Genomic DNA, 144,179 nt, shown 5'->3' on the forward strand with positions numbered 1-144,179 from the left:
GAAACCGGGGCCCATCATCTGCTTGTTCATTAAATTTCCTTTACTTGTTTATCATGGTGCATGTTTGTGCTGAAATTGCAAAAAAAAAAAAATTGTTTGCAAAAATAGTTGTTTTGCAGTTTTGTCTCGCTTGCCTGCTGGCGACAATGAAGATGCAGTTTTATCTCATCTTTACCGAAGTATTTATTTTTCGTGTTCAATACACCGCACACTGCTTCAGTTCGGGCAGTTCGATTGCTTACGCTTATTACTTTCAGGAAGCCCGACCCCAAAAGTGGCAGTGGCAAGAGCTTTCCCAAGCGAGCGAAGGAAGGAAAAAAACACTTGCTCTTTAATGATGGCTGGCCGCTTTTTCTTCCCGGAACAAAGTTGTTTGTGCGCCGGCCGTGTAGCCGTGTTCGGTCTCGCTCCTCGCCCGTGCCCTGCCAGTGGCACGCCAAAACTTCAAAACCATGTTTGACGATTGACTGAAGGGTGGTCGCGCCAGGAAAAACAATCTTTCCACCGTTCCGCTCCGCCCGACCTTTTGACCTGGCCCGAAGAGGTGACCCGCACACTTTGTCGTGCTGTAATTATTTACTCCCACTTTGCTACCGAGAGGGAGGGCGGGGAGAGGGAAGGTGCTGGATGAAACAAGTTGTGCCTTCGCTTTCCAATACTTCGATCGATGTAAACTTTAGGGTGGAACCTGTTTTTTTTTTTTTCTTGTTTTGCAATTTCATCCAGCTGCTAGTGGGAAGTGGAAGGATGAAAGGAAAAGGCAGAAAACAAAAGCAACAATACAACGCAGCAGCAATTTTCCTCGCTGAAAGTGACGTAATTTGTTCGCGCGCGGCTTAACCGCAAACGCTTGCGGTGAGGGGCGTTGATGTTGAACAGGGTGCTTTGCCGCCTAAATGCATGCAAGGCGAGGGGGCGTAAACTTTACGCTTCACCAGCGTCACGGTTACTCCTGTAAGGGGGGGGGGGGGGTGGTTCAGCTGTGGTTAAGCATAAATTACTCTAAAAGAGCAATTATTTTTATTGAAACACTTAAAAGAATGCAAAATGCTTCTAAAAAGAGAGTGAAAAAAATTTGTAATGGTGATTGCATACTTTTAGGCGGTATAAATGAAAAAAAAAATTTTTTGAAAATAATTGCAATCAATCTGATATTGTTTTCACAATCGTTTCAAAATGCATTCGTTTTCTTCAAATTAAATGGTATCAAATTATAAATTCAGCTCTCTACACGCATCGAGAAACTGGGGCAGAAGCGAGCAACAACATCGACAGCAAACAAAAAACACGAACGAAGGCAGCACACGTACGTGCGGGGGACAGACCCGGTGGAAGCGGAACAAGAGATGAAAGCGCGCAGAAGAGGAAACACACAAATGAACGACCGAAATCGATCGGGCCCCCGGATTCGACGAGTGTAAAGTCGCGTAAATGGAACACAACATCAACGATTATGTTGTCAATACGGTCCGGCAGAGCCGTCGGGACACGGGCATGGGCCGCAAAACAGCGCAACACTCAACAGAGCCAGGAGGGCCGGGTAACCGTACTTCCAGCCCGCCTCCTCGCCAGTTTTGGCACCATATTGTGATGATAATTTTGTTTTTACTTTTGTTTTCCCGCGGTGCCATTGTCTCTTCCCTGACGCTTACCTTCGGGCTTTTTTAGGTTTTTTTTTCTCTCTGTTTATATGTGTGTGTAAAAAAATGAAATTTAATGCTTTTGCTGCTTCACGTTTAGGGCTGACTTTTTTTATTGTTCTTTTTTTTTGTGGCCGACCAACCAACCTGGCCCGAGCGGAAGCGGTTTGCTTTTGCTTTTAATGGTTCTTTCGGCTTAGTTTAGCCATTTTTCTTCCTGCTTGTTGTTGCTTTTTTTGCCTTTCGTTTGCCGTTTGCCTTATCGGAAGCTCGTAAATCTTTTTTTTTTTTTTTGGAAGACGAAAGTGTGTTAATGAGCGGGCAGCAGGGGCAATGCTTCCGGAACCACTCGGCAGCACTCTGAATGCTCTGAACCGAAGCTTGGTTTGATGCCGCATACAGAACGCGCTTCCCCCGGGGCAGCAATCATCACTGGTTCTGGACGTTTTTAGATTTGATTTTCCACGACGCCGCCCCACCAATTGTGGCACTGATTGTTTAGCGCAGCTCGGCGAAAATGAGGCACGATACAGCGATACAGCCTACCGCAAATGTTTGTGTCCCTTCGTGCAAATCCTCCGCTCCGGGTTGGAGGCTTTCCTTTAAATTTAATTCCCGGCGCGGTGTAATGGTTTTTCGAAACGCGGAACGCAAAAGCAGAATAATTACTCTCGCTTACGGGAGGCGTAAGCACCCTGCCTGCCTCTCCCTACGCTCCGCACTCGCACGGCCCGGAAGATGCTGGGCCTTAACAAGCTCCGGAGAACAGCATTCCGTGCCGGATCGATTACGTAAACTGAAACACTCGCCGCTGCTCGACGATGATGTAAGTGCTTGTCTGGATTGTGTGTGCGTGTGTCTGTGTGTCTGTGATGATAGGTATCACTCCTCCGCCCAAACTAGCACCGCTGCGAGAGTCGGGGCTTTACAAATCGATTCCGTAAAACCACCCGTCGATTTACAAAAGGGTTCGCACACATTTGAATATTAAATTTGGTACACTCTGCGCGACCGCGCCTGTCACCACACCACGACACAGTGTGTGTGTGCCCGATCGATCTTCAAATCATGTATGTGTGTATGTGTCCCCCACATCACAAAACTGCGCTCAACTTTCGTGAAAGCGCCGAAACTTGTAGTTTTATCCCTTGTTACTGCTGTACGCCTGAATGTCTGCAAAGTTGTGCGTTTCGCTCGCGCGACTTTGACGGACGGGTCGGGAGGGCGCTCCTGCTGCGCATCCCCTTTGCCAACCGCTTCGAACCGTACCGTGCATCGTCGGGTGGAAAGCTTTCTTCCAGCAACCATCCCACCCCTTCCTCCCCCCCCCCCACTTCTAACTCGCTCATGACGGGAGGGATTGTCAAAATAATCAGTTCCAGCTTAGTGCCTGCTTTTAAGGACATGTCGAACTCGTCGCTGCTCGTCAGACAAAACTTGGCCCCGCTTGCTTTATCGGAACAGGGGGGGGGGGGGGGGGGAGGGTGCACGTTCAAATGCGCCCGCTCGCTTGCTCGCACGTCCTTTCCGGTGCGGGTCCGTGCGTATAGAGCGATGTTTTTGTAAACTTAAACCCCCCATCTTATCACACACACACACACACATACACGTACACACATCAAACTGGGACGGTGAAATGTATACCAACCACTGGCACGTCTTGTCATGGCTGCCGCTAAAACGAGTCGTGTTGGGCAAACAGTGGCTCATTTATCATCCGCGCGAGGCATCGACACGCACCCGGCACGAAGTTAATTATTACCTGGGCGCCTTTTCGGCGAGCGGTAGACGCGATCGCGCGAGGTCACCAAAACTGAGGCACTAATGTACGCCGCCGTGTCTATCGATTGCATACTTTCAGGCGTGGTTGTTGCTCCGAATGGGACAGGTGTTTGTGCGTGGGTGATGTTCACCGGTTGAGCGAGTTAACAATGTTCGTGTGCCGCCCGAAAGCACTCGCCAAGCCGCAGAATAATAGCTGTTTTGTTGAGTTTTTTTCCAGCCTAGAGTTATGCAATCAAGTGTACGTTACGTTGTTAATTTCAATAATTTTGCTTAGGTACTGAGCCTACCTTAGGATTTCCATTGAAATTATTTAACATTTCATTTTAAGGATGGTTTATTGATTGCTGAAAATAATACTCACTTCGACACATCAAGCCTTAAAAAACCTAAATGGAATTGCTTTCTTTTTTGTGTTTTTTTTTCAGGATTGTAGTTGGATAATTGTAATTTTTCATAGCCTTATTTCGGCCATAAATATGTCATGGTTAAATGCGCAAGTTTATATACTTGGACTAATACAATGTATCTTGTATGTGAAATATTTTATAATTTCTATGTGAATTTACAACTCAAGGAAACTTCTTAACATTAATTGAAGAGTAGCTTTGCATAGTATACAATACTCTTATCGTAGACTCAATTAGCAAAACTGCTACGTGATTAACAAACAGGTTGATTCTCATTTGAATAATCGATACCGTACTTTTTATACATGTTTCTACGCCCACTCTTCGTGACTGTCTGTCACATGACCTGGACCTCTTCGTCACATTATTGCCTACCAATTTTATTTACCTTTGTGCTAATTAGTGTTCACTAGTTTGATTCTCTTATTCTCGGTGTCCTCTCTCTTTTAGTTACAAGCTTTTATATGTTTCTCTATCAGGTGTAGTGATGGCAGATCCATGATTCGGAAGAATCGAAGATTCAATCCCTAGAAAGATTCGATCGGATCGGATCCTGTTTGTAGGGTTTGAATCGCCAAAAAAATTCATTGAGATTGAAATTTCATTACGATTCGATTGGGATTGGGTTTGCGACTCCATCGGGATTTGGTCTGGAATGGAAATTTCAATTTCGATTTCGCGACTGGGATTCTTCTGGGATTCTATTGCTGTTGCGATTGGGACTGGGATTGCTGGGATCGTTTTGTACATTTTTTCTAAAATCGTGGTACTGTCAAAGAGTTAAAGATACCTTGAACAAGGGACTTGCAGTTTAGCATTATGAAACTAGAGTTGTTCCATAAATATATTGTATAATCAACTATTTCTTGGACACAATTAAGGAGAGCAATACGCAATCTTTTCCAGTCAATCCTCTTTTATTTGAGAGCCGATGGGACTGCGCAATACGAGCCGTTTTTTTTTCAAATTGGAGAGTTCTCAGATTAGATGAAATTCACTGTATTCAACTTTATTTTTTTACCACTTTGGGTTGGGATTGGGAATCAAATATTCGAATCGCAACCAAGATTTGGATTCGATGATTCGAATCCCTTTAGAGATTCATTATTCCCATCACTAATCAGGTGTTACTCGTCAACTTCAAGTAAAACTTGACGGTCTAAACTATTTTTAGTATTTTTTTTCTTTTATTATGAATAATATGATTATCATTATTAATAATGTTTTTAAAACTCTATTTTGATTACTTTTTATTATTTAAGTTTAATTTTTATGATGATGATGATGATGATGATGATGTTGACGATGATGATGAAAATTATAATAATAATAATAATAACAATAATAATAATAATAATATAATAATAATAATAATTATTATTATTATTATTATAATTATTATAATTATTATAATTATTATTATAATTATTATAATTATAATTATTATTATTGTCAAAATAAAAATAATAATAATAATAATAATAATAATAATTATTATTATATTATTATTTTTATAATTATTAAAATTATTATTATTATTATAATAATAAGAATTATTATTATTATTATTATTATTAGTATCAAATAAAAATAATAATAATAATAATATTATTATTATTATGATGATTATTATTATCATTATTATTATTATTATTATTATGATTATTTTATTATTATTATGATTATTATTATCATTATTTTAATTATTATTATTATTATTATTATATTTTTATTATTATTATTATTAATTATTATTAATATCATTTTTCTTATTATTATATTATAATTATTATTATTTTTATTATTTTTATTATTATTTTAATTATTATTATTATTAGTATTATTATTATTATTATTATAATTAAAATTATTAATATTATTAATATTATTATTATTATTTTTTTTTATTATTATTTTTATTATTATTATTATTATTATTATTACTCACCAAAAATAATAGTGACGCCATCTGCACCTGCCTCAAAATAATAAAAAACTAACGTTATCTACAGCTACTATCAAAGTCATTCAAAACGAATACAATTGTCGGGCGTCATAAAGAAAAAAGGAAATAAATAACTCGGATTTGCGTTTGGAATTTCAGTCTCCAGTCAAACCTCCTTATTTGCCTCACACGTACAGTTGTGCTTGATTTTTAGTTTTGTCTTTCATGCATTTCAAATCCAGCACAATAAGAAAGAGAAAGCTGCGTGAGAGAGAGAGAGAGAAAGAGAGAAGATGAAAAAACTCCGGATAGATGTGGTAAAGCACCTTCTATTAGCTTCCGATAATTCCGGAGCGAGCGATTGCGCCGCCGACAAGACGAATGCCGGTGGTCAGTTCCTGCCCGTCCCATCCATCACCCCCAGTGCCGGCCACGTGTGTGTTGCGGTGCGGTTTGCCTGTGGGGAGGCGGGGGAGAGGGGAAGACAAGAAAAAAAAATCCGTCCACGACACATGCCCTCCCTGTCTCCCCTCTCTGCCCGGAAAGTAGTGCTGCGTCACCGTGCGTGCCCCCGTGCAGCCTTTCGAACGCGTAACAAATGTGGAGCAAGCCGCCCCCCGATTCCGAAAGGGACCGGAGCATCCTCTTCAAATATTTACCAACCGATTGGAGAGCATTTTTCTTCCCTCGCGCCTGTCTCCCGCCGCACACGGGCCGCTGCCCGTGCCGGCTGCTGGTTCGTTATTTACCGAGGCGTCCCTTTTAATTCTAATAAATTGTTCCTGCTATCGGGCCGCTCGATGGTGCGGTTTGCCGTTGTGGTTTTATTAGCACCCCGAGATGGCACATGTGGGAGAGGGGAGGGGAGCAGGGGGGGGGGGAGGGGAGTAATGGGGGCATGTTTATGCAAGTACAACACTCGCACAGGCACTGTCGGCTGGGTCGGCTCGCTCGGCCTGTCGAACAAAGTTTCCGGCACCCTTATCTTGAAGTTGCTCGTCAGCAAAACTACACTACCCCATCGCTCCCTCGCCCAGTGCGGGGGGGGGGGGGTGGGCGCGCGTAGCGGGAAGTGGGAAGGCACAAACTATCTCCTGGCGACCGTGCGGAGCGGTAGTGGAAGCGGGGGGCCGGGTTGTGTTTCACTATATTTTATTATGATTTTCCAATGCAACCCTTCGGCAGCAGCGGCGGTCGGGCACCCGCCCAGAGCCACCAAAACCGGCCGAGGAGGTGTTGACGGTCGGTTTTGCCCTTCCCCGGTCCACCCTCCCGGCAGGGCTCTTTACCATAAACTAATGAGGTTTATCGAACCCTGCTGGCTGCTGGCAGTGGCTCGACGTGCCGCGAAAGACACCGATGCCTGCCCCGGTCCAACCGATGAGCAGGTGAGCAGGTCGAAATTAATTATATCCACTCCCGGCGTTGGTCTGACGGAGGCTAAGTAACCGAGCACAACCGAGCTGAACATGAGCAGGGTGCAACGGGGCAAAGCACGTAGTACGAGCGTTCTTGTTCAATTGGCAAGCAGAAGAGAGCAAAAAAAAACACATTTCTGAACCATCCCGCACCCGTAGGCGGTGGGCAGAAAAGTTTGCCGAAGCAACACGGTGAGTAATGCATCGGAATTTGTCTTGCCCGCAAAGGGGTGCTAGAACCCTTCCATTGGAGCCACCCGGTACCCAACTCCACTCCGCTCAAAAGAGTGCGGGATGGATTGATTTGGGGCGCAGCTGAGAGGCGTTGAACGGATCGGAGCCGTGGTCCGGTGGAAAACAGCCCCTGCCGGGTAGTGCCGGTTGGCAAGGGGAGCTGTTCGATTAGGAACTCAACAAACCAACCACACCTGCAGGAATATAAAAAAAAACGCCTCAAAGTGGATTGCATTTCCCGATGTGGATGCATGATTTATAGTGCACAGCTGCCGGTAGTGTAATTTGTTGTCTGTTTTGTCTGTGTATGTGTGTGTGTGTGTGAGATAGAGAAAGATGGACAAGACACTGCCTAAATGCACACCCGGCGAGGGGCGCAGGCTGTGAGCGATGCGGCTGTGATTGAACCTCAAACCCGCAACCCTGTGTTAATTTGCTCGAGTGGTCCTGGCGCAGGTGGTGCAGGTGTCGGCAAAAACTTTGTAACATTCCGAGCCACACACCAATCCTGCCCCAACAACAATGTGGCCCCTGCGATAGTGCTTGCGGCCATCATTACCGGGGGGCCCCGGTGAAAACTGCTGGAAGTCTGGGCCCAGGAGCTGTGGGCGAAAATAATTCTCCCCCACCAGGCGAACGTTTGTCGAACGGTTCGAGCCGTACAAAACGTCACCGGAAGCTGCAACTCAAACTAAACGGAGTTGACGTACACACACACACACACAGTACGTGGAAGGGGTCATCGCGTCTAGGGAGCGCTGTAAGAAGGAAGCACTTAAAACCGCATTTTTGCGCTGGGCCCGGCGACAAGTTCGTTCAGCTTCCCGGAAGGCATCGGCTTGGGCTGAAGTTGAATTGATTCTGGCAAAAGGGGGGGGGGGGGGGGTAGTTCCCTCTCGGGGTTAGTTTCGCTGCAACTGAAGCCAGTGTTTCAGGTTTGGCGCAGCACTGGAACGTGCTTGTTTGTGTGCTTTGCAATCGACTAATGCCTTCGAACGTGTTGTCATTTTTCCAGCGAAATCGACTAGTGGCATGTGGTTAATTGTTGGAAATGGGAGGTACACGAGCACTGTTCACGGTGGTTGGTGAGCATTAGGTTTTAGATATTTTTGAGATTCGTCCTTAGTAAGCGCTTATTAGATTCGGCGGAGCAATTTTTCTCAGAGAGAATATACAGCGAGCGTTGAACATTGAACTCTAACAGCGAACATTGATTCCTATTGGATATTAAATGCCAGAGAACAGTCTAGCTATTGTTGTCTAGAGAATATTGTGCCGCTTGTAGCATTGAGCCAAGGTAAGTATTGATCGCGAGCCCCACATCGAACGTCAGTACTAGTGATGGGGAAATTGAAGATTTCGTCGGAATCGAATTCTATATGATATGAATTTTGTTTCCGAAATGAATTTTGTTTCCGAAATGTTCTGGAATCGATTCCGGATAGTAGGTCCGGAATCAGTTTCCGGAATCGATTCCGGAACTAATTGCGGAATCGGCTCCGGAACCAACTCTGGAATCGGCTCCGGAGCTGGATCTGGAATCGGCTCCGAAATTGGTTCCGGAATCGGCTCCGGAATTAGTTCCGGAATCGGAATCGGATCCGGAATTGGTTCCGGAACTGGCTCCAAAATCATAATCAGGTCCGGAATCGGAATCGGTTCCGGAATCAGTTTCGGAATCGGCTCGGAAACCATCTTCGGAATGGGCTCCGGAATCGACTCCGGAATCAGAATCGATTCCAGCATCGGAATCGGCTCCGGAATTGATTCTGAACACGGAATCAGAATCGAGTAGGTCCGATTCCGAGCTCCCACCACTAGTCAGTACCCAAAGAGCATTTTAAATCTTATCATAGTTTTAACAATGTTGCATCAGTTATTACATTAAGTATTCCTTTTTCACTTAAATGTCGTGTATGACCTAATAAGACTATTACAAAACTGACTTAAAACTGAAAGGGTCCATCTACAAAACTCTGTTAAGACTACTAGTGAAAACCATTTCAACCTTTAAGATATGAGGCGCAAATAAACTATCAAAAGTGCAGCATATTGCTATGGATATGTTCTTGAGACGGCAATGAAGCATCGAATATGAAGTCATAATATTTATTATTCAGAAAGAACGGCTTCGGCCGTATTGCTAATATGAAGTCATAATAATGGTAGAGAATTATTTGAGCATTATTAAGTTGTCTTGATTTTTGTTGTTGTTGAAATCGTTCGCGTATGAGCAGAAATAAATGTCAAGAAAATTCCACTGTTGAAATACATTATACAAATTTGAAACATATCTAAGTGCCTCTATAATATGCACCTTTATCAAAATATCGACATGGCTGACACATATTGGATACACAAGACAACAGTCATATAAATAAAAATGGACTCCATTGAATTAAGATCGGAAGGACTTTCCTGATCACAAGTTAAGTTGATTTGAAGTGCAATATGTGTGGTTAGGATCGATTTAAACCAGTGCTGCAAAATGTCAAGAGTGTAACGAGATTTTCACCAACGAAAACAATGAACATATCCGTGATAGCTTGATGCTCATTGCTGATAGTGCGTTTTGACATGCTGAATTTGAATTCTTGAGACCAACGCGATACTCTGACTGCCAAGCTTAGCTTAATGCCGGCGCAAGCATAATCATGATTTTTCTGCATGCCACAAATGCCACTGTTTCAATCACCAACACTCATGACAGAAACGAAGCTTCAATCAACTGACGCACATAACTGTGATAATCAGAGATGAGACTCAAACAGTTGGTGGACCAATCACATGCTTGGTGACATTTTGTTTAGCAGCTAACTCTTGGTCACTCACTTGGTCATGACATTGTTGTCGGCGATAATCACGACATTATTGTAATTTACTTGGCACGTGGGCTCTGCCAACAAAATAAGCATGCTTTCTCCCTCTATCTGTTTTGATTATCTGTCGGGTCAAACAGAGCGAGAAAACATGCTCATTTTGTTACTTGGAACCACTCGCACTCACCGCATCCCTCCTATGACTATCGTGATGATCACCTACATAAAATGTCACCAAGCATGCGATGGTCGCACCTACTGTTTGAGGCTCGCCTCTGATCATTACAGTAGAGCTCATGACGCTGAGATGATTTTGTTTCAGCAGGAGTTGGTCATGACTATGTCAGTGACATTTTGAAAAACTGATCTCAGCAAAAAAAAAAGTCGTGACATAGTGACTAACCAAGCGATGGTCGAAAACATGTCTTGCACATGTATTGGTCACACCAATCGTTCTGAGTATCACCTCTGATTATCACAATTGAGTACGTGACGCTGATATGAATTTTGTTTCAGTCAGATTTTTGTATGACATTGATAGTGACATTTTGCAGCACTGTTTTAAACAGCATATAGCTTTAGCAAGCGCTTGTGTAGACTGACAAGTTTTAAGACTCTCCGCGCACAGGCAGTGTCAGAGATATGCATATTTACATAGTCGCAGTCTTCTCAGTTTTTTCCCCTGCATAGATTATTAGAAGTGGACAGATTTTGCGTTAATAGCGTATTTCAGGAACAACCCATATAGTATGTTCCAAGTTCCCTTCATCCAAGACTTGATATGCATTTAATAAGATCAATTGATCCTGATGCCTTAGTGTTAGATTATAAGTCTTTAAACGTGCTTAAGAATACATTTACAGGTTGATTAAAGCCAGCCATAAGGGTAAGGATAAGTCTCGAAATCCTGTATAGGCCGGCATGTTCGCGACCCTTGGTGTACATTAAACGCAATCGACATTGTAGAACTATGATCATCTGAGTTTCCGAGAATTTCGAAAACCACTGAGATTGAGTGCGAGAAATTTGCAATAAGTTAAGAAACAAGATTGAGTTTCAGAATGTGTTGACCCTTAGTATCTATTACGACTCAGTTTAAGCAAAATGAGCATTGAGCCAATTGGTATTGCAAAATCTGGTATCTTTGGCAATTAAAACTGGTCTTAAAAGGTCTGAGTCAAGCAGAGCATAAACCTCCAAGAGCCAAAGACATTGGTGTACATTCAGTCTTAGTGAGGCATGAAGCTATACAGAAAATAAAATTCCTCAAGCGTGGAGTTTCTGCGTAGACATCAAGCTCAAATGAACTGATATTGAAACTCAGCATTTCTTTGGGTCTTAGATAGATTGGAGCCTTAGTTACTAGAGCCTCGGTGAACCTTGTGCCTCATTTAGCCTTGCAACGCTATTTTTGAACTTTATAATGCATCAAGTCGCATTCAGCATTAATCTTATTGTATTAAGGGATTTTCAATAAAATCTTCAATAAAAAAATAAAACTCAAACAAAAATGTTTTGTGAAACTTGCTGCTTGCTCTTCAAGCGCCTCGAGCCGATTCTTCGCTCCATCGGGCACAAAACACGGTGTAATACCTTTATGGTGCACCGGATGAACAGTGCAGACACAGCAGCACAGCAAAACGCTGGCAGTAAAGCAGCATTTTTGTCCCAAAAATGCGCCTCGCCCCCCGTCAGCTTTATGGCGTCGGTTAAACACGTTTCGTTCGCTTCGTGTGTTCGGGCGAAAACGTCTTCTCGCAAATCCCTGCCCACCGCACCCAAAAACCCGACCTGGCAGAGGTTACGGAAGAGGGCCGGTGGTGGGCAAATCTCGGTATATTTTACGAGCTCCCACCGGGGAAATTTCGCGTACGTGCAGCGGGTTCCCCCATGCCGGCAACGCGGGGCAGCGCAGCCAGCGAACAATCAATCAAACATGGACCCGAAACCGGAGCCGCTCAACCTCCCGGCCGGCGCGTTACCGGTGGTAACTGATCCACAAGCCCGGCCGGCACCGCCCGGTGTTTTCTCGGACAAAATCAACTCGCTGGGCGTGCTGGGAGGCGGGATAGGGCACCACAGAGCACTGCGTCACCCACTTCACGTGCTCAATTACCGGGCTGCCGGTCCTGTGCCGGGCCTCGAACGCTTCCCGAGCCCTAGGGTGAATGGGAGGCTTCTGACAAGGGAAGGATTTAGCTTGTTCCGGGTGGTTCCCCTTCTCCCTTGTGTGTGTGGCTTCATCCCGAGCAGGCGGGGATGAAATTGGCAAACGAAAAAAAAAAAAAAGAAAGAAAAACGAAGAGGGAAAAAGGCGCGGATCAGGTTGGCATGGTTCATTTTGTGGCTTTTGCACGTTCACGGTTTAGGGCTGTAAATTCCGTACCGTTAGTGCTGACCTGCTCTGTGTGTATGTGTGTGCGTGTTTCTTATCCACATGTGTGTGTGTGTGTGTGCCATAGCACATAACGATGCTGGAATGATTTTCTCCTCACAAGCTCGTTTACCGCACAACGGCGCAATTCCTTCGGGGAATTGAAAACCGGACCCGCCCGACCGACCGGAGCATCGCGCCAGCGTGACAATCATGAAACCCCTCATCACAAGCCCACCACCACCCAATGCTCCTCCTCGATCCGGGTCGACGCGTGGCGGGAGTTCATTAACTCGTTTCTGCCTCGGCCAGTAAGGGCGGCGACGAGCGTACACGAGGCGCGCTTCGAACCCGACTGAACCGTCGGCTTCGACCAATTTGTGAGGCAGTTTCCCGGCTGCGCTGGGGCAGGGTGTGAAAAACTTTGCCATAAAATTTGACATTGACGTCTTGCGTGATGCGTTGATTTACCGTTCCGTGCAGAATGGCGCGCGGGCTTCGCTGTGGAGGGTGCGGGGCATCGCACACTTCCCGGAAGTTTGCAAACACGCGCGAACAAGGCGCGTTTGACCCTTTCGGCTGTCGAGTTCGGTTGAATAATCGGGCGCCTCCCCCCCCCCCCCCCCGGGTTGTTTCTCTTTATCAGTCAGCAGCGTGCTTGCGGCTTAAATTAACATGAACACAAACATAATGGCTCCCACACACACAAACACACGAAAAACTAATACGAAAATGTATTCCATGCACTGCTACAACCAGCTGCACTGCATCGAGGGCGCTGTGGTCAGCGGTGCCGCTTGTGCACTGCCAAAACCTTCTTGGGTGGATTAAGAATTCACCTCGGCGACAACTCGGGCCAGCGCGCCAAGCGCAGAATGCACCGGGCGAGTGCAGTGAGCAGCAACGGGCAAAAGGGGACCGGTTTGATATAGTTATTTAGTTTTAATTAAATTACTCCTGCAATCTGTACCGTAAACACGGTGCCTGAATGCAAAATTTTCTTCATTTGCAGGGCACCACGGAGTCGGTGCGGCAATGTGAGGGGCGGTGGAGAGGACTCCATTGTGCTGTGAGCAGTGGTAAGGGAAAGCAGCCGAATGGACGTTTTACGGTCGGTTTGTTGGGGCGGCAGGCGGTAAGAGCAATCTCGTTCGGGGAGCGATACACGGAATGGATGGATGTGTTTGCTGTTGGACGGAAAGAAAAACGATCCGACACCCCTGGTAAACCCTTCACGTGGGTGGTTGCAACCGGTAAAAGCAACAAAAAAAGAGCTTTAAATTTAATGTTTTAGCAAAACATGCTTCTATTATACGGTTTGATGGAAGTAACGCCTAAATGTATGCAGTCATTATCACACAACAGCGTTTTTAAAGGTTCGGGAGAAAGAAAAAAACTGATTCCCAGATATGTAGAATGTAACATGATAATGGTACATCGTTCGACTGTAAATATGCTAGGCGTATGACGTTTAAATCAATCATTACAAAAAAATACAGAAAACATTGATTGAAATGTATTTTTTTTTACCAGCCAATGGCCTATTTACGGGGCTTCCCAGCGAAAACTCGAGTCTGAACCTAACGTGCGCGATTGGAGGGTTTCGTGCAGTGAAGTTTCCAGTAATTAATATATTTTGTGGTTTTTTTTTCTCCACCGTCGCCATCGGTAATTTGATATTCTATTCTGAATTGCATTGGTAATTACATTTTTACTCTCACTCGTTCTTATTCGGGTGTAATTGTGCATGGGTAACACGGAGGCATAAAAAGGAAACATGCTATCAATTTCAGTAGTCAAGCTGCTGCAGTATTTCCCGCAACGCGGGATGGAATCGATTCCCTTTTTTTTTTATTGCGTTGTGAAATGATCTGGAAATTGGTGGCTATTGTGTGGTTTCTCTTTACTCCTGCAGCCTATCACGTTATCGTTTTCCATCGCATTGTTTTACTGAAAGTTACTGATGAGAAGCATTGCGTTTTCTGACATTTTCCATGATAGGCTTTGCAGATGCATTTACAGGTGCATAAAGTATGATGTATATTAATTTTAAACCAACATTTGTATGGGGGGAAAGAGACACACAATGGAGCCTGGTGATCATATATTCGTAAGAACTTGTCGATTTTCCCCACTAACAGAGCGATGCAACGCAATTCCTTGGGGCAGCTTAACACAATGGAAATCTTCTAAGAACCTATACTGGATTCCGAACCCAAACCGATTATGGAACTGATCCCAAATTGGTCAAGGACCTGTGAACTGATGACAAACTTCTACCAATCATGGAACTGATTCTAAACTCAATCCAACTATGGAACTGTTTCCAAACTCATTATGGCTCCGAAACTGATCCCGATGCTATACTTTTGCAGAAATTGCTACTGAACACATACAGTTTCTGGATCTGACCTCGAACTTGTTGAGGTTCTAGAACCTGATTCTGAACCACTACCTAGTTAGGAACTGATATCGAATCCATACTGGTCTCGGACCTGTTCTCGAATCCATACTGAATCTACAACAAAACCCTTTATCCATTCAGTTCTTGGAACTGATTTTGAACCCATTATAGTCTTGGAACTGGTTCCGAGTACACATCGACAATGTAACTGATCCGAAATTTGTACAGAACCTGTAACTGCCCGATCTCGTTCCCTTCCTTGCGCGATCCCGAACCTGTACCTATCCTGTAACTGACTCCGGATTCGAATCTATTAAGGAATTGGTTCCGAACCAGGTATGATCCTAGATGGATACTGAAACTATACTGTTCCTGGAGCTACTCGTCAACCTGTTATCGATCTGGAACTGATTTCAAACCACGTTAGGTCCAGGAACAGTTCCTGAACCCAAACCAATTCAAAAACTGATTTCGAACCCATACTTATTCTGAAATTGATTCCGAACCCATACCGTTACTGGAAGAAATCTTGAACCTTTACCGACCGAGGAACGGATACTGAACCTGCTCTGGTTTAAGAACTGTATACTACCTCTTTGTGGTCATGAAACAGTTCCTGAATCTCTACTTAAGGCTGTACCGGTTCAGGAACTGCTCTCAATTCCAGTTCTCTTTTAATTGGACATTCAAGGGTTGAAGCGCAGCGTTTTGTTTTCTTTTTCTCCCATTACTTGCATACACCACTTCCCGAAGTAGGAAAACCGCACGGTGATTACTGCAGCAATTCAGGCGCAACTTGTGTGTCTCTGCTGTGCCTGCAAGGCCAGTTGGCCGATATGGCACCTTTGGGAAGGTTTAATTGTGTTGTTATGTAAATATTCCTCTCCAGCTCGCAACAGCTAAGTCCCTGTGCGAATCTCATTGTACGTGTGTGTGTGTGTGTGTGTGCGTGTAGCTATGGGTGATTTTAAAAGATGTTAAAGGTTAACCAGTGTTTCGGAGCAGCTGTGGAAAAGTGATTTGAACTTCTCGCTCCCCAGCCCCAGCACGATAGTAACGGGCGCGTTCGGGACAATTTACACTCGAGCACTCGGCACACACACACACACACACAGTACGGCACGGTGTTTGTTTTTCTTGTCCAAAGGACGGGGGAGAAGGGGTTGGGGGGGGGGGGGGGGGGGGCGTAAGGGAGTGCATGGTTGCCGCCACAGCGACCGGCCAGTTTCGGTCGGTTTTCGTAACTAATTTTCTCCGAGTACTTTAGTGAAATTAAGGTAAACTTTATGTCCAACAGCAAAGTGAAACAATTTCCCCTCCGCCCGGGCACTGTTTCAACCCACTCCCGCACTGTGTATGTGTGTGTCCTTGCTGAAAAGGCTACGGTTTTGTTGCTGCTAGCAGCAGCTCGAAAGCTTAAGCGCCAGCAGCCCCCTGTGCGTGCGAGGTGAGGCGTGCCGGGGTGGCACTAAACCTTCGCAGTAGCCCGAAGTTCGAGCAGTGGTTTCTGCCGGCGAACAACAAAAAGCGAACGGAAGTACAGCCACAGCACGGAGTAGCACCATTTGCACTTCACTCTTTGAACGCTTCCCGAACGTACACCCTGCCCGAAAAGCCAACCGTTTCAGCCCCGGAATGGTTGCTTTGAACGGTCGAATTTGGACATTTGAGCGAGCGAGCAAATGGACGAAAAAGACAGAGAAAGAGAGAGAGAGAGAGAGAGAGAGAGAGAGAGAGGGTGAGAGGGACAGAAAAAAAGCCAACCCGACGAAAGAAGTTTGCTGTGGTTTTCTTAATGAAATAACATACATACACCCGACCTGCGCTGGTCAATATGTTTCCAGCACTGACAGCAACTCTGCCAGCTCTCACCATCCGCCCGCAGAGCGTAAACTTTATGTGTTCATTACAAAAGCAGACGGGCCCGACGGGGGGGGGGGGGCAGGGCAGCGAGGCCCGAGGTCCACCCGGGGACCTGACACCAGAACCTTTGCAAACAATCCGGCAAAGCGAAACTTTCGATGTACTCACCTTCGTTGACAATCTGTTTATCATCGGGCAGGGAGCGCGAGCTGGCAGTGGCGGCAGGCGCAACTCACCCCCGAAGCTCTAATGAACTGAAACATTCCCCGCCCGCTACCGTGGCCCCTGCGGGGCGCACAACAGGTCGTGAGCGCAGCGAGCGCGGAGAGAAAGCGGCGAGAAAAGAAGGAAAATAACAACAAAAGCAGCGTTAACCACCCACCACTAAGCGTATCAATAGGTTCGAGGGTGTCGCCGGCGCTGGGTAGATTGGTTATTAGCGCCAGGGTCCGCCACCGAGGGGCGAATCAAACTTTGCCCCAAGACCTTTCTCAAGACAAAACGAGTGACCTTTGTCGCTTGTCGCGAAGGGAAAGTTTCGGAAAAGTTTCCGCTGCTGCTGCTCCTTGTTTTTTATTGTGTTTGCTCCTTTGCCTGCTCTTTACACGCATGTTAAGTGCATGCTTAATAGGTACAGCTTGTTCGGGCAAGATTGCATACATGTAGGCGGCTTGCCTGTGCAGTGAATCTATCTATCGAAAGGGAAGCTTTCAGGGCTTCGGGAGTTTTAAGACGAAACAATTTGTCTTAAACGTGGCCGATGTGAGTTGTGTTCAATAAAATAAAAAAACACGCCCCTTCACTCCTTCACTGCCATTGCTTAAGCTGCCAAGCGATCTCACGTGCTGCTCAACCGGTAGTAATTAGTTTATCGGTTGCCGATAACGCAATTACATGAGTTTGGCGACCGAAGAGCCAGGGCCAGGGAAGGCATCAACTAACTTCGTAATAATCTTGAAAGTTTCTCTCTCTCTCCATCTCTCTCTCTCTCTCTCTCTCTCTCTCTCTCTTTCTCATCACATTTAAATAATCGAATATCAAACGTTTGCGACGAAGCATTTTTTCTTTTCTAGCCAAATCGTTTTGCTTTAAAATTGGTTCAACGTCGATTTCTCTCTCTCTCTCTCTCTATCTCTCTCTCTCTCTCTCTCTATCTCTCCCTCTCTCTCTCTCTTTCTCTCTCTACTAGCTGCCCTTTCAGTCGGTATCGCTACAAAAGACGCAGCTGGCCCCGTTTTAGGACTCGCTTGCTCATTCGATTGCATAACTTTAGGCGATTCAGCCACATCCCGAATGGCTGCAGCGAACGAAGCGACGAGAACGCTCCATAATTGATATTAACGATTGTTGGGCAAAGGGGTGGCCTTTGAGTGAGAGGCAGGAGCGGATATCAACAAAAGACGGAAAACACACACACACACACAAACCCTCGGCCATTGTTCTATTAGCCGGCAGGCACGGAATGTCACGAATAAAATGCACCCGCGCGCGCACACTTTTGGCAGTTAACGTCAATCGGCAGTTTCCGGCTGGCTGGCCCACGAGAAACCAGTTCCACCCCGGTTCCTTCCGTCCCCCTATTTCGCTGGCAGCACAATCAGAGCCTGGCTCGAGTCTGTGCGACAATTGCTGATGCATCGTTGAGCGCACTCTAACGATCCGGTGGCAACGGGTGGGAAAGGAAAACTTGCAAGAAAACCCATCCTCCGCTTGAGCTGCGATTTCCTGCCAATTCGGGAAAAAGACGATCTGTTTGAATGTGTTGGGAGTTTTTTTTTTCTCTCCAAAAGGCAAATGGACAGCGTTAAGAAAAAATGTGGTGAGATGGAAGCATAAAAATCAGGGTGAACATGAGCCCCGCCAAAGAAAGCTCTCCGTGGCAGATAATTAGGTTACCTGTGCACGGAAGAAACCCCATCCCCCTTGGCACGGTTGAGTGGTCGCGCAAGGCTGCAAGTAACTTCGGATGCGGCCTTTGTTCTGCTGTCCGTTCACTCGCGCTCCAATCACGTTCCGGAGTCCAACCCACTGGTGCACTGGCGTGGTGTGAAATTTAATTTGCGGTCAGGTGTTCGCTCGACCAATTACACCAGGACACAGGCACAGGGCACACATACTTTGGTCCGTCTTTCAACACTTTCTGCCACCGAATTTTCGTCCCTTCGACGCTTCCACGAGCGAACAGTTTGGCGCGTTCGGAAACGAGCGCTCGATAGCCTCGTACACCTACCGCCCCTAGCTGCGCCATTTTCCTAATTGAAGCTTCCACCGCCGGGCGCAGGTCGAGCCGGCAAGCGGGCGGCAAGCGGGCGAGCATCGATCTATCAATTCAATCACATTATTACATTGATTTGGCCCGTCGCGCCCGGCCGGACGATTAATGGTCGGGCGGTGCTGCAATTGCACTGAGTGGCTTTGAGTGCGCTTCCCTTCCCGACTGCGGGCCTGGGCAAACCATGGCAAATCAATCAATCACGGTGCAGCACGGTCCCCCTGATGCCTGACCCACCACTCCTGCCGTTTTGAACCGGGCCATCCTTTTGGGGCCGCCGGGCAAGCCGGAAAGTATCATCCCGATTACGCTGATTCGTGCTGCTGTCACTGGTGCGCTGGAAAGTCTGAAAGAGGGTATTGGCAGTGAAGCGTAAGGAATTCTACTCTACCATGCAGCCGGCACACGTTAAAGCTTTAGCTGGAATGTTTTGCATTGCATAAGTTGTGCTTTAACGAGCGCTTTAAAATTAGCAAACTACATGAACCATCGTTTACAGAAAGAATAATCGTCTGCAATCGCTAAACGCCTAAATGTATGCAAAATTCTGTTATGTAATAAGCAAATGCCTCGGACAAAGTATACTCTTCACCTTTGCCACCTTTGCAAAGCGCCTGAATGTATACACCACTGAAGGCTACACGCCTGCATATATGCTTTGATGCACGGGTGATTCGCATTTAAATTGCAACTAAGCGGCGATGTGTGGCTTACTTCATTCTAAATTTTGCTTCTATAGTTGTCGCATTGTGTTGCTGTAAGTGGTGGTAGTAGCTGAAGCTGAAAAAAAATCTATATATTGTAAGAATCGATCTGAGGTTTGCTATTTCTGTTATAACAATGGCCAGTACTACTGTCGTAGCATCGAGTTTTAGCGTAAATCAATCGCCTGAAATGTTTATTTATTGAAGATAATTGCGTGGCGCGCGCAGCGGCCTTTGCAATATTAAAAATAAATTAATACTTAAGATAACTTTACTTGCTATTTTAAATTTGAGCACAAACATGAACATTTAAACGTGGCAACGGTAATATTGAAGTCAAACAAACAGTAGAACTTATTGCAAGCTTTACACAGTGAAATAATTGGATCCTGAGCTCCTCTGTAAGTATGGGTCCGGTCTATTTTGATCAGGAAATTCCGAGGACGTAGTGCGTGGTCAGGGGCGTACAAATTGATCTTAAGAAGAAGCTCGGGAGCATCAATTACGCCTTTTATCAACTTTGCTACAAAAACTGCTTGTGCTACCTCCCTGCGTCTCTCTAAGGACTGCAATCCTAGAAGAAGCCGTTTAGTTTGATATGTTAGAGGCTGATCCATGTTCCACCGTAAGGTACTTATAGCAATTTTTGTGTGTGTTTTTTTTTCTGAATGTGCTCAATTCGTGTGGACCAGTTGTTAGTGTGCGGAGACCATGTTACAACATTGAATTCAAGTATGGGCCGCACTAAGGCGACGAACAGTTGTTCTAAACAGAAAGGGTCATTAAAATCAGATGTCAGACGATGAATGAACCCAAGCTGCCGATATGCTTTGTCAATGACGTACGAATACTGTTGACGGAAGGAGAGTGATGAGTCAAGAATAGTACCGAAGTCCTTAGTTTCTATGTTACGTGGGATTATACACGAGTCAAGATTATAGTCTGGCTTGATAGGGTCTTTCTTTTACGAGTAAAACTAATCACGCCACACTTATTGACACACAAGGATAGCTAGTTCGCAGAGCACCGATTGCTAAATTCATCTAGGCTGTGCTGGTGTGTCGAGCTGTCCGAATAATTTCTAGTGGTGGCATAAATCTTGATACCGTTCGCATACATAAGCAAACATTGATTTGAAAGCGCTAATACAACATCATTAATAAATAGGATAAACAATACTGGGCCAATGTTACTTCCCCGTGGTACACCGGACGAACTAACGAACACGTTGGACAAGCACTTATTGATTTTGACACAGTATGATCTTTGGTTTATTTATGATTTTAACCATATGACTAAATTATTATGAAAGCCAAGCCGGCTCAGTTTGGGAACAAATCCGTGCTGGCTAGGACTGATATAATTCAAGCCACCCCTGACTAACGCTTCCTGGACAAGAATTTCGAGTTATTTTGCTGATTCACATAGGGAAGTTACGCCACGATAGTTAGATATAACGTGCCTCGGACCTTTGTTTATGAACGGGTGTCATCCACGAAGACTTCCACACAGTAGCATAGGTAGAACTGTGCAGAGAAAGCTTAAACAGATGGACCAGTGGCTCGGAAAGATAAGTTGAGCACTTCTGTAAGACTATTGTTGGAATCCCGTCCGGATCCGGGATAAATGTGGGTTTAATTTGTTTGATTGCATTGATTCTACCGATTCATTTGTGATGACAATATCATTTATAGACATACCTAGAACATCTGCGGGTGTGTGCTGCAGAGCAGTTGCAATATCAATTGGAGACGAAGATTGAAGGTCGAAAACTGAACTTAACTTTTGGCAACTTTTGGCAAAGAGCTGACTGGTTTCAAGTTCACTTGAGGCTGTCTCGGTGTCTAGTGACATTACTATCGGGATTTTGGCATTTTTCCTCTCACGGTTAACAAAAGAAATTATTTTATTCAGATCGATGCTTATACTTCGTTGAAGTTTGTTGATATAAATGCTATACAGATGCCTATGGAGTCGTCTATAGTTGCCACTAACAGTGTTAAACAATAGTCTGTCGGAGTGAAGATTAGACTTTACGAGACGGCGTGAAGCTCTATTTTTCGCAGGATTAAGTCCTTTTAACTCCCTATTGCCCCACGGGAGGACCGGAAGCTGCGCGCTCTGGCAAAGTAGGGCAGCATTTGTGAAGGACTAGGCCAACCTTAATTTGGAAGGAGTCGATTGCCGAATCGATTGATAAGGTGGGATTGCTGTCAGAATTAAGAAATGACCAGTCAGTATTGGCAAAAGCGTCGATCATTTTTGGGCAATCAGCTTTTCTAAAATCGAGACGTCTCAAGCTGTTCGATCCAGTGACTTCCGTAGCAGTCCGGGTTGTTGATGGAGGTATAATATTGACCAGCAGGCTCGGATGCTCAGTTAAACAATCTATGGAACGGAAAACTCTCATACCATACTCAATTATACGCGGGCTCACGAATACAAGATCAAGTAAAGTTAAGATCAAGTAAAGACCCATGATTGTTTACATTATTATTGACCTGAGATAGTCCCACAGAGCTGAGAGTATCAAGCAATTGGGAGCTGGCTGGTGATACACGGGATCTCGGAATGTTGACATGAAGAGAACCGTAAGTGTCGCATAGCCAAGAAAGGCCTGGTTGATTGAAGTCCCCCAACACGAGGATCGAGTCTTGTGGATTATTATTCTCAGAAACTTCCATAAGTGATGAACAGTAAGCGGCAAATGCATTTAGGAATATAGTTGACTTGTTCGAACAGAAGGGCTATATTTATCTTTCAATCCCTTTGTGAAAAATCGGAGAGCATTTCGTAGCACCATTTATGTCTTAATGATTTCTAAATTATCGTACAAAAACGCATTTTAATGCACTATAACTACTAGTACTACTACCAGCAATATTGGTACATTTACTCTACATGAGTTATTTTGCTCATGAACATATTTTGCTTAGCCTTCTTCTCTTTATATTCATTTTGGTATTTAATATCCTTTATTCTGCTACCTTTTTATGGTCAAGGTGTTACACCTTTTTTTCTTTTTTCTCTTCGTTTGCTTTATGTTTTTCGCTCACTGTTTTTGTCTCTTTTACATTTTAAAGGAATTTACTTAAGTGTCTCTCTCGACTTTCAATAGGCTATCCTTCCTTTTGAGTTTCTTCTAGACCAATTTCGTCAACTCTGTTCACGTACTTGTAATGTCTTAAATTAAAAAAAATAATAAGAAAATTGACTTAAATTTAGCATTGGTACAAAGGATGATCAAATATTTATTGAAGAAGAGCATTTAAGAAAAAAAAATATTAATTTCTTCACTTCACGTTCTACGTCATCTGTTTTCCAAATTTTTCCCATAGCATACTTCCTGTTACTAAGGTAAATAAGGTCCATAACATGAAACAAGCTGCTTCTGTGCTTTGGTTGCATAACTACAGGCGTTTTTGTTTTGAGTATAGCGTTACCTTTGCATGCTCGTACGAGTGCGATTTCCCTGCAATGGAATTGCTCGCATCCAACAACACTTAAACAAGTAAACACAACTAAACCCTGCAGCTATGCAACCCGCCACACAATCGTCACCTCTTAAGGCATGCTCAGCCGCTCTACACCGCTCGCTGCAAAGAAAACAAAACCAAATCAACCACCTAGCCAGCGCTTGCCTGGCCCAATGGCAATTGCCGTTCAATCCTTTGGCCGCCGTGTTTACTCGCCACACAAAGCAACAAACACCCACCCACCTCACCAGAGCAAATCACAACGGCACCACTCGCATCCTATTTTCACCCCTCCTTCCCCGCCTCCCCCCAGACAAGGCAACACGCATTCATTAATAGTGCGAAGAGTTTAGAGACCATCGTCACGCGGCTGGCCAGTCACACGACCCGGGGGAGGGGCGAAGCTAAATCGAACGACAATAAAGATAAAAAGCCAAATCTGACAGGTTGGCCGGGCGGTGCGTACCTCCTCCCCGCCCGCTCGCCACAATGCGAAACGCAAACAACGAACGGTCACTCACGCCCGGCGGGGAGCCGCTGCGCACTGTATCACTGTCACGGCGGAACGGCCGGCCGGTCTCATAATGGCCCCGGACCACAGTGGCTGTGAAAAGCGGCCGTGACGATGTTGGGGTGGGAAAATGCTTAGGCAGATAGTTCCGTCCGGATGCGTTGATAAATAAGCTATAAATCATTCCGAAAAGTTCCCACGTTTGTCCAACAGATTGCTGCACAGTGGATTAGTGTGTTAGTCCCGCTCCGATCCCTCCCCCTGCTTTTCCGCACTTCCTCCCCTTATCCCCCACCCACCCTTTGAGTCGCTTTTCGTTTGCCACTTATTAGTAGCTTCGCCGCTTTCATCACCCTCCTTGGCTGTTCGTTGCCTTTCGCTCCGTCTTACTATCTCTCTCTCTCTCTCTTTCCTCTGGTGCGGGCGTACGTGCACGTCATTTTTGGGTCGACCGCATGACGAGCGACGGTCTACACTGGATTACGTACGTGTGTGTGTGTGTGTTGGACTCGCGGCGACGCCCCAAGGAACAGAAACCGGATGCGATGAAAGCGCTCCAGCGATGGGCCCTCGAGCGAGCGAGAGTACTTGTGGAGTCACTCGTCGCCGGCTCGTGGAACACAACTTCATCAAATACGCCTCCTCCCCTCGCACCCCTGGCAATCCGGGGCTACCCAGCTGTCACTGTCACTGTCAGGAGCGAAAAGTTTTCGCCCCCAACACAGGACACAGGAGGCTTTGACCAGATATTGGAGCGTTCCAGGGAGGAGGGTTCGCACTGCACCATATCGGGTTCTTGAGTGTCCCCAGCCCACTCCCCCCTCCCCCCTCCCTCGAGTGGTTGAAGTTGTCCGGGGTGGAAGTGGCGTGTTTTTTTTTTGCTTTCCTTCTGTATTGTGGTCGAGTAGTTTATGCATGAATTTCAGGGATTTACTGGCAATGGGGACACACTAACGGAGGGTAGGGAAAAGTCACACAAAAGAAGCACAAACAATCACGGTGAGCAGGGTGGGGAGGGGGGGGGGGGTGAAGGGAGGATAACTTTAGGCCACAAAACCACGAGCTGCTCGGTCCGCGTGGGGGCTTTGCCGACTGCACGAGCAGTTAATCTCAAGTGAGCAGCGGAAAAGTTTAATTACATCAAACCAATAATCATCCAAGCTGTTGAGTGGATTGTGCTGGTCAGCAGCATGTCACCCAGCCACCCACACACACACACATACATTTCCTTTCCCCCCATTCTGGGCGTATTTTCGACGGGGTTTTTTTTTGCTGGCCACCTCCGTCATCATCATCCATTCGCTTCAAGTGAGGGAAGCTATTTTTATCTCCCCCTCGTACGGTGGGTAGACACTGGCTCGGGTTGAACCACTTCAACAGGTTCTCGGTGTTTGTGTGTGTGTGTGTGTGTGTGTGTGGTACGAGGACTTCCTGTTTCATCGTTCACCCGTTTCGCTTCTTCCCGCCAGGCTGCCACACAGCCAACAACTTTTGACAGTTGAAATGCATTGGGATTGGGCACTGGCAGTTGGGCAGTTTGGGCTAGGAAAGAGCTAGTACACTTCAACGAGTGAGCTCAGTCCGCTTCCGCACACTAAGCGAACGTGTCAGCAGCCGCAGCCGGCACTATAGTGATGGGCTTAGCTAGTTACGACCGAATCAAAGATCCCGGCTGTGGGATGTTGGCACTGTTTGGGCACTTACAAAAATTAAGCCGTATTAATTTTGTTGCTATAAATTTGCTAGATATTGCTATAAAATAGTCAATTGCAGTTACAATAAACTAGGATGAATAAGCCTGTTGTGGCGCTTTATAGCAACTACATCGCTTTTGATTTTTTTTTCAAGCGTTGCTATGAAAACGCTTTGTACATTGAGATGAAATAAAATAAAATATTTTTGAACTCATGGAGCTCTCATATACTAATACATACCGGTCCACATATTATGAGGAAGAAAAAGAAAAACATACAACGGAGGAAAAAAGAAAAAGAAAGAGAGAAATAGGAAGAAGAATAAGAAGAAGACGAAAAAGAATGAGAAGAAGAGAAAAAGAAGAAAAACTAGGAGAAAAGTCACAAAAGGAAGAAGAAGAAGATGAAGAAAAAAAAGATGAAGAAACAGAAGAATCAGAAGAATAAGAACAAGAATAACCAGAAGAAGAAGAATCAAAATAATAAGAATAATAAGAATCAGAAGAAGAAGAGAACAAATGATAAGAAGAATAAGAAGATGAAGAAGCAAAAAAACAAGAAGAAACAAAAGAAGAAGAAGAATAAAAAGACGAAGGAAAAGAAGGAGCAGAAGAAGAAGAAGAAGAAGAAGAAGAAGAAGAAGAAGAAGAAGAAGAAGAAGAAGAAAAAGACGACGAAGAAGAATCAGAAGAATAAGAAGAAAAAGAGGAAGGAGGTGAAGAAAAAAAAGACGAAGAAGAATCAGGAGAAGAAGAACAAGAATAAACAGAAGAATAAGAAAAAGAATCATAAGTAGAAGAACAACAATAAGAAGCAGAAGAAGAAGAAGAAGAAGAGCAAGAATCATAAGAAGAAGACGAATAGGAAAAAGAAGAACAAGAATAAGAAGAAGAATAAGCATAAGAAGAAGAATAAAAAGAAGAAGAATCAGAATAATCAGAAATACGTATTGTTATCTTAAACAAGAAAAATCATAATAAAAAGAAGAAGAAGAAGTAGAAGAAGAATAATAATAAAAAGAAGAAGAAGAATCATACGAAGATAAACAAGAAGAAAAATCAGAAGCAAAAGAAAGAGATTAAAAAGACGAAAAACAAAGGAATCAGAAGAAAAAGAAGAAAACGTAGAAGAAGAAGAATGCATTTCAACGGAACGAACAATTTATAGCAGTTTAATGGCAGTTTTTATCAGCAGAATAAAATGCTCCGTTGAACTTGCAACCGATAGTGGTTCTTATGTACATTACAAAGTAAACTTCAGCCTTTTTTATGATAAGCACCTTCCCTCAAAAGCTTCTTCAAGCGAAATAGCAAGTAGCAATTTAACAATAGATAAAATATCATTAGACAATGAACAAAGTAACATTTTTTTTTATTAATATTAGCCATAATGGGCAGTAACCTAGAAGACAAGGTAGATTGAATCATCTGAATCGAATAGGCTCGATAGAATACGCCTTCAATGACGTTGCACAGCCACATTATTTTTCCCTTTCCTTTTCGTTCTTTTTCGAAAACTTTGTGTATCAACCATTTCTACAGCATTATGTCCACATAATGTGGCCAGATACACTCTGGTGACATGTTCAAACCATTCTCACTCTCTCACTCTCTTTCGTCCTATTTTCTTACAACCAGGATAAAATCGGACCTAATCTTCTGGACGACCCACACCGCACAAGCCCATCCCTACCCCGATCGCAACGGGACTGGCCCTGCCCCGGCCAAATCATCCCAAGCGAACGATTGCGTCCATTTCTCAAGTGCGTGTTTTGGTTGATTCGAGCAGAGACCTCCACCTCGCCTGCTGCCCTTCCGGTCGCCCGACGTTTGCTGATGATGATGATAATGCTGCCCGAGCAAAACATTCATTTTCATTTCATCAACGACCATAGTCTGCGCTTGTGTGCGTGTACGTGTGCTGTGATGTTGGTAGATGCTGTGCCCATGTATGCGCGCCCGTTGCGTTTCCGGTGGGCACAGCTCAGCCCTCTCATGCCCGATGAAGAGGGTAAACATTTATGTTGTGTGCTGTCCGCGCGCTCCATGGCTGCTGCCTTTCCCCCCCGCCAAACGGTACTTTGCTGGGAGGGTCTCCCCAAAGCTCTGGCCAGCTTAGTGTGAAGTGGAATCTTTCTTCGTTCCGTTCACGCACACCGAGCGCTTGTCACCCCATCTCGGTACCCCTTGGCACCCAGCTCGCACACAGCTTAGCCTCGGTGAGTGTTTTAATGAATCCACCCGTTTGATGGCTTCCGAGAGCGTCTTGGAAGGGACCTGCACTGCACCCACCCATCACTCCCACTCCCCGGAATGAAGCAAAAATAAATAAAAAATAATAATAAGCCCACGTCCCTGCATGGCTTCGTACGGCTGGAGGCTTTAGTTTTGGGCAAGATTTAAACCTCCCCGGGCCCATAATTACTACCCAGCTGTAGCCCCGCGCCCCTCTCGAGGATCGCACCGGGCTCGCTCCGTTATCTTGCACGCGGCCAAAAGGGGCCAGCCCGGGCGCTAATTTAATGGGCCGCATTACGGCGGCCGCTGTACATACATTTAGGCGCTTGCAGACAAAAATCGGTTGATCGTCGGACCGGTCGGGGCGAAAACCAACGATCGCTGCTCGTTGGAAAAACGGGGCTATGATACAAACGAGTGCGGCCAGACCGGCCGGAACGGCCAGAGCATTAATGTTTCAATTTTCATTCATCTTCACCGGTGCCAGTCACCTCGGCACAAAGCGACACAATGCGGCCGGCGATTAAAACGATGCCACTCACGGTACGGTCACGGGCGGGCAAGCTAATTCAATTACTGCCGCTTATTGGCGCGGCACGCCCGCACACCCATACATCTTCTGCCCTTGCTAGGTGGAGGAAGGGAGGAATAGTACACAGTCGTCCACGCGTCACACTAAAGAACGCTGCAAAACCGGCTACAAAATTGCAATAATTCAGAAGACAGTCCGAGCGCCACAACGGCACGATGATTTGATTTTTCCTCCGGCAGGACCAAGGGTGTGTGTGTGTGTGCGGGATGGGGTTTGTTGAGAAAGCACTAATATGGCAGGTCGGTGAAATGTGGACTCTAATATGTATGCACGCGAATGCATTATGAAACAACCGGTGCCGCTGCAGACGTGGGGTTTGCGTGGCGCTTTTGCTGGCAGCGGACCGGGCGGGCGAAGGAGCGGGAAAGAGGGACACAAGACACAACAATACCGTACCGTACCGCACGATCGACTGTATCCGCCTCCCACCCGCCTGTAGCGCTTGCTAGCTCGTGTCATTTGTGCGTCATTGCATAATGTTAGGCGCAGTGGCGCGCGCGCGCGCTTCACAGCGATCTCGCTACAGTGTTGCTTCCCACCATACGCGGGACCACAAGCCCTCCCATCCCGCCCGCACGGAAATGGTGAAAATGATGCTCGTTGGCGTGCGTGTGTTGTGAGGAAAGTAAGTTAGGCAGAACCAATCAAAACAGTCCTTGGTGCCGTGCTCTGATTTTAAGCCCGTCTCAAAGCGCGGCCAGAGGCGGTGGGGGGGAAAAAGGAGCAAACACTGAAGTGGCGAGGGAGGTGGAAGCGTTTCAAATTCAATTTCATGCTCTATTATTTATGTTGCAATTTTATCTCCATTCAGCCTGGAAAGTGGTTTGTGTTTAGATGAAGTATTGAACCGAACGCGGCGCAAGGGCGCCCGTTGGGTGTGTGTGTGTGTGTGTGTGTGTGTGTGTGTGTGTGTGTGTGTGTGTGTGTGTGTGTGTGTGTGTGTGTGTGTGTGTGTGTGTGTGTGTGTGTGTGTGTGTGTGTGTGTGTGTGTGTGTGTGTGTGTGTGTGTGTGTGTGTGTGTGTGTGTGTGTGTGTGTGTGTGTGTGTGTGTGTGTGTGTGTGTGTGTGTGTGTGTGTGTGTGTGTGTGTGTGTGTGTGTGTGTGTGTGTGTGTGTGTGTGTGTGTGTGTATTGTTTAGCGCGTGTTCGAAGGGGTAGGCAGTGAGGTTAAATCCCTTCCTGCTCCCGCTCGGCCTGGTGTGAACTGTACGCGGAAAAGCATGAGCCCGAACGGCCCTGAAAACGGGGTGTGATTGTGAGTTTGCCGCTGCTGCACCGTACAGTAGGTTGCCATGGGTGGTGGGGCAGGTTAACCGACAAGAAGGGAGCAGCAGGGTACCAATATGAGCGAGAGGAGCTCCGTGTGTTTGGTGAGCACGAGGCAAAGGTTGTGCAATTAAATAATAAAAAAATAAAACATGAAAATCGCTACAGCAAAAACGCACCCGGCCCAAAGGTCGCTTGCCTACGCTGCTAATGCACCCGCAAACACAGCTACACACCCAACAGTGTTACAGTGCAATACTTCACCCAATTATGCGGTTTTGCGGCACTCGAACAATCACAGTGCAGTGGAACCGTTGGTGTTTTGAAAAACACAAATTTCAAACCCTCTTTGTTGCCGCTCGCTCTATGCGTTTTATTCCACCCATCCAGCCGAGTTGAGCTTTTGCTCGACAGTTTTGCACACCACTGCACGCAGTGGTCGGAAAGCACTCACACTGGGTACTCGCGTCGCTGCGCGCAACCACCGTGTGAGTGGTTGGCGATGGAAGGCACAGTTTTCTGGGAAAAACATTTGCTTTAAAAAAGCAAATATAAAAGCGCCTGGCAGGTATGCAATGCGCATTACAGTACCCATTTGTTGCAATTGTTTGATGTTGCCTCTGATCTGCACATATCAGCTCGTTTTGTTGGGAGTTTTTTTTTTGTTGCTTTACCTTGCATCCGTTTAAAAGCTGTCACACAAACACAAATACATCTTGCAAACTACACCCACCCATACATACAGATACTGTAATTACATTTCCTGAAAGCTGCACGGAGCGGAGCAGGGTAAACGATGGGCCCAATTCCCCGGAGCTTGCTCGCATCGATGGAAATTGTGTTCGCCGATGAAGTTCTGCATTGGATGCAATTTAATCAACCTGAACACCGCCTCCCGCTTCCCTATCGAACGAGACGCACACACACGCTCACATTGTCAGGAGTGACATTTGCCGTTTTGTGCCAACGGCAAGCCTTCCCCCTTTGGGATAAGCTTCAGCTCCTTGCTCGCTTAACGGCCCGGGAGGGGGGCCCGTGGTAAGTCAATTATTTAAAACTCATCACAATATGTTTGTATTACCCTGGCCTGCCCTTTCTCCCTACACTCTCTCTCCCAAGCGCTCTCGGTTGCATACGGTTCGGGCGCTTAAAATTGTAAACACATGTAGCGACACAAAGCGCACACACACACACACACACACACACCCGCAGGCCCAGTGGCAGTCAATTTCGACCCAACGCAACAGTGGCTGCCGAATAGTGCGTCTTCCCGGTACTAGACGCGCTTGCAACCGCACAATGCACGGTGTTTGCTGTCGCCATCCTGGTCACGGCACCAAGCTGCGCTCTTAAGGGAGTTTTGTGGGTTTTTTTTTGGTTTCTATAGTTGAAATTTCTTTCCCATTTCCCACAGCGCTTACCCTTAGGCAGCTGGCGGTACGGATAAAGACACGGAATAGAAGAAAAAATGCTTCCTCAGTGCAGACTAGACCGGGTGTTTACCTTTTGGCTCAGCTTGTCGTGCGTCGTACTGGTACTGGAAACCCGTGCGAGGAGCATTGCCGCGAAACAAAGCGGGCGTAGCACGCTAACGAAACATTCTTCCTGATGCCGGCCCTTTCTCTCTCTCTCTCTCTCTCTCTCTCTCTCTCTCTCTCTCTCTGTCTCTCTCTCTCGCTGTGCTCTTTCATTTCCGGCAGAGTCTGAAGTGTAGAGTAAGGCTTCAGAAGTTTACTCGGGCACACTCGACCACTCGACTCGTTCGCGGCCCGTAGCGTCCTCAAGCAGGGAAGCTCAAGCCTCCCGGGACCGGAAGTGAGTCTCCGTGTGGCCGCTGCGCCGGAGTTCTTTCAACCGTTCGCTCCCGTACTGCCAACAACGGTGTCAGCAATTCCTTTAAAGCGTCTCGTGCAGCGAGCGAAACAACTTACGAGCGGCAAAGCAACGATGCGAACGTACACACTACCATCCTTCCGTCCAACTGGTGGGTTGATTTTGTTTGGTTTCTTTCTATTTTTTTTTTTTGCTGTAGCGAGCTTGCAATTTACAGGCAAGTACCGCGAATTGCCGATCCATCCACCCGCGCTGTGCCCCCGGTGTCCGTCCCGCCAGCACGAGCGCGCGATTCATTACGCACCACGTCCTTCAAACGCTGTTTTCATTACTTCCGTTCCCTGGGCGGACGGAAATTTACTTTCTATTTAATGAAAAGAAAATAGTCGCCTCGTTACACCCCCCCCTTCCTCCTCTTTCTTTTTCCTTGTGTCGGCAGTCGGCTAGCTATCGTGTCCTCTTGGAGCGGAGGGTGTTTTTTTTGGTGGCGAAGCAGGAGTTCAATCGATTGTGCACGGTGATTACCGACCGGATGGAGCGCTGGGGTGGTTAGGATGCCGTTGATCATCGACTCCCCCCCCCCCCCACAGGCAACATCAATCAACGGAACAGACGCGATAGATTGACAATTTATTCCATTAAGCTGAGCGGACGGTGGCGCACCCAGCAGCAGCCGTGGCCACAGCGACTCGGGGAATAAAAACTGTTGAACAACAATAAAAAATCCCCCTTTCCAATCGCTCAGTCCCTCAGCAGAGCTACAGCGCGGAGATGTTGCATGTTTTGAGCATCAACCAAGCAGCATTCCACTGCAGCTGGACGGAGGTGATGGGGAGGTTTAGATGGTTAAAGGTAATTTGATTGCAAACTATTGTCGTTGGTGTGTGGTTTAAAGAAAAAAAAACACGCCAAACAAGCGTTAAAGCTACTCATTAAAAGGTTGATTTTTGTAATGCAGATAGCATACCTTAAGGCGGTTTTTTTTCTGACTTTGCTTTGCTTCAAGAGCACGCGCAAGGTTTCCATCGTCTCATCAGCTGTACAAATATTGCCGCTACCACTAAGCTACGGGCTGGGCTGGTGCACACTCCCTGGCGCGGCTGGCACGGATCAAAATGTCATTACGAAAATAAAGCCGCTGCGTTCCGGTGGCTGCCGTTCGGGTTGTGGTGGGCTGACGCTCCGGCTCCAGCTGACGAACGGCTACACACACTGATTATCCACGCAATCGCATCGCACGCCGCTGCCAGCACGCCAGACACCCGGGTGACATTGCAGCACTGTCGGTCTCGATCCGCCTCCCGGGAAACGGTTCACTAAACGGTGCCCGATTACTTGACTCTCCCCTTCCCCCCGACACGAGTTCGCAATTTCCGCACCGGCAAGATTTGCAGGCCCCAGCCAAAAGGGTTGCAGGTTTTTGGCAGCTACGCTGCGGTATGACTTTCCGACGCTCGTACGTGCGTGGCGGGATGAGACATGCCGGATCGATGAGCTTCGACGAGCGTGTTATGACGGGCAAGCACACACACAAATCCATTCCCCATCCTGTCTCCACGAACCTGCGACAAGGCGTACCGGCGAGACGTTAAGCTTCCCAGCCCGTGCTAGTATGTCACATGGGACACCACGATGCCACGATTTCGCACGGCATCGCCCCAAGCAGTGCTGTGTAATGGTTGTTCCACCGGGTGGATGTAATGAAAGCCAAACAACCAACGGGAGAACCGGAGCGACCGGGGCGCGATCGAAAATGTGAATGGTGTTTTGCTAGTTTCAATTTCTCAGACACTTTTGCCACGCTGCAAGTGATGCGATTGATGCGGCGGCTTCATTCTTTCCCTGTAGCGATGGACTGGGGAAGATTTGGTCTCAGGGACCGAGTGGAACAAAAACGCCTTGAAATATGCAAATTAATTGATGATGGTTTTCATACAGGCCAGTAGCCAGTGCAGCAAAATGTCACTGTCATTGTCATCAAAAAATCTGACTGAAAACAAAATGCATGCCAGCGTCACGTACTTCATTGTGATTATCAGAGGTGATACTCAAAGCGATTGGTGTGATCAATGCATGCTTCGTGACATTTTTGCGACCAACGTGTGGTCACCATATCATGGCTTTTTTACTGTGATCAGTTGTGTCACTGATATTTACTAAATGTTAATGATATAGTCACGACAAATTCTGGCTGACGCAAAAAAAAATGTCAGTGGTGACACTCAGACAGTTGTTGCAACCATCACATGCTTTGTGACATTTTGTGCAACCAACTCTTGGTCAGTCACTTGCTCATGACATTTTCTTTCGGTGATTATCACTATGGTCATGAGAGGTATGCGATGCTTATGAGTGGTTTCAAGAAATGAAATGATCACGTTTTCTCGCTCTGTTTGACCCGACAGACCATTTCAGTAGATAGAGCGAGTAAGCATGCTCATGTTGTTGCTTGGAATAACACGCCAATTATTATTATGTATTTAATAATTTGTTGGTCTCTAGGGTTTAACAAATGTGTTCTTATAATCTAGGGAAACATATGGGATAAGGAGTCACGAAGACGGGAGCGAAATTGGGAAACTGGGACGTTGAAGTCGAATAGGAGATACGAACCGTTGAATGCAGAAAGAGCGCGCAAGAAAGGGTCATTCTGGCCATGGCGAGTTTGGCGGGAAGGAATAAGGAGTGGGGGTCGGTCACGATGACGACGTGAGGGGGCATAGATAGGAATCGAGGATAGGAGGGCGGGAACATCCAAGTCATTGGAAAGGAGGCAGGCAATGAAATATGACTGGATGTGATAGATGCGCGTCCTCAATGTCTCTAGCCCGAGCAAACGGCATCGGATAGGATACGAAGGAATTCGAACCGATCGTCCAAGAAAACGACGGATAGCGACGCGAGTGAATTTCCGCTCAATTCGTTCGATCCTATCGATCAGTGTTAGGCCGGCAGGTCACCAAACTACCGACGCATTCTCAAGTACCGGGCGGACCCAACAGCAGTACAGGGACTTTAAACACATAGGATCAGTGATTTCAGAGCACATACGAATAATGAGACCGAGCATTTTATTGGCCTTTCTAAGGGTGATTTCAATGTGTTCTTGGAACGAGAGTTTCTCGTCGATCCACACTCCAAGGTCCTTTGTGACAGTAACTCTGTTAAGTACAGTGCCACAAAGAACGTAATCGTGCTCGATCTTATTGGACGAGCGGCCATATGAAATCACACAACATTTATCCGGAGACAGGACAAGACCGTTAGAGTTACACTAAACATTAAAACAATCGATGTAATCCTGTAGACGCGCACAATCAGTGAACGAGGACACTGGTAGCAAAATGTTGATGTCATCAGCGTAAAGCAAACAACCATCAGGAGGAAGAACATTAGCACAATCGTTGATAAACAGTAGGAAAAGTTGGGGACTAAGTACGCCGCCTTGGGGTACCCCAAGAAGAGGCAATAAAAGGCTCGGAAAAACTATTTCCGACTCTGACCTTATAAGATCTTCCGTAAGGGTAAGATTTGAGCCAGGATAGAAGGGGATCACCAATTCCGAGTTTCTCTAGCTTTGAAAGTAAACAGGCTAGCGATATGGAGTCAAAAGCTGCTTTAAAGTCGGTATATATATAGTATCCACTTAAGAGCCACGCTCCATGTTGTTAAAGATAGAGGATACAAGGCACATTAGGTTAGTAGAGGTTGAACGTTTTGGCATGAATCCGTGCTGATGTTCTGAAATGGCAAAGTAGAGCAGCGAAAAATGTAGAACATTTCTTCAATAATGCTGATGGTATCCCATCAGGACCGGGGGAAAAAGATAGTTTGAGTTTGGATAGGGCAACCAACACAGAGTCGACATGAATTGAGACATCATTACACGAAATCACATTCGACGGTGTACGAACAAGACAATCAGAAACATTAACTGGACTGCTGCTGGGGTCGACAAAAACACTAGAAAAATGTTTGGCAAAAAGTTTACTCGAGTCTTCGGGAGAAGAAGCGGGCTCATTATTAAGGGATAGGTTGGAAGGAATGCCATTCTGTTTCTGACGCGATTTACAGAAACGGCAGAAAATATATATAGTTTATTCCAAGAATGTCGTAATTATTACCGAAAGAAAATGTCGTGACCAAGTGAGTGGTCAGGAGTTGGGCGCTAAATAAAATGTCACCAAGCCAACTGTTTGAGTCTCACCTCTGATCATCTCAGTTGTGCAGGTGATCTGATTTTAGCTTCGCCTCAGTCATAACGCATGAGTGATGGTGACTGAAACAGTGACATTTGGCAGCACTGATCACAGCTGGAAAAAGTCATGATTATGCTTGCTCAGGGATTAAGCTCAGGTTGTCAGTCAGAGTATTTCGTTTGACTGAAGCACTCGTATGTCGTGTTTGGCATGTCATGACATACTTTCATTGAGTATCAGCAGTGAACATCAAGCTACCAAGGATAAACAACTTGAATTATTTGTTAGAAAACTATCTGAACATTAGTATTGGATTCATCTACTCCTAAATGTATGCAGCACACAACACATTGATTGATGAACTTTACAGTGAAATAACTGTTGAATTTTATTTGCATACTTTTAGGCGTATTTGTACTGAAAATATGAAATCAAACCTATTCGCTTGTTCGGGTGACAGTTGGGCTTGGTCCAGCGAATAAGTTTACTCTTCTGTTGTATAAAAATAGATATACCTTTAGGCGCTTTCCTGAAACAGTCTCGCAAAGCCGTTCAAAGAGATTTGATTAAAATGCAACAAACCAAAAACTAGTGCGAAACGTAGCACCACAAGCAGTGAACGGCCACGTTAACCATCATCTTGCTGCACCTCGCACACCAATAAAACAAAAAACACCGCAAACACGTTTCTGCCTCGCGCGAAAATGGGCAAGAAAGTGTCACTTTTGAAGCACGACACAGCGCGCCCCACAAAGCGCAAAGTTACGCGCCGGCAAACGCCTTCCTTTCCACTCCTTCTCTCCCCTTCCCCCCCGCTCCTAGCGCTAGGGAGGCTCGCTTTGTTGCATTGCAAAAGGGATAAACTTCTATTGATCCCATTGACGATACGCTGCGGGCGTGAATTTTGCCGTCAGCTCCGTGGTGCTCCGCGGCGGCAAGTTTGTCGCCGCCCGGCACTGCAGCATGCGAAGTTTTTGGCACGATATGTTTTAAATCTACCGATCCCGGGACTGGCCGGTGTGTGTGTGTGTGTTTTTTTTTTACTTTCCACTGCCTTTTACTCATCCGCTCCGCGCGTGTTTTCCCTTTTTTTTTTTTGGTTGCTTCTCTTTTGCTTGCCGTTTTGTCCCACTTGGCGGCGCTTTGCTTGCGAGCAGCTTATCATTTTCCCTCGCCATCGCCAATCCATCACCCCACACTTATGGGTGTTTTTGTTGTTGTTGTTGTTGCTTTCTTCGTCACCATGATCCCCTTTGCGACGACACGTGCTACACGGGTATGAATATTCCGTATGGAGGGAACTGTGTCGTTTCCCCCCAGTTCGTTCGTGACGGTTCAGCAGCTGTATCATGATGATGATGATGATGGTATTTTGTTTTGTTCCCCTGCCCTGCATCACACACACACACGCACTCATACACAACCTTCGTCCCGTGGTGTCACTTCCAGCATAATGCATACGACAAAAAGCTACCATACACACACACACACATGAACAGAAAAAAGGTAAAAAAAAGTACGAAAAGGAAAATCCCGTCTTTGGCGTAACTTTTTGGCGTTTTCCTGTCAATACACGCACGTACACACGCTCGATCACATCGCTAATAATCGATTTAAGTCGGGGTTGGTGTTGCACCCCGCTCCCCCCTTCTCTCTCTCTGTTTCCTTCTTTTACCTTTTTTCCCTCTAGAGATACTTTGCGGAACTTCTCCTTGGGGGAGGGAGGGCAAAAGCGAAGTGAAATCCATCCACGGGCGAGTACACTTCCCTGCCCAGTGCACGAATTCAAGTTTGTCTCGAGAAGGGTCGCTGCTATTCAACACACACAAACACACACACACACACACACACACACACACACACACACACACACACACACACACACACACACACACACACACACACACACACACACACACACACACACACACACACACACACACACGAACAAAATCAGCGATGTGACAATGCATGTACATGTGTGCTGGAGAGTTTGTTTTTGATTTCTTTTTCGTGTTTTTTTTTTCTTTCATTTCGTCCGCATCGATGGTATCGATAAAACTGGGCAGCAGTGGGGCCGCTCGTCGCCATCGCCATCGTGGAGGAGAGCAAACATATTCGGCGAAAAGTTCGACAGACGAAGTGACGGTGAAGAAGCATGCACCCAGATCCGGTCGGCCTGCTTCGCCCGGGCTGCAAGTGTAATCGATGGGAGGTGTGTTTTCTCCTCGTTAGGAACATGCCGCCCTTGCCCCCTGGCGGGAAGTGGGGGGGGGGGCACTGTCGGTCGGGGGTGGGTAGCGTACGCGAACACAAACATGCAAAACAATTCCCCGGGTCGTGCTGCCCGTGTTACATAAATCTCGCACGTCCCCACCGAGCACTCGCGCTCGCCCGCTTTGGTCGGTGGAAGCAAAAATTCGACGAATCAAGTGTGTATCGAGCACAGGAATGTCGAGCACAGCGGCACAAAGGGACCAGCAGCTTGATTGATTTTCCCATCTTCCCAGGCGCCCGTTTAAAAACAGATCAGAAGGTAGGGACGAGTGTTGCCTCACTCAAGCGCAAGTGCTAGCGGAAGGAAACGCTCTTCGCTTGTTCGAGTGCAATAATTAATGGTTTTATTAGCCAAATGGCAGCATATCAGAAAAAGCAATATTATTTACAGTAATCATCTGGTTGGATTTGATTTTTCGCTACAAATACTATTGTTTCAGTGAGAATAAATCGCAAACAACCCGTATACCAACAATGGATCATCAACCTTCAATTCTATAACCACCTGCCCGGGTATGTTTTACTCATTCTTTTTATAATTACTTTTTATATGATAGTTGAATCGAGCCAAAAAATTTCCGAATGCCTAGAAAAACATGTTTTCAAACAGTGGTGAAAAATCAGAATTTTCCATTTTTGTTTAATGTACGTTAAAAAGTATAATCAACTTTTGCCCCTGTACTTCTATATCCACCTACCCTTACAGGTAGCGGAATTTGGAGCAAGTGTGCCGTAAGTCAAAAGCCAATGTGTTTTACTGGATTTAAAGAGTCAGGAAGGACAATTTCTTAATATTTTAACACATAACAATTGAAATATGTTTTACAGGGTTTCCCACGATTTATTGGTTGGTTCCCATCATTTTTTGGTGGGTTCTCATATTTTTTTGGTGCGTTCTCACGATTTTTTGGCCGTTTACCAGAATTTTGTGGTCCAATTGTATTGATATCCAATCGGAAAATACCAATAAATTATGGGAACGAACCAAAAATCTATGGGATACGGTCAAAAAATCGTGGGAACGCACCAAAAAATCATGGAAACTGACCAATAAATCGTGGGAAACCCTGTATCTTCGCAATCACAACCATGTTTGCCATGAAACACATCAAATCAACGAAAAAATACAGTTTTTGTGACTGCTTCGTTGTACCTATAATGGTGGTATGGTTCCTATAGTCGTCGTATTGTGTTCCTATAGTGGTGGTAAACAAAGATGCCTCAAAAACAGTGTAATAATATCAATGGAACTTAGTTTTGAAGCTGTTTTCCTATGAATAACAAGGATTACTGCCATTTCGATTTCTTACATAATTTGATCGTAAAAATGTATAAATTTAGTGAATGAAAATATTGAATAAAGTACTGTATCAACCTGTCGTCAACCCACACCCGGAACAGAAAGCTTGATTTGTGGTCGATTTTCCACTCAGCTAGATAAGCGAATTTTGGCCTGTTTTTGGTAAATTACCTACGTAAAACGCATTTCTGTTGCTTATTTTAGTGAAAACAGTACAACATGTCAAAAATATCGTCGAAAAAAATCTAAAATGTCATATTTTTATTGGTTTTACAACTATTATTGTGCACCTATAATGGCACTATGGTAAAAGAACACTTAAAAATTCATAAATATGGTCAAAAGGCAGATCATTTTAGTAAAACAATAACATTTCATAACAGTTATGTTGAAACACTAGTAATTACTACGCATTTGCGTGGGTATGTGGTCATTTAAAACGTTAACAGAAAAATGAGTTTCGTTATAAAATCCTAAGGATTTAGGAAAAATGCTGATACATTCACAAAATAATGGATTATCCGGTCACTAAGTAACGGAATGGTCCCATTTATCTTTTCAACCCTTTGTAAAAGGCTGTAGTACATTTCACACTATCGTAAATAACTCAATTACTTTTAATTTACCGTATGGACCGCATTTTAGTGCAATACAACCACTGTCGGTACTACCACCACTATAGGTACATTTACCCTAACGGTTTTAATGGGAACAAAAATTGCTTGGTGGCACTCTTGCCCCAATTAATACAATAAAACTTTTTCGTTTTGGTCTGGTCGTTAATTTTCTAATGAGTTCTATAGCAATGCATGTACTTATATTTATTTGAATTGATTCCAAAAGCTTTCTAGCCACAAATATTCTTCTAATGTTACATAGATTGAAATGATTGCTCCGGCAGACGGGACGACACGGCGGTCTATTTGTGTCAGTTGAACTATTTACTGTGCATTCAATTTACGTAACTAAAAGCCATACATCATAAATTTATAATAATCAAATAAGTATTGTAAACTACAAAAAATAAATTAAATATGAATCATAAAACTGAGGGCGAATTATTGGTCATAGAAACGAAAAAAGGTTAAAAAAACAACTGCTGCGTTAAATTGCCTACATTTAGGCGTGAGGTACGGTCTGATAAGTATCTGATATGCTGAGCGCCTTGCGTTATGCAATTCACTCGCTCATCTATTATGCCACTGGTTTAAAACGCTCAAAAGTATGCAATGCACATCACGTGCGCTCTAGTTAGCTTTTATTAATGATGATTGACCGGAAATCGGTTAAATATTGTCGTGCGCAAACGGGGAAAACAAAACCGAATCACCGTCCTCACCACACCAATGCTCGGCTCAGTAAATAATTAAAACTGTTGCTCACTTTCGTCGAAAACAAACAACGCTCCTGCCGTCTTCAGTGCGTCCTTGCGCCGCTCTCCGAATGTCAATCGTACGCCCCGGTCAACTGACCTGTACATAACAACGCGCCTCGAGTGCGACATTGACAAACACACCGTACCGAAACCACCTACCCCTCAAGCTGTGTAAAAAGTTCAGGGAACCGGGGAATGATTTTCGCAACAGCAAACTTAAGCTAGTTTTTGGCTACACGTTCCAGCGCACAAACAAACGAGCAATGTGCCTCGTTATCAAATTTACAATTATGATCCGCACGAAACCCTCCCACCCACCAGGGACCACGGGGGCCACTTACGAGGGGCGGGAAGGGCAAACTTTACAGCAAACCTTGCTCGTGTTCTTTTCTCTACTACTTTGCCGTTCGTTTATGTTTTCCCTCCCACCCGGTGCTGGAGGGAAGTTTTACGGGTACCTGCACCTACGTGCCCGGGTTGCCATCGCCCCCGCACTCCTTGTTTGATCGTGTGTGTGTGTGTCTTTTCGCGAGTATGACGAGCGTCGTCGTTGGTGTCGCGCTTTTTTCCTTCCCATTTTTTCTCATTCCACCCCACCCCACACACCGTTGCTGCTGCTGATGCGAGCAGCTTGACTGTGGCACGGGCCGCCGGTGAGCGGATTTCAATTGCATTTTCACATAAATATTGTCAGCCGGGGCAGGTTCGGCGGGGGTCGGCGAAGCACTGTTTACCTCATGCCACGCTGGCGGGCGGTTGGCGCCGGGTGGAAAATAAAACGAAACATTCCTTCACGAGCCCCGCCCACAGCCGCCCCGTAGCGCTCGGTGCAAAAGTGTCGCCTTCCTGCGCCCGCCCTCCCGTTCGGTATGCCCGTGGGTGTCTCAATTTCAGAACCACTCACGGTGCACGAACATTTTGCACGATACGGTACGCCGCTCGGCTGCCTGCCACGGTGTGGCGTGTGAAGCTGACAAAGTTTTTCATTTTAAATTTCTCAACTTGAAGCGCTGCCCAGGACGGGGCAGGGGGGGGGGGGGGGGGGGGCTGGCCCAGAACCATTGACGGCATATCAACGAGATGAAGACGTTTCATCGGCTTACGGCGAGGGGCTCAACGCGCATGTAAAGGTACATTTGCAGGCTAAAATATTACTTTTCATTCGATTACTTTCATACGTACCTGACGCTGCCCCTGCAGGGTATGCAGTGTAATTTTGGAATAAAAAACATATGCTTGTTTGCATACCTTCGGGCGCTGCAGCTCATATTACGTAGATTACATTTTTCAATTCAGCGCAACCAAAGTCTGTTTCTTGTGCAACTCTATCTTTCTCACTCACTTGCCTACAAAACTGATGCTACTTTTCAATCGTATCATTTTATTCTGATGCTGATGCGTCCAAGTTCAACACAAAGCTAAAACTAAACAGTCTCTGTGAGGTGCAGTGAATGGCCACTATATTGCATACCTTTAGGCGCTCTCTAAGATGGACCCGATTCGACGTAGATACTTGTTTAACTAACGATGCCTCTTTTTTATCTTTCTCACACACGACATGAAGCAATCGTTGCATGGTTTTCACGTTATCTGAGATATTTGTATCACGTCTCGTCCGTTCCTTGCTTCGATCCTGCTATTCAAAATAAAACAACCACAAAAAAATACTCCACCAGCAGTAGAAGCAGCAAAGAGCACTGCCACATGTATCAAAAATCTCGCTTACTGTGCTGTTCTCCAGTGTATTGTGTGGCCGTGCCCGACTGACCGACCAGGGGGACTAATTTGCATCGGATCGTTTCTGTATCGGGCTGTGCTGTACAATTGTTCCCCGCCCCTGCCACCGTAGCAGGAAAGTACACAGAGACTCTCTCGCACACATAAAGCACCGAGGCAGATCCATTCTTCGCCCCGTTTCGCAAAGCCCCAAACTCCGGTGCAGAAAGATGCCGGTGCGCACGGTGCGCCCCGGTACGCCCGCCTAGACAATGCGTGTGTGTGTGTATGTGTGTGTGCAGGTACGGCAAAGACGGCCGGTGTATGCAACCGGAAAAGCTGCCCCAAAACCCAGCGGAGGGTAAAATCGGCACCAAGCGGGACGGGCCGCTACAGGTGCAGCCGTTTTGCCTCGGTGGATTTTTGCAACGGCTCGTTTCGCTGGGCCACCGAAAGAAATGGAAAGCAACAAAAACAGCACGCAGGAGGAAACGACAAAAGCCTACCGAAAGATCTTCTTGTTCAGCCGGTGCGCTCCACGCGCGTTTGGTTGCCAAACCAAGATGACCACTGCCAGCCAGCATAAAATGGGGCCGATTTTAAGCGATTTCGATGTCGTGCAAAAGGATACTGCTCGTCGCAGTGCCGCTGACGGCGAGGGCAAAGACACTAAGGCAGAAAACGCAAAAGGGCAACGTGCACGGAACGTCCAAACGCTTGCAGCCGGAATCAACCTTCGAATGCATCCGGGCAGACGGCTCAGCCGGGCGGAAACATGATCAAGGGACTGAAGCGTGCCCCGATCGGGCCAGTGGTAGACATCATATGTGTGTGTGTGGATGGCTTTTTTATCGGAAAGAAAGAGTACGAATTGTTTGCTCTACTACATTCGGTCTCGAAAAGTAAGCGAAACGAGACAGGGTTTCCCTTTTTAAACTATGAATTTCGGTCGTTGCTGGTGTTGCTTTGAGTTCGGTCTTCTCGTTTGATATGTTTATTGTATGGATCAGCTGAAAAAATACGCATAAAGTCTAAAACTGACGGTAAAAAAAAACGTTAAATAATCAATCCACTTCAGTTTTGCGCCTAACAATATGCAAATGTCAAAACACGTGTATGCTTTAACAAGCTGTATACATTTAGGCGCACCTTAAACAAGATAAATTTAGTATGATGCCCTTAGGAATTTGTAAAAACGCCTGAAAGTATGCAATGGATTTTTTAAAGACTCTATTATGTTTAATAGGAGCTAACAAGAGCATTAACAAGAATAGGTATACTTCATGCTGATAAATCTTGCCTTGAAGTGACCCCGTTGTACAGGAATAATGAAGTCCTCAAAATTTTTTAAAACTGGTTTCCACTTTAAATTGCATTTACCTAAAGTGCACAATTAAATATGTTTTATAAATAGAAAAGCGGACCTTTTGTGACAAAGATTGGGGGTTTAAATAATACATTACCTTCACACCTTTTCATCTACAAACTCCATCATGGACATCTACCAGGATATTAGGGGGAAAGGATTATCCGTTGTAATAATATCCTTACATATAGAGCACGTAGAGCTCATATACCTAGGCTCCACATATTAAAACCGTAAATGCGGGAAATTGTTTAAAATTTAAGGGGCTACAAATGCACAACCGGATGCCCAATCTAGTTGTTGATGAAACATAATTATACAGCTTCAAACGACAGTGTTAGAATAGTTTGTATGTTGTCTCATTAGTTACACTACACTGTAGTAACTTGTGATGATAAAGATGATATTTGTTCTTACTAGTTAATTTAGCCCGGTTGCAGGGTTTTGCAACAGAGCCTTAGATGTGTATACTGACTGCAGGACACATTTAAAGGTTTTCATGCAAACGTGTAGATAAGCAACGTGTAGATATTTTTTAGATGTCTTTTTACTAATACTCTTTAAGACCGTGTTGCTATCTTGGTACAGGTTTCTATCCAATTCTTATCTCAGGGCTTTGGCCACATTTTGTCGTATCTACAGTACGTAAATGCTACTGTTTCCATTATATTAGCAAGCGTGCTCCACTTTATTTCTCAGTATGTTGACTATCGGCTGGACTCGTGGCACTCGTACGACTTAACAACATACCCATCATGGGCTCAAGTCCCAAATGGACGGTGTCCCCATACGTATGACTGACTATTATCCTGCTATGGATTATCAAAAAGTCCAAGAAAACCAAGACCCGCTGTGGTACAGCAAAGAAGATGTTTGACTATTCCGCTATTATTGACCATTTTTACAACCGCCCAATCAAAATTTAATTTAGTCGTTATGAACTTATGGTATAGCTACTATGAAATGTCAAATATTCAATTTTAGATTTTATTCAACTGTTTAACGCAACTCGTACACAGCTTTGGGTATTTTTGGGTTAATCTACAGTGAAAAACTGTAAATGTTTAACGTTCATAGCGTACGATTTTGCAATCCTTTCAAGCGAGCATTTAACTTCACTTGGAAGATAGTTCCAAGCAAGTACATATTTGTCTTACTTTATTATTATTATAATTTTAATGTTTTGAACTACATAAAAAAACACTACTACGCATGATAAAATGGATAAAATGGAATCACTGGGAATAATTTGATAATTATTGATACATTTTTAACACGTGTGTAGAAGAAAACAATGATGTCTTTTGATTTGAGTGCCTTAACGATCCAATCACTCTACCATTGCTTGTTGCCTCGGAGAAAGAAAACGCCGCAAAGAAATAAAAATCATCGAAGCACCCATAGTTGGTTAGCAAAACACCGTTCTATAGTGAGCAACTTTTTTGTAAACAGAGCTTCTGTAGTGAGCAAGCGTCACCTTTGAGCGTAACGAAAGTGCAATGTGAGCATCACCTCTTACATCGTTTTGTATAGGGAGATTTCTTTGATTTTTTGCATTTTTTCTTAACGAAAAAAGGATATTAAAGATTAAGTTTAAAAAGAGCAAATAAGAAGGAGTCGACAATGAATAGAGACACGCTCGCTAGATTAGATCATTATGGCTTTATGTGTATGGTTTTTAAATAGCAAAAAAAGCCTTAAGTGGCCAACCATATTGTAGGCTGCGGCTCTTTTAGAACTATTATCTATGTTACTGTAACTGCCTGATTTAATTCGTTCTAATTGTTTTATTGTTTTAAGCATTTAATTAATGAAGAATGTCTTATTTGCTTAAATATCCTAGTGATACATTCGTTCGTTCGATACATTCTCACTCTATTGTCGGGGAAAGAGGGAAAGACTCGTCATCATCATTTAGAGAGAGAAAAAACCGTGTATATTTAAATTGCATAAATCTAGGCGCCACGGTAATGACGCATGTCTGTAGTGGTCTATCCGGAACTAGCTGTTACACAAAAAATGATAACACTCATGCAATCAAGTACATATTTCTTCAACAAAAAAAACCTCAATTCATGCGTTAACAACAACAATATTTATTCTCAAGCCTTCAAGTCAATTCCTATTCAGCCTATGTCAAACTGGTATTTTCAATTTATGATTCGTTGATTTACTTACTCTTCTCCAACACAAATGTCAATCTGCGGTTCATTGCCTCGTTACATACCAACACCCTCCCGGTAGCCCCAAGGGCCCCGAGAGCATCCGGAGCAGCGCCTGAAAGGTAGATAATAACAGCAATAAATTACTATCAATGCGTTTAGCAGCGGCGAAGGCATACCGGCTTGCTTTATGTCCGCTCCCGGGCAACAAACACCATTGCCCATTTACTCGGCTAGCAACAAAAATCCTCACCAGACGATAAAAGTGATTCGCACGTGAAGCACCTGCCGTGTGTGCGTGTGTGTTGTTACTGCAAGCGCTCCCTTCCTTTCCCAAAGCGCTGGCGGGAGGGCGTTGTGAGGGGACGCCACCAGTGCTACCGCTCACCCCGCCGTTGACATCATCATCAGCAGCGGCTTCATTTGCTGTCGGACAACATTTCTTGCCCACGACGACAGCAGCCCGCACATTCACATCCGTGTGTGCATCGTTTACTGTCACGCGCTGGCCGGTCCCTTCCACGTACGGTCGGGGGCTGGCACAATCGAACTTCATCCGCTCAGTGGACCAGCAAAGCCCCCGTCAAAGCCCCTTCGCCCTCGCATCGCGGTGACCAGCCAGCCAGACGATTTGGCACCTTCTCTCACTCACCGAAAAGGGAAGAAAACCCCGGAGCGAAAATAGCATGATATAAAGCATAGGGGGAAGAAGCGGTAGAGGATAAATGGGGTAGGAAAAGGAAGGAGCGATTCTCACTTTCGGATTTTGTCCCGATCGTGTATGTGTGTGTGTGTGTGTACATAGCATGCCCGAAAAACTAAAAACCACCACCATCAGCAACATCGTTACCGCAGCGGTACGAAGCGAACCAACCGCCCTGGCTGGCCCTCCACCAGCCCATCAACCACCAGCCCCTGCCTGCCCCCTTTTCACGCAAAAGCAGTCGTTCCCAAGCGAGAGGATTTATAGTTATTTTTATTATTCCCCATTTTGTAAACGTTCATTTTCTCGCCCAATGTCACAAGCGGAAGCAGAACGAGACGGTGGAGATGGGAGAGCGGGGCAGTGTGCGGTGGATGATGCGGCTTACGGTTGCGATTACGGTGTCCTAGACATTCTCCGGTCGTGCTGCTGCTGCTGCTGCTGCTACTGCTTTACGAGTGTTGGACAGCCCTGCCGCGCCCGCCCATTGCATACCGTTCGGGCGCGCAGCGCTGGCGGGAAATCGGTTCCGTTCAATACTTCCTGCCCTGTCACGCCTAAATGGCTCCATTTTCCCGTTTCGCATTTTTTAAGCCACCTCGCACCACCCCGCCTGACTCCACTACCTCCTACCGTCTCTACCCTTCCCCATTCGGGCAGCTCGTCTTGGTGAACGCTTTTCTAAAGGACATTCCGAGATGCGTCTGGCTGCCCCTTTGCCCCTCGGCTGCTGGTCCCGGGTCCCCACAACACAACCGAACCAAACTGGTTCGATTGGGGGAAAAAAAAATGGTGAAAATAGAGTGAAAAGTATCGGGTGAAAGATAAGTGCGGCCCAGGCCATATAGCCTTCGCAGCCCTCCTGCTGCAACTTCGCCCGGATTGAAAGTGAACGATGTGCCCGCCGGGCTGGGAAGCTTCCACACCCAGCCCCCTTCCCCCTCGAGATACAGACCGGACCCATTCCGGAAGCGTAACAGGGGCGATGAGTTGATTCTGTCTGCTTTTGGCGTTCAAATACCATCACCACCACCAGCACCACCAGCGCACCGTACCCATGGCTTTATTTTACTGCAATGGAGGGAGGAGCGAAAAAAAACACACACACACACACAACGAGCACCGAAGAGTAAGTATAAAATAAACTGCCCACCGCCCACCCGCCACGCCAGAGGGGCCAACGGTTCCGGTCGTCACAATGGACACGATGGTTTGGCTTTATTTTCCTTTACAAGACAAGAGGTTAAAGGCCACCGGCGGTTGTATGTCCGTCTTGTGGTCGTAGTGCCCCGGATGCACATTTTCCGACGGGAGGCCGGGAGAAGGAGGCCATCCTTTTTGCGGGATGCTTCTGTCTGCCGGGCACGGCGCTGCACGTGTTCGGTTGCGCTGGCCCGTTGCTGCTGGCTCTGGTGGGTATGAATTTTAAAACCGGGCATCGTAAAGCACACGACAACACGGGTGCAAAAAGGGCGGGGCACGTAGGGGTGGCCGATCATGATGCAACCGGGCGACGGATTAGGACGGGATGTTTTAGGCCGTTATGAACATTACGCTGTGGGTGCTTTAAAATGCCTGCGTTCTAGTGATGGGGAAAATGAAAATGTCGTCGGAATCGACTCCGGCTAGCTCCGAAATTTTCTAGAATCGATTCCGGATAGTAGGTCCGGAATCAGTTTCCAGAATCGATTCCGGAATCGGCTCCAGAATTGGTTCCGGAATCGGATCCAGAATTGGTTCCGGAATTGGTTCCGGAATCGGATCCAGAATTGGTTACGGAATCGGCTCCGGAATTGGTTCCGGAATCGGCTCCGGAATTAGTTCCGGAATTAGATCCGGAATCGACTCCGGAAAAGGAATTGGATCTGGAATCGGTTCCGGAATCGGCTCCGGACCGGGATTGGCTCCGGGATCAGAATCAGCTCCGGAATCGGTATCGGTCCCGGAACTGGCTCCGGAATCAAAATCGGTTCCGACATCGGAATTGACTCCGAAATCAGAATTGGCTTCGAAACGGAGTCGGTTTGGGCATCTTCATAGGAATAGGCGTTTGGGTCCAATGATCTAGTCACATGGAGATTCGCGGACATATTTCGCTTCCCACACTTCTTATTTCAATTCAAACCATTCCATTGCTGGAGTCAAGTTCTGATTCCGGAGCCGATTCCTATCCTGGAATCGATTCCGGAGTCATCTCTGGAATCGATTCCGGAGTCATCTCTGGAATCGATTCCTGTGTCGGCTCCAAAATCGGCTCCGAAACCAACTCAGGAATCGGCTCCGGAATCAACTCCGGGATTGGAATCGATTCCAGCATCGGAATCGGCTCCGGAATCGATTCCGAACACGGAATCAGAATCGGGTAGGTCCGATTCCGAGCTCCCACCACTAACTGCGTTCGTTGAACGAGGAGGATGCATTTTTTGAGGGCCGTTTGGACTGACTTTGTAATGTGCTGTTATGCCAGTCACATACACAGCTGATTGTCAACGGGGAATACGCCCGGCAGTATGCAATCGGTAAAGCACTAGGTGCTTAATAATGCATTTTTGTAACGCACTGAATTAATTCTTCATTCTATAATCAAATTGAACAGTTTTGACAAGCAACACTGCCAAGCAATTCGTGAACATTCAATTTGAGGCATGTTAAATACACTTAGAACTTAATTTGCAATACCCTCGCAGGAAGGGAGCCAAAAAAACAGGCCGAACCCTAACACACTTTGCGCAAGTTTCGCATTTTCGCACACGCTCGAAGCGGGCCCGGTTTGATTGGAATTAATTCTTCCGCGTCCGGGGGCACACGAAATGCAAATCTTAACACCCCCTTCAACCGACACTAAATTCGACGCTCCGTCGAAGGGCGTAAGTGTAGGGATAAAGTGTGGATTAAATCCAAACCCACCGGCAACGGCGTGTTTAGAATTTGACGCTCTCCGTAGCGTGACGAGAAGCATTTGTAAGGATGAGCAACAGCGCACACACACACACACACACACACACACACACACACACACACACACACACACACACACACACACACACACACACACATCTTACTGGTAAGGCTGTTGAAAGCCAAAAAAGCCAGTAAGTTATTCGATGCAATAGCAGGGAAGCACGGGAAAGCACACACTCACGCACACTTAACGCCCATTTTCGGTAGGCATGACGCGAGCAAAAAGAAAAAGCGACCCGATCGGTTCGGTACGCCTTTTTCAATTGGTGCCAAGAAGGGCACGGGCGTTCCAGCTCCCAAGGGAGAGTCATGGACGAGTGCGCTCCCACCACCGTGATGAGCAAGGAAAGGACAGACAAAAAGAAGAAGAAGAAGAAGAAGCAGAAAAAAGAACCATATCCCATTTCTTCGGCACTTTTTGAGCCCTTTTTGCTACTGATGATTTCCATTTTTCTCACTTCATTTGCATACATTTTCTGTGAGTGCGGGAACGTGTTTCTGGGAGAGTGTGTGGCAGGGACGGAACGGAACGACGGGGTGGAAATGGCTGGGATGCTTTGGTTGGGCTGTGAGGCTGTAACACTTTCGCCACGTTGATGAGCAGGAGAGAAAGAACGGAGGTGGGAGCAAAACCAGTTGGAAAAGACAGCAGGAAGTGGGGCAAAAAAACACTGTTGAAGCGGGCGATTACCCGGGACGGGAGGAGAAATTCTAAACCTCAGTACGATTGAGCACATTGCCCCCGGTAGACACACCGCACCTTGGTCGCCTCTTTGCGGCTTAAGCTTCGTTTTTGCTTGATATTTGCTTGTGCCAAAACTCTCTGGCTCAAGTTAAACCATTTTGTTGGGAAAAAAGACAAAAGGAATCTAATGCGTGCCCCGCCAGCATGACACATCGATCGCTCGCATTTTTCTCCTACCGGTGCGAACCGTGCTGCTAATCAAACAAAAGAAGCTTCCCAACTTTAAATAATAACAACTGTGCCGGTAAATATCATTCTACACTTTTCATCAACAGTTTTCGTTTGTTTTACTCCTTTGTGTCACTGTAGTACCTTTACTTTTTCAAATTTTTAAAAGTTGCATACCTTTAGGCGCTTCGCTTTACTTCTCAAAGAGGCAATAAACATTTTCTGTTTTCCAATTGGTTTTTTTAATGTTAGATCATTTTTTGCCTTGTTATTAATTTGCTTATTGGATGCCCTCATTTTAAAACACACGAATCAAACGCCATAACAAATGAGGAACAAAACTATTGAAGCGATTATAAGTGGTAAAGAAAGAGAAAACAAACCAGCCAATGGTGAAATTAAAGAAGAAAAATTATCGCAATGCCAGCTCGCTACCGAACCTTCTTTCGAGGAAAAGAACAAAGTGAAGTTTTTTAATCCAATATTTTTCTCCAACGTTCCATTCGCTTCTCATTGCTTTGAGAGCCAAAAAAACACGCTGAACTCCTCCACACGCTCGTTAATAATGCAGAATTGGATTGAAAAATGGGAAAGCGAAATTGTAACAGACCACCTCATCAGTAACTTGCACGGTTTTACAACCTAGGTGTCTTCGGAGGACACTTTCTTTCCGTCGCTTTCCTTTGGTTTTGTTTTGCTCCCAGTCTTTACCAATAATTTTTATCGCTCCCTTCGCGCGTGCACGCCCCGACCGAGGTGGGGACCAACTTTTGAGCATCCAATCCATTCTTTGTTCCCCGTTTTTCCTTCACTCGCTCGCTTCAGTCCACACTGTCACACCGGGGTTGTAGGGGGGGGGGGGAGAGTTCATAATTCACTCGCTGGCGGGATTTGGAGGGGAAGTTCCAGCTAAATTCGTTCGTTTGTCTAGCACTCTTTTCTTTTCTTTTTACACTATCATAAATCGTTCCGGTGTATTTTACTTTTATTTTGTGCAAGGAGATGCCATAGTTTGGTCGTATTTCATTTGACTGTCTTTCATCAATCCACTTGCACACTTTCTTTTTCGAACTAGTTAACATGAATATATATATGTTTCTGTGTGAATGTTTTCTTCGTTTGCGATTATTTTTGCTCGATTTGAAGGGCCGATGATTTATGTATTTACGTGTTCGGTGCTCGGTTTTAAGCTATTCCATATATGTTATACTATTATTTAACAGTTTTATCTTTTGTAAGCGTTATCTTACTGGAAAATACACGTTGGTAGAATGGTAAAATGGTAGCATTGCATACCTTCAGGCGCTTTTTGCTTTAATTTCCAGTTAAATTTCCTCTACCCCTTAACAGCACTTATCTACCACACTGCAAGGTGTTCTGTCAACTGTGAGTTCCCGTTTTTCCTCCCGAATGATGAATGACACAGCGATCCATTCCGCAGCAACATTCGCGTCGCAAACTTTGCTGAATTCCGCCCTTCCGATGCTACCTTCGCCCGCCTATCGTCCTTTCCACTCATGAGCTGTACCATAAAACAAAGGCACCGCATCAACACTGGCAGCAGGAGCAAGGGCTGCAAAACAAAATAGTAAACAGACAGCAACATACCAGCAACAAAAAACTTCAACACTCCCTGCCCAGCCCCCTGGCCGTTCGTACCGTTCACCTTTAGCGAACTTACCTACCCATACAGTAGGAATCAACACTGCCTCTAGGTTGCTGCTGCCCTACCTAGCTGTCTTTTACCTATCCAATTTTTTTATCGTTTTTTGTTTGGTTTTTTGTTTTCCCCTCAAGCCGACAACACACAAACACACCGCAGCGAGCTCAGACGGAAAGGGAGATTTAAGCGCGGCAGACAGAGAGCACGACAAAAATCCAATTTATATTCTAAAATTAGCTTTTTCAAACTGTTTAATTCAGTTTTCCGCGAGCACGCAAAGGGACGCGAACCGGAACTATTCACTGCTTGCCCTTTCTTTCTTTTTTTTTTGTTGGCCAAGGCAGCTTCCACAAAGCGAAGCGTTTGCGCGCTTTTTTCTAGCACCACCACCACCACTGATCCCCGCACCTCGGAAAGGCTACGGTCATTGTTTTCGGCTGTGTCACCCGCGTTCGCTTCACCATCGCCGCCATCGCGTTTCGATTGTGTTTTTAGGTTAATTCTTCCGCGCCCACACTCTCCGCCGGCCGGCAGCGACCACCGACAGTTGGCAGCAATGCAATTTGCACGTTGCCTTTTTGCACGTCTTCAATTTTTGGACCACTCTCCTGCGTTCGCTCGTTCCGCTTTTTCACCCTGCCTACTTAAGATTAGCCGCTTGTACCGTCGCGCGAATATCTGTTTCCAAATCCCTAACCTCAACTATCTTGTTTCGAAATTGCATTCCACCTTATCTTACATCTATTGTTTTCGGTACATTTTTTGAGTTTTTTTGTGTGTGTTGTTTCGTGTGTTTCAGACATGTTTCTCTTCCACTGCAAATAGCATTTGCTCCCTACGCAAGCTTTATACAGTAGGAAATTTGTTTCTTTTTAAAAACGCTACCCTAGTACAGCAATCCGCCTGCAAGGTAGGCTAAGCGTGTAACACAAGCGCCTGAATGTATGCAATGGTTAGAAATTCCCTTTTTTTAATGAAAATGCTCGTCAATTTTAGAGGAAATCACTTTCAATAACTGTATTTTGCGTCAGTACAAGCTCAGATAAAATCCTTTACATTTTAAAACATCATCGTATAAACGCTTCATCTCTGAGCGTTTATTCTTCAGTTTTTCCCGTCCACCTCTTACCAATGAGAACGTTTCATCTTCTGGATAACGAATGTTACGTGCGTGAATGTTTTTTTCTTCTATTGGCTTGTCACTGCAAAATTCAAACCATCAATGGCTGCTGGATAAACGTGAAACACAATGGATCGCCATTTTCTGCGATTAAGTTAGAGCGTTCCTTGTTCGTCCCCGTCGGTGTGGTAGTGCGTGATTCATTGCGTAAACGTTCCACTCAATTTCTCATTGCATACATTGGCTACTTTTTGTAGCTTTACAGTTTCTTTTTTTTTAATTTTGATATTCTATGTGCGTGCTAGATCGCTTGTTTGCTGGTTGATGAATGCGTTGTCACTATTTTTCCCCAAAAAAACAAAACCTTTCAATCCGATTAGTGATATTGAAATCGAGCGCAAGCAAAAAAAAAAAAAGAAAGGCCAGCACCATAACTGGCACTAGGCAAATATCGCACCGCAAATCGAGGAGTTGCGATGAAATCTGCACCCCCCGAGCCTGTGGAGCAGCTTTTAAAAGCATTCTTCAGCGGTGCAAACAAAACGACCGGCAACAACTAAGTGCTCGCATTGCTGGAAACAAGCGCTTGTGCTCAAACACACACACTAAATCGTTCGCAGAACCATTTACCAATTTGCCTACGCCTGCTCGCTGCCCGCTAAGCCCCTTTTAAGAGCGGCGCTCCTGGACGGCGCTTCCGCTCGCTGAAGTTTTTGCCCGTTCTGCGAGCCACGGATTGATCGGGCCCCCGGGTCCGGCCGGGTGCAATCGTAAATTTTCCCGAAGCGGCTAATCTTCCGCACGCGTCTAATTGGCTGTAAAATATCCATTATCATCGTGGCGCTGCCCAGGCCCCGGGGTAGGCTGTACAAATGTCCTCGAAATGGCAGTCAAAAGGCACGCATCAGCAGAAGAAGAAACGGTAGCAGCAGCAGCAACAAAAAAACACACACTCCACAAACCGTGGCGAAACGAAATCCGCTCAAGGCAGGATTATCATTAGCGGCGTATTCGCGCACGCACGTGCCCGCATTCACCTTGTGCGCGACCGTGCTGCATGCAGGGGCAAACCGAATCCCCGGAAAACTATCCCCTTACCGTTCTCTGCGCTGTGCCGGGAGGGTGCACGCGGCCGGTCCAAAAAGCTAAAAAGGCGCCCTGAAGTTGTCGACCAAAAATTAGAACGTTAATTTGCGGTCATTACTTGCGGGCCGGCGGGTTTGGGACCGAAGCCAAGGGTGCAAGGGCGGGTCGGGAGAAGTAAGCCCACACATCCAGCGGGAAAAGCGGAGGACCGTTTCACTTTCTGACGTGCTGGTGGCGCCCGGCAGGAACCTGAGCAAACCGGCCGACCCATTAAAAGGACTCGGGTTTCGGAAGTTATTAGACGGCGACGTTTTACGAGCTGCAGCTTAGGACTGGCACACGGCGGACAGGGGGGGGGGGGGGCTTTGCGGGCACGACCCCCTGCCCCAGGATCGCGCTGTGTAGGGGATGCTCTCTGCCCCAGAAAAAACCCGTCCCGTTTTTAATAAGCTTTCACCAGCTCACTCATTAACCATTAGAAGCCAAAAAGGGCTGCCAAAGGGAGCATTGGCAAAGGGGCCCAAGAAGCGAGCGAGCGTAAATCAAGATTAAATCCAGCCCCTGCTGGATGTACCCGCTGGTGGAAGCTTAATGGTCAGTTAAATGTGAAAACAGCCTCGCCCCACCCCCGGCTCGGAGCACTCGCCCTGTGACCGGGGCTTTGCGATGTTTCGGGGACGCTTTTTGCCGGGAGGTCGGGATGCTGGGATGAAGTGATTAATTAGTAGCTCTCCCTCTCTCTCCCTCTCTCTTTTTCTCTCACTCCCACTCCACCACCTACCTAAAAGCACTCCAGCACGCCGTGTGTCATTCTGATTCGTGCCACAGCAACGGAGCGAACCCCTTTTTTGCCGCCAGTCAATAGAATGAATCGGACGGATCGGTAGTAAATCACACACATCCTTGCCGCCCGATGCCAGGGTCAAAAAATAAAGGGCCACTTTCACACAACAGTCACACACACACAGAGAGAGGCAAAAGCAGTGGAGAGTTGAAAATGTTTTACGTCCAGCCAGTTCGGCCAGAACAGCGTAAAAACCCTTTTTCCATGCGACTACCGAAAACAGAGGTCCGTGCGGGCGCGTTGAAGCTATCTTTAGCTCATTTCCGGGCCGCCCGGGTGGGTGAGGGATTACTTTTGGGTGGAACATTTTTATGAGCTTCCGGCGGGTGCTCGTGTTTTGCTGGGGCAGGCCCCTCTGGAGGGGGTTGCACTGTCGAGCCGCCGGTCTGGTTTAACCCTTCGTTGCGTAGCTGAGCGCGGGGTACTTGAGTTGATCGAAAAACTTGAAATATACAAACAAACGCCTGAATATATGCAAGATCATTGCTCTTGTACCTCCACCATTAAATTGCGATTGCATAGTTCTCGTTGACTGTGTATTTTTTCACACACTATCAAGCATTTAAGCATATTAATTAAACATAACTTCACTACACCATTGCAAAGCGCCTAAATGTATGCAATGCGATACCTGTACACTCAGATGCTGCACAATTGTTTCAGTGCTAGTATTTGATTTATCATTTCTCTTGTTGCGGGTGTATGAGTTTCTGTATTTGAGTCACTTTTACAGACTTTTTGTAATGTTCGTGCATTAGACCCAATTCCAATCAGATCAAAAATTGGTCGCTCTTTTCTCGTTGCTAATTCACAACTAACTCGACGACGCTTATTATTTAACAGCTGATCCGTCTTATTCCTGAGGTAGCACGCTTAGTGACCGTTCTCAAACTTTTCCCTTATTTGCCCTTTTTTTCATCTAAGCCAGTTGTTTTGCCCTCTTCTAACTATACAGCGCCATCTGGGGTTTATTTTGTAAATCAATCGAGCTTGAGTCTTTGACAGATCGTTGTTTTGTAAATATTATGGTTGATAATCTGCACGAGGCTGATATCGTGCCTATAATTTGTGCTAGTAAGACTCAAACGAGATTTTTAAATAGTCTGTACGCTATCCAAAACACCGTTTGACGTTCTTTAGAACAGAAAATGTATTCCTATGTTGGATAAATTTTAAAAATATTTTATTTTATTATTTTCAATTATTTGCTTACTGAGGATTTTGAAGCCTCCTAAGCGCAATATAGAATGCCAATCATAGCAAACATTCGGGCGTGATGCATAAATTTAGGCGCTTTAAATTTCTAACAATGTATTATATTGGATGTTTTAATTAAATAAGCACATCTTAGTCAAAAAGCATTTTCATTGACTAAAAGGCTGTTTATACGGACATTCGACATATTTAACACAAAACGATACCGTATGAAATAATCAATCATGCTTTATACTTGACTTGTTTCTTTTTTTAAATACCAAAAAAATATTAACATCTTTTTCATGGTTAAAGTAAACTATAACATATTATCAAACACAATTTTTAACTTGATAATTCTGAAACAAATCCATAATATTGTAAAATATTGAACATTGGAATGAATATAAAACTTGAAATCAGTCGTTACACTCTTTGTTCTTACAGGGTTTCCCACGATTTATTGGTTGGTTCCCATCCATTTTTGGTGAGTTGTTATAATTTTTTGATGCGTTCCCAACGGTTTTTTGTCCGAATCCCAGAATTTTTGGGTCCAACCTATTCGCGTATGTGAAAAAATCCATTCGGAAAATACCAATAAATTATGAGAACGAACCAAAAATCAATGAGATACGATCAAAAATCGTGGGAACGCACCAAAACATCATGCAAACTGACCGAAAAATCGTGAAATCCCTGTACAGATAGGTAAAGTTCTAACTTACAATATTCTAGTTTTAACTACTACAAAAAAAAAACATCTTACCTTAAACTCTTATGAGATAATTTGAGTGTACGTTCAACTTAACATAAAACTTAAAAATATGTATAAAAGCAAAAGTTGTTGATTCTTAATATATTAACTATAAGCGAAGAATTTTCAAGACTATTTCAAGCAAAATAAACACTTTATGCTAAGCTTGCATACTTGTAGGCGCTGTGTAAATGCTACAAAAGTGAAATTTGCTCGAAATTATTTTTCCGAATCTGCTCGAATAGTGCTCGATACGCCTGAAAATGTGAATTTGTGTGTGATCAAGTGTGTTGAAAGCGCCAAGATTTTATGTGTTCGTTAATAATATTTTCTTATATCGGTGGACGATACTGGCGAGCTCATTTTACATACATAGCTTTGATTTTTTCATGGAAAACCAAAGCTAATTTTGTGTGAGATTATTCTTTAAGTATGAAATAGCTACATGACAAAGTATAACGCTGGGAAAAATCATTTCTTAGCGAATCTAGAAGAATACATCGAAAAAGTCGTATCACAGTTGGTTTTAAAATACTTTTTCTAAATTTCCTTAAACTGTTGGAACTTTAAGGCTCCCGTTGAAGGGACTTGTAGGCACTGTGTCATCAGTTTATCTATACATTTATCCCTGTATCCCCCTAAAATGGTTCATATCGTTGTGTGTTTTAAACTCAAAATAAACAACACGATCATTCACTGGTCGTCGAAGGGTTTCCGCTACATCCACACCCAAACCCTACCGGTTACTCGCACGGTCAGAGTGTGGAGCAAAATGGACGGGGAAAGAAACAGATTGCCCCCCGCCAAACCCAAACAAACCGAACGAGGGGACGATTAGGCCGGTGAAAAAAGGGGACCAACCATAAAACGACCAGCACCCGGGTCGGGCCCGTTGTTTGCACCGTTCGGCCATTGCTGCGGAGGTTTCCGGTTGTCACCCTGCTGGAGGGTAGTGAGCGAAAGCGGGAGGTGACCACAGTTCGATCGGTGTGACTGACTGGGGGAACGGTTTAGGCATCGACCGATTGACGTTTTGTGCGGCCCAACTTTTGAGCCCATTGACACCAGCAGCCGAGAAATGTCAAGAAATCGGTTAGCGGGGAGACGATTGCTGTGTTTTATTTGCCCACAAAACCCGGCACCCACCGAGGAGAGTCGTTCGCAGGGAATCGAGTCGTAAAAAGGGAAAGCTCATAAAAGCGACCGCGTTTGTGATGTTGCGGTTTTGGCCCACCGTTGATGCTTTTCACACCGCGTCTTTAAAGTGAGCCTGCCCGTCCTTGCTCCCGCACGGGGTCGAAACGGTTAAAGGTGCCGGCCCGGTGACGCGATCTACCCGTACGCGACCACACGTGAAGCAGCAAAAGCGAAACTCCCGTCCCCGTAAAAGCTGTAAGCAGTGAGTTGGCTCTGTTTTGTGTGCGCTGGTGGACAGTAGAAATTGAAATGTCAAAAAAATAATTTAAAACTTTATCCACCGGTGCCGGGCGGGTGTTTGTGGCTGTGTGCTACCGCAATGTCGCCAACCTTCCATCTGTTTTCTCGCAGTTTGGATGCTTTTTTTCGCTTCTTCTCTCATGTTACACACCCGTTCTCACATCGAGAGCCAAGCATAAGCAAATCGGTCGTGTCTGTGTGTGGAAAGGGATGCTTCTGACCATTGCTAGCGGAAACAACTCCATTCAGAAAAAGAGAAACCACAGCCAGAAGCAAAAAAAAAAGACACACTCATAGGGCGGAAGGTGACCGGTTGGAATGAAATTAAAAGCATAAGCACGTGACGCTGTGGGTGTGTGGGATTAGTGCAAACCGGTACCGCTACCTTCCATTCCCGCGCGTTATGAATTATGGCCGGCGAAAGGAACGGACGCAAAAGCCCCATTAGTTTACTGTTCGCCATCTCGTTCCATTTTGCTTCCGTGACCTCAAAGTACCTGAACGCGTTGCCACTCACTCCCCAGGAGAGACAAATCTCACCCCCATAGTGACGCCTAGACCTTTAGGGAGATAGCGAAATGGTGAACAAAAAAAGCTGGACAACCGAAAAATTAACGACCTGATTGTTCATTATTTTAATATTCTGCCCACCGTGATTAGAGCCTGTCACGTCGATCCTTCTAACCACCAAAAAACCCCACCCCACCCGGCACGCATCATCAATCAAGCGGCATCTATTGTTTGCGAGCGATTTACATCGATTTGTTTTGGGGCGAATCGAGTCAGCACACTGTGTTTGCTGTGGCCCGCACCTGCCTGGGAGTGGAGGAGATAACGGGACCCAAATGCTGTCCAGCATCACCCACGCCCACCGAGACACTTTCGGCCATTTGCTTCCAATTGTTGCAAATTAATGGCTTTCGCGGTGCTTAACTTTTTTCTCTCTCCACGGCATTGCGTTCGAGCACCGGTGGCTCGGTAATTATTTCCCACGTCAACCCCGTTCCCCCTTGGGTGATTGCTGAAAACTGACAGCTGGAGAATCATTACGAATCCCACGCGGGCGTACGGGGACGCTTATCGAAAAGATGCTTCGATAAGGTTTCTTGGTACGCGGAGGTTTTCCCTGGCAAGCGGGACACAACCATGGAAAACTTTCTTGCGGAACGCTTACGATCCTCTGTCATTATCGGTCAATTGTCATCGCGGGGGTTTGATGGGTTTGTGTCCTAGTGCTAGCGTTAACGTTAAATTAATATTCTATGTAGTATTATTTCGTCAATTTCATTGATGTTTTTCCATCCAAAAAATTATAATCGCTTCATTGTCAGTATTTTTTTGTCTTGTCAGATTTGTCAGTCTGAGCAGGTTGAAGATCTTGTAGACTTTGCTTTCCCATTCGATGGATGTTGTTGTTGTCTTAAAAAGTAGCTTAAATTTGAAAACTAATAATGTTGCATACCTTTAGGCGCTTTCGAAGGCTTTGTAAGCCACCTAAAAGCGGAACTTTATAAAACCGTCGATGAATGATGGTGAGAGAATAATTGAGAGTGCATCAACCCAGTAGGATCAAAGGCTTCACCAAAGCTCACAAAAATCCTAAATAAATGCTCCCTCAGTGTTTATATTGTGCTTAAATTCATCACACATTTTTATTACGATAAAATATTCCAATATAAGGGCCCTTCACGATTCTAGTCAGTTTTTTATATGGTGTTTGACAATTGGAGGCTGAAATCATGTAAACACTCCATACAAAACCACGCATAAAACTAGCCTGCAATTTTCGGTCTAGATTATTCTAGCCTCAAAGCTAGAATTAGCTTCGAGTACCTACTCGAAAACACGGTGTTGTTTACATTTACCCCAAGGTGCATTAAAGAGATCAGGTGGTGGAATCTGGAATCAAAGTGTATGTATGTTTGGAATCAAAGTGTATCATAGTATGTTTTTTACAACCAAATTTGAATAACACTTTTTGATAGCATGGGTGAAAACTTTTGTTCAAACAAGCTTTCTGAAGGCATGACGAATACACAAAACACTCTTAAAATATTCATTAATCAACAGAAGCGATAAAAATCAGTCTTCTAAATTCATACACCTTGGGATAAGCCCACCTGTATATTGTACACACTTAGATAGCTGCCTGAAAACTGCTATACAATGCAAACAGCTGACAGGCTGAAATTTCAGCCTACGAACTTAAAACGGATAGGGCCCCATGAAGAGCAATTAGTTGACGCTTAGGGGAAAACATGTCAAAATCGCAGGTATTATAATGCGCGTTGAAATGATCGTGTAAAGAATTGTGAGCTTCGGTACGTTACGTAAAAATTGTGTTTCAATGAAATGTGTCAGAAAAACTAACGATATTACTGGTTATGCGCGATATTACTCGTTACAAAAGGTATTTTTTTAGCATTTAGATTTCCCCGTTATGCGCAAAACTCGTATTAAGAGGTACTCGTTAAGAGGGATGTCACTGTAAAAAAAAACAAAAAAAAACAATAATACACCACAGGAGTACACGTTTCTACAGTTGTAAAATGCTTGTTCTGCTTCATGATAACGCTTGTTTTGGAAAATTTACAGAGCAATTTGACAGCAATGTCTTGGGTAAACGAAAGAAACATTTTACAAAATTTGTGAAGTGTTTGTGGTATGAGAATAGGTTTAAAGACTTACTACATGTTCAGATGTTACACTAAACTAAATTTAATGGCAATTTTCCAAATCTCAAACCAGATTGTTGTATTGGTTCGCAGAACTTTGACACTCGGTGTGAAGTGCGGCTTACACTGGCATTAAAAACCCGCAGCCAAATTCGAGCAGTTTGTGAGCTCGCATGAGGCCTCGCAATCGCGATAGCTTTTCAGCACTGGTATATTGATAAATATATTTCCCGATATACGCCATACTCAATACACGTGATTTTGGTATACGGTATGTTCTAAATTTGACAGTTCTTTGAGCAAATTGTACTAATTTGACACATCGAATGTCAAAATCAAAATAAATTCTCTTTTGGTCGAATTTGAAAAACCATTTTACATGGTACAATATTATAATTTACAATTGAAATCAGATCAAACAACTAATTGAATGGCTAAAACCTACCACTTCAAGCAAAAATATAAGAAAATTAACTATAATTGAACTGAAAATCTCTAAATTCGTCTTACTATTCGATTATTTCGAATATTCGAGATGCGCCATTGCCTCTAGTCCGCATTATTAGCATATATCGGGAAGTACTAATATGGTATATGGGTATAAAATCATTGTTTTTGTATTCCTCGGATTGCATATTCTTCTATTTTTTATTAAAACGAGACATCAATTTTATCCCGTGTGAAACCGAGTAAATCAGCTAGTCTCAATATAAAATGAATGAAGAAACATCAAAAGTTAGATATGGTTTTCTTAAATGAAAAGGCATCTTTTTTCAGAAGTTTGAAGATGAATTTTGATAACGTGAGGATAACGCAAGAAGACAATTTAGTTCAATTTAATTTGCTCATCGCGTGCACAAAGCTCGGTGCAAAACACTGTAGCAAAATAATTCCCAAAAATGACGTCATTAATTGGACTGACCCACCCAACGTAAACGTGCCTACTGTGCACTGCTGCACAAAAATCACACCGTAATTCGCTTTGTAAAACGTTAGCTTATCAGCCATCAGCACCGAACAACAAAATCTGTTCATTTGCACCTTGCCCACGTCATGGACCGTGTTGTGCCGCTTACTTCCATAAAATGCAGCAACAACGAAAAAAAAATCATCCACCACACCACAAAATTATTCCCAATCAACTCAATCGTAGCACTCGCTCAGAACCATGTGCAGCGTGCGATGAGGAATCCGGAAGGAGCAGCAGGATGTGTTGTGTTGGTGTATTAAATTTAGAAATAATTAAGCGTTTGCTAATCCTCATTATCGCCCACCAGCTCCGGCGGCCATCATGGTAATTTGGCAAATCATCATTGCTCATCCCCCCCATTTCCCCACTTATCGCTCATCACAAGTGATGGACAGGCCAAAACACAACAGCATCAACACAGGTACAGATGGAAATTTGCCTGCGACCTCCGTACCCCGATAGCGCCCCTCAAAGCGCATGTGATTTATCGACACGAGCAGTAGAGAAGGATCAAAGGGTGGATGAGGCAGTCATTAATGTTTTCTAAAAAAAACAACAACAGCAACACAACACATACCCATACATCCAGCGAACGTGTGGGGGAGGGGTGGGGCCAAAATCACCCACAATTAGTAGCATCGCGATCGCTGTCGCAGCGCGGCGAGCGGCGCGGAGGAAAAATTAATTTCCTACTAATTGAAAATAATCAATACCATGGCAGCGTTTGCTACATTGTCCGAGTGTCCCATCCCTCGCCTCTTCGGCGCAAAATAATCGAACCCTCGAGGGCGGATTTCACCCTTCCCTCCCATTCCACCCGCTTCGAATCCACCCGTGAAAGGCTCGGGGTTTTTCGAAATTTTCCCTTCCGATTCGGCCCTGTCAAAGCTGCCAGGTTTGGAAAATGATGAACGCGATAACGCAATTACGCCGTCGCACGGTTTATTTGATGCGTGTTGTTTTTTATTTTTTTTATTTTTGTGTGTGCTGTCAAACATCAATTCGAGTTGCTGTCAGAACCTCACGCTGCGGAAAAGTGAAACAGAAAAACAACGGGCGCTCGCTCGACGCACAAAGTGAAGCAGGCAGGCAGCGCGAACAACAAAAAAAAGCAACCTTTAATCCAGCATGGATCTCTTTCTTAGAACGCCATTAAAATAGCTCATTAACACGTCACTGTGTGTGTGTGTGTGTTTGTGTTTGTACGTTGCTGACCGTGGCAAAGAACCAAGCGCTGACCACGGGCCAGGCTTTCGCCGGAAAGGCTTACAAACTAATTAACTCCTCGTTGGCGCTGCACGCCGTTGGTCGGACAGCAGGGGTGCGTTTTTACCGCCGCAAACCCCATTCCTCAACCTCCCCCCCCCCCCTCACTCAACTAGTTAAAACAAGAGCTGGCTAGTTAATTGCCAGTTCATAGATTATTGCGCCCCCTGTTAGTGTTTGTGTGTGTATCTGTGGGCTTCAAACGGCTTAAAAACGGCTACTAAATCACGCTACAGCTACAAACGCGCTGTTTAGTTGCGTGAATAATCCTCCCTTTCTCCCGTGCGCGCCTAAATGTATGCAGCAGAGCAGCGTCACAGCGTGAGCGAGTTTCGCGATTCCCGCAGAGGCGTCATCCATCAATTACGTAACGCTGATAGGGGGAAAAGGAAGTTTTGTGAAACGTTACGATCTGTTCCATGGAGTAGATGAGAGGTTCAACTTAAGTAACGTAACGCAAAAAAAAGTGTGATTTTTGTTTTGTTTTTCGAATGACAAATGAGTAATACAAGGTTTTCCAGGGGTTCTCATAGTTGTGGGACACTTCCTTGATTCTTTCCTATTGGAAGTGAACTTCATATGTTGTAAATTGGACTCTATGGCACCCTTTTGACAGGCTCCTTGTAAAATCCAGCTGGATTTGTCCTACAAGTGTGCTATAGAGTCCAATTCCCATTCGATTAAGTTCATTTCTCGTAAGAAGGAGCCAATAAAGTGTCTCACAGCTATGAGAACTCCTGGATAACCCTGTAAACGATGGTTCTTCTTCTTCACTTAACACCCTTCACAGTTATGACGGCCTAACAAGGATTTTGCTACTTTTTTATGTACCAAGCAGCCAAAAATCCATACAAGGATTGAACCCACGATGGAACTGACGAAAGGACGGAAAAAAACTTAATGGCAATATTTGCGTTACTTTATTAATGGATGCCGCCTGACATGGTTTCATACAACGCGAAGCACACACACACACGTACACTTGCAACGTTACGGTACGAAAAATTCATCGGAAGAACGGAATTATTACCGACGAGGAAGAGGAATTTAAATTCGCGCTTTTTAATCAAACGCGCGGTTCCTTCCCCGCCCTGCACCGCTCGAACAACACGTGTGCGTTTCGTTTGACGAATATTGGTTACAATTCAACAATCCCTGCGGCACCCGGCAACCGGTTGCTAGATAGGCCCACTCTCCCCGCTCTCACCCCCTTTTTACCCACAGTCCTTCCAAAACCACCGCCCGGTTCGATCGGAACTATTACGCATAATTAGTTTTCGGTACGCCCGCCGCTCTGCACGGTTCGATGCAGCCATCGAACCACTTGTACGTGTGTGTGTGTGTGCACGTCTACCTGCAAAATCCCTGCCGCCAGCTCCCAGGGACAGAGCGAGCCCGCTCTTCCGCTTTTAAAGCTGGAATTTATTTCGCCTCGCACAATATTGCTTATTAATTGTCGAAATTATTTAATGCTTATCGCTAATGGGTTTATGGCAGATGGGCGCGCGTACCCGGGCGGATAAGAAGCAGCGTGATGCAGCGAGAGGGGCGGGAGTGGGTTAAGCGGGAACGGGAAAATGAGATCGTTAAAGGCTTACTAGGGGAAGGGCCCGGGGATTCGGCAGTTTGCTCGCCCGGGGACGATTTTGCGGTGGCAGGCAAACAAAACAATTATGGGAGAAGGAGGCGCTACGGCTACCCCGGCCGGGTAACGCAACACCGGTTGCTCTAGCCACGGCTCGCGGGGTCGCAACAGCGACAACCTTCGACGGATCTTTCTCTAATCTTTTGATGCAGCTTTGATAAAAAAAAAAAGCGAGCGAAGGCAGAGCGGACAGATACAGATCGTGTTTTCCCGGCTGTGCTGGCTTTGCAGTGGGAAAAATGCGGTCCACTCCCCGTTTAAATGTTGATTTAAATTGAATAAACTAAGCCTTCGAGCGGTCCTTACAAAGCTACTTCACTTGGTAGGATCGCCGTTGGTTTTTTTTGCTTTACAGGAGCCCCTCCAAATTACGCCTAAGGACCAGATCCGGTTCGAAGGACCAAAAGTTCGTTTGGTTTTTTTTTTGCTTTCTTTTCTCTCCACAAACCTCCCCCAGTCGGTCATTTATTATGCAAGCCGTAGCAGCCGTTTCGGAGTGGCCAAAGGCTTCCCGCTTTGCAGCAGCAATCGCCACTCGCCGGCCGGACACCCGTGCGTGCGGGCAAACACACTGATTTGCATTTCATTTAAATGAAAAATAATGAAGGTAGCAAAGGGAAGCGCGAAGCGTGGTTCTTAAATTGGCCGATAAGTGATTCGCGCCAGCAGGAAGGTTGAATTTTTAGCGAGCGATTTTTGTGCGCTTTTCTGTTTCGCCACAGGCTGCCTCTGATGAGCCTGCACGGTGCGGTGCAGGCGATGAAGCAGAAACATGAATCGGTGCCCCATCAAGGCACGCTTTTGCTGTAAATTACGACCGTTACGACAGCAAGCGTGTTTCATAACTTCAGCCGCTTCGGCGGCAAGACGTACAGGAGAATTTGGAAAACGGCGGTTCGCTTCTTCAAAGCATCGCCCGAAGGAACTCAGCCCGCTTCCGGCTGGGATGGTCCAGCCCAGTCTTAAAGTTGGCCGAAGAGAAGCACCAACTTTTTGCTGTCCAGCTCAGGGATACTTAATCCGTCACAACGGAGCACATGAAAGACCGTTTGGCAAACATCTAAGCCGTCCCATTGCATGTGCGGGACCACCGGCTAGAGCTTCCCGACACCGAAAACAACGAAACGAAACCAATCCTGCCAGCGGAGTGGCGTGGGAGCGTTGCCTCATTATTTCCAAGCGATTCTACTGTGTCGCACTACACACACACACACACATGTGGAGAAGTAAAGAGAGCGCACAAGTAAAACAACAAGCAGCGCACGACTGCAAACTTCACAAAATTTCTACCCGCACCATCCCTCGGGTTGGTTTGTTGTTTGCCGATCGAACAGGAAGCGAACGTGATGGATTGAATATCCGGTCCGGCACATTGCGGCGCATCCGACGAGCTCCTAGCGAAGGCGAACTTTCCGCTTCTACGGTGGTAAGTCGCAATCTCTCAAACAAATCCAAGCAAATACCGTGCGACAGCCGTGCCCGGCCAATCGCCGCTCCGAAAAACCGGGAACGATCCTGCATGCTTTCTATTTTATTTTCCATCCCTGCTCTTTCCTTCCTCTCCCTCTCTCCCTCTCTCTCTCTCTCTTCGTCGCTCGCTGCTGCTTCTCTCGCTCAACCCAGATCATGTTCCGCCCGGGTCGGTTTTGTGTGGGTGCGATCAATTCCGGATATCGGTGGCGGACAGTCGGCTCTCGGCCACTTTAGCATTTCCGCCGCTTCCGACCACCATAGACACTCTTCCCTTCCCTCCCCTCCCTTTTTGCCACGCTCTCATCATCAATTCCTTAGACACGCTTAATCATTGCCAGAAGGTATTCATAACTTTCGGTAAGATAAATAATCTAGAACCATTTTCCCCTCCCGTCCAGGTAGGCCGGAGCTGGCGGCAAACGGTCTGCCCCGGTTCCGCCTTCGCGAACAGCCGTTCAATGCGCGCCTACTGCCCACCACCACCAGCCCACCCACCCACCCGCACACCGGCTGTCGAATTGAATTAGATTTGTTGCTTCGATAATATTTGTTTAACTTTCTCCTAATTTATTCATTCTGCCGCTGCGCCTGGGCGGCCCGGGCCGCACGTACCATATTCTCACCTCGAGGCATCGGTGCTTCCGATTGGTTTCGAGCAGGAAAGAGGAGCAAAAAGAAGCTGTCTAGAACTGTTAGCAGCAGCAGCAGCAGCAGCAGCACGGGGCGAAACTTGGGCAAAAGTTTCAAGTTCAGACGGGTAGAAGCCAGCTGCCCACCGGCACGGTACGTGGCCACGGTATCGGCGAGCGTTCGATAGAGCTCCACCCACGGGGAGTGGGCGAAGCGGGTTGTTTTAGGGACTGAAGGGTAGCGGGGGGGGAGGGGAGGGAGTTTGAAGCTGTAGATAGGGACTAGGAGAGTGAAGCCACATTCGCAGCAAACGATAAAACCGCTGAAGCGCTACGTAGGCCACGAACAGCAGCAACGTGCATTTCAACAGAGTGGAATGAATCACCTCAACTCATAGGACGAGTCAATCAATTTGTAAAACTATCATGCTTTTTGGGAATATTGGTTGCTTTTATCAGGTATTCACAATGAAAAGGACTACACTCGTAAGACGAATTTAATAATTCTGTACAGCGACTCGCGACTATGAAAATACGCAAAAACTCGTTATGCGGGAGGCTCTTTTTCATATTTTTGTAAGAAAAGAGAAATAATAGATTAAAGGACTACCGAGGGGCTGGTATGAAAAGGTTTTTAGTAGCTTGAAAGCATTAAAAATGTCTCAATGACATTAGTAATAGTTCTCTCTGCCTTTGCCATTATTATTTGTCTTTTGAACAACATTTTAAAAAGACAAACCTTATTTTATCCTTCAAGTCACAGTTTCTTTCCTAATCAAGCTTTTGGACATATGAGGAAACAGTATAAAGGTAGACTGAGAGTCAGTATGAACCAGCATGGTCCTATCCAAAGCTAAAGAGGGTCTAAATCTGCTTCTACCAAGCACAAAGCTACCATCATTACTGATCAATAGACATCTCAAAGAAAAAAGTAATATGCGTTTTACCTCAAAATTCATACTGAAAATAGAAGAACCTCCAAACAATCAATCAGTGCCCAAATTCTATCCATGTTTGGAAGTAATGACGAAAAGAAGTGCTTATTTAACAGATTCATTAATTTAAAAACCCACAGCAAAAGAAATTCATACGACAATTTCAAATTGCTCCTTTTGTGGAAATAGGTGGATTCTGGGACGACTTCAACAGTGCGTTCATCTATGTGTACGTCAAGCCCACGTAAGTTTGGATTTGATGTTGGTAGGGCCGCTCATGTTGCCACCAGCTGTTTAGTCTTTGCCTCGTTTATCTGCAATCAGAGGTTCTCTGCCGCTTGCTCGATCCCTTGGTAGGCTTCTGTTACGTAGGAGAGTCGCAGACCAATGATGTCTATATCATAAGCGTTTGCCAGGATCTAGGTTGACTTATAGAAGATGGTACTGAGAGTTCCATCCATCTACCTTCACCTGGCATGTAACGTTGGTCATAGTCATTCTAACTAGCCTTATCAGTTTGACCAGGATTCCAAATGAGCTCATAGCATCGTACAGTTTTACCCTGGCTATGCTATCATATGCGGCTTTGAAGTCTATGAAGAGATTTTATTTTATTTTATTGTATTAGTTGCTCGGCCACGTTGCGTTACAGCAATAGTGTTTACTGACTATAGTATACAATTATTCGCGAAGGCGTTGGAAGGAGTTTATGGTACGGAAAAGGAGCGAAGACGGGATCGGTAGACAGGATAGGATAGGTTGAGATCGAACAGATCTGAAGTACTATTAAAAGACGACATAGCTCTTACAAAAGGCTAATTGCGAGCAAATCGTGTACGACATATGTAACCGCGACAGAAGGGAAGGAGTATCAATCGTATTAAGCAGTTTGCCAGCAACGAAAGAAGCCTGAGCGACCGAGAGGCGGTGCTCCAACTTGGCAAGGCCTAGTAGAGTGCATCTATCATCATACGAATGAAGCGGAATAGAGTGATGACCCAGCGACCTACGAAATACGATCCTTGTAAGATGTCTCTGCATCCTCTCAATCCTTTGGAGCAGAGATACTTGGACAAAGAGACCAGATGATACAGGCATATTCCAGTACGGAACGGACCCAACAACAATAAAGGGACTTAAGACAAAAAGGATCGCGAATTGCAGTGGACATGCGACAAATATAACCAAGACTTTTGTTGGCCTTGTTGATGGCATAGTCCGTATGCTCTTTGAAAGAGAGACTCGAAGAAGACGCCAAGATCCTTAGACAAGGACACACGGAGAATAGGGGCATCTATAAGACACTATAAGCATGAGTTATACTTGTAGAGGATCGGAAGAAAGATAAAACAGAACATTTTTCAGGACACAGGACTAAACCGTTAGAAGCACACCAAGTAGAGAATTTACAGAGCCAGGATTGAAGGACTAGACAATCAGCTGTAGAAGATACAGGAAGAAAAATGTTTACGTCATCCGCATATAGAAAGAAGCCGTTAAGAGGAAGGATAGAAGTACAGTCATTGAGGAACAGAATGAACAGTAAGGGACTAAGGACACTGTGGGACACCCGAAGAACTAAGAAAACATTCAGAGCAAGAGCCACAGATTTTAACTACATAGGAACGATTCTCAAGATAGGAGTAGAACCACGGCAATATAGAGCCACCGAAACCTAATTTTCGAAGCTTAGCAACAAGTAGTGATAGACAAGTAATGATGGTTTGTGTCGTTTCTGTATTCAGCCATCTTCTCCAAGATCTACCGCATGGTGAAGATCTGATCAGTGGTTGATTTTCCGTTTCGGAATCCTCTTTGATAGTTTCCGACCATCTCTTCGACTTCACTTTTATTGCATACATCCTGGGATAAAAACATTTAGTCATATTACAACGAAGCGCCTGCATGTTTGCCACAAAAAAATGCATCATACTTATTTCTTTTTAAGTATCAGTACAACGATTCATATTTTAACGAAAGCAGAAAACGCAATGATTACAATGATACACTCACAAAATATATTTTTACAAGTGGCATCGTAAAATTACGTGTTTAATTTTTCCCTGATAGTGTCACGTAACTCAAGGATAACACCCTACTTTCATAAGAAACAAGTTAAGATTGTTTTTAAATTGCATACATTTAGGCGTTTTTAATATACGAAACTCGCTTATTTTCACTTTTGACCAAAAATGTACAAAATAATCGTAGAATTTGTCTGTAGTTTAGAAAGCATCAAACGCCACACAAAAAGCAAACCCTATTAGCCTACAACATTTCGTACTTCAAATAATTCACACGCTGTGCCCAAACGGCCCGAAACACAACGGCACTTGCACCGAGCATTTGCGATCGAAACAAATTACTGTCAGTGCATTCACAGCCGTCACCACAGTTGAGCTATTTGCAGCGAGCTGCCCGGGCAACTTCAAAGCCTTCCAACACAGCCCACACCGTCACAGCAGCAGTAGGAAGGAGCGAGACCGCCTGGCGTGAACATAAAATTGTAGCCCTTCCTTCGTCCCGCACCGCACCCGGGATGATTGAATGCACGTTTCGAGATAGATTTAATAAAATAAAAACCACCGGGTTTCTCCGCAGACCGCCGACCACCACCAGCGCCGCGAGCTTGGTTGCATTCGATTTCAATTTGTGCTGTATCGTGCAATCGATAGCGGCAGGGAGATTTTACATCTAAACCCTGGCGCGAAGCGTCCGGACCTGCAAGCGTGCTTGTATTTGAATCCTAATCCGCCCTGGCTGTACGAGTAAGGCGCGGACAGTGTGGGCCAGCAACAGCAGCACCAGCAGCAGCAGAAAGGGTTCGTTTCCTGCTTCGCGCTGGGGCCGTATGCGGGACGTAAACCGTACCGGGCTCAATATCTTCGCCCGTGCCGAACGCTAGGGCTCTGCAAAGATGGACTGGCTGTTATGGTTCGCGATATTTCCGATTCATATCGTAAGCTGGTGCGGGATACAATACAGGAAACAAGCCACCTTGCGGTGGGTTTGCCAAGGGGGCGAAAAAGGTACATCCAAAATGGTTGTTGCTAAAAATAAAGCAGATTTCTTTCGCCCTTTCGTTTTGATATGCGGCCGTAGTCCTTTCGTCAGCGCACATTCGACTTGCGGAAAGAATATAGTTGCGGTACGTCTTTTTTTTTCTTCTTACCCTCACCCTGCAATGCAATCTGCATCCCGGCAAAAGTATTTGTACCTTTTTTCTTCCCGTCTCCGTCACCGTTGGGGGGGGGGGTCGCAAAGCAAACCAGCATCGACCCCCGGGAGCGTAACCGTAACCTTGCGCCGTAACCAAAGCAAACATGTTTTTGCGTCTCACTTATTCATATGCATTTCTGATTTGAATGCGAAAAGGAGGAGAGAGAGAGAGACGGAAAGGGAAAGAAGGAGAGGAAGGGGAGATTTGGCCCCCTGCCCGAATGAACCCTTTAGCGCTGTTCCCTGCCCTGCCATTCCCGTGGCCGTACTAGCAGCGTGCTCTTGGTTGGAAATAGTTTCATTTTTGAAATTGCTTGCATACCTTCAGGCGAATACTGAAGGTGAAAGAAGCACAAAAGAGCGAGAGAGAGAGAGAGAGAGAGAGAGAGAGAGCGAGTGAGGGCGTACAAAAAAAACGCCCGTGTGCAGCTTTTGCGCCCTGTTCGTGTGCATTTCTCCCCCCCCCCCCTCCCATTCCGCCTATCCTTCCACTCCTCATGCCCACCACTCTTCAATGGTCAAGGTAAGTGAGCCATGCTGGAAACTAACAAACAGCTCGTCGAGCGGACGAGCATAATGTGCAGCACGGAGTGGTATTTCATTTAGATCCACCTTCACCCCTCCACCCAAGGGTGGTTGTTTCTGTGCCCTGTGCGTTCTACATCTTCCCCGCTTTCTTTGAAGGGTGCAAAACTCGCTTTTGAATTTTTTTTTTCCACTTCGACTCCGTCCCAGCTTGTTGCTTCATTCATATTTTAAACTGCTCCGTCAAAGCGGGCCGCAACCCGACTGCCCCACTGGTGTGCTGTAAAATGAGTGGCGAATAAACCAACAACGAAAAAACGAGGTTACGCTCTCCTTTCTTCTCGCGGGGGAAGGTCAAACACTCAAGCGAGGGATGCTGGGCTTTCCCTGCATTCATGCGGCGAGCGGAGCTGCCAGTAAACGCCACCCTGCGTCACGTCCAGTGCATCCCCCGCCGGCTGCACTCCGGGCCCGGCCTTTGCGGCGATGTTGAGCGATGGCATTTCAATTTCCCTCGTCGCATTGCGGCCCTGTCAACACCTGGGCGGAGGCTGAGCGATGCACCACAAGCGTGGGCCTGCTGCAGGTCGAGTAGGTTAGGCTAGGAAATCTAAAGCAGCAAGTAAACAGAAACGGTTTAAAAGTATCACTCCATCTGGGTCCGCCCAAGGTCAGCCCGGTCGATCGTGTGCATTAATGTGTCCCCTTTGAAATGAAGGCGACCTTAAATGGAAGGTTTGAGTGGATGTGAAAATTCTTCGCAGGGCGCTTTCTGTGCTGCATCAGCCTGCGAGGTAGGCACATGGGGAAGCAGCACGCCTAAAGGTAGGCAATTTAGTGTTTTTATCGTTGCAAAGGAGATATGTCGAATAGGACACGTTAAGCGATTGATAGTGACGAATAAAAGCACTTTAAGCGAGATTTGTTTGTGAATGGCAATCAGGATATCGGCAAGGACACTCTTGCGAGACTGCTTTGAATCCTGTACTAGCGATGTGGATGGTGTTGATGGATAAGAAGGAATCGATGATTGCTGTTTTCTTGGAACTAAAACGGGCATTTGAAACAATATCTAGGCCATTGTTGCTTTCTACCTTAAGGCGTTTTGGTACTGTGGGAGCTCAGTTGGTTCGAAAGTCATTTAAAAGAAAGAACTCAGAGAACTTTATTTGGTAGCTCTGTATCCGAGCCAATAGAAAACACCCTTGGTGTTCCGCAAGGTAGTGTTCTTGGACCAATTTTGTTTATCATGTACATCAATGATATGAAACAGGTTTTGAAGGCTTGTGATATCAATCTTTTTGCCGACGATCTCGCACAAAGAGATCAAGCAAGCAGCGTCTCTGATTAATATCGATTTAAACGCTCTGGATGGATGGCTGAAGTACAAAAAGCTGGCATTAAACATTAGCAAGACTTGTTACATGGTGATGTCTGCGGGTGTGTTGGAAGTACCTCCATCTATCGTAATAAATTCGGAATTAATCGAAAGAGTAAGACAGGCTAAATACCTGGGAGTTATTCTAGACGATAGGTTGTAGCTCCACACTCACATTGACTGGGTCATCGCTAAAGTGGCAAAGAAGTGTGGAGTGGTAAGTAGATTAGCGAAGGATCTACTGGGGAGAGCATAGTTCGGGGGTCCGACATCCATCGGCACCTCACACGCAGGGCAAATGAGCCAAGGGTACCTTAATGTGCATTCCCTAAGTGCCAGTCAACTCTTGGTTTTTCAAATGGGATTCAACGGTACAACAGTCTACCAGATGAAATTAAGAATGCGAGAAGCTTGCCGGATTTCAAACGTAAGTGCGTCATTTATGTTGAACAAACTGTGTAACGTGAAATATGTGTAGATGTCCCATGTCATTATCAAATGTGTAACTGCAGTTGTCATCACGATCTTTATAATGATGATAAGATTTTTCTTTATATACTGTAACGTCCGGACTAATATCGCCCACTGTGCACTCAACCCGAACCCCGAACGCAACGGTATAAACGCGTTCTACCTTGACCGCTGGAGCACTCGGTGTGCAAGATGAACTGTCATAGAATAAAGCTCTCTTCTTGGCGCGGCATTGAACTGAACAGACGTAAGCCACTGACTTCTGCGTATAATTATTTGTGTGCTCTTCTGAATCGTGCTAAATATTATTAAAACGACCAATTTACCTTCTGCTACCAGTAAAACGCTTGGTCGTTACAATACTATAATTAAAATTAGAAAAAAAAATAAGACAGAGTCAACCTAGGTTTGAGACACGCGCGCGTACAGGTGGATATTCGGAATCAATTTGGGGGAAGTTACGGTTTGCACACGGTCTGGGAGGTCACAACAGGATTCACTCATGGATGATTGTAAGTGGCCAATTCCAGATACATTAGGCTCACCTGCTTCGGAAGGTAGTGCCCTAGAGCCAATCCAGCACTTCCAGCACTAGTGGAACTGGCCATACGCATGTCGCAGTTGTATCCTGATAAGTGGTGCGCCAGATCCATTAGGTTGGTTCTTGGCGAGCTACGTAAAGGATGCTAGGGAATACCATTGTATTCGATGGAGTATGACCCGTTTGTTGCTTGATGAAACTATTTTGATCATCTTGGGCGTGCGTATGACTCGGGCAGTTCCTCCGAGAGTTTTCCGATGCCACCACTTGCTCGTACAAAATATTTCAATATACCTATCAGAGTAATAATATCGTAAAGATACTTCCGTCCTTCTCAAACCTGTGCTGGGGAAAGAGGTGGGACTTATCATCATCATTCATTCATTCAATGATACAATATTTGCTTTAACTAGTTAATTTGGCCCGGTTACAGGGTTATGCAAGATAATTTCTGGGGTATATAATAGCCTAAGAATGCAAGCAACAGATTTTTAAAAGACAACGTTAATTCCATGTTGTGATTTAAAGAGAGAAAATAATTTACATTTCATATGGAAAGAATCCCGAACCCATTAAATTTTAATAGAACTAATTCTGATGCTTGATCTGATTCCATTCCCGTATAGGTGTTAGAATTAGTCATGAACCTGATCCTGGAACTTATCCTAACCCCTTACTGGTTCTTTAACAGATCCTGATACCATAACGGTCGTGAAGTTGATCCCATTTCCATACCGGATGTGAAATATATCTTGACCCTGCAGGGTAAACGTACCTATAGTGGAGATAGTACCAATAGTGATGGTATGGCTTTAAAATGCGCTCCATACGATAATTTAAGAGCAATTAAGTTATTTATGTCATTGTGAAATCTGGTCTTTTGAAAATGCTAAAATACTTAAGTGCCATCATAGTACCACTGTAGGTACACAAAATAGGCATGTTCCTATAGTGGTCATAGTTATAAAATTAATAAAACAAACAGGACATTGTAAATTTTTTCCGAAATATTAACATTTCGTATTGTTTTCACAAAAATAAGCAACAGAAATTAGTTTCCTTTAAGTAATCTACCAAAAAAGGCCAAAATTCGTCTATCCAACTGAATCTACAGTCGCTATACAGTTTTTCAATCAATATTTTCATCACTCAAATAAATACATCTATTTCGGTCAAATTATGTAAGAAATCGGCATTAAGGATGTGATTCTTGCTATTTATAAGAAAACAGCTTCAAAACTAAGTTCCATGTATATTAAACACAGTTTTTGAGGTATCTTTGTATACCAACACTATAGTAACACAATACGATGACTTTAGGAACCATACCACCCTTATAAATACAACGAAGTCGTCACAAAAATATGCTTTTTTTGTAAATTTGTTGCATTTGATGGTAAAAATGGTTGTGATTGCGAAAATAAAACATGTTCCAACTGCTGTGTGTTAAAATTTTCACTTCCTAACACATTAAATCTATTAAAGCACATCTGTGCCCCTACAAATTGCACAACTATCCATACATTTAGCCTACCGGTACTGATATTGTATTTATACATACCGGCATAACGGCTCCAAAAATCGTACCAGCATTGGAATTGATCCCGAACCCACACCAGAACTTACACTGAACCCATAACGGGCATGGAACTGAACCTGATCCCATATACATCCTGCAATATATACCTTTCGGTACTGGAACTGTCATCGATGTCAGTCAGTCAGCTGATTCCGGGCCCTGATACTGCTTCCTTTTATATTTCGAGAACTGAATAGTACCCGAATCTGACTCACCAATGAAACCATCCAGTCCAGTTTTTCCTATTATTGTTTCTTGTTGGATCGAGGGGTACTATCGTCAACTCGATCGTCTTAACAACATGCCCATCCCATGGACCGTCGCCCTAAGCAAAGATTGACTATCCGGCGAAGTGGTACTAAGTATCGAAAGCCTGTATAGGGGCCGGCATGACCCGTTACTCCTTAAAGAAGGTTATTTGTTTCAGTTACTTTTTTGTGTGAATGTTCTCACTACGTTTTCATGTATCCGGATTTACAGTGGCGGCCACCTAAAGTATGCCATCTATATTTTGACGTTGAGGCTTGCTGGACAGTTTTTTGGGCCACTTTTTAGAAAACTTAACTAACACGTCGTAGAGGACATTTTTTAGCTATGCTTAAACCAAAAATTAGGCCCATGCATAGAAAAATCCCGAAAGACCACGGAAAATCGTTCAATTATTAAATTCTGACTGTAATTTGGATCATTTCTCTCCATACCTTTCAAAACACTAAAAAATAAATCGGCGTTGCGTTTTCTGTAGTCGATGTGGTTGCCATTGTATGGATGTAAACTAAGCAAAAAACATCCAAGCTACCGCTGGAAAGTAACGCTGATCAGCCTTGCCTAGAATTTTATAATAGTGATAAGCGAATAAAATTCTTTTTTTTAATAAAAATTACATACATTAAGGCGCTAAACAACGCCGTATTAAGTTCTAGCGAGTGCTTTCCACTATGGCTGTTGTAAAGCCTGTCCTACAGTGCTGCACAGCTTTCCCTCAACATGATCTCAGCAGCCGTTGGGATGGTAAGGGTTTCCTGAACGTTCGCATACGGGAAAGAAAATCGATCTGACAAATGAAGCTCCCCTCCTTCCTCTCATTTCTCCCCCAGCGGTGCCGGCGGTGAAGGTGAACCTTGATTGGAATCGTTACGCGATCGTTAGCACATTAGCTGCCACCACACGCAACGAAAACAAAAACCCCCGAAATCGACCCGCATCACCAGGTTTAAATCTCTCCCCAGCCCCAGCTCACGCCGACGTTTTCTCGGGAAGCAGGGAAACGCCTCCCACTCAACCACAGCACCACCACCGTCAGCAGCAGCAGCATCATCTTCACGTTAAATCAAAGCAGTCGTGCGCTCCCCCAACAAAAAAAAAAACAGAGAAAGAACAACAATAACATCGCACACAAAAGTGCTTGTGTGAGCCTTCCCAGCCCACCAATCTTTGCCAACCAATCCCCTGGAAGGTATGCAATCGAGTGGCAAAGGTGCAAAACTCGCGCTTTTAGGCCCACCCGTGTGTGGGTGTGCGTTTCTACACGCCAGGAGTAAGCCGTTTTCTGCGGAAAGCGCCCACCCGGTACGGTGGGAACTATCTTCCTTCTCTTTCTTCCCCGCGGTCCCTACCGGCACACCTGTAAGCAATCGCGCTGTCACAGTTTTGTGTGTGTGTGTGTGTGTGTGTGTGTGTGTGTGTGTGTGTGTGTGTGGTGTGGTGTGTGTGTGTGTGTGTGTGTGTGTGTGTGTGTGTGTGTGTGTGTGGTGTGTGTGTGTGTGTGTGTGTGTGTGTGTGTGTGTGTGTGTGTGTGGTGTGTGTGTGTGTGTGTGTGTGGTGTGTGTGTGTGTGTGTGGTGTGTGTGTGTGTGTGTGTGTGTGTGTGTGTGTGTGTGTGTGTCGTTCTGGCAAGATTGCTGCCGTGTGCTGTTGTTTACCATTCCGGCATGTGTGTCGTCACCCTTTTTCACTGTTCTTAATTTTCTATTTGCCACCCACCCCCCGTCTCCCCGTTTCCGAGCGCCAGCACGTGGCAGCACGTCAAAATTGTTTCCTGCCCCTGTCAGCGGGCAAATAATCCCGGTCCTCGATACGAATCGATGGACCGACGGGGTCGACGGCAAACGGGGATCGACGGCAGCAAGCACGCCCTGTAACGATCGTGCCTTGATGTTTTGTCATCCGTTTGTGAAAACCACCAGTATCCAGTTTCCACGTGGTACGTGACCCACACACACACACACACACACACACACGCCCTCGGAAGCACCGACTTCGCTTTGCATTGCAAATCAATACTCTCTTTGCTGCCTCACCTATGGTTTAGCACATCGGTTGCCCTTTCCCTTTGTTCCTGTTGTTCCTTCCTGTGCCACCCCGTGGAGGAGGTAAATCACCGGCCCTGCCTGCCAAATCACCCTTTTTTTGCCCCACTGTTGCTTCAAACATCAAACAGCAGAACGGTGGTTGCCGCTGCCAAAAGGGTTGCTTGGGCTGCTTCCCCGGCCTTCATCAATCATCTGCCAGCAGTGGGGAGGGGTGCAGGAGACTGATGTATTGCTGACGAAGGCTCCCACACCAGCCACCACTCTTGAGGGCCAAACCCCTGCTTTCTGCTTTCCCGCCAATGGTGAGAAATGGCACGCGGTTACACGCGCGGTTGCGATGTTGCCTTTCTTTGTGTGCAATTTTTCATACGCTGACACGCAAAGTCAACAGCGGATCCGTTTTCGTTTTAGAACCGCAAACAAAAAAAAAGCTTTAATGATATGTTGCAACAATGTACAATGGGAAAGCTGTTGTTTAAAAGCAGCAGCATCAAGGTTGATGGTTTGATTTACATTAGTTGCCTTTGCTGTACAGTTTCTATTGCTTTTGAAAGTGTCCTCACCCGCTTTCGCCAGGATCCATTCCTGCATCACAATTCCCTGAAGCGTGAACAGATGATGGCACACCTGTTTCTTGGTACAATTAAGCCAAGGAAGCCGATACAATGACCACGCCTCTGCTTGTTATGCCAAAGCAGAGCAAGAATACGTTGAAAACGATCTAGCATCTGTTTTCTTTCTCTTTCTTCTACGTTTTGCTTATTTGGCACAACACAAATCATCATTCACTCGTTCACTCTTCGCTAGTTCTGGTGTTTTTTTTTCATTTTGTGAAAAATTGCCTCGGTAGTTTGAGGGGAGCACAATTAATAAAAAGCTTTTTCTTCGAAAGCTCTGTTTTTCGATGCTGTGGTTGCCTCACATTAATTTTTAAACACATTTTCATGATTGGCAATGGGTTTTCGACAATAAAATGGGATTGTTTTTTTCCGCGAAACAATTCATTCTACGGTTTAATGTTCGTGCTCATCCACCATGGTCTTTTTGGTCTTAGGCACAACGTTTGGCCAAGCGTCAAAGATTACTGGCCCTTAAAAAAGCTGCATCGCCTCAAAAACATGCTTTTCGCGTCTTTGAAAATCATCGTGGATGTTTCCTGTTTGTTTTTGATTTAATTTTTTTTATCTCAACAAACTAATGTGTGCAAGCGATCCGAAGCGATCATTTGAGACCAATCTAGTATACTTACTCATCTTTTGTTTCACCAATATTAACAAACGCTCGCAGGTTGACGTCATACTGATTTCTGTGCGGCTTTTGACAAGGCCAACCACTTTCTATTGCTATATAAATTATTAAAGTATGGTGTTCATGAAAATTTTGCTCAGTAGATAAGAAGTTATTTAACTGATCGCTGCTCTAACGTTTCAAAATGTATCTGATGTTCCTCAAGGAAGTATATTAGGACCTTTACTATTAATAATATTCATTACGATGTCGTGTTTGCTGTTCCTTATGATATATTGTTGTTAATGTAACAAGAATCGTTAAACTATTTTTCTGTTTGGTGTTTTTATAACGAAATGTTTGTAACTCAACGTTAGCAAATGTAGTTGTAAAACGTTCTCTAAGAAAATATATCCTATACCTAAGCGATTCAAAACAGCTGAAAAGTAGTAAAAAGAGTAGCTCATGAAGTAGCTTCTACTTTTCGTGCTATTTTGGTTGCTTAGAGTCAGAAAAATGTAGAACATGTGGGTTCGAGGAAAGAGCAAAAAAATGAGTTCTCGAGTGTATACCAGTGATGGGTAAACTCAACAAAAATCCGGAATCGCTTCCGAATGACTCCGCCAAAATCGGAAGCGGTTCCGGAAGGTAGGTGCAAAATTCTGAACTCGGAGCTGTCCGGAGCCCTCCGGAGCTGTCTGGAGCTGGTCGGAGCCGTCGGAACTGTTGAAGCCGTCGGAACCGTCGTAGTCGACAAAGCCGGTTGAAGCCGTCGGAGCCGTCGTAGCCGACGTTCGGGCATCAGTTACAACGACTCCGACCGGCTGCAACGGTTCCGACTGCTCCGACCGGCTCTGGACGACTCCGACCGGCTCCAGACGGTCATTATCATTATAATTATTGAGGCGACAAATACAACACCATAGCCTCACCAAGCGCCGTACGTCAAAAGCATCTGCCCATTTTGCCCCAAACGTAACTGCCCATTTCGCCCCACCCATTTTTGCTTCACATTTTTGTAGTTTTTGTTACATTAGTAAAAATACGCATTCAATCGCTTTGCTTTCTCCAGACAAATTGTAAAGAAATATGGCGATATCTTTAAAAATATATCAAGAAAAACTTCAACGCATTCCTGTGACACTGGTTTAAGCTTATTTTCGAAGTGGCAAAAATGACATAAATATGCTACTAAACCTTATTTTGCATTTTTCTTGCTTATTCGTTGTATAAGGGATATGAAACTTGGATTTATCTTTTTGGAAAGTATCTTTGTGGTGAAATAATGCTTAAATAGAGGGTGCCCATTTTGCCCCACTTTCCCCTATATTGTCGATTTGGTCAGAAAAACTTGTTCTTCACACCAAATCTGTAACGTGGCGCCGTCGGCGTTCCGATTGAACCAACACGACGTTGATCAGTGCGTGCAGTTATTACGACCTTTTGTATCGTTTTGTAAGTCATCCTTACGTATGGCGGCACGATCTATTTGGAGCTTGAACCCATGACGGACATGCTGTAAAGTCATACGAGTTGACGACTGTACCACCAGACCGGCCCTGCAATATGAGTAAAACATAACCGTTGCTATTAAATCTGCTCAAATGGAATTGACTGATCATCATTTCTACTACAGCAAAAAAAAAAGGTTGACTTAAAGAGAAAAAGGGACCGTTTGAAGGCAAACAGTGTTGAACATTGGTGGTTGATCAATGTTACTCGGATTTTTGTTAACATTATCTTGTCGTCAAGTCGTGCTGCTCTCGTTCCTCCTTTAATGACAATCGATTTAATTTTCTTGGAGCACTCAGATGTTCTTTCGCATATCGTTGAGTTATTTGTTTTGTTTTTGTTTAATTTAATTTGAACCAAAAACTTTTTGAAAATTGTCAACCATTTCTTTTATGTAATTAACTTGTGCCATATTCCGTCCGAGAAATTAAAGATGCTGCCTTGGTAACGATACAAAAATTATGTTCAAATTGTCGCTACAAAGAAGGGATATTTATTTCTATTTACAAATTTTTAGCGAAGCGACAAACACATACACACCGCCAGACAACGTTTCGCCGGAAGCTTCATTACTTGACGCAATTAATTTTCCCATCAATCGCCGCACCTTTTTGTCCAAAGTTTTCACCACCGAACGTCTCAAACTCAGCAAGCCTTTCGCAAGAGATTGAATTGCAATAAAACACACAACAAACCGTGCCTCCATTCCTCCCGCTAGCCGGGAGCAAAACCGTATGTCAAATTTATAAGCTCGCACCTCGGCACCACCTTCCCACGCTACCACTTCCTGCAACAAATGCAGAAAACTTCGCGCAAGCGGAAGTGAGTGGACATAAATTGCGCCGTGCTGGCTTCTGTCTTCGGGCGCGGCAAATCTTTTTTCGCTCGAGCATCGAGGACGTGCGGCGGGCGCCGAAGTGTGTATCCGCACTCTTCTGGAGGGGGGGGGGGGGAAGGGAGGAGCGAAGTGAGCCACCCGATTCGTCCGAACTCCACCGCGCAGAATTGATGATAATGCCCAATGTAATTAGCTTTCGCCAATAAATTTCGCTCGCCCCGCTGCTTTGGGCGAGCTGTTGCCTGGTTTGGTCCACCACCAGCAGCAGCAGCTTGATCGAGTCCCCATTCCTTCCCACTTTCACACACACACACACACGTGCAGCTCCTTTCAACTACCCCCGTTCGTTTACGGTTCGCTTCCGGTGCGAAAAGTAGGGAAAGCTTAAAAAAAGACACAGACACACCAAAACTCAACTCCACGCTTCGGCGTCAATTGCCCCGCGCAAAAGGGGCGTGCGATAGCGTGGACAAACGCGCGTGGTATAAAGTCTGGAAGGGAGGGAGGGGGGGCAGGAGAGGGTGTTCAATTTTGCGCCCGTGTATGTATGCCAAAGGCAGCGCCACCAATCGGAGCCAGCCGACGAACCGGAAGCGAGTAAGTTTGGGATGGAAAGCAGCCAGCAAGAGGGGGAAGCGGCCGTTGGCAGTGAAAATGAGGGAAAGCATTTTTAATGCATCTTGCGCTGGATCGAGGGAGGTTCATTGGGTGGAAGGAGAACCGAACCGGAAGTAAAGAAACATTTGTGGAAAAACATTTGCCAGCAGCAGCAGAAGGAGCGAGGAAGCAGCGAAAGCAAAAAACGAACTGCGCTTGCAACCCCAAACGGCAGCACAAACACATACACACATACATTACCCAGCCACGGGTAAATGGGACGAAGTCGTACTTTGTCAAAAGTGAATAAGAAAGCGGTACGATAGGCAAACGATCCTACCGGGGCGGACCGAAAGGCTCCCTCTGCCGTTTTGCGAAGGGACCGGTACCGAAAACGAACAGGATGCACATTTCCTGCAGCAGCAGCAGCCTTCCCTGTGCCTCCTGTGTCCCTGCCACACACACACACACACACACACACACACACACACACACCACACACACACACACACACACACACACACACACACACACACACACACACACACACACACACACACACACACACACACACAAACACACACACACACACACACACACACACACACACACACACACACACACACAACACACACACCACACACACACACACACACACACACACACACAACACACACACAACACACACACACACACACACACACACACACACACACAAGCGCGCGCGCGGTATCAAATGCTTGTGCAGTGCAGCCACGCGGCTGCATCCATTTCAGTGCGCTGCCATTTTAGCGCCGAAGATGAATTGGAAACAAGATATTTATTGTCTCACATTTATTTCGCTGCCCGTCCGTCCGTCCATCTTTGGGCGGTGCTGCGGTGCAAGAAATGGGCAGACAGTACACCCCCTGCCACCCGCTGCGGCGCAAAGATTGTTCTAAGATTAAGCGTAATGAGAAGAAAGTGCCAGGAACGCGTCGCTCATCCTGCCCAGCCGTTCGCGGCCTCGGCAAAAAAAAGGTGTGCGCGCAGCAATCAAGCAATTCCACCCCCCCCCCCTCCCCGAACCTGTTTTAGTGTAATCGCTGCCCATATTTAATCGTAAAACATTTTACCTTGCTTTTCTTGCTGCTCCCAATACCGCTGCGCTCGAAAAGCACAAATTTCCCACGGTACTTTTCAACGAGCGGCGCTTGCACAAGCTTGCTGCTGCGCACGGTGCCTACCTTTCGGGCGCCGGGACCCTCGCAGAGCTGCCAGTGTGTTGCCTTACCACGTACTCGCACGCTTGTGCAACCAATTGTAGGACTGTCGACAAACCTTTCAAGACAAGATTGTATGGCCAGGCGAAAACTGTGACACTTTATGGCACACCGTGCGATGGCCAGAAGTTTTCGCCCCCTCACTGCCGACCGACAACGCAGAACGAGGGTGCCGTTGGGTGAGTGGGGGTTTGATAAAAGCTGCATGCTGCACAGATTATTAAAATGTATCTTTAAAACTTTTCCAGCTCCCACCCGATTCGGCTGCGCTGGCATTGCAGCCGCGTTGCGCCTACATTTATGCAACAATTTAGCAGCGGCCCTTTACCGCACCCGGATTGCATACCGGTGCAGGCGAAAAACTCGTCTGTGCTCGCCTGCAGGTATGCAATCCGCGGAGCAGAAGACTAATTTATTATGTTATCAAGCCCCTGCCGGATCAAAATTGCAAGCAATTTGCTGATAGGGAGCAAAAAAGCGAGAAAAAAAAACAAAACACGCTTCTCTTAGCTTCGATTTAATTTTTTTCTCGAAACGGGGTGGGCCTTTGACCAGATTTTGCCTGCCGCCGGATCGATTTGATTGAGTTGCACTCGGGCCCCGGCTTGCTTTCGCCAGTTCACGCCGGCGAGCGGGAAACGTAAAGGTAAGAAAAAAGTAGCCCATTTTCTTACCTCCACACACACACACTCACACAAGCGCGCGCGCGTGCACACATAAATGTTCCCCGAGGAGGAAAAGCTAAAACTGGAAACGGTGGTGCACACCGTACCGAAGGGTACGCGGCGCCAACGGAACGTACGGTGGGCGGAGCAGCGAGACCATTAAAATTTAATATCCACTGAGTAACCGGAACGCTCGCTTACTTACTGCCGGTTACTTCCGATAGGTTCGTGCACTCGATCTTAATTCAATCTTGGACGCAACGTTCCCGCGGGCCTGTGCCGATGCTCGTGACTGTCGTTCGGCCTGGCCCAGCGCTTGCCCGTCCCTAAGGCGGCCAATTTCCATCGTCGTTTCCAAATTTATTGTCCTCATGCTTCCACACACACTCTCTCTCTCTCTCTCTCTCTCTCTCTCTTTCATATACACTCACCCACACTCACTGTCTCTCTGTGTTGCTGCTGCTGACTTGAATTGCCTTTTTCTCGGTCGGCAATTATGCTGCCCTTCGCTCGGCTTGTTTAATTTCCTTGGCCCTGCTCCAGCACGCTTCCGAATGGGGCAGAGTTGCTCGGTCCAATGGTGTGTGTGTGTGTGTGTGTGCGTGTGTGTGTGTGTGTGTGTGTGTGTGTGTGTGTGTGTGTGTGTTTTATTTTTCATTCATTCTATCTGCTGCTTTAATCCTTAAACCATCAACGATGAGAAAATGATTCCCAAGCAATTTGTACGAATGAAGCGACGTGGCAATGTTTTGTCCCTTCCCGCCGTTTCCGCCTCCCCCTCACCCACCTCAAGCGATTGAACCGACGGTATCAAGCTAAGCCAGTGCCTCAGCAGCAACCATGCAACAACAAACAAACAAAAAAAAAACCCCGGAGCATCGAACTGGTGGAGGAAATAAATCATGCTCACGAACTGCTTACGCCATCACAATGTCGCATACACACACGCAAAATGTGGCTCATTACACTGGCAGCTTTCGTGCTGCTGTAACGGGGATACGTCTCGGGTCTCTTTTACTCCCCCTTCCCCCAAATGGAGTGAGTTTTATGACTGACTCGAGGCGTAAAAGGCGTCCCCGGACTATCGACGGGTACGTCGGGGTACCGAAGCTAATTGATTCGATATTTCACATGATGTAGCACACGATCCTACCAACGCTCATGAATACCAACGCACACACACACACACACACACACACACACACACACACACACACACACATGCCGTAGCCGATCGATACGGAGGATACATCGGAAGAAAAGTAAAAGCGCCACCGGAGCCCATCGAGACGGGGCGGGCAGGGAGCAAAACTTCGGTATCTCTCCTTTGGCGCCCTGCTAAAAAGTTGCTCTTCTTCATTCGCCTCACACACGCACGCACACGTAACTGATGATGGGATGCAAAAAAAAAGAGGGGATGACTGGTGGCTGGTACCCCTCGGTCTCGTGGCACACACACACGCACACTTACTTAAGTTGCCTTAATTCTTCCAATTAAACTTCAAATACGGAAGCCATTTCGGGAGGTGACTGATGAGTGTGGCCCAGCCCGGGGAAGAGGAGCGCGCAACGGTAGGCAACGTTCACACACGCCCCGGCCCCAGACAAATGAAGCTCAACGCTCGAACTTTTTAAAGGCTCACTTAACCGAGCGCCACCAGGCATCCCTCGCCCTCACCACGGGGCGGCTTTGCGCTTGGCCCGGTTTGGGGACGATTTATTGGAGTCCCGGCCGGTCGGATTCCGGTCCCTTGAGGGACAGTGTCTGCCGGTAGGGCATCGTCTTCTCGATTGCAGATGGATGAGCTTGATGCGGCTGTGCTTGGGCCCAGTGCCGCCCAGGCCCAGTGTTTGGTTCGTTTGATGGCGGCATTTATTTTGGCAGCCTAACTGTTTTAGAGGTGAGATTGGTGGCACTATGAATGTAGTTTTGAGGCTGCTTTCATACAATTTTGTCCGTTCAATATTACTACAATTATTATTAAAATAAAGAACAGAATGAAAAAAAATGCGATTCAACCAATATTTTATGAAACGCCTAAATGTATGCAATATTTGTATCTCTGTTATCATCTTGTTTTTTGGTTTGGATTTTAAATAGCTAATTTTCAAAGTTCCTGAATGGCAAACGTAAATTAGGTTACTTTTTATGATAAACCAGTTTTGAATTGTACATTAATCGTTTTTTCCACTAATATTATCCTTATGATCACTATCACATTAAAAGCCTAAAAGAATGCAGTATGATAAGGAAAACTAAAGCTACACCCAAGCAACATTTTAAATCTTATCATAGTTTTTATCGATGTTGCTACGGTTATTTCATTAAGCCTTCCTTTTTCATTTGAAAGTCGTGAGGTGATCCTCATAAGACTAAAATAAAACTAACTTAAGGCTGAAAGGGCCCATCTACAGAACTCTGTTAAGACTGCTAGTTAAAACCATTGCTAGACCTTTAAATCGTGGGGCGCAAATAAACTACCAAAATAACAACATATTGTTATGGATATGTTCTTGAGATGGCAATGAAGCATTGAATATGAAGTCATAATAATGGTTGAGATTTATTTGCGTATTTTTATGTTGTATTGATATTTTTTTCTGATGATCTCGCTCGCGTACGAGTAGAAATCCATGCCAAGAAAATTTCGCTGTTGAAATACAATATAATAATTTGAAAAATATCAAAGCGCCTCAATAATATGCAGTTTTTAAGTTTGAAAATATATTATTAAAAAATACAGATTCGTTTTAAACGACTTTAATTTGCACCAAAAGGAGTGTCAAAATAAACATGAGATGAAGGTCGGTTTGGAAATTGCCATTTTTTCCTATTTGTCATGTAAACTATGAATTGGTTTATCAACACAACAACATGGCTGACACATTTTGGATACACAAATCAACAGTCTTATGCATTGAAATGGATTCCATTGGCATAAGATCAAGAGGACTTATGGAGGTATGTGTGGCTAAGACCTTTTTAAACAGCACATAGGAACCGCTTGTGCAGGCTAATAAGTTTTAAGAATCATCTCGTACAGGCAGTGTCAGAGATACGCAAAATCTGGTATACGCATATTTACATAATCGCGACTTTGTCAGTTTTATCTATTTTTATTTCTTAATAAAATTAGAAATACATCGAATAACCTTTGCAGGGGATAAAACCACCCACTACAAAAGTAAACTCCATTTTTAGTTTTAACAGACAGTGTTATAAGCGACTCCAGAACGTTTTAAAGGTTTAACAACTTTACAAACTGTTAAGCATCATCAAAAAACATGTCAAAATTATGTGGCTCAGTACACTCATAGTAAAGAATGCTTTAAGACATGTTTATGTGTAAAAGGTATGGGAAATGTTTCTTGGGGCAATGAACATCGAGGCAAAATAACTGTATGAAAAGAATTTACTAAAATCTGTTTGATCTTTGTTTCGGTTTTAAGTATTTTATTCAAAGCAAATAGATGCAAAATTGTTTCCATAATGTTATTGATAGGGATAAAAAAATACAGATACGCAAATGACATACATTTAGGCGCAAACAACTCTTTTAAAAAGTAGTACTATGCGTTTTTTTTTATTGAGCATGATCAGTGACCCTACACAAAACAGCTTTTTCTATTTGTTTCTCTTTTATCCAATCATATCCAACAAAGTTTTGTCAAAAATCCATTAATCGACCCCGTCTAGACGAGGCGTGCCCCACGCAGCGTGCAATGGAAAGTTTTGAAAGCACTCTTTTGTTCGACCTTTATTTCTCTTCCCCGCCGTATTTGATGCCGAACCAGCCCTCCGATAAGCTTGTCCTATATTGCAAAAAAAAAGAAAACATGCAATCATAATTGTTGATTTTGGTGTATGAAAAAAGAAACAGTTCAGTGTACGATGTTTCAATATTATGTTTCCCTTTCGTGCTATTGTAATCCATGCTTTCTATTCATTAGCGTACATTTAGTTTGTTTGTGTTTCATGAACAAAAAAACAACGCATACTGTCGACACTCCTGACCATAGCGCAACAGTTCTCCGACAAAGAACACAAAACACTGGAACGTATGCGAGCGAAAGAGAATAAAACCCCCCGGCCAGCAGCGCTGCAGGCAAGCACTGTTTGAAACAGCTCAACAGTACTTTTCCGCATGCAAAAGCACGACTGTAAACACGCAGCAAAGTGCACACATTTTCGGTGCATCCAACCAACACTCATGCGGGTAAACTGGAATCAATTATTTTCGGTTGCAAAACGATAAGAGCCCCGTGCTGCCAGACACACACGCATACAAAAAAATCATCCCCAGTGAAGCATTAGCCAGCCACAGTTCCCGGGCACTTTTAAGTGGAAAAGCAACAAACAAAAAAAAAAACAAAAATGCCCCGAGACGCACTGGACGATGCAAAATTTGCTAGTCTGCTATTTTTCTTTTCTAAAACACGAACGAGCAACAAAAAAAAACAGAAGAAAAAAACTGCATCGCTGCACAACCAAACATCAAGAAGACTGTATCGCGACAACAACATCAACAACGACGGTGAAGCAAAAAATAAAATCTACTCACCAGACGGCAGCATTGGACTCGTTTTTCGGCACTCGTTTCTTGCCGAAAAGTGTAGAGCGTGAAGAGTAAATTTCCCTCATTTTATGCTTTTGCTGCAGCGTGGCAAAAGGGGGAGTATGGAGCAGTATGTAACATACAACGAAGGGCAACAAAAAATGTATAGTGCACAAGAAAGAAAAAAAAACCCCCAAGAATCTGCAACTCGAGGCAAACAGAAAAGGCATTAAAGTGGAATACACTAGTGCGAGAGAAGAGGAGAAGAAAAAACAAGCATACAGCATCTCATCACTGCCGTGATACGAAGTCGACCGACGTAAGCAGACGACGTGCCGGCTATTTATCGCCTGCTTGGTTCCCTTGCATAGCGTTCAGAGGATGCTTCAATTTTTTTTTTTTTCATATATATATATTCCAAAAAATAGTACACTTTTCACTATTTCACAGCATTACCAAAATGATACGTAGCTTGAAAAAAAAAGCTGTCTACAACGCACAAGCCAACCCGATTCAAGCACGCTGCACTGTACAAGCTCAACTAAAGCCAATTTGCGCCTAAAGTTAGGCAGCTCATTGTATTCAAAATTTAGTAGAAAAAGGAACCACCGTTACGCCTGCCCCTTATGCAATAGCAAATCACAATACTGTTCTCATTAGTTCGATCGATCGTTCGACTGTGCGCGGGATTGCCTAATGTTAGGCGTAGCGTAAAGGTGCCGTTTTTTTTTGTTGCTGCCAATTTTAATGTAATCATTGCACATTTTGCCTTATTTGCCAAATCACACCCGAAGCGGTACGATATTTTACTATCTCTTCAAACACGTTGCCCGACCGGCGACACCGTCCGGGCTGCACTATTTGTGTCCGTTCGCTCCGCCCCGGCAACGGCTGCAGCAGCAAACAGTGGAGTGCATTGCAGGAAGCTTAAAAAAAATAAAAATAGAGCACAGAACACAGAGTGCCACGGGAAGAAAGACTGTTTCGTTGGAGAAGATGCTGCCTCCAGCTCATTGCACTTGCAGACAGGGGTTTTCTCTCTCTCTCTCTCTCTCTCTCTCTCTCTCTTTTCACCATCTGTGTATACCCCGTTCCTCATCGCAACCGTCTTGAAAAAGAGCAGACTTATGAAGTGGTAAAAAGGGTGGGAAACGAAATACACGCCACAAAAAAACACCAAAACAGCCCTACCGTCTAAACCACCGCGCTAAGGGAAAGTGAAAAGTGCTGAAGTTTGCCATTTTGCTCGGCCAGAATGTGGCTCTCTGTGTGTGTGTGTGTGTGTGCATTACCACGGCACAAGATTTCACGTTCGAACGAGAACGGTCGAACGCCGTTTCGGAAACTCATCGCAATGTAAACTGACTGCCGGCGAAAGCGTATTCCGCTCGAGTAGGAACGTTAAATTTCTTCCTCCGAAAACACACACACAGCGGAATGTAAAGTGGAAAATCAACAACACTTTCTTTAAACTGCCCGGGAGCTAGGAGGTTGCCTTTCGCCGCTGGGAGACGAGGCTGGGCTGGGCTGGGATCCTCACCAGCGCTCTAATACACCACTGTGTAGGAGTTTGTAAATTTTCACTGTACGTTAACGAAATAATATGACGAGATTGTTTGCTTGGGAAGTTGATCTTGAATGGGGGGGAAGAAACAGGAACCTGCGCAGAACTTCTACCGGGAACTTTAAGTAGCTGCAGCTTGCTACTTTGCATTGAATTTGACATTTAGCTTTCACCCAACAATCATACACTCATGTGTTGGTGAGTTGTCGCAAGCAAAACTCAAGTCCTTTTGCCAAGTATGGGCTCGTAGTGTGTGTTTTGCAGTACGTGTGCTCCTAGCTTGTTGAAGAATGTGGAGAAGATATTACAACCTCATTCCAGCGCCAGCTGCCCGCGATTAAGCAAACACAACTTCCTATGAGAGCAGCTCTTTTTTATCTCCTTCATCCCACACACCAACCTCCCACAAAACTTTTCACCTCGATGGTTCACGGGGCAACGCGAATGAAAAAGCTCCGGTCAGCTTTAGGGTTTTCCTACCCTCTCATTCATACTCGTCAAAATGAGCAGATGTGTGGGTGGGAGAATGTTTATCAATACAGATAAATACATTTTCACAAGTATTCTTTTTTTTTCCTGCCCTTTCCGCTTTCCCCATTTATTTGATGGAGTTTTAATTGAGCTCGTGTTTCATAGGAAAGCGCCACACATTTGCGTACGGTGCAAGGCTTTTAATGGCTTGCTATTAAAAGGGTTGCCGTGAAATCCGCCACAGGGGAGGGGAGTGGAGAGCAAAGTTCATTAAATTTAATTTTCAGTGCCAGGGATGGGCAACCAGCTGACTTTTAACGAAGGGCTCAATTCATTTCCGCCTGCAAAACCAAACACGCCCGAGATGAGTGTTTAGTGTCATTGCAAAACAGCACCTTGCCATACCTGCAGGCGCTTACCTTAGCACAATCAGTTTCGACCGAACCGTTGCACGGCAACACAAACGCCTAAAGGTATGCAATTTTTTTTTTAATTGCTTAAAAAAGTGTTTCTCAACAGCACAATACACCCGTATTGACGGGATGGGACTATTTGGAAACCCATTTGCTGTAGTATGGGAAGAGGAACAAAGACACCACCCAATGGCACTGTCTCACCCCTGGCATCGCTGCGCCAGGCTGGAATTGCATTCAAATTAAATAAAAATATTTAAAACAATCCATTCAATTCGCAAGTACTGTTCCGGGCTGGTCTTTTTACCTTCGCCTGTGTATCTGTTTGCTCAAGAGTGTCCAATGGCTGTATAGCTTCGGCAAAATCAGATATTCTAACAACAACGACCAGCAACAACAATAGCTCAAAACACGAACGTTCGTTACGGTAATCTTTGTGAGGGAAATCAATGCTCTAAGATATCTTCCTCCCCAGCCAAGGTTCGGTAAACCGATGAAATGCCTCAGTCCAGGCACTTTGCAGTCAGTGAAAGGATGCATCCCCCGGCTCTCCTCGATGGCTACGCTAGCCAGCTACGGCAGCCCAGGCAGAGCTGTTTACAGCGAACTGCAATCAAAAGGTTCTAAATTAATTAAAAAGTTACCATTGCATTGAGGCAAGGCCAGTTATACCACCCTGTCGTCCAGCCCGCATGCGTCCCTCAAACGCATGGATGAGCGGCGTTGCTACCTGTACAGCTTCCCCATACACTGCACTGGAATATGGATCATACTGCGCTTCCCTTTTGTTCCACCCATTCCACTCCCCCTGGTACCGGCAACTCCTTTCCATGGATATATTCCATTGTGCAGTGCTTCATTTTTGTGCCGACCCACCTAGATCGCTAGCAGCCCCACCCTAAAAACATGATATCGATTTCCTTCGCGTCCGTTCGGGTGCAGCGGCAGTGCACACGATGCATCCACTCCCCGCAAAACCGGATGAGCATCGAACGTGTGCGTGTGGTTGTGGCAGTAAGTGATTTACCATTTCACTGAGCCGAGCTTTATGTTTTGCTCCTGCCGCACGGTGCACCCGTTTCCGATCGGACAACTGTGGCAGGGGGGGGAGCGGGAGCTCTCGGCAAAGCAAGCAAATCATGAATTTGCAACAAGTTTGCCCGGGGACGTGGATGGCAACAGCTCGTCTTGCCGGTGCTTACAATCATCTTGACCACGATTCTTGAACGCCTGAAAGTATGCAGCCTGCGGTTCGGGCTTTGCGGAAATCGAAACGAGCGACCACGCACAAGCAGGCAGTGAGAGAGAGAGAGAGAGAGAGAGAGAGAGAGAGAGAGAGAGAGAGATAAACGTACCGTTTGCACGGTAGAGAGCGACGAGAGAAACATGCACATGCTCGGGAAGTCGTCCCATCATCAACCGGCCTTGCGAAGCGCCTGAAGGTCTGCAAAGCAGTGATAGCAGTGGTAGTTTTACATTTTGCTAAAATAATAAGGAAGCGTTTGATCGTTATTGTTACCTGTTATACCTTTGCAGATGATAGTTGAAACTACTAACCGTAAGCATTCACGTGTATTGTAACTATATTGTATACATTTAGGCGCTCACCAAAGCTACCAAATAATAGTCGGCAAAAGTAATGATTAAGCCATGGTCGTTGAGTACAGCGCCTTAAAGTAGGCATGTATGGCGTATGGTGGATTTGTTCTTTCAAAATAGCAGTTTCATGTCCTTCTGAATTGTTCTGTACAGTGAGCGAATCATTAAATTATTACAAAAAATCACTTTTGTATGCTGCAACGTGTTTAACGTATTTTAGTTAAACAAAGAGTTTGTTCCTGGTAGAAAAGACCAACAACTCCAACTCCTTGTGACCATCGTTGAAGAGTGGATGTTATGTTTAGGTGATTTATTAATTGAAATAATATCGTGCACGTGTAGAATACTTGAGCATGGTATTAGAAAATTAAGAAATTTTATTTATTGTAAAAGTAGCGATCACATTCAGCAGAGATTCACAAAATGTCAATTTGAGTCAAAAGAGTGAGTAAAATTATTAATTAGGCTTTATTTGACTCATTTTGTTCTTTCATATAAAATAATTTAAAAAATAGTAATTAAATAATGATAACATTATATAAACCGAATGTTTCAAACAAAACGCAAAAATGCATACTTTCAGGCGCTGTACAAATCGCTCGTGAGTTTATCTTTATTTTACCGAACAGTTGTTAGTTTAACATTATAAATTATGGTTTTGAAAAAACATATTATAAGTATTACTACCAAGCGTTAGAAATGATCATTCCACACTGGATTGTATTTGCCACTAGATCTGCTGGACTGGAATAATTTTGTCTGAAAACTCCCAACATAATTTTCAAGCGTTTTAAGCGTTTATGACAAAATTGCATCAGCAAAAATCATGCTTCAATATACTTTCAATTTGATGTAAAGCTTGCTTAAATTGTAACAAGATCATAAATACTAATGGCCAAGCTTATTAGCTATTCGTCAGTGAAAACGACTGAGCGGATTGAATGTGAAGCCTTATGCAAAAAATATAAAACAGCATACCTTTAGGCGCCAAACATTTGCCATCAAGAGGAAATGCTAGCCAATGCTAAAAAAAGTTTACTTCACATGTGGTTCATTAAACCACTTTGAGTCAAGTTGCTTTTTTGGCAAACGAAAGTTTTCACTACAGAAAAGCAAACTGCCAATACACACTATTCATTGCTAGCTTTATTGCTAGCATTTTAACGACGTACAATCTCACTGCTTTGCACACTGGCTTCCCGGTGCATCCAGAGTAGCTGCTTGTAACAAATTCACGTGCAAATCTAAGAGTGTGGCTAAGGGTTTCTTACTTTTTGGGCTAAACTCCCCCGAAGGAGTTGGGTTTTGAGTTGGGTTGGGTTTTTCCTGCTTCTCAAAAGTTGTGCTTAGCTTATTTTGCCTACCAAATGCCTCTTTTTCCCAGCTGGGTACCCCACCGTAAACGGACCTAGCTCGCGTACGTTATTTCCACCCGGTTCGGTTCTCCGTGCCCTTTGCTTCTCCCACGCTCCGCTGGTGAAACAGAATACCTGAAATACGCATGCATACATTATTATGTTTCCGCTCCCGGGTGTGCTGACGGAACCGCTCCGTGCCCTGCCATTTTGCATATTTGCCACGGCAGGGACAGGGCGAGTTTCATTTTTCACCCTCACATACACACAGACGTTCATATATATACACACAGAACAAAGTTCTCTCTTGCACACTGCTACACAATCCAGAAGAACCCGGGCATTGTCTTTTCCTAACCCATTATAATGGATTTTACGGTGCCACTCAATGCTTCGGCGTGTGTGTGTGTGTGTGCTTTTTTTGTTTCGCTTTTCACACCGGCAGAATCCCCTTTCGCCGCTCTTTGCTTGAGCGCGGTGGGGCTTAGAGCAACTTCGCAGGCAACGAGACGCGAAAGCTGTGGAGTGAAACGGATCCGAGCAGCTTCCGAGCAGAAAATTATTCAATCAACACTTTGCACACAAGCCAACACCATCACCCCTGTCACGTTCTGTCCCGCTCCCTCTGCCTGTTGGGCTCTACCTCATCGAGCTGGGAAAAGAAAACCGTAAATGGGAGCACAAAATACAGAGAGAGAAAAAGAAGCAAAATAGAACCTCACTTCGCTAATACCTGACGGGGGTTGCACCGTCTCGTGCTCTAATGCACCATCGTTTTCGTTTTTTCTAACCCCCTCCAATCCTCTCCTCCCATTCACCAACCTATGGGAACGCACCAGAATCGCGCCCAACCGGTCCCACTCTTCACCGCAACACTCGTATGGCATTCGAGCAGTGGGGCTCTTGTGGGGAAGAAAGGGAACCGAATCGGATCTGTCCTCCTCAAAAAACACACACACACAACACATCCTTGGCTGGCAGGCGCAAATTGCGTTCAATCCCATTCCCTCTCTTCTCTCACCGCCGCACCTCAACCCGAGCTGGGCCCGAAAGTGAGCAGGTGAGCTGTTAGCTGAGCCGCAGCTTTCCCGTAGGCGCTAAGGCGTTAAGTGGGCACGGGCGGCTGGTGTGAAATGCGCAAATGAAAATTGATTACCAGGCAGCCGAGGCGGGCGACAAAATCTGGCGCGGCGTGGATCCAATTCCCGCGCCAACGCCCGCCGCCGCTTGGATCAGCTTTCAAACGAATGGGTTTTTGTTGTTGTTTTTGGGGTGGCGTGGGTGGGTTTAGGGATGGGGAGCAAAGGGATGCCAGCGCATGCAAGAACACATGCAAAGGTTAAACTGGTGCTGGTGGGGAACGCTTTCGCGTTAGCACCACTTTTTCGCACATAATAGGCAACCGCCTAAAGGTAGGCAATTGCTGGGCAGAAACGCTTTCTGCAAGTTTTGAATTAGCATTTAAAGAGCGGCCACAAAACCTATTCCCTTAAAAACAGATTAATCGTACGAAAATTGCAAAACCAAGCAGTCTTAGACAGTTACATACAAACTGCTTTTCACAAATAGAGCCAAACCCTATCCTGTATTTGACGGTTTTTTAGCTTTAACTTTAATTCCACCGATTGCTGTTCCACCCACCCAGCGCTAAACAGTTGCCGAAAACCGATCGATACACACGATTTCAGAGTGCGTACAAGGCAGGCAGAGCTAAATTGTGGCGCAATAACACAATACACGCTTTTGAAAGTCGCGTTCAGTGCGCCTAAAGGTAGGCTACCAGCTTTCGCCTAGAAGCGTGTCGGTAACAGTTGCACGTGCTTCATCGCCATTATTGTTTCCGGCGCCTCCAGAACTTTATCAGACTATCTTTAAATGATATTAAGGTACCCAATAAGTAGGTATGTTAATGTTGTATGCTCTTTTAATACAATGATTTTTATTTTAATGTCGCAGGGAAGACAACGACAAAGATGGCAAGCAACGTAAGCGACTTTCGTTTGCAATAAAATCTTGCAAAAGCGTGGAAGCGCAAAAGGGGTTAGCTTTGGAAAAGGTTTTCAAAGTTCGTTTGATAAACAACATGACATCACTGCAGCAGCTTTCTATTGCAAATTAAATGCCCCACCGACCACTCTTTGATAAGCCTTGATTTGTCCGCGTAACGCTTCCGCGCGACAGGCTTCAACAGGTTCGAGACAAAAGGCTTTTCCCTTCCCGGCTTTGCCGGAGTTGAGGGGGCGCAATGTTTCATCTCCGGTCAGTTGAAGGCTGCCCACCCAACACTGTGTCCCCTATTTCCTCTATCTATGTGTGTGTGTGTGCGTGTATTTTGCTTAAGTGGTACGGTGGTTACTCTCTTTTCACTTCCACCAGCGACTGCAGCGACTGGCCACACACTTTTTGCCAAGCGAAGGAAAATGCGTTGCGCGTGTAAGAAGAATGGATGGGGAGACATTTTTAATTAAAATATATTTCACAGACCAGTTCCGGTGTGCCGCTTCAAGACAATAATATATATAAAAAAAACCTTCTCGGTGCTTCCGTTCTCCCCCTTTCTGTTAGGTTGGGGCATTTTCTTTCATTCTGCCACGATGCTTTTAACCCGCCCACGCGGGAGAAGCTCGTTAATGGTCCTTTGAGGGTGCACAGGTACACATCACTGCCACTTTTTTTTTACCTGTCACCCAAGGGCCCAAGGTCATGTGCGCTCCGCTTCTATTGCTCCACAGCCCCACCGGGTGGGGTAAAGTGGAACTGAGACAAACACAAAAAAGTGTATTTTTACCATCAACGCACGGCTCTATGGCGCATAAAACGTTTTGTCTTCAAAGTGGGTGTAGAGAAAGAGAGAGAGAGAGAGAGAGAGAGAGAGAGAAAGAGAGAGAGGGAAAGAAGCGCCACCCACTATCTCGCAATACCATTTGATTTGCTGTGAACATTTAGGAAGAATATAAATCGGCACTAGCATAAGTGACAAGCATAGCTGGCCAGTGCAACAAGCATCCTTTCTTAAATGTTTTTTTTTTATTTTCACCCCTTTGTTTTGAACCTTTCTGCGTTGTCATCGAGCTGAGAAAGCTTTTGTCTGTGGCGGAACCTCTGCCCTTGGCGTGCGATAACTGCAACACTTCAACTCCACTATTTCACCATCTAAAAGCCTTGCATTTTATTTACATTTAGTAAAAATATTGCAAATAACTGAATGTGTATTAAAAAATCTAAATAAAACATAAAATTGGAAAAAAAATCACGAAAGAAACAAAATACAAAAACAAATAAACAGTGGCAATAAAAAAAAACACATAATGAGACAAAACCATACAAAGCGGTTAACGTTAAAAATCAAATAAACTACCAAAAAAGAGACGAACAGCTCACAACATGACAAAAAGTCATCCCTGCACTGCCCTCTTTTAATCGTTTTGGGGTTGGGAAGAAAGCTCCGAGAGGAAGCAAATGCCAAAGCAAACAAATGGAGAGCGAAAAAAAAAATGGTTGATATGGACGGAACACAGCAAAATGGACGGAAGTGGCACATTAAAACAAAACCATCAAAATACACCAAAGTGCTTTTCGTGCACTCCTTCTCCGCCGCTCGCTTCCACGGGGGGCGGGAGAATGAGGGGGATCTATTGTTTTCCACTGGGATTGTTTTTCCGTGAGCGTTTTTTTTTGTTTTTTTTCTCATTTTGCTCGTCCTTATTATTATGTTGTGTTTTGTGTTTCGCAAGCGTACCTTCCCTCTGCAACGAAAAAAATAACTTGCACCCAAGTGTTTAGTGTTTTAAATTTCCTCTCCAAGCATAATTACAGCCGGGGTGGGGGAGGGAAAGGAGGAGCAAGCCACCCAAACCAAACAACAACACACCCTCATAAAAAAAAAGGTCAAAAGTGGTCTTAAAACACTGGCCCGGCCGGCCCGGTATGATTGAGAGGAGGAAAAGAGCTATTTATCAGCGATAATGGTCGATCGTAAAGTTAGCCTGCCCACCACCCTCTCCCCCTTCGGAGAGCATCAGTCTTCTTCCTTGTTTGCGGCGAACAATCGGTAAGAATGTTCGGCGGTCGCTACCTTTTTTTTATATCTCTCCTTCCCAACTGCCCTTCCCCCCACCAACAAAACAGTTAAAAAGGACACGAAAGCAAACCACGAATGACAACACAGACCACGACACCATCGTAAAGACGTTTGGTTTTGGGCTGAGGGGAAACGATTTTAACACCTCCACCACCACCACCTTCGCCCACCGGGTTTCTGGGCCCGGATCCGGATCCGGAAATGGTTTCCACGGTGGGGGTAGTGGAGTGTGCGAGAAAAACTTTCGATCGTCATATTTCCACCCGTCGGCTGTCGCCGGTCCCGGTGTTAATCCTGCTGGGTCCACTGTGCCGCGAGACGAAGGTAAACTTGAGTGATAAAGAGAGAGAGAGAAAGAGACAGAGAGAGAGAGAGAGAGAGAGAGAAAGAGAGAGATAGAAAAAATGGTTCATTTGATTAGCTTGTTCACAGGATGCTTTCCAAAAAAAATTTTTTTGCTTTGGCTTTTGCTTTTTTTTCACCTCGCCCCTGAACAAGCCTGAAAAGGGGTGGACGTTCTTGCTAAACGAAAAGGTCAACAATTTTTCGGAAAAAGCATACACACACACAATTGATGATGGGGAGTCACGGAAAATGAATGAATGTGTTGTGGTTATGTTTTTTCTTCCTTCCTTCTTATAATGTCCCATCAAAGTGGCGACAGAAAAGGTCGATAAATGGTTGATTTGTTGGCATTTGATGTTTTTCTTTTTTTTTTTTTTCGTTCAGCTTTTCACCTTCCATTGCCCAGTGGACAAAGCGTACTAATGAATGCCCAGTTATGGTTGTAATGCTCTTGAGAAGTGTTTTTTTGTTTATTATTTTGCAAATCAATTTAATATCCAATGAACAGCGAGACCATTTTCAATACTAAAGGTATTCGTTGCTTTTCAATATTATAAAGATTTGGAATTCTGATTTAGAGAAAATTATTGTACAATTTCAAATGGCATCCCAGGTAAGCAATTCGATCATTCCAGGCTTGATTGAATTTAATAAAATATGAAGATAAAAATCACCAGCCTAAATTTATGCAATCTGCCTCACAGCACAGACTGTTTAAAGCACTTACATAAGCTCTGTATGAATGCCCAGTTATGGTTGTAATGCTCATGAGATGTTTTTTTTTGTAAATCGATTTAAAATCTAATGTACAGCGATACCATTTTCAACTTTTAAGATATTTGTTGCTTATTTTCATCTGTTATTATATAAAGCATTCAGAAAAAAATATTTTACAATTTAAATTGACAGCCCCAGTAAACAATTCGTAAATTGCTGGCTTTATTAAATTTGGATTGAAAAATGGACCGGGTAAAGCAAAATAAGACTTCCAATGACGCACTACAAATAATAAAATAAGCAGCCTAAACTTATGCAATCTGCCTCACAGCAAAGTATCTTTAAAGCGCTTACATAAGCTTTGTATGAATGCCCAGTTAGGGTTGTAATACTCTTAAGGTGTTTTTTTTTTGTAAAACGATTTACAATCAAATGTACAGTGAGAGATTTTCAACATTTAAGGTATTCGTTACTTATTTTCATCTATAATTATTTAAAACATTTAGAAAATGATTGAGAGAAAATTATTCTACAATTTAAAATGAAAACCTAGTTAAACAATTCGTTCATTACAGACTTGATTGAATTTGGATTGAAAAATTGAACGGGATAATTGATTAATAAAATAAGAGTTAAAATAAAAGCTAAGTATATTTCAAGCACTTGCTTAAGCTATGTCAGCTGGGTCAACCGAACGCTTCGTTTTACCTGATGAACGATTTGCTCGCAACACCACAAACCAAACGTGATGATGATTTTATTGCCATTTTTCCACTCTCTTTCTTTATTTGCTATTTATTTTGGAGAAAGCTAAGAGACAGCAATGGTTTCTTTTCCCCCCTACTCGACTGTAATGCTCACGACGATAAATGAGCCATTATTGCTTCTGCCCGTGTTTGCATCTTGCAGCGCATCGCATCGACGATGGCACGCTTTTGGATGTGGCACGTATGGGGCCATTTTCACGTTTGCATCGCATTGGCATTGCACCTTCAATGCTTCCCGGCACGGGATTTGATACACGCAGATTAAGGAGTTACGGTTGGAACGGCCATTTGGGCAGGGAAAGCGGAGAGAGAACCATTTCATCGCTCGGAACCGATGCCACAGGATGTGCTGTTTGTTGGCCGACTGTGCCGGTACCAGCTGCCATACACCTGCCAGCTAAGACTAGGGCATGCTTGCACTCCTTCCCTTTCTCTCTTTCTCTATCTATCTCTCTGTCACACAGAGAGCCACACATACTTCTCATTACTTGCGCGACCATGTGCACCCATTCCGCACGAAACAGCAAGCGTGCAAACAGCGCTTTAATTGACTTGCTTTGACAACGGTGAAATTGTTTTGCGCCAATTTGTGCCGCCCGTGTGCGTCTGGCACAATGTTATCCACCCTCCCCTTCTATCCCCTGCCATCTTTCCCTCCCTCCCCTGCGAAGGGCTGGTCCAACATCTGGGGCTGGAAAGGGGTTGTTGTTGAACCTAATCAACTGTATTACCTGCGTAGCCCGGCCCTTTCGAATACGGGTGAAAAGGGACGATCCAGTTTTGGTGCATTGTTCGCTGGGGCCAATAATATATCACTATTAAATGTAACATCGCGGCCGTACGTCGAGTGGAAAACTACAACTGCATCCGGAGCTGCTCTTCCGCTTCGCATTTTCGCACGCGTCTCGTTCGACGGCCCGTTCTGGGCGCCTCTAATTCTAGTTATTTTGCCGCCCCATCTGCGAGACGCTTGCCCCCTACCCCCTATCGACCTCTAGCAACACTATCGAAAGCGCCACCGTGGGCGCAACACGGTGAAATCGAGCACCGCGTGCCCGTTTAGCAGCCCGTTGGTGTAGAAAATAAAGTGCATCGCACTGTGAGCCTGTCCCACTGTTGGTTGGTGGATTCAAATTTATTTAAAAACATCAAGTTTTATGCGCCTAAATGTATGCATTCCAGGGGATTATGTTTTTTTTTACAATTTGCTTTAAACAGTCAGTTGCTGGATTTAAATTTATTTAAAAACATCAAGATTGTGTTATGCGCCTAAATGTATGCAATTCAGGGAATTATGTTTTTTTTACAATTTGTTTTACACTGTTGGTTGGTGGATTTAAATTTAAAAAAAAAACACCAAGATTGTGTTATGCGCCTAAATGTATGCAATTCAAGGGACTATGGTTTTTTACAATTTTTTTATCATTATTCGTTAAACAAACGACATTTTTAGTCTTTACTTGCTATACAATGCTCGGCGGAAAGGGAAAATGATGTACAAACTTTATGTAAAAACATGTATGAACTCGTTTCAAACACCATTTATTTAGCTGGTGAAATAGCAAAATTAAAAATGTAGTAAAATATGAATTTAACTAGCGCCTAAAGGTATGCAAATTCATATATTTTGCTTTTTAAGAAGGTTGAATAGCTTTTAAATTTTTAATCTTTTTATTTCGCAAAAATGTCATACTTTTGTAATGGAAAACGATAAATCATTAGTAATTAAAACACATGTATTTATTAATGTATTTATTTTGCTCTAAATTTTAACAAAGTTATTTAACTAAGCAATAATACCCCCGACAGCACCCATAGTGCGCCGGTGTGTGCAAGCTTTCCACGACCGGGACGGCTCAGCGCGAAATGGAGCTGCAATTGAAATTATGTTGCGTGTGCCCGCTTGGCGCACCAGTACCGCTGTGGCTTACACACCCGCTTCCGCAACGGTTCAAAGCGATGGTGTAATTTTGTGTTCCTTGCGCCCCGCCGATATGGCCGGTGGCACATGCTAAAGACGACATTAATTTTAAACTAAATTAACAGCACCATTACACATCACACGGTTTGGGGCCGACCGAATGCGCCGCTTTTCTCACAAAACCCCTGGCTGCAAGCGATGGTGTATTTTATTCTTTCGTTTTTTAAAAGGGTAGCAAAGCGAAGCTTCCATCCCGGGTTACGCTAAATTCCCCCGGTGGCCCACGGTCCACGGTGTAAAGTTCATTACATTCGTCTTCGCAGCATAAAACATGAACAAATTGCACACAGACCGTACGCCACTGGTCCCCGCTGGACCGGCGAAAGCACTTTTCCCCTTCTTCACAAAACGGCCCTGCACCAGCTGCAGATCATTTTCCATTCGCTACAGTGATTATTTTCAAATCCCTTTACTTTCGGGCGGAGCTTTCCCGTGGCGGTTCGGGCATGATGTTGCGCTCGTTTTTGGCGATTGGCACGCTATTGGATGGCCACAACAACACCAAAAAACACACACACCCATATACTGAGAAATAGCACAACCCTCTAAGCTGGCGGAATGGGGAATAGTAGTGAGCGATCCGCGAAGCGCAGAGAAATGGGGAAAAAAGGTCTACCCAGGATTCAGCGGCACCGGTTCAGTTACCGCGGGCCGGTCCATCCGGGCGGGCTCCCGTGAGTGGCACTATCGTTGCACGAAAATTAGCCTTCGTCCTTCCCTTTGCTGCCCTGTTGGCCCCATCCCGTTTACACCGTCGAGTACGGCTACAGTTGCGAGCCTGCGAACAGCATCAACCATTATGAGTGTGGTTTTGGGTGCCCGGCCAGTGTCCGGACCATCCACAGCACGCCGCACACTACGCAACGGGGTGAAAAGAAGCTACAGCACGATCGATAAACGACAGACCCTGGCACGGCGCAACGTTCAACGTGCCTACTAGTGATCCGGAGGCAATTCGCACACAGCGAACAGCGATCGACCGATTTGCGTGGCCCGCACGGTTTGCTACGGTGAAAGTAAAACCCCGTAAAACTGGCCCAAACGCCCCTAAATGGGACCGGGGCACGCTTATGAAACATTCCCGAAATAGTGGGGGAGAGGGGGGGGGGGGGGGTGCAATCCACGGGGGCTAGCGGAACGGGATCACACAGAAAGCAGTAGTTACACCATTGCACACAGCTATTTACTGACCCCGACCGTTGGGCAACAGATTTGCACACGCAAGTGGTTTAATCTTTTTCGGTTGATTATTTGGATACCCACCGACCGAGCTGGTGGGTTGTACTGTGCCACCCACAAATGTGCACCCGCGTCACAGGCGGATGGGGGGAAAGTATTTCATGGAACAAATACCAATCAACGGTTCGCAGAGGATAAAAGTTGCAATAACAATCCATTTTTCCCTGAACTTGCTGTTTGAAATAAGCTTGATTCGTCCAGTGAAAAGCGCCTAAATGTAGGCAATCATATTGCAAAACGGTACCGTTTCATCATTAAGCTAAATTAATTTGTTTTGGCACTTTAATCGACTCAAATATTACATTTTTTCCACAGAATAAACGGGGAATTTGATGTTTTCTCGATAAAAAAAGATGTTTTTAATCCTATTTAATTTTAATTTTATTTCAAAACAATAAGATGACACTGTAATTAAATGTCTGCTGTATGATTGGTATAATGCATACCTGCAGGCGCTCAGCAACGCTGGTGAGAGCTGTTCTTTAGTTTTATTTACAAATAAACGGTGGCATTCTGCGAGACTTCCTGAACGCTACGCGGCAAACAATCGATAATAAAACGCCTAAATGTATGCAGCACGGCGTTGATTGTGGATGGTGATATTTAAGAACGAAATAAAACCCAACCGAGCACTCGCTCGATCATCTTCATCGTCTTTATAATACTCTCTGTAAATTGTTGAAATAAATGAAATAAATTAAATAAAAATCTTGATTGGTCAGTGCAACTTTCCGGTGGTTGTTTGGATGCTACTAGTTAATTTGGCCCGGTTGCAATGTTTCGCAACATAACCTTGGACGTGTATATTGACTTCTTCTTCTTCTTCTTTTGGCTCAAAAACCGTTGTCGGTCAAGGCCTGCCTGCACCACTTGTGGGTTTGGCTTTCAGTGACTAATTGATTTCCCCCCATAGCAGGATAGTCAGTCCTACGTATGGCGGCACGGTCCATTGGGGGATTGAACCCATGACGGGCATGTTATTAAGTCGCACGAGTTGACGACTGTACTACGAGACCGGCCTACCGGGTTCACTATATTGCATTATACTACGCATTTTAGGGCGAATCTACAACGACAAATTGTAATTGTTCAACGTTCATAGCGTACGATTTTGCAATCATGCGAGAATTTCACTTCCCTTGGATAGTAGTTCGAAGCAAGTACATATTTGTCCTACTTTTTATTTAAACGATTTGAAGCACACAATAAAATAATATTCCAACTGGATGAAACGGAGTAGAATCACCACCACAAAATTATTTAGAATCACTGGGAATAATTTGACAATTTTTATATACTTACAACACGTTGATAGAAGAAAAAACTATGGTTTCTTTCGATTGAATACTTCAATGATTCAATCACTCTACCATTGATTGTTACCTCGAAGAAAGGCAACCCCGTTAAGAACCAAAAATCATCCAAGCACCCACCTGTGGTTAGCATCAACGTTCTGTAGTGAGTAGCTTTTTCGTACACACAGTTTCTATAGTGAGCAAGCGTCACCTATGAGCGTAACGTGAGCGTCACCTCTTACATCGTTTTATATAGGGAGATTTGCTTAGTTTACGTCCGTACAGAAGTAACTGCTTTGGGTATGGGTATCGCCGAATGTGTTTTGAAGTGTTTCGAAAGGTAAAAAGATAAAAGATACAGTTTTTCCACTAACTTCTATATATATATATTTTTTTTTGGTTCTTAGCTGAAAAAGTGTGTGCAATGGCAAAGCGGATTCCTATTTTTTTTTTCTTATGCATTACACCAAATGTGTGGTAGCTTTCAGCCTTCCTGGACAGCTTATTAAATTGTGTGTCAGAAAACCGTCTTCACATATCGATTAGGATCGTTGTTAGCTTACACAAACAAACATGGAACAGTGTCTAAAAAATTAATAATAAAAAAAAAGCAGAAAAGCCATTTTGTTTACAGGGTTTTCCCACGATTTATTGGTCAGTTCCCATGATTTGTTGGTGCGTTCCCACGATTTTTGTATCGTATCCTATAGAATTTGGGTTCGATCCCATAAATAATTGGTATTTTCCGATTGGATATCAATGCAATTGGACCAAATAATTCAGGGAAATGGTCAAAAAATCGTAGGAACGCATCAAACATTGATGGGAACCAACCAATCAATCGTGAGAAACCCTGTATTTCTGAAAAATTTCCTTTCAATAAAAAGTGGTTATCCATGCCTAATGACTATATTTTTTTCTAACTCAACAATATCCAATACCAAATTTTCTTGAATTTAAATCAACACCACACCATACACTATTGGGAAGCTAAGTGGCTTTTTTTAAAAGAATGGAGTATGCCCGATTTTCAGAAAACCTCCTGATCTCCGCTCCTTTTTACATCAATGCATGGTTCTAGGGAAAAATCGATTTTTAGGCAAAACCATAGCTATATCGTATCCTTCTACGGAGTGTGAATAATTTTTCCAATAAATCATCCAAAACCTGTCCACGAAGTATCAACTGCATTAGATAGGTTAAACTATAAGTTTCAATACCGGTATGGTGTCAGGCTCTGTTCTAAGACCAAGAAGAAATCAGGATTAGTTTCAGCATCATTTCCAGGGCCTGAATAGGTTCAAAATCAACTGCAAAACCTGCACTCAGTTTCAGCACCAGTACATACTAAGTAAAACTTCCTGAAAGGACACGGGTTGGACAGTAGTTCCAGAATCCTTAAGAGCTCCTAATCAGTTTGTCTTAGTGTGTCGCTTGGATTTAACTGCAAATTGCGTTGTCTTTCAAATTCTTTGCACACATCCTGAAGATGTTAAATATCCCCATAATTACATAACCGAGGCAAATAACCTGGTGTGAGAAAGAAACACTCAAAAGCTACAGAATTTTCTCAAATTCTCGCTTAATACAATGATACAGCGCTACAGACGCAACAGAAATGTGCAGAAGGGAAAAGAGCTTCGGCCCAATTTTCTACTTTTGATTTCCCAGCCTATCCTAATTGCAATTTGTCTGTTTTATCGCACACGTTTGCACAAATTCAATTCATCGCGCTTAATTCGCTTAATGCTTTCGCCGTATAATGACATCTCCTGTCCCATTCACCCGTCACTCATCATCGCTCGGCGCAAATCAACGCGCGGATCGCATTACCCCTCGATCGAGCCGTGTTGCAGCGAGAGCGTTTGCGAAACAGCAAAACAGTCTCCCTCCCAAAAGCACGGAGAGCACCTGGGCTGGACGCAGCCGGCAAGCGTTCGAAGATTAGCCAGCCGAAACCAGCTTTACCGGGCAAACCAATTGAATTATCGCAATCGAACCCAACGCAAGGCGGCATCGTACGCGGCCGATTCAAATTTAATTGCCTGCCGGGCGCACACAGACACCGCTGCGCTGATTAAAACCCCGTGCGCCCGCGGAACGTCAGCCCCAATTTGCCTACACCATCGCAACAGGGCGCACAAACTCTGCTCGGCGGAGTTACGGGCGGGCGGCAAAGAAAATAAAAGCGAGAAAAAAAACGACGCCTACACAGCCCCCACCAACCGTTGATTAGCAACGGCACGGCTGTAAAATCAAAGAAAAACGGTTACGGCGCACCCCGCAAAGTTTGCTGCGGCCCGTGATTGCACGATTGTTTTAATTAGTTTCAATTTCAGCCGTACAAATTTTCTTCAACAAACCCCTTGCTCCCGTGCGCCCGTGGCTGCCCCTGCGGTACCTGGCGGCGTTTTGTGGCCGATTGATCGCCGATGTAAAGCGGACTTCCGGGGCTCGCGAGGTGGTAATTGTTTTCAACCCGCCCCGGAGCTGGAAGCGAGCGAGCCGATGTTTCAAACCCCCGCCACAACGCCACCCGTTAAGCCCTGCTCCAAGCGCTTGATGGAGAGCCTTTCCATTACGGTGGAAGCTGGCCGAGCCCTGGGCTCGTTTTCATTACAAATTATGCGCGCCGGGAAAATGTCATAATTGCCGGCATTTCGGGGATTCGTGGCAGCGAGTGGTTAGGCAAGCACCACCAGGGACAGGTGATGGAAACGCGATGCTGGACCTAAGTAATTGCCCATGCTTTTGCAGCTCACTGGCAAAAATGGCTTTACAACACTCGAGCAAATCAATATCTTCTCGTGCCATTTTACCAAAAAAGGGTCATAAAATGAAGAGCAATTTATGTTGGACAGGAGAAAGAAAAGGATGCAAAAAACAAACGCTTGTACACGCTAAAATTACACCATAAAACGATTATTCACCGCAAGCCTTACAACACGTACTGCCGTTGCGGGCAGCGGCCACTGTGCAGCGTTATGTTTATCGGGCCCCTTTCTCCGTGGGACGTGAAAAACTTTACCCACTTTTTTGCCCTTTCGCTGACCAGGACGTGAGCTTATTGCAACTAGCCAAAGTTTCCCTTTTTTCTGTATCTCTCTCTCTCTCTCTCACTCTCTCTCTTAAGCAGCACCACTCCTTATCGTGCTGGACGTGCGCGCGGATCATCATAATTAATGAGACGAAATGAGAGCATAAACGTCTGTGTATGAGTGTTTGTGTGTAATTGGTAAAAATATACCGCTGTACATTGTAGTTGTGTGATTTTTTTTCCCGGGCTTTGCTTGGGAGAAACAATTCTAATGGCTTCCGACGCGAAAGCAGTGATAGCGCAATAGTTGGCTGACACGTACACGCTGCGGCGGTTATCTCTCTGGCACTGTTCTGTCCTTGCAGTTGCATTCGCTTTCGATTTATTATTTCGTTGTGGGATGATTGTTAGTTTTGAGTAATTTATTTGTTCCTTTTTTTTTAAATAAAACATCAGCAACAGCGCCATCTATGAGCAACACCTAAGAATGACCTAAAGTATGCAATCTGCATTACAATTTCAGTAATTTAGGCGCTTTGTGGTGTATTTTAATCGTTCAAAATGAACGTTTTTCTGCTGCTCGTCTAACGTATCTGTTAAGCAGAGTTTGCCAAATTTATAGGTTCATGGGCTGCAATATGTCATGAGCATCACGAGATTTTCACCAACAAAAACAATGAACATATCCGTGGTAGCTTGATGCTCATTGCTGATAGTCAATAAAAGTGCGCCATGGCATGCTGAACACGACATGTGAATTCTTGAGTCCAACGCGATACTCTGACTGACGAGCTTAGCTTAATGCCGGCGCAAGCATAATCAAGGTTATTTTCTGGCTGTGAACAGTGCTGCCAAATGCCACTGTTTCAATCATCAATACTCATGACTGAAACGAAGCTTCAATCAGATGACGCACATAACTGTGATGATGAGAGATGAGACTCAAACAGTTGGTGGACCAATCACATGCTTGTTGACATTTTGTTTAGCACCCAACTCTTGGTCACTCACTTGGTCATGACATTTTTTCCATATGATAATCACATTATTCTTGGAATATACTGGGCGTGTGATCCCAAGCAACAAAATGAGCATACTTTCTCGTTCTGTCTGCTTATATTATATGTCGGGTCAAACAGAGCGAGAGAACATTCTCATTTTGTTTCTTGGAACCACTCGCACTCACCGCATACCTCCTATGACTATCGTGATGATCACCTACATAAAATGTCATGAGCAAGTGACTGACCAAGAGTTGGTTGCACACAATGTCACCAAGCATGTAATGGTCGCACGAACTGTTTGAGTCTCACTTCTGATCATCACAGTAGAGCTCATAACGCTGACATGATTTTGTTTCAGCCGGAATGTGTCATGACTATGTGAGTGACATTTTGCAAAACTGATCACAGCAAAAAAAAGGTCGTGACATAGTGACTGACCAAGCGATGGTCGCAAACATGTCATGAGCATGTATTGGTCACACCAATCGTTCTGAGTATCACCTCTGATTATCACAATTGTGTACGTGACGCTGATATGGATTTTGTTTCAGTCAGATTTTTTTATGACAATGACAGTGATATTTTGCAGCACTGGGTGGCCTTTACCCTGGCCTATCAGACTTTAAACATTCAAAACTGGTCTAGGATCAAGGACCTTGAACCTGTTCGCGGACTTGTTTGGACCTCAATTCTCGCCGCTGCGAAGCCAGTGGATTCAATTTCTGCTTCCTGATATGTCTGCTCATATTTCCCAGGAATTATTTCTCTGTTTGGCCAGTTGCGTCGACCTCCCGGCCAAGCTAACGCAGCTTTGTAGCGACTTTTCCCACGGTCGTCATCTTTAACTTCCTCTGGAGTGTCCTTTGGAGAATCAAGTCGGGAGTAGTGTTGGGTTTCATGAATCTTTTGTTCCTTCATATGGATCTTCAGCGATGAGCGATGCGAATTTCGAATCGACTCTCCAAAGATTCATGAATCTCTAAAGATTTGATGAGGCTCTAAAAATGCTTGAATATCCATCCTCCAAAGTTTCATGAATCTCGCAAAATGAGTCCATTAATGTTCATCAATCTCCAGGGATTCATAAATCATTAGACATGTACGATTTTCAAAATATTGAACTTACGCGATCCCATGGTACATAGAACGTCGCAATCTATCCAGCTGTGTTGTACTTGCCAAGAAGTCTCGAAATCCTGTACAGGCTGGCATGACCTCGTAGATTGTAACGCCAAGAAGAAGAATAATTAGAAGCTTAAACTCTATGAATCTTTGGAGCTGAATGAATCTTTCCAACAGAGATTTAGATCCATGAATGTTACAAAAAAAACTGCTTGCGCTACCTCCCTACACCTTTCTAAGGACAGTAGACCCCGAAGAAGCCTCTAGTTTCATATGTTGGAGGCTGATCTATTTTCCATCCAAAGGTTCTTAGTCCAAAGGAAAGGTCCAAAGTCTCATCCAAAGGACTATGAGTGACGAGCCAACTATTATGGTGATTTTTTTTCTAAATAAGCTCAAACGTGTGCTCAAGTTGTGTGGCGAGTGTGTGGTGACTATGACGATGAACAGTTGTCTTAAACAGAAAGAATCAGTTAAATCAGATGCCAGACGATGAATAAAACCAACCTGCGGATAACTTTTGCGATGACGTAAGAGTTCTGGTGTCGGAAGGAGAATGACGAGAATAGTAAAGAATAGTAACGAGGTCCTTCATTTCTATTCTGTGAGAGTACACAAGAGTCAAGCCTACAGTCTCCTAGAATAGGTCAGCAATCCTATAATTAATTTCTATTCTTCTGAGGCTGAAAACATGTTCACTACAATCAAAAAACCACCTAACTTAACGTTGTACTACGTTTTCTATTTCACTACTACTACTACATCGTGAAAAAAACAGCCGCGAGTCGGAAAAGGTTTAGCTCAAGCGGGCAGACCTTGCCGACCACTGCTCTCAAGTACTGCTAAAAAAGCATGTTAACAAAGCCATTTGTTGCCCAGCAGTTTGCCGAGCGTAAGGACAACCCTTGACCATCTTCTTACAAACTTGCCAACGACGTGCTTGGCTGACCTTCTCGGAAAACATCTTCTTACACTCTCTCCAACGCACACACACACACACAAGTGCCCGTGTAGGAATTGTTTCATACATACCGTAAGGGTACCGTTTCCGAATTCCTTTCCCGAAACGGGGGTGTCTCGAGTCGCACTTTAAAATCTCTCAAACATATTAAATCTTACCGTACAGTTTCATCGGCACACAAATACATAGATACACACACATAGACTTGAGCCAGAGAGTAGAAAAAAGCCACACTTCCCCATCGAACTCGAGAGTAGATAGCATTCCTTTTGCCTGTGAGCCACGGGGTAGCTCCTGTGAACGAACGGATCTCACAGAACGACGCAAGACCGCAACAGAAGAAAAACCTCGCCTAACATCCCGCCCTCCAAGCCGGCAAACGAGATAAAAGCTTCGATCAATCGACACCCAGTGCCAATCGATTCGCACCCGAACATTGTTTCAAGTGCGGTCGTTGCGGGAGAGCAGTTTCTTGCCGAGAGGACTGCCCGGCAAAACGCTTGGCACCAGTTAAAGGGGGGGGGGGGGGGGGGGGTGGTGAAAAAAATACAATCCCGGATAAACCTTTTCGACTCAGGCTGCCAAGTGCCACTTGACAGCTACTTGCACACGAAAATGGGTTCTTGAGGTGGCTGTTTTTTTTGCGTGCGGTAAAAAGGTTTCGAAGCCGAAGGTGGCTGTACTTTCCCATCCAGCCACCGGTTTGTATGGATAGTTGGGTGAAATTTAATTATAAAATCATCCCCCCTACCAATCGTTTGGCTCCTCATCAGCTTACGCGTGCTGTGTGAACGGTGTTTCTTAATACGCCGGCGACGCAGGTCCCTAGCTTCCCGTCTCTCCAGGGATTGGGGCGTTTGAATCGATTCGATTCGAGCCCTCCCATGGTCTTCCCGGCTACGGAGTCGGCTTCGTGTCGTCTGAATAGAAATATTGAAATCGAAAGCATATTCAAGCTTTAGCTCCAGGAGACTCCCCCGGGAGGAAGTTCCTTTGGGCCCGCGTGCCGAATCGAATCACCATCGCAACGAGGCGCGCTCGTCTTTTTCAAGCAGATAATTATAAACTCGGCAGGCACAAGGGCCGGGCAGTGTACGATCTCTTATTTTGCTTGTGCGAAATCGAATTACGTCTAATACCTGATTACACTTTCTTCACTCGAAGCGCTAAAAGAAGAAGAAGAAGAAGAAGAAGAAGAAGAAGAAGTAGAAGAAAATATATAGCAACATCCCACTTGGGACGCGGCCAGAAACGCTCACGCTGCAGCAATCGAGGCACAGTCGCACACACCAAACCGATCAAGGAAAGAGAAAAGAAAAAAGAACCTAAACCTCAGCCTACCAAGTAACGAAACACGACCACCTCGCGCGCCAGCATTCACAGCATTTGCTCGGAATGGCGGAAGCCTCCGGCCTGCCCCTTGTCAACGGTCGCCGTGGCCTGTAGCGGCAATAAATCTTTCCGAAATTAAATGCGCATTTTCCGGTTCCCGTCACTTCAGCCGGGTGGTACGTCGAAAGTAGGCAGTTTTTCGGCTAGCTTTTTTTTTTATTGTTGCTCACTCCACACCAGTGATGGGTAAAAAGAAGTTTTCGCCAGAATCGATTCCAGTTTGCTCCAAAGTTTTCTGGGATCGGTTCAAAATAGTAGGTCCGGAATCACTTTCTTGAATTGATTACGGAATCGGATCCGGAATCGGTATCGGTTTCAAAATCAGCTCCGGAATTGGGATCGGTTCCGGAATCGGAATCGGTTACGAAATTGCAATCGGTACCGGAATCGGAATTGGCTCCAAAATTGCAATCGGTTGTGGAATCGAAATCGGAATCAGATCTGGAGTCGGAATCGATTTCGGAATCGGAATTTGAATTAGTTCCGGAATCGGAATCGGTTCTGGAATCGGACTCGGTTTCGGAGTCAGAATCGATTCCGAAGTCGATTCCCGAATCAGAATTGGTTCCGGAATCGATTCAGGAATCGAAATTGGTTCCAAAATCAGCTCCGGAACTGGGATCGGTTCCGGAATCGGAATGTGTTCCGGAATCGGGATCTGTTCCGGAATCGCATTCGGTTCCAGAATCAGAATTGGTTCCAGAATCGCAATCGGTTTCGGAATCGGAATTGGAATCAGTTCCGGAATCGGAATTAGATCTGGAATCGGAATCCAAATCGGTTTCGGAATCGGAATCGGTTCCGGAATCGATTCCGGAATTGGAATTGGTTACGGAATCGATTCCGGAATCGGAATTGGTTCCGGAATCGGAATCGGTTTCAGAATTAGAATAAGTTTCGGAATCAAAAACAACTCCAGAATCGGAATTGGCTTTGAAATAGGGGTCAGTCCAATGATAATAATACGTATGGATAGCCGCCAAGAAACCAAATTTTCTTATAAACGATCTATTCTCATGGAGATTCTCGGAATGAGTTGGCTTTTAAAACTCCTCAATTTCAATTGAAGAACTGATTTTTATTCCGAAACTTACTCAAATTCTGGAGTCAATTCCAATCCTGATTCCGTTTTCGGAGCAAATTTCGACTCCCAGGTCATTTCCGATTACGATCCCGATCCCAGAAATGATTCCAGATTTGGAATCGACTCCGGATTCGGCTCCGGATTCGGCTCCGGATTCGGATCCGGAATCGGTTCTGAAATTGGATCCGGAATCGGTTCCGAAATCGACTTCGAAATGGGAATTGATTCCAGCATGTGGAGAATTGGATCCGAAACTGATTCCGAGCACGGTACCGGAATCGGGTAGGTCCGATTCCAAGCTCCCATCACTACTGCACACCCACCATTGCAGCTTACGAACGGTTTGCAATGAAGCCTGAAGGAGGCGGTCGTGAAGAGACCCGCGCGCGTTAAGCCCAAAACCGATCCAATTCCGGGGCACCGATCGAATTGACGGGCAGGATGAACGCGGGCAACATATTTACTGCTCGAAAATCGGGTTTGATCGGGCTTACAGTGAACCATCTTTGCCCGGGATTTGGCGTTACCCGGGCGCATGCAGATGAAATAAAGCATCGACACAAATGGATTCTCACTAACAGGGGGCGCTAAGCGAAACAATAGCAGCTACAAAAAACGCACTCACACGAAAGTAAAACAGGGACCTGCCCTTGCCCGTGAGCTACTTAACACACACAAACACACTCGTTGGAACCACGGCCACATGATGCGTCCAACAAAATGCCACCCAACGGCGAAGGGATTTGTGCCGCGCCGCATTCGATAAATTGCCCGTGAACCTCGGGCTTCAGCTCGCACACGCTGGTACGCGAGGGCAGGGTTGGCCTACGCCGGTTTTGTACGCTGCGTAGCATAATTTTGCCACACCCTCCTCCTGCACCGACCGCAGCACCCCACCGGGCAGGGAACGTGGCCACCGACCGCCTTACCGCTGCCGAGCGAAACCTCAAATTAAACGCAAATTAACATACAGATTCACACGGCCGCACTAATGAAGCGGTTTGCCTACCGTTCAGGGAGCGCCGCCTCAAAACGAACGGAAGGCACTTTTGGCAAGCTGGGAAGGGGAGGGAGGAACGGAAGATGAAAAGGAAAAGGGGTCGCAATTTTGGAGGATGACGAAGGGGCAAGCGCAGGGAAAGTGTGCGTTTCCTGCTTCCATTTTGAGCCCTTTGCTGCTATCTCTCTCTCTCTCTCTCTCTCTCTCTCTCTCTCTCTCTCTTTCTCTCTCTCTCTTCTCTCTTTCACGCTCTCTCTCTATCTCTCTCTTTATCTCACTTTAACTGCACCTACAAAACGTCTCACGGCTGAGTACGTTGGAGCGCGAACCGAGAAGATCGGGATCTTTTTATTATTTTATTTAAGACACTTCGCACCGCCCGGTCCCTGCCCGATTATGCTCGGGATGGTCCAAAAAGCCTTTCTCCCCACCCGGGCGCTGTATTAACATTTACATTTCAATAATTCAAACCACCCCAAAGTGCGGCACAGACGCGGCTTCGCGAGCGCTCCTGCCAACAAGGGCTTCCCTGGGCCGGGCTCTCCTCGCTGCTTCCACCACTAATCGCGGGCGGGTTTTAATGGTTCCGTCTTGCCAGAAACCAGAGCCCCCTTCCCGTTTTTTAGTGCCAACGGAACCCCCTGTCCGCCCCTCCCTGGCAGAGGTTCTGTCGCGCGAAAGTGTGTGCGTAATTGTAAAATATATGCACGCCCAAGCTCCTAGGGGTGCAGGCTGCCGGAAGGGGCAAATAACGGGTAGGAAGGTGTTGCCATCATAAAAGCAAGCTGTGCGACGTTCCATGCTTTTTTTTTTGGCCTGGTTAGAACCGTGGTTCGATTGGGAGCCCGCGGGTTCGGTTTGTCATTTGGGAACATAATGTCACACCCAACCGGAAGATTTCGTGGATCGCCAAAGAAAGCTAGATAGAGACAGAAAGAAAGCGAGAGAGAGAGAGAGAAGAGAGAGAGAGAGAGAGAGAGAGAGAGAGAGGGAGATAAAGTACAGCTTTCCCTTACTTTGGATGGTTTATTGGGGACGCAAAAGTTGGGACGAAACCATCGTTTACCGAAAAAAGACAACCTCCAAATGCGGCGGGCGGGTGCAATGATCATGAATATTTAAGCAGCTTTATAGCAACGAACAAATTATTTCAAGCTCGGGAACCGAAATGATCCCGCCAGTTTGAAGATGCGTGATAAGGGGGCCACGGGACGGGCCTAAAACGTCACCCATCCTTCCAGGCAAACTGCATCACGTACAAACACACCTTTATGTCACCCGCAATGATGGTGACGGTGGGTTGTTAAATGGGTAGGCCGGTAAAATACATTATTCCGGGTAAACCAGCGGGATCGTTTCGGTGTGTTGGGTTTCCTCTATTTCATCAATTTAGCTCTCTAGGCTAAACATACATTGTACAGCCACATACGCAACACTAGAGGCGGGTTCCTTTTCTTCTTGTTCTTTTTCGACTTGGTATAAAGTCCTAAAAGAACATGCCGGCCTACGGGGGGGGGGGCGATCCATTCTAGACATGAATTCTTAAAATTCATCATTAACACAAATATAATTCTTCATCGGAACTAAACTAACTCTGATCCAAGAAAAATACAGATAGAGCGCAAAGAGACTATCGTGATCTCATCAAGCTGCATTTAAAAGGTAAGAATTCTATCAAGTATAACACTTACCAATTAGACGTATGAAATTTGGCAAAAAGAACAACACCGAACTAAGCAGAGAACTGATATCCGATCTCTAACTCTGATATCCGTAGCTGCAGCAACCGCCTCTGTACCGATACCGTTGATGCGCCGTTACCTATTTTTTCTGAAGCAGAAGTTTCCGCCGCATTAAATGAAATTTATTTGAAGTAATGTTAAAATCAATAATGGTATTGTTCTTTTAATAAGTAATATTATTATTATGATTATAATTATTATTATTTTAAAATTATTCATATTTTTATTGTTATTATTACTAAATTTACTATATTTATAACATGATTATTGTAACTATTATTATTATTACAATAATAAAAATAATAAAAATAATTATATAACTATTATTTTATTTATTATTATTATTTTATATTATTATTGTATTATTTTGATTATTATATTATAAGTGTTATTATTATTATATTATTATTATTATTATTATTATTATTATATTATTATTATTATTATTATTATTAGTATTATTATTATTATTATTATTATTATTATATTATTATTATTATTATATTATCATTATAATTATTTTATAATTATTATTATTAATATTATTATTATAATTATTATTATATGATCAGTATTATCATTTATTTTTATTATTGTTGATGTTGTGCTGTTGTATTGTTGTTGTTGTTGTTGTTGTTTTTGTTGTTGTTGTTGTTGTTGTGTTATCAAATTTTATTATTATTATATTATTATTATTATTATATTATCTATTGTTATTATTATTATTATATATTAATATTATATTATTATATTATTATAGTATTATTATTATTATTATTATTATTATTAATTATTATTATTATTATATTATTATTATATTATTATTATTTTTACTATTATTATTATTATTATAGTCATTATTTTTATTTATTTGATAATTATAACTGGTAACATTATTTTTCAAATATATATTATTATTATTAATATAATCATAATTATTATTATTTTGTTATCATTGTTATTATTTTTATTATTGTTATTACTTTTATTATTATTTTATTTGTAATTTTAAGACCAAACATTTAGTGACCAAGAATTTTGCGATCAAGAATTTTGCGACCAAGATATTTGCGACCAAGAATATTTTCGACCAAGAAGGAATAAAATACGGTAATTATAACCTTTAATGCATAGTGACGCAGAAACATTCGTTCGGTTGGAACGCTTAGAGCTTGGAGACATTTTTTTTACGATTCTGCTCTCCATTATCGATCAAATCCCATCATGACTTGTGCAGTATATAGACCTGTATAACATTAAAATGTTACGTGGTAGGATTGAAGCCCTTGGCTCGCCCCTTTTTGATGAATTTTGACGCTGGAACGCCCTTTTTGCCTGCCGGAGGCATTGCCTCCTTTACGATTGATAGTCTCAATAAGCCGGCCCCAGGTATCAGTTTATATTGGCATTGCAAACCAACGTCTATCAAAATACATTCATATATTGGTACGAGCGCTTTTCAAACGCTTGTTAAAATAATGTTCAAAAATTGGTGTCCTGTTCAACTTATGTTTCGCTGAGTGCGTCGTTTGGATTGGATTTAATTGCCTGCATACAAGCGTGCGCACAAGGTTGGATGTTTCGGAAAACAGCGCAACGGTACGCGGAGTTCCAGATACCATTTTACGAACCACCAGTTTACGATCAATGCAATCACGCGCGAACAGGTTGCATTGAATTCAGCGCAAAAAACGCCTTTCGGTACATCACACAGCTTAAGGTAAGTCAAATAAAAAAACACACACACACATATATAAAACTTGTTTACGTGAAATTCATACGCTTGATTTTGAACAACAACAAAGAATCACTGTTTCGCACATAAAGCCAAAAGTCTTTTTTTGTTTGTTTTACCATTCCTTTCAACTCTGTTTTTAGAATTAATTTCAGATCCAAAACTCCCTGGCCTCTCCCCCACGGTACTACCTGTGGGTGCGTGTGAGTGTGTGTTCATGCTTCGAATCACTTAATACTTTTCACTGCTCGCACAATGCATCCATCCGCACTAATGGCTGGCTGGGCTCAAGCGCATACAGACAACACACCACAAAAAAACAGGGAGGAGAGCTGTGTAGTACCGACCGAGACAGTGTAAACAGCAAACGACAAACGACTATAATAACGACTCTCGCCATCAGTCCGAAGCTCCACGCGAAAATAAAATAAAACCAACACAAAATCAAAAGTACTTCAGGACCGGGTGAGTGTTTGGGTTGGATGTTTTTTTTTTACTATTTTCCTGTTCTAGCTGTTCAAATCGCTTCTGCTGTTGCTGCTTGGTCTGGTGCTCGGGATGATAAATTTAGACACTCCACAAAACAAAACAAACAGAGTGAAAAATGTTCACCGCCGGCATCCAACGGAGCTGAGATTGGATAGCAACAATGGACAATATAAAAAACAGAAAAGCAGGCAGAACATGATGGGGCCGGCGGGAGGATTTGTTTGCCGATATTTTCTATTAAAAATTGATAACCATAAACATGTGCACCATTTTCACTCCGCATCGCCCCGTCGCTTTCTATCGCTCCTGCTCTCCGTCTCTGTTTATGTCTCTTAGAGCATGATCGCCAGTCGAAACCAAAAAGTTGAAGACCCTTTTGAATGTGTGTGTGTTGTGTTTTCTACATCGTTAATAAAGCTTGTTGAGCCTTTTTTTTATCGCACGTGCTCCAGTATCCATGCAAGATCTGTCCGCTCAATCTTGTGAAATATGTACGGACCGTGCGGGAGGCGTGAGAGAATGGATGACGCATCGACATGCATGCCGTACAGAAAGTAGCGCGGACCGTCTTCGTACGGTACCCTCACCAGATAGGGACTGCCCAGTGCGGAAAACAGTGACTCTTGGTGAAATGTTTCAAAATCCTCGACTGCACATGATGCCTCCGTGTTCAAGGTGATAGGGTGACCTAAGTGAAAAAGTCTCTGCTGGCATTTCTGGAAGTCGGCCATCTTCAGCTTTTTCATTTTGTATGAATTGATGAAGTTTGAGTACGACAAAATCACCTCCGCGGGTTTGTTACGATGCAGCCCGTCCATGAAGGGCAAACAGATCGGCTTGATGTAAGGATTCGTCAGATCTGCTGGAACGAACAGCTCTATCAGTGCAAACAGCTGCCTGGGATGATCGGGCGGAGGGAAGATTATGTTCTTGATTTCCAAGTTCTGGGTGTATCTGTAACCATTTCCCAGGGTAACATATCGCCTACAATGGAATAAGGAAGAGAGCAACAGAGAAGGCCAATCAAAATAAAGAGAGATAAAGAGATTGTCAGAGGTATCTCTCTTTCACAGCGAAAAAGACAAAGAGAAAGCAAAGGATCAGCTACACTTCACGCATAGATACTTACCAATCTACACCGTCCGGTACACTGGTTTTGGGCGCCAAGACGTACCACTCGCTGATGAGCACTACTGTGCTGGTTGTGAACTCATATTTACGATGATTTTCTGTTAGAAATTTTCCCACCCATGGTATGAAAATATCTTCGGTCGTGCTATTGCTATCGGAGCTGATTAGGCCACATTGATCCATATTGAACAGACGCAATTTTTCATTTCCTGGCTGTTGCTGTAACTTGCTCCACTCCGACTCGAGTGTTTGCTGAGTTACCTCAGTATCTGTATCATCCACTTCTGCTAGCGCGTTGTACCTCATGTTGTAAAGGATCCAGTCGACATATGCCTCGATATTGTTGTAAATTGGTGGTGTAGGTGAACGGCAGGCCAGCCCAGCCAGCTCAAATCCTCGGAGAAAGTATTGCACCTTACCACCGAACATCTTCATTTCTTGGAGCGGTGCACCACTTACTGGAGAAGAGCAAAATGTTTTGTCGTCTATGTCTGTTACGGCGCAAAGTCGCTTGTGGTCCAGATTCAGCACAACCTGCTTTTCCGCGTACTGTCTCGTGCATTCATCCGACTCCATGTGCCGAACGGGAAGGTTGAATGCAATTCTTGAGGTCCAATAGCTTGATGCTACGTATAGGTTAGTCTTCGCATTCGTTCTAAGCTCGGGCGTTACCGGCATGCAGATAGGCTGCACGTTCGGCTGGCTGGTGTCTGCTGGGCTCAGCAGCTCAATCAATGCGATATTGTCTGTAGAATTATTTTTTCCAAACTTTGGATGTACAACAACCCTCTGAATTTTCCGGATTTGTTCAAAAACTCCACACTTTGTGGACTTATTACCATCATAGCATGTTGCTGTCTCATTACCGGTGCCACCGCCTAGTGAAATATAAGGTCTTTGGGTATAAATGAAAATCACGTTAAGTTTGTTGTTATGCGTATCTTTTCCAAGAATAAAACAATACTTACGTAACACCAACGATATCAAAGCAATGTGCCGGCCCGACAGCGTACCAATCGCTGATCAGTGTAACCATACACCTCGGACTATCTTCATTCGGCACCTTCACCTCTCCCAACCATGGTAGAAACCAATCATCAACTACAATGGAAGATTTCATACCACAGGTGTCAAAGTTGAACAACCGCAGCTTTTCTTCGTAGTCCACTTCCAGCACATCACTCTCAACCGGTAGCACACGCTGATCGACGTACTGCTTAATCCATTCCACGTACTGGGCCACGTCGGTGTAGACGGTGTACTTGAGCGGATCGCACAGTCCACTGATTCCCCGCGCTGGAGTGAACGACACCAAGCCGCGCACGAACCACCGACCGCTGACCTCGAAGAACATGCCTCCGCCGCTATCTCCATTGCACGCACTCACACCGTTCTGTCCTTTGCCGCAGAACATGTCCAACGTTAGATGCGTTCCGTACACGGCCCGATCACTTGCAATGCACGTGTAAGGATCCACCACTCCAATCGTGGCTTGCTTGAGCTGCTCCGACACGACATCCCGTTCGCTCAGCCCAAACCCAACTATTGTTCCGTTTCTGCCCACGATCAGCTCCAGCGCACTGTCCATTGTCCACAGACAGACGGGCTGCACATACCTGTTCATGCTGATGTTGGTCCTGAGCTTGATCAAAGCTATGTCGTGGATGACACTGGCTTTGCTGAACCCAGGATGTATTATTATCTCACGCACATCGAACGTCTGGCTGTAGTCGCTGGTCTCGTTCAGGTGGATTTGTCCCACGTGTACTGTCACGAGAGCTGCCGAGATCTTGCCGCTTAGAGTGGACACGCAATGCGATGCTTGAAAGAATAAGAACCATTTAAATATTCTTATTTGCGTCTCTTGAAATGAAACCCAATGCGTTACTTCTTACCCGTCAGAATAGTTGCATTGTCAAGAATGGAGCCACCGCACGCGTATTCATTCTGCTCGCCTTTACGATGGAAGATAGCCGCATGCCACGGCCAGTGACCTGCAATGGCATTGGCGCCATTGTGAATCAGGTAGTTTGTTTTCACTTTGCGTCTGCCGCACGATAAATGATCCTCGTGTCCATCGGGTGTTTGAGCCACCCAATGCAAACACCCGATCAGTAGGAAACACCATTTGAGAGAGCAATACATAATGACACAGTAAAACACAAACAACTTGGATACGGAGAGCTTAGCTTGCGACCGCACTGTACCACAGCAGAACTGGAAGTAATCTTCCCGTTAGCCGCGACCGGTGGAGATGATGAGAGAATATACGATAAACGCTAATGCTGTGGGGTGGCTGGAATTTTGGGAAACCACAAAACATGTTCCAAATCGAAACATAAAACAGCTAGGTATGAGCATCTTCACCGAGCAAGGCCAGATCCGCGAGTCGAGTTATGCAAATCAAGAATCTTCCGCGTGAAGAGATAACCAAACTAGTTTGGTCGCGTGTAGTTGACAGCGCTTGAACCATGAGCACCAGCGTCGACAACGTATTGACCAGCAAGAAGTCGGTGGCACGTGGCTACAGCGAACGAAATTCAATGTAGTAGCGTTTGTGTTTGGTTTTTTTTTGTTACGAAAACTGTGAAAGATAATCATTATGTTAGCTATTGGTGTACTTAAGATGATAGTGCATGTCCAATCAAGGTGATTTCTAAATTTTTTAATTGTTTATTACTCGTCCAATGGATAACAATGGATCCGTGTAAATGTTCTTAAGTCTAATATTAGTTTATGATAAGTAGAAAGATCATCTTAATAATTCATTTCTAAGGCTAAGGGTGTCTCTAGATCCATATCCAGTTCGACTACGGTTCAGGGCAAGTAACGGACGAGAACGAAGCTGAACAGCAGGCGCGTAAAAGTTTAACTGCTGGAGCAGGGATGAACAGTCGATGTTACTTTGCAGTAAACCAGCCACAAATAGTTGTTGTGCGGTACGGCGTCGGATGTGGAGCGGTTGCAGTCCGAGGAGCAGAAGTCACGTTTCATAAGGTGGTAACTGACTGCCAGGTGGCCAAGGTAACAAGCGTGTTGCGTACCGGGCGGATAATACCGCAGTATAATGCATTGATGCAGACTGGGTCTTTGAAATCTCTTGTTATCCGAAACAACATGCCAAGCAATTGATTACCTCGGGTAATCACCTCCTCCGTTTGCTGGTCAAATGACAGCTTTGAATCAAGTATGACTCCGAGATGCTTCATAGCATTAGTGCGTTCTATTGGTAAACCGTTAACCGTTAACCGTTAACCGTCATTGGTGAAAATCGAATAGGTATTGTTGTAGCTCGGAGTGGTCTGTGTCATTCTTTACCGTCATGTAGATTTTAATATCATCTGCATACATTAAATGATTCGCTGCTGGTACGACATACGATAGGTCGTGGAAGAACAGTACGAACAGTAGTGGACCCAGGTTGCTACCTTGTGGCACACCAGATGATGCAATGAAAGACCTTGAATGGCACCGTTGGAAAGATGCAGCATACGATCGATTGACAAGGTACGATTCTAACCAGCATATTAAATTTCGCCCAAGGATGCTAAAAGGATGTTGTGATCGATGCTATCAAAAGCAGCCTTTAAATCCATATCAACTGCATCTGTTTGCATCCTGCTGTCCATGTTACGGAGACATTGTGATGTAAAGTCAACAAGGTTAGTAATCATCGACCGCTTTGGAACGAAACCGTGTTGTTGAGGGCTAATATAGTGATATGAAGCCGTGAGTAAACTTGTTTGGATCACTTTCTCAAAAACTTTGGCCCTAGCACTGAGTGATGTTATGCCTCTATAGTTGGCTGCATCTTCCTTGTCACCTTTTTTTAAATATGGGGACAATCCATGAACTCTTCCAAATCGAGGGGAATTCTCCTTGTAGCAGTGAAAAATTAAAAATTTTGGTGAAGATTTCAAGCATATAGTTTCTGTTCTATTCTATAGTTTCTATAGGCTGTTATTTGTATTTATTAGGTGTATTGAGAAATGTGTGTAAACTGATTATTAACAGTATAGTACGTGGATGCTGCGTATTTGAAGTGCTTTCTTCAGAAAGCATTGAGTTTTCAAACTTCAGTAGTATGAACATGTAGAAATTGAACATATTTAGTAAGTACTTTCTAAACCTCTTCCCTCCCGTAACTTACTTGTAGGTGAGAACAGGCGTACCTTAACCGTTACTAGCTATGACAAGGCAATTCAATACATGGTCCCGTCACTTTGATTTTAATTTAACGACCAAGGTATTTAAAGAAAAAATATATTTTTCTTTAGTTTTGGCGACACTGGATCAAGCAAGATGTTAGGAGAATAATTTAGGTGTAGGATAGGTTTTAAGTACTTAATTTGTCACAGCCTCAAGAGTGCAAGACATATATGTTGGTAAATAAAACAATAAATAAATAAATAAACAGTAGCAGTGTAATGATTAAAATATGTGCTCTTAGGATGCCACGATCGGTAGCTCTTTGTTAGATGGTTCCATTGCTCACCTGAGCAGATAATCATGGAATTCAGAAGAATTGTCCCTCACTGGAAAAGTTGGATCCCAGACGTCTTACCTTGAACAGAGGGACACTCATAGCTCATGGTTTAAAGCTCGCACATTTGCTATGTCCGTCTGTAGGAATCTCTCTTTTATTTTGCGAAAGTTTTGGATTATCTATTAGAATGATTTGACTAATGCATGCATAATGACTGCCAATGCTAGTTGCATCGCGCTCAGTGAAGCATTGCGTTGTTTTAGTTTATCGCACAGGCAGTTGCGAGTTTTAATACTAACAATCACTGAATAAGGCTAGTAAATGGCCTAGCAAAACTATCACCTGAATGTACTGAATCCTAAAAGCAGACGAGGGGAAACAAAATGGAATGCGAGAGATAGAATAAGCGGCGAAGACCGGTAATCTAGTCGATTAAAACAATTCGATCCCCAAAATGAATTCCCGTCCCGAGTGACCCGGAGTTGCAATTGAATTATCCTTCAACTTTCATTCAAAAACGCCATGGATTACAACAAATCGTGCACAGATGAATTTTTAGTCTTTATTACGTCCTTAAAACACACACTATCTCTCTCTCCCTCTATCTCCCTCACTATTCCTTTATTGATTGGGAAACACGATGCACTTTCGCTGTATAATAGACTTTGGCAGCTCGCAGAGCAGCCCCCAAAGCTTCCCGTTCGCTAGCTTGATCATGTTGTGCGGACAGTTTTGTTGTTGTTTTCCCGCCTGTTCATCTTACATCTGTTCTGTGCACTATGTTTGTGCCTTCCCCTCCCTTCGCCACAGACCCCTTGCCGGAATCATCCGCACCCGGGCGAACGATAATGTGTTTTCTTGCTCATGTATAATTTAGGACCCGGGTCGTGTTTCTCCGTGGTAGCGCAGCCCGGACAACATCCTGGCTACAAGTGTTAAGAATCTTAGCCACCAACCACACGCTGCCTTGCCGGCAACGCTTCCACCAAACACGCCGACGCTTCGGACAACCCCACGCCCTCGCTAACCCTGTCCCGATGAATAATTTATGCCTGCGCCGACGAAACCGAGTCCGTGTCGTTGTAGTTGTCCAAGCGCATGTCCTTTTTTTTGCGAGAGTGCGGTGTTGCGCGCAGAACAGGACGAGCCGGACCATAAATTGAATCAAACCGACCACCAGGCCCACCTCAGACTGTACAGCATTTTTCTTTTTTTTTTTTTTGTTGCCAGCTGTACCAAACATTAAGGACAAACATTCAAACTTCCAGTTGTAAGTTTGAGGCGCTCACTCGCGATGGAGAAAAATCGTCCCTCTCCGCCCGCTTGGACACGGCGCTTCCTGATTGATGGGTGCTGATCCGATAAGTTATGGACACTCTCTATCCCTTTCCACACTTCTTCCGCTTCAGCCGTCGGGAGCTGGGGGTTTGATGGATGGAAATTAATGACCAGTGCCTACGGGGGTTTTTATTTCTTATCAGCTCGCCCGCACAAAACTGCTCGATTCCATCGCACGTGCAAATGTGTGAAGTGAACACACACACACTGGAGTGTTAGGCGAGGGGGGGGGGAGTTGAGAAGGAGCGAAAGCTCAAAGAAAAATAATATCCACCAGTTTTTTTCCCCCCCAACGGAAGCAAATCGCTGCGCAAACACAGCTTACCGTCTATCATATCACCATTTTCGCATTGTTTCGCTGCCCGGTAACGTATGGAAATTCTTACCAAACAACGTGCCTGGGGAGAGGCAGAGGATTGGGGGGGGGAGGTGAGAGGAGATGGCGAAGGCACAGATCTTGGAAAACAAATCTAAAACACGAATGAACCGAAGCTCCCGGCTGGAATGCGCATATTTTCACAAGACAAGTAAAAGCGCACACACAAAAAAGCCCACCCAGCCCGTCCAGTTTGTCGTGTGTCACGCGCTTTGCCTACCATTCGGGCGCAAGCGACACAAAGCCAGTTCCTGCACTCGGGCTGAAGTGCTTCACTTTCGAAGAAGCGGGGGACAAAACGGCAAAATGCCGCAACCGAAAGGCCTCCGGGTTTTTTTTTGTTGTCCCATCCCCACGGTTTACGGTGCTGTAGGTATAATTCTTTCCACAATGCGAGCACCCCCGCCGGATAAGATTGCAAAAGAATGAGAAACGAAAAGTTTCTTCGTTGTGTATGTGTGTGTGTGTTTTTTTTTTTGTATCTTCTTCACTTGTTGTACTCATACCATAACATCTTACCCTTAGCTTTTTGGTAAGGTTGGGTGAAAAAAAAGCTCTTGTCCTTTTATTCAAGTAAAGAAAATAGCAAAAAACCACGCACACACACGCACACACACAAATCAGTTACTAGTAACCTCTTCCTCCCATTCTACTTGGGGGAGAAAAACACATCACAAACACAAAGCAACAAAAGAAAGGTAGCAGAAGCACACCCACACCCACGCGTGTTGTTGCGGAAGATTCATTCCGGCGAATTCCCAGCGCTTTCGCCTCGCCGAAAAGGGGTTTTCCGCGTACTGCGTGCATGCCGGTTGCCGCTACCTGCAGCCAAGCAAACGGAAGTGCGGCGAGATAAACCATATCACCGGGCCGGCTGCCCAGCGGGGGATGGCAAATCGGGGAAGCGGCAGGGCCCAGATGTTTGGAAAACACTTCAGCAACTTCAAACCGAATGTGGGTCGGCCAGGGTTTCGACACGCGGGTATCGACAGGCACCATAGGGGGAGGTGGCACAAAAGGGCATTCGGATGAGCCTGGGTGGGAAAGAATCCTTACCTTAGCCCCCTGCCCCAGTAGCACAAACCGACATTGTTACCGTGCACCGACCCTGGCACAGGTATGTCGGATCAAAACCTCAAAAAGGCCATCCCGGTTGCTACTGCTGCTGCTGCTGCTGGTAGCAACGGCGCAGGAATTGCAGAGACGTTGAGCTATCTTTAATCGGACGCGTGTGTTTTTGTGTGTGTGGGGAAAGATTCAAGCAGCAACAACAAAAGGATGGCAGCATTCATGTCCCTTGCAAACTGAAGAAGATGGACCACACAAGTACACAAGCAGACGCTGAGATAAAAGTTCGGACATACACAACCGACCTGTTTGTGTGTGTGTGGGTGGGTGATGGCCATCCCATCACACAGCCGTACACAGCTCGGCGGAAAGGGCGACCGAGTTTTCTCGGGAGCGAAAACTTTCCTTGACTGGATTCGACAGGAACAAACACAGCGTGCGTGAGCTTCTACCGGGGTGGGGGAGTGGATTGTTGGAGAGAAAATACCCGAGAGCCACTTCAAACGCCGCCCCCCACCCTCCCGAAAGTGACGCACGAGCGAAGCGTGCGGACGCTAAGTCACCTCCTGTCGCTGCGTGATGTTTTATTCATGGTTGAAGTGTTTGGCCGCGCTCGTTTCGTTACAAACGGCCCGAACCGGGCTGGGAGTGGGTTCGTTTCATTTGCGTCCAACACCGAGGCACGCAGCCGGATGACCGGCAGAGCCACCTGCTCTGTGCCGTTTTCTTGCAGGCAGCTTAATTTTAGACGCACCAGTTTTTGCTGTCTCTATGTTAAGCTCAGCCCATGCTCATAATCCGGTTCGAAGGACCAAACAATCTGTCATTTTGAAAGCAAAAAATGGGCTTTTTTCACTACAATAATTGCAAAAGCAAACGGTACCAACATCTTGTAATGCACTTAGCCTAGTTTTCAGGGGCATCGAATGAAAATGAAATCCTCGATGGCCTTAATAAGTGCCTACTTTTTATTCTTCTTCTAGGCGTAACGTCCTAAGCTGACTTGCCGGCCTTCGGCTTTCGAGTCTTTTTAGGCACCAGGCAGCCAGGATCGTGCGAGCCGATGACTTTAGCACGAGAAGCGCGCTAAGCGCCTACAGTGTATGCAATATGTTGATTTATTTTATGATTTTCGTTTTCAAACTAAGAAGCACGATTGCACTGTTGTTGCAGGCCTAAGTAGATTGAAACCACACAGGACGAGTTTAAACCGTGCTAGTGATTCACTCTTTATCTTCCCAGCCCCGAATGTGCTCATATAAATCGGACAAAACTGCAAAATGTAAACGACTCTAGAAGATTACTTCTTTTTAAGACCATTTTTTGGACGAAATGTTTCGGCGCTAGGTTTAATACTAAAGATTACTTGAGGCTTTCACTTTGGATCATATATGTGTCAGATTGTTGGATTGTGCCCTCGTCACGCCTACATTCGAATACGGTAGTGTCGTAGTATCTCCATGTGCAGAATAATTTGGAAAAGTAGAGTAGAAGCAGTACAAATCACGCTCCTATCGACCTGCCCGTACGCTGCCTGCTCTGGCCACACGATACAGACGCTTCTTTTCGCCACAGCTTAGACATACACAACACGGAGTGCATAAAACGGCAACGGCTATGCCACGTATATTCAATAGGCTTTAGCAGTACTTCGACGTCCCTAAGCTCATGAAGGTGTGCAAAGAACGATTGCGCTTTGTAGTACAATATGTTGATGTAAAGCGGTGCGTTTAATCCCATCCTTGTTATATTGTCATGTGTCACTGCAATTTAATTGAGTTTACCGGGTTTTCCAATTGAGTTCAGACTAGCAGCATACTTTTTTTGAATAGTCGCAATAGATTCTTGACTAGAATCCTCTATTTTGGATTAGGAGCAATGGATTATTGACCAGGAGCAATTGATATCAGCAGGCTGGTTGCTGGCGCGGAGTGACCAGATTGTTTTTAGAGGTTATTGGTACGAACTCTAAAGCAAATGCGGTATTTTTCTGTATAAAACAACTATTTTGTTCACTCATAAAACTCATTGCATTCCAATTTTATGGTTGAATGGTCAATACTTAGAAAAATATTTGATTTTGGGTTAGAAAATTTGAGTTTTACTGTGCACAATTGTAAACCGATATTCGATCAAAATTCGATAGAACTACATATGGTCACTCTGAAAAACTTGCTCAATCTAGCTTATGGTTAGGTTATGCCTGTCGGTTCACTGCTGCATATTTCAATTCAGCCAATAAATGTTTTTGTGTTATATTGTGCATTCATAAAATCCAAACAATAGCACCGAAAACCTATCAGATAAAATATCTCTTTATTTTGTGGATGATATATAGCAGTAAAAAAAATGCTTTCAACTAGTGGACGGATGAAATTAAATAGCATCCACCGATTATTATTCAAGTCGATCTTTCACACCGGGTGTTATAAACGCGACACTCTTAGACTGTCATGCAGGGACCTGCTGAAATCAATTGCTCCTAGTCAATAATCCATTGCTCGTAATCCAAAATAGAGGATGCTAGTCAAGCATCTATTGCGACTTTTACAAAAAAGTATGCTGCTAGTCTAAACTCAATTGAAAAACCCTGTAATTGAAATGGGCCAAAGACTGTTGGACCCATTTTTGGATAGTTAATAAATAAATAAATTAAGCTTTAATGTTAAAATAAAAATGATTCTTTGTATCGAAACTCTCATTTGCTTGTGCGATAATCGAAAGTAAACAAATGCCCAAGGTTAAAAGTTGTAAACTCATTTCCACATCGGCAACAAAAATGTATTTAGAAAAAACAAACGACATTACTCGTTATGCGAGTACGTACTCGTTAAGAGAGGTATTTGTGGAGCGTTCAGTATTGCTCGTTATGCGAAAAACTCGCCATGTGGGGAACTCGCCATGAGAGAAGTTTACCGCAATGAATATTTGAAGATTCATCAGCATAAACCCGGCAATACTCGCTCGTTCCCATGCCAAAGTCGTTACATTGAATTAAATGAAAAAAGGCAACATCAAGCCTATGAGCTTCACTGCTGCTGCGCCTAAATGTATGCCCAAAACTAGGATTTCTACTTCTTGTGTTTTTTCCCATTCAAATTGCCTCGGCCTAGCGCTAGCGCTTACTTTGATTTAGTAATATTAATTAAAAATTTAAATCGCCCTGATGGCCTACCCGCACCGACTCCCCCGCGCCGGCCACTAATTGCTCCTTTATTGGTACCGTATCGTACCGGTGGCACCGGATTCGTACCGGAACGTAAGTAAACAGCACCGGCAGGAAGGAGAGGAAGCAGAGCGGCTCTTCCCCCGTTAGCCTCGCCAACCGATCGGGCTTTGCGGACCCGGCTGTCCGTTGATCCGTTTTGATAAATGACCTGCCCGGGTCCGAGTTCGAGTGAAATTTAATTACAGAAATGATACATCACCACCTTTTCGGGGGGGTGGGGGGGCTGTGACTAGTGACAGGGGTGTTTTTTTTGTCGTCTTCTTCTTCTTCTTCTTTCCCCCCATTACTTAGATGGCACAGCAGAAAGAAGACATTAGCGAACAGTGCCGCACAGTAGGCGTAGCCTTTCCAAAGCAGGCGATGGGCGGCAATGAAAGGCTGTAGCAGTCCTGCAGACCATTTGTTTCGGTACCTATTCCCACCGGGGGGAGCTACTTTGCATTTTGGGGCAGCTAATTTCCACTAATCGGCTCCGCCGATGCTCATGCTGCTGATGATGATGTCGACATTCACTAATGAGTTCGTTTCTAGCAGCGATTGGAAGATTATTAAAAATTTACCCCGAGCACCTCCCGGGTGCTTTATCAAACAGGGAAATTAGATTGCTCGTATCGGTCGGCATCGTTCTCGGAAACGCAACCTGAAGCCCCCGCCCACAGCATGGACGGCTGGGTCACAAATATCCCTAGCAACTCGTTCCCCATTGCCCGGCTAAAGTAAATTTGCCCAACCAAAGGAACGGAGAGCACGTGAGCTGAAACGAGCGAGTGAGAGAGCACACACAGAGAAAAAGAGAGAGAGAGAGAGGGAGAGCTAAATACCGAAACTGTCCACCAACATTGCCATTAGATCTCGAAGACAGTTCGGCAGAGTTCGCCCGTAGGTGGTCATGCGTAACCAGGGTCTTGGGAAGGTCTTGTCCCTTTTACGTAACGCACCCGGCGGCACCGGTGCCATGGCGAGCTGTCACACTAATTTTCAACTTGATAAAGACATCACCCACAAGCACATAGCACACACACAAACACACACATACACCGGAACGGTCACATACCAGCTCGCACTTTCTCGTCGGAGCCTAATTGAATTAGTGCGCACGGTGAAGCGAACGACCAACCGCACCTAGTGTGTCCCTTTCCTGGTAGGTGGTCAATTAATTTCCATCAAATCTCTGCTCACCTCCAACACACACACACACACATCAGGATGGCACACACAGAGAGAAAGAGAGAGAGAAGAAGAGGTAGCGCTGGAATGGTATGCGCCCCAGAGTAGAGTTCCTGAGGTCGGCGGCTTTTGAAAACAATTGACAGCGACCGGTCTAATTATGGCTGACCGGGTCGTGCCGGGCCCGGGGTTTTTGGGGCGCCCAGCCCCATGTCAATAAGTGAGCACAAATTGATGCTAAGCCTCTTATGCGACAGTGCGACCAGTTCCCGCCGCCCGGTACTGCTTGGCGGGAGGCCCAAAACGAAGCCACTCAATGGCTCTCCTGCCGAACCGGGAACACGAGACGGACGGGCGTTCCTCGGGCGCCTCACTTTACATGCAAGCAAACAAACGCTTACCCCGGGAAAACGGACACGGCCGAGCGGAATGTCTCCACTGGGGCACCGAAGAGGACGGAACCCTTTGCCTGGGAGGTTTTTCGGTGAATTAAAGCAAATTCCCTTCGTTCGCAAGAGGCAGAAGACACTCCCAATACTCACTGCACTGCGGATCAATAGCAGCCTCTTCCGGGGTCCGCTTTCGAAACCCTCTAATTTAGTTGTCAGCAGTCCGCCCCCGGACCCCTGGCGGCGAAGAAGCGAACCCGATACCGTAGCCTGCTACTGCACTGCAAATCAAACAAAGCGCACCAACACGTTCCTTCCAATGCCGTGCACCCAACTTGACCATTTAGCACGACCTGTGTGTGTGTCTGTGTGTGTGTTGCATCAACCTTAATGACAGCATCAAAGACAATCAGTGCAAACGTGTGCACGCACACAAAAATCGCTCCCCAATCGTACTCCGGCACGGCACGAGCACGACATATTATTTCAAGTTCATCTTCTAATTATCTTGCTGCGCACTGCTGGCGACGAGGAGAGGGAGTGGGACTGTTTGCGCTGCCCTGCCCTCGACTACCCGGACGCATTGAACCCGGCGACATTGCGACAGCGCCGGAGCGGATATACGTTCGTTACGTCGGCATTACTTCCGGCCCAGTGTCACTGCGTAATTAGCTAGCGCCGAGGTCGAGCGGAGGATTCGTTGGCGAAAGTTTTTCGGCTACGCTACGGCAATGCTTGTCCTGTCTTGCGTTTTGGGCTGGATGAATATCGTGTTGCGGGTGAGACGGTGCAGCACAAACGTAGCGTAAGACGCCGAAATATATGCAATCTGCAATACAAAACTACTTCATTAGCAGGTTTTTGTAACAGCGTTGCCGTGACGGCTTTTTACAGCTTTTATTTCGGTCTGGCGAAAACAAAAACCCTACACCTCGGTAAGGCAATACGCCGAAAAGTATGCCGACGTGCAGTACAAAATCCACTCCACGGTGCGTGCTGTTTTCAGCCGCACTGCTTGCACGTGCAAGTGCATGATTTTGCATACTTTTTGCGTACCCCAACGAGACCCTTGCCACCAGCAAGAGCGCCAAGAGTTTTGCAGCAGTCAGCGCCGTCGGGTCCGTTTAGAAACTCTGCCCTTGCCTGGCCAACGAATGTCACCGCTTTGAACGCTGCTCTGCCGTCTCGCCACAATCCACCTAATGGCTGCCTGCCCGCGCGTTAATTTCATCAAATCGATACGATTAAGTGAGTTCCGGATGCTCCCTGATGCTAGCGCGGGATCGTGATTAGAGATGGCCGCACGAGCGGCAAACCGCACGACGGGCCCGAGGAAGCAGCAGCGGACCGCGGTCTACAAATACCAACCAATTAATTATCCTCTCCCTTTTCGCCACGTTGAGGCGATCGCATTCCGTTCCGGCAGGCTGATTGAGCCGTAACTTTGAGGTGAACCGTCGCTAATTAGAGGTCGCACTGGCCGTTCCCACCCGATAATGTCACCGGTCGGGGCGGGAGTGGTTTAGCCGGTTCCGATGGATAGGTGTGAAGCGTGTCCCGTTCCACCTGCCCCTCCTGCAGCGCCGTTTGACTCGCCTGACCCACGCACAGCGCTAAAACAATCGCCCGGAAATTCGAGCCCAAAGCGCTGCCCTCGAAAAACCCCGGCAGGGCTACCGCGAACGCGTGCCCGTCTTTGGACACTGTGGTTGGAATTTTCGGGCAGAGCTCCCGCGGTGACCGTCCCCGGATAAAGTCGACGCCGACGTCGGGTTCCAATTTCCGGGCACCTTGGCAACCGTGCCGGTATCGTTTGCCGAGGGGCGCACGGGCAAAAAGGACACAAACTAATTTCCTTTCGGCGAAATGTACAGCGTCGCTGTTCGGCGAACAAGTGTGACTGTCACGGGGAGGCGGAAAGCTCCATATCATGTACCCGGTATCTTAATCAGTGGCAAGTAGCAGCAACAAAAAACAACAACGTACCAGCAAAACACTACAAACTGTTTTCGACACGCATCAGCCACACAGTGTGTGGCTGGAAACGAGCCTTATCTCCTAGAACGGTAGGTGGTTCGGCGATGTGCTATCACAACACTTAGAGCACTGTGTTGAGGGGTTATACTTGCCCAAAACTGACAACATCTCTACTCGAAGGCGCCTAAATATCTGCAATTTGTTGTAAGTGTCTTGCGCTTGGCGCCTAAAGTTATGTACAATTTGTGACTAAACTACTAATTAACACTTTTGTACTTTAGTTTGTACAGTCTGTTCCCGAGTTACACGGTTCTCGACTTACGCGGATTCGGAGATACGCGGTTTTCTAAATTTGACAGATTAAATGTCAAATCAGTACAATTTGCTTTAAGCTCGGTAAAAATTGCATTTTTGCTAACAAATTGAAACCGCTTAAAAGCCAGAAATGGGGCCCTTCACGATTCTAGTCAGTTTTTTTGTATGGAGTTTGAGAGTTGGAGGCTGAAATCATGTAAACACTCCATACAAAACCACACATAAAACTAGCCTGCAATTTTCAGTCTAGATTATTCTAGCCTCAAAGCTAGAATTAGATTCAAGTGCCTGCTCGAAAACACGGTGTTGTTTACATTTACCCCAAGGTGCATTAAAGAGATCACGTGGTGGAATCTAGAATCAAAGCGTATGTAGTCCAGGATGTCTCATAGCATGTGTTAATAACCAAATTTGATTATTACTTTTTGACAGAACGAGTTAAAACTTTTGTTCAAACAAGCTTCCTTGAGGCTTGACGAATACTCAAAAATCGCTTAAAATCTTCATTCAGAAGCAGAAGCGATAAAAATCAGCCTTCTGTATTCATACACCTTGGGATAAGCTCACCTGTATAAAATACCCACTTAGAACTTAGAACGAAAACTGCTATACAATGCAAACAGCTGACAGGCTGAAATTTCAGCCTACGAACTTACAATAGAAAGGGCCCCAATGTTAGAATTTTCTGCACGAATCATAACAAATAAATGATAAAGTGTATAAAAGAACTAAATTAAATTTAAAAAAAAACTGCGAGTAATAAATAGTATTTTAGTCAAAAAACGTGAAATTCGACTTACGCGGATTTGTCGGGAACGCAGAAAGCGCGTAACTCGGGAACAGACTGTATTATCAAAGTGATAAAAAAATGAGTTTGTATACTATAAGTATCAGTATAAATTGCAGAGCATTTTATTTTGTCTCGCAAACGCTTAATAATTTATAATTTATTTATAATAATCTTCTTCTTCTTCTATCTATCTTTATCTATATATATAAAAATCTCGTGTCACGGTGTTTGTTGCGAGCAACCTCCGAAACGGCTGGATCATTTTCAACGAAACTTTGCACACACCTTATGCTGGTATGAGAATAGGTTTTAAGACTCACATCATTTGCAAAAGCTGCACTAAACTTAATTTATTAGCAATTTTCTAATCCCATGTCAAGAGCAGTATTGTTGTTGCAGTATACAGCGCTTTGACACTCGGTGTTAAGTGCAGTTTACACTGGTGTTAAAACCTCGCAAGCAAATTCGAGCAGTTTGCGAGCTCGTACGAGGCCTCGCAATCGCGATACCGTTTTAGCTTATCTTAATTAGAGTTTCTTAAGATTTTCTTAATTTGACGACTCTTATACTAATTTGCCACATCAAATGTCAAACTCAACATAAATTTTCTTTACGTCAAATTAAAAAAACCATTTAAAATAGCACAAAATTTCAATGTTTTAGTTGAAATCAGATCAAATAACTAATTTAATGGCTAAAACCTACCCCTTCAAGCAGAATGATGCGAAAATGAGCCTAAGTCGAATTTCGATATGTTCGGTTAAATTATAGCTAATATTAGAGATACGCGATTGCCTGCAGTCCGCATCAATAGTATATATCATGGAGTGCCGGTATATGATATACGGTATATATGTTTGCAGATCTTAATTACCTACTGTTATTACGACCGATAGGAAGAATCGAAGCTTTGAGGTAAAATCATAGTAATCATTGTAATCGTTGTTTTTGCACTCCTTGGATTGCAAATTCTTCTATTTTTAAATAAACGAGACATCCAGTTCATCCCGTGTGAAACCGGGTAATATAAATAATTTATTTTTACATTTTATTTAAATAATGTTTTTTTATGAACAAAATGTATTTTTTGTTTTGTTTAGTAAACAACTAAAACATTAAGAATAATTCAAAATGCATCAATTTCTCATCGAAAAAGTTACAGCGCAGTGCGCCTAAAAGTAGCCTCCACGTATGGCAAAACATCCATTAGTGTTTCATTTTGCATACCTCCAGGCGGTCGGTTAGCTCGGTCATCTCTGCAGCAAGCTTTACTGACTCGTTTCCGAACGCTTCCAAGCGTTCAGTTGAAATGCTGATTAAAATGTAAGCTCTTCGCAGAAATCACTGCCACATTCGCAATTGCGTAACAAACCCCTGGTCCCTGACGCAACGAATCGGTGCTCTTATTGATCGATTTGCTGACACCGTTGCATTCTTGCAGGCGTCTAATTTGCTCTGTTCTCAACAATGTATCGAGCGTCTTGACTCTTTGCCGTTGGCTTTTTCCATCTCTCTCTCTCTCTCTCTCTCTCTCTCTCTCTCTCTCTCTCTCTCTCTCTCTCTCTCTCTCTCTCTTTCTCTCTTTTCGTGTATTTTCAGTTCTCTCCTTGTCCCGTTTCACCACCGAACCTGAACCGATTAAGCTGCCGAGCACCTTCCCACCGTTCGAGTGGCTGGGGAACCGATGGGAATCAACATTGTCTGTTGCGCTTCCTGTCCCGATCGGCAGGCCCCGGGCGCACTCTGAACGGAGGGGCCTGAAATAACAACACCTGCCATTCCGCCTCACTAGCCATGCTGCTGAGGTCAAACGTCCGGAAGGGATTGTCACAGGAAACTGACAATCAAGCGTAAATGAGAAGATGATAGACAGAGAGAGAGAGCTGAAAACCGAGAGACCGAGAGCAAAAGCGAAATCGAAGCAGTATCAGCTCGCTACATATTCATTGCCGTCCATGAATGAGTAATGCGCTGTGGGCCGTTGGAAAATGCGCTCCACCGGCGGCAAATCGGCAGTCGGTGCACGGTCGGAGCCACTGTCAAACCCTACCCCGGCTAGGGCGTACGGTTGGCAACGGACCTGAGTGCTCCCGACTGACTGATGCGTGATGCGGGTGACGAGAATTGTATGATCGATGGCCGGGCAGAGTGGGAGAGCGGGAAGGTCAACTTTATTTCTTTCTCCCTCCGGAAGTCAACCGACAGCGACACGCCGGGTGGGGTTGGTGAGTGGAAGATTAGTTGCGCACACAATGCTTTATTTATTTACATTTGCTGCCGGACATCGCCGGTCTTCTCTTCCCCGGGCGGCCGACAGATATCATCGCGGCCCCCGTACCGAATGCGGAATGCGTAAGCCATGCATGAATCATCAGCTCTTCGGGTGCATCACACTAAAAGCCAGCGCGCCGACCGGCATTCACTGCAGGCTGCCACGGATCGCCAAGACATTGACGGCACCACTGCACCTGAACAATCGTCAACGTTGTCACATATTGTTCGGACAGCGCTGCTCAAGGGTTGCAATGGCCCGGGCCCGGTCCCGGTGGTATAAATCTCAGGCGCTGGCACACCAACACGCTCCGGTCGCGCTGCTGTGCGGGAGGAGTAGGTATGCCGGTAGGCGAGCAATAAATATTATCGCCTCACACACAAATAAATTGGCAGCGACGTTTCTTAGCTTGCCTTAAAACCCGCGCCAGCCCCTCACGCTTTGCTGCCCAGTTAATGTGTACGCCCGAATGGTAGGCTACGCGCGTTGCATCCACTGAGCTGCGTTCGAAATCGAACTTTCGATTCAGGTATACTACGTAATTATCGTCTTGTTTTGCTCCGGCCAACAAGTAAGCTTCGCTGCCAAACAGATGGCACAGCCGGAAATAAATCTTTCAACCCTCCCTTCCACTAGCCCCGCCCGACCGGGCGGGATTTGCTCCCGGGAGGGTGATTCATCGTGCTCGACGAGCACACGCTACCAGATTCCTCGGCACTGCAGCAAAGGCAGAAGCGGGATGAAAAGGGACGCAGCTGTGGGTCACAGTTAGCAGCTTGGAATGGGGCGGGCGGCCATCGGTATCTAATAAATATAAGATAGACAAAACTTGTCCACACAGTATTGGAGCGGCGGCTGGAATCGGACTTTAAAATCGGTACGAGCATGAAGACGTTTGTTCGCAATTTGCTACATGGTACATCCGATCGATTTGGCTCGGATTTGTGCAGAAGATAAGAAAGAGTAATGAAAACCGAAGCAGTGTTTCTTTACCTACACATATATGTTGCATTTTTTTATTTCAACGACTTGTAACGTTAAGATTATGAAAGATGTGTTTTATCTTTTTTGCTTTTCAATAAATTGAACAGCCTCTTTTTCACGTATCGAATAATCTTAAATTATGCATGCACATATGTAAAATCCTACTTAACAATACTTTATTTATTTTCATTTTTTTTAAATAATAATAATTAGTGCAAGTGTACCAATTATGGCTATAATATGTCATCAAGATACCGATTTTACCCCTGTAAAAATAAGTACCGAGAAAAATGTCAAAAGTCTTTATATTTTCTTGTAGCCCACAACGCGTTGGATATGAGAGTATTTTTTATTTTCACTCAGTGTTTATCAAAATACTTGAAAAATTCAATTATAAATTGCATCTCAAGGTACCAATCATGGCTATAGTGTTCCTAGCAATTCGCCATAGCTGTGCCAATTGTGGCTGTATACTGAAACTCGTGGATATTCAAATCAAAAATTACTCTGTGACATTGTTTTAACTGAAATCACGTAATAATAAGATCAATGCGCCATAATAAGCATGTAATCACCATTGAATACGTAAAATTAACAATTTAAACTATCAGCTTTCTATCACTGTTTGTATTGATATTCACGCTCAATTAATCACACAATTGATGGGGCTAGTCCTTCACACATTTTACATTCTTACATCTTTCTGATGACGCAGTACTTGGACACACTTTATTTCGCCTCACAATCCTTCATATCACCTGGAAGCTACACCGAAGCCAGCTACCGTTTCAGCGCGATACGAAGAGGAGCACAGACAATCATGGTGGTCTGTTGGAATTTGTTTGAATGAAGAATCGTAGCCATAGTTCAACTATCTCCTGGCCAAGATACTTTGGGCCAAGACTAGGCCTAACTATCGATCAGGGAATAACAAGAGCGTATTTGGCAATAAGGCGCCACGAGCGGCTTCAGAATTCACTTTCATCGTATGAAAGTCTTTCGAAGCTGAATTATTTTGGTAAAACTGATTCGATTCCATTCTTCTGATTATTTCACTGATTACTGAGTCGAACACTTTACAAATAAATGATGCTTAAAACACAAAATAACACTTCATACTGTGAAAATAGCAAACGAGAAACCATGATTTGTTCACTTGTAAACTACGCGCTACGACCAAAACGACAGTTGTCAACAAAGCATCCATAGTATACTGCGATATTTGGTGCATCAAAAGATAGTTGTACCAATAATGGACATACGGAAAAAGACAAATTTTCGATGAAATAATGGTAAAATTTGATAAGAAGTCATTGAATAACTTATATTTTGCACCAAAATGATGATTTTGAGATAAAATTATGGTTAGATGCTTGAAAATCCCTTATATCCTACAGCGCTGCTCTTAGCAAAATGGTAAGAGATAACAAAAATCCTGGCAATACTATTTAAAAGGGTGATATTTAATAAACGGAAGTGAGCAGTACGGAAATAATGAAGCACAAATGAGTTAAAATGTTCATATTTGAAATGAAAAATCCTTCCGTGGTTTTAGAATGCAAATAGACTGTTTTAGAACGAAAATAGCGTTCGTTATAGCCATAATTGGTGCTATAGCCACAATTGGTATGCTTACCCTATTATTATTTTTATTTTTATTTTTATTTAAAAAACGACTCAATAAGAATACGTCCTAAATTATATTCCAACAGTAACAGTAACGACCTACTCCGCTTGCCGCTCGAGGGACTACGAGCGGACACCATCGGGTTTGCTGACGACGTGGCCTTTACATTTTTGGGAAGGACCACGAAACAGGTCACTGCTTTAGCCTGATACAGAGCCACCTATAGCACATACATTTCAAACGAAACAGCAGCAGTACTGTTCGCACAGCAATGCGTGTCCTATTTTATATTTCATTTCATATAGGCTTTGAGTCTCGTTCCTTTACCGCTTCAAACCAAAAATTTAATAGTTTTGTCAAATCTAACATTGAGGCCCTTTCTGATTCTAGTCAGCTTTTTGTATGGAGTTTGACAGTTGGAGGCTGAAATCATGTAAACACTCCATACAAAACCACACAAAAACTAGCCTGCAATTTTCAGTCTAGATTATTCTAGCCTCCATGCTAGAATTAGATTCAAGTGCCTGCTCGAAAACACGGTGTTGTTTACATTTACCCCAAGGTGCATCAAAGAGATGACGTGGTGGAATCTGGAATCAAAGTGTATGTAGTGCAGGTGGTCTCGTAGAATGTTTTTTATATCCAAATTTGAATATCACTTTTTGACAAGATGGGTGAAAACTTTTGTTCAAACAAGTTTCCTTGAGGCTTGACGAATACTCAAAAATCGCTTAAAATCTTCATTCAGAAGCAGAAGCGATAAAAATCAGCCTTCTATATTCATACACCTTGGGATAAACTCACCTGTATATAATACCCACTTAGATAGCTGCTCGAAAACTGCTATACAATGCAAACAGCTGACAGGCTGAAATTTCAGCCTACGAACTTACAACAGAAAGGGCCCCATTTGTGGCTTGCATTTACTTTCTCTCGGGTAGTACCAGTAAACATAATTCTTTCAGTTGATTTCATTTTAAATGATCTAGTTAACACGAAGCGATCATTAGTGTTGGTGTAAGGTATACACAAAAAATCCTTTTATATCTTTGAGTGTAGCTTCAAAGATATTTTTCAGAAAAGAATTCTACCTTCGTCAGGTACATACCTTTATGTATCAGGTACATACCAACCAAAGTATGAAATCATTATAACATTTGAAATATTGTCGTCAATACGCCTCGCAAATTTCATTAGGGAAAATGATTATCTACGTTATCATTTGATTGTCATTTGATTGAGTTTTGTTTTCATTGCAATCGAATCTCCAAGTTAGCTATGTAGACGTCCGATATCCAACAGGTACTGCTTCACCTGATCCAGCCATCGAGCTCGTATCCTTCCAGCCTTCGCTACCGTCAGGAAACTCGATTCGCTTTACAGTTCAGCAAGCTCGTGGTTAACCCTTCTCCTCCACAATCCAGGCTCGAACACACCGCCAAAGATGCGTCGCTCAAACACGCCCAGAGCGTTTGCAAGCTCCACTCGAATGGTCCAGGACTCGTGTCCGTGGAGGATCCCCGCTATATCTCACATTTCGTGCGGGCTTGAAGTCTTCTGGATCTCAACAGTCGGTGATTCTCCTGCACAATTTTCGCTGCTGATGTCCGAAGGAACGACCTTTCCAAGATAGCAGAACTCCTTTACTACCTCGAGATTGCCAGCGTCAACTAATACACTGCTTCTCAGATGGTCTGAGTCTCCGGCAAGCAGATACTTCGACTTCTGGGCATTTATTCTCAATCCAATTCTTGCTGCTTCGTGTTTGAGTCGTTATCCGTAGCCCCGCGCTTCGAATGAGACCTTCCAGGGCGATGTTGAAGAGCAGATATGAGAGTCCGTCACCTTGCCTAGGACTCCTATGAGATTCAAACGATTCCGACGTCAAGTTCGATACTCCCACTTTGCACTGCACCCCGTTCATGGTGGCTTCTAGCATCCGGATAAACTTCAAAGTCACCTCGAAGTCGATAAACAGATGGTGCGTAGGGATCTGGCGCTCTCGGCACTTCTGAAGGATCTACCGCAGAGTGAAAATTTGGTCGATGGTGGATTTGCCTCCAGCAAACCCAGCTTGGTAGCTGCCGACAAAATTTGCAGCAAGGGGCGCAAACCTGCAGAACAGGATCTGGGGCAGGATCTTGTAAGCGGCATTAAGGACTGTAATGACTTGAAAATTCGTGCTTTTTGTAGACTGGACGGATGACACCCAGCTTCCACTCCGCCGGTAGTTCCTCATGCTCCCAGATTTTCACGATCAGCTGATGCATTTCGACGGTAAGCCTCTCCAGGCAAGACCTAGGCCGCCAGTCCATCGCTGCCAGCAGACTTATTACTCTCAAGTTGCTAGATGGCACTGGCAATCTCATCCAGTGACCTCGTTATCTGCATCATTGATGTCGCTGTGCTCTCCTGCCTCTGCTCCATTCAGACGTTCCTCGAAGCAGTCGCCTTCCAACTTTTTGATCACCTCACGCTTGGCAACTCCTGACCTACATTACCGGCACTTCACGTGCTCGCGCTGAACTTACTGTCGAATCCTTTTGATGGCAAAGCTATCCGAGCGCATTCCACGCTCATTGCTCGCAGCGCACAATCCAATCCATGTATCAAGAAACATACTAACAAACAGAAACCTACGCGCCCTTCTAACCGGCTCAAATCGCTGTACAGATTCGCTCGTCTCAATTTGATCCTGATTAACGCCTGTCGCCTACCGAACAATCTCATTCAGTGCTTAACCAACACACACACACATTATTGGCAGCGGCAAACCGAAACAAAGTATTGAAATTTTATCCCCATCCCCTCCTTCCTCTCAACAAGCCCCACCAACCCACTCCGCAGCGTGCCATCTCACCCGCAAAGCCAGTTGCAAAGACAGCCGAACGGTGGAACCAAATTGATGAACCATTTGATGATGTTGGCTCAATGCTTCTGCGCCACCCTGCTACCCAGCCTTCCCCATCCGCAGCTGATGAAATGGCGGAAAATGAGAAAAATAATGAGATCAAAATCCTGCGTTCGGAGGGCTTTTCTTTCAAGCACGGCTACATGTGTGCGGCGCGTACAAGCATGTTGCGAGCGGTGCGGCAAAAGAGCGGCCACATTTCGCTGCGGCAGCCGGTTTGTGTCGGGAGCCTTGTTTCGTGGCGCTTGTTAAGCGATTTTGTGTTTGTCCCCGGGCCCGCCTGCCGGGCCACATTTGGCAATGGGATGCTTTCATCAGCAGGGACGAGCCCGCATACCGGGAGGCTGACAGTTATTAGAAATTGTAATAAATTCGATTTGCCCCGGCCGAAACCATTTCGGTGCCCCATCCCCGGTGCAGCACTCGTTAAGTAGATGAAGTTGGGGTTTTCTGGCGGGGCACTGCGGGGCTGATATTATGCGAAGTGCTTGCCCCTTAGAAAGCACTCGAGCTTTTGGAGATGGAGTGTGCTCGTTAGGGATGCATTTATTGATTGTATTTCTTCTGCTGCCTATTTCATCTTTTCCCTGACAATCTCTCTCGCTCTCTGTCTCCCTCTCTCTCTCGGTTTATCAATCGCTTTCATGGCATCCGTTGCGATAGAACTCATTTGTGAAGCCTTGGTAAACACCACATGCTGTAGTGGCAACTACGTTTTATGGCGATGAATAGCTCCCTCTGGCGGGAAAAATGAGGGGAAGCCCCAATTGCTAACAGCAGCCAACGAGGAAGAAAACAGCAAATAAATCACGCTTTCTTCTCTCGACGAACGCGTACCAAAATGCAATGGAACGCATTTCGATTGCTCCTTCCCCTTCCCTTCCCCCCTTTCCACACCGAACATCAGCCACAAAACGCGTAAAACATGAAAGGGCTCGCCCGATCGATATGTAATTCCGCAATCTCCAATAATTGCGCTGTTATTGGGTCGTGGCGCGTTGGAGTCTGTGCACCATGGCGCATGGTGCGAACACCAAAATCGATTAGTTTGCAATGGATGAATTTTATATCAAAAAAAAAAAAAAAAAATGTGTTTCCCATACTCGACGCCTACTCACGATAATGAACGAGTTTAGGTCGAACAGTGCGGCGCAGTGCTTCACAGTCGGCACGGTTGCATTCATTTAGGCGCGTCACGTGTCAGGTTAGCGAGTCTGTTGTTTCAGCACAGGAAAACACCGTTACAGCACACACACACAGACCGACAGACGGAAGTGTACGGTGGGAGCTCGTTTCATGTACAATTTGTCGCTCATTGACATCATTTGGATATTTAAACTCTGTAGCATGAGCTTTAAGCTACTTCTGTTTGTCAAATTGCATTCACCCATTAATGACGCAAAAATAGTACGAAATGCTTCTACAGTTGACACCTCACTTGATGCTATTGCTGTGCATTTCCCGATGATCGACGATGATTTAGTTTTATACCGACTAGATGACGTAAAGCCTACGACTACATCTGATCCTGACAACAAACCATTGCTGTAGCAGCTGTCTCTCCAATCCTTGCCAAACTATTAAGAGCATTGTTCTTGAGTGGCACATATCCTAAAGCTGGGAAACATGTGGCAATGGTGCCTGTACACAGAAAAGTAAATCAAACAGAGGAAATCAACTATATATCTATCTATCTATCAAATAGTTATTGCATTACAAACATGGATTGTGCGGTACAGATCGATGGTGTGTGTTTAGGATTGAAATGCGCCAAAATATAGGCAATTTCGTGTACACCTGAGTTAAGCCACAAACCAACAGCAGCGCCATCTTGAGACAGTGAAACAGCTACTTCAAGCTTAACAGCAGCGCTATCTACCTGGTTAGTCATCGAAATCATGGAGTAAAA

General features: G+C 44.9%; 2 protein-coding genes across 2 annotated transcripts; both read right to left on the bottom strand.

The window, feature by feature from the left end:
• Positions 1–6,109: 6,109 nt before the first annotated feature.
• On the bottom strand, positions 6,110–74,382 carry LOC121589532 (uncharacterized protein DDB_G0271670-like). The gene is made up of 3 exons (XM_041908525.1): positions 74,275–74,382; positions 25,932–26,502; positions 6,110–6,234 (listed from the first exon to the last, which is right to left on the bottom strand). The coding sequence occupies exons 1-3, from the start codon at positions 74,380–74,382 to the stop codon at positions 6,110–6,112; spliced, it is 804 nt and encodes a 267-aa protein (XP_041764459.1).
• A 42,625-nt stretch (positions 74,383–117,007) lies between these two features.
• Positions 117,008–121,563, bottom strand: LOC121598047 (serine protease 53-like). Its single transcript, XM_041924568.1, has 4 exons — positions 121,237–121,563; positions 120,310–121,162; positions 119,340–120,236; positions 117,008–119,194 (listed from the first exon to the last, which is right to left on the bottom strand). The coding sequence occupies exons 1-4, from the start codon at positions 121,484–121,486 to the stop codon at positions 118,645–118,647; spliced, it is 2,550 nt and encodes an 849-aa protein (XP_041780502.1). The 5' UTR covers positions 121,487–121,563; the 3' UTR covers positions 117,008–118,644.
• Positions 121,564–144,179: the final 22,616 nt, after the last annotated feature.

The sequence above is a fragment of the Anopheles merus genome, chromosome X (assembly GCF_017562075.2).
Source record: "Anopheles merus strain MAF chromosome X, AmerM5.1, whole genome shotgun sequence".
Taxonomy (NCBI): Eukaryota; Metazoa; Arthropoda; class Insecta; order Diptera; family Culicidae; genus Anopheles; species Anopheles merus.

Coding starts and splice junctions, on each gene's coding strand:
- LOC121589532 (XM_041908525.1), bottom strand. CDS start 74,382: ATGGATCTGGCGCACCACTTATCAGGATACAACTGCGACATGCGTATG. Junction 26,503..74,274: donor GGCACTACCTTCCGAAGCAG/GTGAGCCTAATG, acceptor TTCTTGTTTAAG/ATAACAATACGTATTTCTGA. Junction 6,235..25,931: donor ATCTTCTTCTTCTTCCTTTT/GTGACTTTTCTC, acceptor GCCTCCCCACAG/GCAAACCGCACCGCAACACA.
- LOC121598047 (XM_041924568.1), bottom strand. CDS start 121,486: ATGTATTGCTCTCTCAAATGGTGTTTCCTACTGATCGGGTGTTTGCAT. Junction 121,163..121,236: donor CAATGCAACTATTCTGACGG/GTAAGAAGTAAC, acceptor TATTCTTTCAAG/CATCGCATTGCGTGTCCACT. Junction 120,237..120,309: donor TTTGATATCGTTGGTGTTAC/GTAAGTATTGTT, acceptor TTATACCCAAAG/ACCTTATATTTCACTAGGCG.